We start from the raw sequence: 144,179 nt of genomic DNA, 5'->3' as shown, positions 1-144,179 counted from the left end.
GAGAGAGAGAGAGAGAGGGGGGGGGGGGGGGGGGGGGGAGGGGGGAGGTGTTATTATTTTAATGATATCACAACCTGCCACTGTTCTAGATAGACTATAATACAAATTAATAAGCCAGTTTGAAAGCAATTAACCTCTTTCCCACTGTCAGTGAAAGAGTTTGTCTTTCTGTTTCTTTCTTCAGTGAGTCATGTTCAACGTCACAGACATGAAGGAAGCTAAAGAGCTTTGTCCCTATTTGGTCTTGCCTGTGTTGCATTTTGCACGATAAGATGAAAAGAATCACTGTTACACATTGTTCCCAAAACGATAAGCACACAAACATTCATGGTTATTTAAGTGCCAACCCCCAATATTTCAACGCATCTCATAACATCAAAAAGTGCAGCAGCAGCATCGAGCAGCATCGGCAGCATAGACTGCCATAATAAAGAAAAGGCGTCCTTTTTCCATGACTGCCGATCAGAGCTGCTACTGAAGAGTCATTTGGCCCATTTGCATATTGAAACCATCAACATCTGCTGATATAATCCCAAATATTGTCAGACATCTCCACAACCATACATAGACGTTTAAAAACCTCTGCCAAGAGGTTTGGATGTCGTCTCTGTTTGTTTATTTGTTACGCAAAATCGACAGGACCACAAAAGTGGTTGTTTGGGTCAGGAAAGAACCGCATACATTTTGGTGCAGATCCAGATCAGGGGGAAGATCCTTGATTGTTCATTAACATCTGTAAAAAAAGCTTGATAGGGTATTTTTCAACATTTCTATGGATTTTTAAGATAATGTTCAGTGAATCTTGATGAAAACATTCAGACATAGTTGTGCGGTTGGAATCGACAATTCTTTGCAATTTTTTAACGTGAAGCTGAGGAAAATAATAATACGATCTTAGCTATAAGGAATGTTTCAATATAACCAAAGACTGTTGGGCTTAAGCAGAGGTATGCTCTTCTACTAATTCTACTTCTAACCGTGCTATTGTATTCTCTTTGATTAATGACACAGTCAATATTTGAGTAAATATTTGTCCCTAACAGTGCCTGGTGTAGCCTGCATTATCCAGACCTGCTCCCCCCAGCGTGTTTACCCACACACTAGAAAGAAAGAGCCGCCTCTGTTCCTTTAACCCATCATCTGGCTCGCACCTCTGTTTACTGAACTACATGTGTCCTCATTAAAACGTGAAGTGCAGCTGGCGAGTCAACACACAGGGGCTTGTTGTCCTGAACCCTGTGGTTAGTGGAGGAAAGTTCACCCCGTCAGAAAGTCCCTGGTTCAGTCAAGGACCGCTGATAGATAACCAGCAAGCAGTTTGATAGTGAAAAGCACATGAAGTACTTCATGTAGGAAGTTAAAGGTTCAGTGTGTAGAATGGATTGAAATCTGGTGGTGAAGTTGCTGCAGCTGGATACCCCTCACCTCAGCCTCCCCTTCCAGACATGAAAGAGAACCTGTGGCAGCCTTCAGTTGTCATAAAACCTCAAAAGGTTTAGTTTGTCCTGGTTGAGCTACTGTAAAAAACATGGCAGTATTTGAATATAATAAAGGGACCATTTAAGTGTAAAGAAAACAGCAATTTTCACATTTGAGATGAAACATACTGGTGAAAACATTACGAGGATTATTTTATATTAAATTTCTGCATCATACTAAATCGTACACACTAAACTGGGTAACTCTATCTTTATCTTTGCAGCACAGCCTGCGCAAAGTCAGATTGGTTGTTTTGTTGAAAACGAAAAGATCGTTTGATTCTACGAATGAAAGCAGAGGCATCGTCAAAAGGCCTCTGTCCGTCTGCTGTTACTATGCAGGATGTGTGCTCCACAGACAGGTGTGGCGAGGACAAGAGCAACAAAGACGGAGGAGAGAGAGAGCGAGAGAAGACAGGAAGACGGAATGTGTGACCTTCCGTAGAAGAACTACGGTTGGAAAGAGCAGCACAATCCTTTCAGGCTCTCTTTAGTCACAGAGGATTCTGGGAAGCATAACTGGTTGTAATTACATGTTATTTGATCTGGATGAGTGCACAGTGCCATGAGCAAGGGCATAGGGTGACGGGGGGGGGGGGGGGACTGGCACTGCTGTGTTTGCGCTTATGCAAATGTTAAAAAACACAAACAAATTCTGCAGCAAAATTCGGGCTGAAACCTGAATTTCCTCCAGGAGTAGTGAAAAGCTGCTGTTGAATCTATGTATGAATCAGTCAATTATGATTTAAGATATGATTGTATTTTCTATAAACGTCCTAAAAGATGAGTGTAGTGTCAGATATGCAGTACAAGTCCTCCTGAAACGTAGTGGAGTGAAAGTGCCATGCAGTACCTCAAGCCTGTGTGGAAATACAGCACTTGAGTAAATGCACTCTCCACCTCGGTTTGTGAGTGTACATTTCTGAGTGTAGGCGCAAGAGGAAGAAAAAGAACGGGAGAAGGACACACTGTGAATGTGTGTGAGCGCATGTTCACACATGAGTACGTGTGTTTGTGTGTGTCAACTGAATGTGTTAAGTATCGACCACATGGGACAAAGGCGTCTGGTGTTGCTTGGTGGCTGGACATGATGAACCTGGACAAAATGTCTATGTCCGTTGGTCAGAGTCACATCAGAGTCTCGGAGATCTGTCAACACGCTGAAGCCTTCTCTTTGCTTCTAAGTGATTTGATTAAAACGCTACAGCAGAAGAGCAAATGTTGACCTTTTATTGGGAACATTTGTTCTTTGCTTCCTGATGTATTTCTCTCTTTACTTTGAAAACTGGGTACTGTGTTGCAGTGCTGAAATCTTTAAAGTGCTACTTCAGGCCCTCAGAGTCCAACAGCAGGAATTTACAGCAGCCGCACCAGAGGAGATGCATTATAGAGATTCCAGTTTCCCCACTGATGATAGCCATAAATAACCAAAAGCTATAAGCCCTCTCTTAGAACGGATTACTGAACAGGACGACCAAACACAGGCCCGGCGGTCTACGGTCTCATGGAGCCCTACAACCAGACTTCTGTTTGAAGTGACGAATATTAATACTCATTTTTTGCTTCCTTAAAATGTTGTGGACTATAAACTGATATGATGCACAATCTGATTTTTGTTATCCTATTTATTGTTCTTTGATCTTTACAGCTACAGTGACCATTGTGTCCCATTGTATCCTCTGATGCTCATGTTCACCAAACAGTCATTTTGCTTGATTTGTCGTCGTGCATTGGGTTGTTTTATCACAATCTAGAAGAGATCAGCGATATAACAGTGACGTCAGCCTACAACAGTGATGAATATCTAAGAGATGAAACCCTTGTAGTTCAAGGGGATCATTGGTTACTGTCCATTTGAATTTCAATGATTACCCCGGACCCTGGGAAAGACAGCAACAAACGGATCAAGAGGAAGAGTGAATATTTGCGGTTGCGTAACGTTGGCCAAGGGCAACGTGACCCGGGGCCCACTGATCTTCACAAGATGTGCAACACGACTCAGACAGGGGGCAGAATACAGGGATGAGTCGAGGACAAATCACAGATACTTTAATGGAAAGTGAAGGACAGTGTTTTGTAATAGGGCATAAAATGTCAGGGCAGCCACAGAGTGAAACTCAAAACACATCCAGCATACATTTTTCGGTGAAAACTCCCTGCATGGGAATGGCAGCAATGCTTAAAAAAACGTAAGCGACAGAAAGTACCTGCTTTGGTATTCGGGCAATGCAGCTCAACTACTTGATTCTGTGTCCTGAGAATGAATGGCATGCTAATGGTCCATGAGTACCATGTGGTGTGAGCAGTGAGCATGATGTCATCTCTGCTCCTTTATATGCAACCATCCGCACTACTTGGACTATTTGAAATGACCTCAACAATCCATTACTTTGTGGACCTAATTCTCATCCATAATTTTGGTTTCGAACTAAACAGTTGTGGACAAAGTTCGACCAACTAAACCAGAAGAATTTGACAAGACCCACAGAGAGTTAAATGTTCCATTAACTCTGACTCTAACCTGTACGCACAAGATATAGTCTGATGCAGATTCTTGCTAAAAACAGAATGTGACAAATGGTGTTTGTCACAATGTTTTTAAGACAGACGTAGCCTCTGTGAGCAGATCTCACATTTCGTCAAATCGCTGCAGGATTCTCTGATAATCTCTTTACTTACTCATCTGTGGTATTTTATCTCTACCGTGAGTCATGCTTCACCTTCACGACCCCAACACTTCACCATTTCATTTTAATTTCTCTTCTAAGGATTTCTTATCACACCTTCAGTCTTCAATACCCCTCTCTGTGTTTTTCCTCTCCTACTCTACTGGCTTCCTCTTCCTCCTTCCCTTCCTGCTCCCTTCATCTCCTCTATTGCTCGCTCTCTCTGACTCCTGTTCACATTAGTATTCTGTTCAGTCCCAGTCTATCTAAGCAGGGAGTCTGTGGCTGTCTGCTCCTCTGGTTTGAAGCCACTGGAGAGAGGCACCCCAGCAGCACAGCAGAGTGCTTTATACATCAGTGCATAATTACTCAAACAGACGTACACACACACCCACACACACAGGCACAGAGTCTCTGCTAAATCTCTCTCCATCTCTGTATCTGCACCGTGCCCTCTGATATCCCACCCTCTCTTCCCCCTCTCCGGTGCAACGGTAAATACTGCAGCGGCACTGCGAGCCGAGCTGCTGCCCCTGAGTGCATTCGGCGCTGACAGATTTCATTAGAGCCGTAACACAGCCTGTCTCGGCGTCTGCCTCGATAAGTCCTTCAGGGTTACACAGACCTGAGACTAAACGGCACAACACGGCACAACAATGCATGGCATGACACAGCAAGAAACCAGAAAACACGTCAACATGGCAACATCTTCATGCTGAACATGTGCCATGCAAGTACTCCAGTATCCCGGAGGATTGAGATGCACTGTTTTCAATTGAAAAGCTGCTGTATCTTAGTAACCCAGATGGCATGTGCAAAGACATTCAAATATCCAGTGGAGCAGAATATGCTGATTTTCACTTCAGTGCCAACCAAAGCAAATCAGGATGCTCCAGCTCCTGCTTGGGACGCACGTAAACTTCACTGCTTCTGCAGGAGTCGGCCTCTTATGATTTTCACTCCCTTGTATTCATGACATTAACAGCCTCCAAGGATGGAGATCTGACCCTCAGGCCTGTTCCTTGAAGGGTATCAAAGCTTTGATGTTATCCCCGAGATCTGTCCTGACAGTGTGTGGACTTGCTCTACAAACATACATGGCACACTCACCACTTTGTTCAGGGTTCTTGTCGTCGAGTGAGGCACCGCTTTGCAATTGTTCAGACGACACATTTGTCACCACACAAACTGTGTGAACTCGGCCTGCTACGCAGCACTTTCGCCACAGTTGTCAAATGTAATTTGCCAGTCGCCTGCTGCTCAGAGATAGATTTTCAGTTGAGTCATTTTGATCGGTTGTAGTCCTGAAATTCAAGGAAATGAAAGAAGTAATTCTGAAAATTTTTTAACGTTAAAGTAGCAGCAGTTATGTTCTATGTTACCAATACAGTGAATTTGATGAACATTCCACTAGTTGTGGTTGGTCTGTTTTTTGTTTTATTTCAAATACACTGGATAACATTTAGTTGTACTTATGATTGAGTGTTTCGTGGCCAATTTCACTGGACTCAAATGAATGGAGAGTGGAGTTATGGTTTAAGGGTGGCCAATGATGGAGAATTATCATGGCCCAAGATGCAACATCCATAGTCTTCTAGTTGTGGCATGTAGTGTCTGTCTTCTGCAGAGCTTTTGGAGTGTGAAGTTTCTGTGCAGTGTGTCCATCACTTCCATGGACTGAACACTTCGGGGCGCAGGGACCAATTTTGGGTTTAACCTTCCACCTCTGGTCTACTTGTCCTTCCAGCTCCTTGTACACCTCGATTTTCTCCTTCTTAATGATGCTACTGTCGGCTGGGATTGCCACCACTGACATCCACTGCTCCTTGTCTGGTTCTGCCAGCCACAAGTTTTTAGATTAATGCACCTACTCAGCTAGGCCGATCGTTCACAGATGTTGTTAAGGTCATCAGAGGTCTCTTCTAATGGCAGGAGGGGGTATCGTCGAGCCTCCTCTAATGGGCTCAGTGGGGTATCTCCATGCTGCACTGATGTGTTCTCATTGTGTTGGAGACTCTCAATATTCAGCTTCAGCTCCGTATATAAGCTTCGTTCCATTCATCCAGTAGTGTGGTGTGAGTGATAGTCAGTTGCTCACCTGTAGTTACCCCATGTATGTAGGTGTATATATATTTGTATTATATTGATGAATAAAATCTTACTTTTTACACTTTACTGTGCCCCAGTGTGAGAAGTTGTTGGTGTGTGACCAACTCATGGTAGCTGCATGTCTGCACACACTGTGCACACAGCGAGCACGCCGGCCGCGCATGTCCCAAGCAAACAGGGTCACACAGTGTTTTTCTAACCTTTCTCATGTTGCTCAACCAATTATGGCAAAGAAAGTGTGTTTCTGCCAGTTGTTACTCAGAGATGTGTTTCTGTTCACTTCCTGCTGGGCTGTGGGTAATCCAACACCGGTGAGAATCCAAAACACATTTTGATTCAACAAACAATTTATGGATCATATCTTAACAAGAATATTAACAATTACTAATTATAACTTGACGATATCTTCGGCTTAAGTTTTAATTTGTTTAGTCTCTCTTTTATGCTTTCTGCTCGTGCAACGCTGTTATCAGACCAAACTCATCAATCATCTCTGACTCTTTGAACTTCCCTCTCTGCAGATGAATCAGGGATGAACTGGGTAAACTTTCTTGCTTATCTACTCAGAAGTGTTGCTGCTTTCCTGCACATATCTGTCATGATGTGTTTGCCTGTCGAGTGTTTCTGCGAGTGTATGTGCATGTTGTCCCTATCTCTTAACCTTTCTTTTAAAAACCTCCATCTGCTTATCTGCTAGAGAACAAAGACATCAAGCCACTTTCTCAGATAATGACTCTGTCACATTCTTACCTGCGTGAGAGTAATGGTGTTCTCAATAAGACATTCTAGCTGTGGTCCCGTGAGAGGGCAGGCAGTGACTGTGTAGGACGAATCATCCAGATTGTCCTCTGCATGAAAGCAACACTTTACATCACAAAATAAAAAGCGCATTTTACAGTTTGTGCTCTTGGTTACAGAAACACACATTTTACCTTTATACTAAAAGTTGGTGCAGCCTCACCTTAATTCTCATTTATCTGTCGGGCGTTAACAATTGAGGTGTTTTTGGTATGCCATTGAGCAACTGGTGACTGGTCTGAACAAGCTAAAAGCATTTAAGACAGTAAGGAGGATACAGGAAACACAATGCAATGCTTGTGTGGGAATGTAACTGCACTCTCATGCTTCACAAAGACGTCTGCAGCATATCTCGACATCTGCTTTCTGATTTAATTGTAATGCAACCAATTAATTAAATGGCTTTTAAATGGAGAGACGCCTGCAAGCTAGTTCCGGCAGCCAACTCGAGCTGGGCTGCTCCAATCATGTGACAGACATCATGTGACATACCTCACTCTCCACAACCATCTACCATCCACACCCACCTTATCAGGTGGTCTATTTAAGCGGAGAAAAATGTCCCATCATCTCCTTTGTTCGCACTGCTGCTGCAGTATTTCTACCAGTTGTGTAATCATATGGGGGAGTGATTAAGTTAGAGCTTAGACCTCAAACACTAAACCTGTTCTAATGCTGCAATAAATGTTTGAACGTGAGTTGTCTGACTGAACCTAAATAATTGCCTGCTGAGTTTGGAAATAATTATCTGTATATTGCATTTTTTTATTATTTCATATTTTCAGTTTGAACCTGCAGCATATTTAGACCTTGACTGTATAAAGTGGAGGTTGTCAGCAGGATAATAAACACAACTTCTGTGCTGCCTAACAATTAGTTGAGGAATGCATTTTTGATTTTACTGCAGGATATTCTCTTGTACTCGCAGGGCAATTCAGACGTGCCCAGACATTCCCTGTAGCTGCAGATTCAAAATGAAGACTCAGCAGTTAACCGAAACCTGCTACAACACAAGAACAAACACGAAGATTACATGTGTAACTGTTACATCTCAAACATCAGCGTTCCAACTCCTGATGTGTTGGAACAGCACTTACAGGAACAGACATTTCAACTTCTCACTTTTTTTTTGTGATACACAATTTAGCTTGATTGCGATCTGATTTTAACACCATTACATTTGACATATGTTTAGGTATAATTCATCTTTAACTCAACAGTCACTGAAGGCACTGTAAAGGGAGCCCAGTCAAAATAGAATGTGAATATTTGAAACACTGCAAGCTTTTGAAAGGTGATGGATGAATACAAAAATACCACACAAACACTTCTATAATATATAATACTATATTATATATTCTTGAGAGAGCCACATGTGCATTTCATTTATTGATGGCTATCAGGACGTGAAGAGGATTTCAACAAGTAAGATGAAAAGTTAGCCTGGATGCCAGACGAACTTAGCCCCGCCCACAACAATTTTGGTCGGGCAGTTCAGTCTGGATCCGCTCCATTGGGAAAAAATTATGCCCTGACCGGGCCAATCAGATTGTCAGGGCGGGCTTTATACGATGATTGACAGATGATCAACGGTAACGTAATCAACCACGTCATCAAAGTGCCGTTGGGTTGAATTCGTTTTCAACAAACATGCCTGCCGCTGGAGAGCTGAGATGTGTAGATGCTGCCATTGAGTCTGTTTCAGAAGACATCGACAGCGCATTCATTTTGAAAGAGGAACAGAGAACGTGGAGGTGACGCCAAAGCAACACACTAACCCTATCGCCCCAGCGCTTGGCTGTTCACAACGGACACTGAAGCGACGCTGAACCGCCGGGCAGCGCTAATAATATCACCCGTTGATCCAGTAGTTCGCTGCACGGCTTTGTGCCGGTCACACCGGCGGCTGAAGCACCAAGGCGGTGCAGCGCGTCAGGCTAATGAAAAGTGTTTCTTAACGACCAAATCTACCTTTATTTGATTTTGTGCATAAAATGTTCACGGTTTGCACTTGAGGTGAATTTCTGATTACGACTGTTTTCTTGTTTCCTGTCAGCTCTGAGACTGTCTGAGACACTCAATGCAATTTGTTCAAAGTAGCAAGGATAACAGCAGCAGTCAATGTTGACAGCTCTGTTTCATGTTGCATTGCCAAGAGATATGTTCTAAAACTGTAATGATGGTTTTGTACACAAAGTCAAACCCGTCCACACCAAAATAGTCTTTTAAAAAACAAACAGAATATCAACTGCACTTTGTTGTTATCCTTCTAGAAAGGCTCATGTGCACCTGTTGAGGAAAGCAGAGACAATGGGGCAAAAGAGTTCATCCATCAACTCCTCTGAGCCCTTCCCATCTCTCTTCCCCTGCTCTCTGCTTCCTGTTGTGCAGGAAGCGGAGCTAAATCTGCTCCACCCACTGGTCGCAGAGTAAACACTGCATGAAATGGTGACACGAGATAGAGAGCGGGGATGAGTGAGTGAATAATAAATAAACCAAGGCTCATGATAACCAAGGGGAGCTGAGTGAAGAAGTGAACTAAAGTCAAAAGCAAAAATGTAACACCGGTGGATCAAAGCTGACATTAACGTTACACAAAGTCTCTGCAGCTGCACAGTTCAATTGCGAGGGGCCTGCAATGGCTCATTACCACAGGAAGCAGTGTGACAGGAAAAGAACAATCCACCGGGTTAATTTGGGCTGCAGGAAGCCATGTGCTTAGACAGCCACAGTCTTTCCTGCTGGAAGGAAAGGTGTGATTGCTTACGCACTGATCTGCAGCTGCAGCCTCTTTATGCACCACCAACAGTCCTTTTACACCAATGTGTGGAAGTGGAGTAACAAACTTCAGACAGTATTTTATGTATCACTTGGTATAATGCATATGTTCATAAATGTGAGTATTATCTTAGTAAATATTGTTGTCGTATGAACACAACAAATGTTTCCAAGCTGAGCCCAAGTTAGAGCAGGGCTGAGATCAAGAGTATAGTTCAATGTATCCCCATCTTACATTGGTAGCATGTGGTTCCTGCTATTATGTCACTGATGCACTTGAAAAGCATATCACTGGAAGATACCAATTAAAACCAGTTTAAAGTGTATATCAAATTGCACAAACATACTGCCCAAAAGCTATGGCACCACTCTGATTTATGGTCTGTCCATTGCTTGTTCACTGGCAGATGCCACAAAATGGGATATTGATCGTGTTCCGCTGCACTCCAACAACGGGGTTTGATATAGGCCCGGCTTTCATGTGCAACAGCTGGCTGCAAGTAGTGATTCTTTTCCATTATAACCTAAGAGCAAAATCTATCCTTTTATATGATTTGGTGCTGGAGAAAAGTTGTATCAATAAATAAAACATAAAGTGGTATGCTCTTAAGTGACACATAACAATGGCACAACAAAACCTGGCAGAGGCATATGTCAGTTCCTGGCATGATGTCGACAGCTATACACAACTTTTTCACACCGCTTGAAATAAATTTTAGGACTATACTTGTTCTAGAAATACACACAAAAAGTGAAAAAATGTTTGTCACTATAGTAAACACAATGATAGACATTAGAATTCATCCCCACTGTCCCCACACTTGAGACTTGACTTTGAATTTGGCCTCCACAAATACTAAGAATTCTCAATCCACTTATGAATAAACAAGCATCTCTTCATGTTTATAAACTATCTAGCATGGTTGCAGTATAACAAAAAATTATACAGCAAAAAATTCTACGCAGCATAAAGGAACTAATAATTCATCTTCGGTCTGGCAGAGAAAAGAAACTGTCACGGTGCTAAAAATTGGAAGACCCATGTGACCCATCCAATCTGAAGCCACCCTGCAGTAGATCAACAAGACATCTATAGTCAAAGGTGGTATCTGACAAGAAATGGCATGTACAGAAATATGCTGATGCAATGGTACCAGAGAAACATGGCTTGCATGCTGCATTTCATTTGTTACTTGTACAGAGCAGCAGCCTCCCACAGTCACCAATAACACATGGCACAGAACCACTTGAACCAACAGTGGCAAACTGTTCAACAATTTTCAATTCGAGGGTCACTACCAGTGATTTTTTCGAAATGTACCTAGCTTTTCCTCTTTGTCTTGCTCCACCAGCTGGGTGTTCCATTTAGTTCAGTTTGGACATGGAAATCAGGACACAGGCACGGAGGCAATAAGCTGTAATAAGGCTAGTAAACGGTTCTATTACAGCTTGAGTTCAAGGTAATTAGAGCAGTGGCAGGCTAAGAGATGGGAGCGAGGAACAAGCATGTCTCACACACAAGCACAAAGGGGGCGCTTGGTCTTTGTAAAGCACCAAAAAAATTTATACTTTTTGTTATTGATTCTGCCAAAGAGATGTTTCCCCGTAATTACCACATGACTACCCAAAAGTTATTTGACCAAATAAAGAAGTTTGAATATGTTTATTCAGACTTTCCCCCCCTCCATACTCAAATGGTACTTTCTTCACGCGCTTGAGAAAGTGCCGCAGAAAATGTCCTTATCAGTTGACTGTTTATTCAGTCCCCACCCGATTCCTGTGCAGTCAAAATGATTCAGCATAAACATGAAAAACAGCCATTGTTGACGTTGTGAAGAAGAGTTGAACAGCGGTCCAACAGCTGAATAATGAGCTGTCACTTCTGCTGACGTCTTTCATAGCCTCGCACAGGCTGTTCGGAGCTGCACTTCTTCTGAACCTGTACTTCCCGTCCTCCCCTCTGATTCAAAAACTTCATTATGTAATGGGGCCCCACTTTAGAGGAAATTTAACACATGCAAGTGGCAGCTCTCTGGTCATTTGGCTATGCTATCAGCAGTGGGCATCTTAATCTGCCATCAATGAGATCGAGAGCAGTGTGGCGTTTCTTAGGAATCAGTAAACTATTAAAACCTCATCTCAGTAAATTCCCTTTCTGCAAATGTCACATAAAATCGATTTTGCATCCTGAACACTGAGGATTGTGGAAGCAGCTTGTTTCTTATCGCGTGCAGAAAGTTTGATGTCCATGCTATACACACACAAACACTTTGCAGTGTTTATAAAAGCAAGGCTTGCAATTTCCTCCATTGCTCTGACAGTTGATTGCTCACAGCCTGAAATCACAGTTGCTGCTGTGAGGCTCTTGCGTCAACTCGTCGTCACTCCGGTCCCCTGTCGAGTCTCAGCAAATCCCCATCCCCCGACCCAAACCCCATTCCTTTCATCTTCTAATTCCACCTGCAGTCTGACATTTTCTTCGCAGCTAAAACAACACTATAATGAACTTAGCCCCCCCCCCCCCTCCTGTTCTATTCTTCTCTCTTGCTGTGACTGTGACTGTGACTCAGAAGCTAATCAAAGAAAATCGTGGCCACCTTGCTCTGTCAATGAGCTGAAGTCATGTCTCAGGCATTCAGTGTGAATATGAAGCAGGTCATTCAAGTATTTCTTTCAAATGTTTCAGAGAGATGACATAACACAGTTTGCCAAATGTTGCAGTTGCTTCAAAAAGAGGACAGATGTAAATATTATAACCCCTACATTGTTATTGATTATTCACATCACCCTATTCTTCTTTTTGTTTTAAACTTAACATTTTTCCAATGTGAACGGTGTGGTTTATGTAAATAAAGAACATTTTCCTCTACACCACCAAACAGAAACACAAATCTCAAGGTAGAATGGAGCAGGGCATAAAATCACCGCAATACTTGCTTTGGATCAAAACTGAAATGTGTTTTAACTGAAGTTGTGAATGGATCCTACTTTTTGATTTAACATATTACATGTTTTTCTCGTTGCTTAACTATTTTTCTGATATCCTCTGGCACTATTTGAAGTCAACTATGGAACAAAATATATTTCATGTATGTTTCACAACACTTGGACTACAACAGAAGACCAAAATAAATCTAACAAAAAACTGCAGCTGCATCACTGGGGGTGAGCTTCCACGTGCTCTACGTGCTCCACGTGCTCTCTGAATATCACCATCCCCACTGTGAGTGAACCCAAGCAGACATATAATCGATCACACACACTCACAGTAAATGCACGCAGGATGTGAACTGTCCTTCTCACTGTCTTTCAGAGCAGCTTAAATGAAGCTGGTGTTGTTTTACATCTGGTGGACTCCAGCAACACAGTACAATACAGTTACTAAACGCAACTTGTTTCCTCTGTTTTACATAATCTGTGAGCAGTAAAAGCCATTCGTATTTTTTAAGACATCCGTCCCCCGAGGACCCGAGCAGAAAAATGTCCCTGGTCGAGCCTGTGACACAAACACTGATGCTGAAGTCAGTCTAGTCGCATAACGGCATCAAGCCAGTGCGTCAGAGGGGAGACTTTATGTATTTTGTGTGTCAAAGAGGGAGGAGAGAGAAACACATTAGAGACAAACCGTCATATGCCTACAATTACAAGTCTGACTTTTACTGCCCGTCTGAAAAATAAGAACAAGACATGTGTGCGACTGACTTGATGATCAAATGAGTGATGTCATTTTGTCTGCCCCCCTTGGAGCTCGCATACAAACATGTCACTTCATCTTGTGTGTGTCTTATGGCTGACAAGCAATGACATCATCTTCATGCAGGAGATGAGGAGGACGAGAGCGACTGGTCTTCCAGCTCTATCGTGCCATCAGACTTTTTGAGATAAGGGCCTGAGGGCTGACGCTTAAAAAAAAAAAAGCTTAAAAAGGCAGAGAATGATAAAAATACCTGACAGCATCTTTCAGGGAACTGAATGAGAATTTGCACCGTGACAGAGATAACATCCCTGAGAATCCTCATTATCCTCTATTCTGACAGACACGGAAATAAAACAATAATCACTTTGCTCATTCAGTTTTTGTATGGAGCTGATGCTAGGTGGTGACGTTTGGAAAGGTGCACATTTGTGTCTAGGTGCATATACATACATACATTTCTCTCGGTGTGTGTATGTTGTTTGCACGTTGAAACAAATGCATCAGCTGTAAGAGATCTTATCCCTCATGATTGCTGGTGCCTACTTCATGACTTCAGATACAAACACACACGCTGCACGTCCACATGGAATCTGGGTTTCATTAACTCCCTGTGGTTTTGGACATTGGACTCTCACATTAAGAAACACGGAGAACAATGAACAACAGCTTCTTCTGCTAAGAGACTCCAATGCAGATTTCAGATAAAAACCCTGTCATTGCCCAACGACATCAAGTATCTTCCTCATTCTTGATATGGGAGGTTCGCTTGTTGGACTGAGGCGTGTCCAGACTTGTTCTTACTGCAATTGTTGCTTCACGGTGATCTGGGTTGGATCCCACAAAACCACAGGCTGGTAATGGACACAAATTCCTTCTCCTGTTTACTACAGTTGCTCATTGGGATAATGGGTGGTCGAGCTCAGCATGTGCGTGTATAGTGAAGGAAGACAGAGAGGTGAGCTGTTGTTTCGAAACTGTCTCTCATCACGCCCAGTTCACCAGAAACTCCCACCCTCTGTCAGTACAGTCATTCCTGTGTGGATACACAATCATTATACTCAGCGGTTGATCTAGTATTCACACTCTATACTTAGGTAAAAGTAAAAGTACCACACTATAAATATACAGTACAATATAAACAGTCCTGCTCTTAACATATTTCTACGCACAGCTATATTTCAAGCTTAGTAGAGGTGCAGAAGTAATATCAATGGTACAATGCGAAATGGTCTGTATTTGTATAGCACTTTTATAGACTTAAGTCCAAAGCACTGTGCAGTGCAGTTTGTCGTTTTTTTAGCATTCACCAATTCCCAAACATTCATAGAGTGCATATATGTGCAGCATTTTGTCTGTAATACATCACCTGGCACAGCTGTCAGAGGCAAGTTGGGGTTGAGCATCGTATCAATAGCAAAATTAACTCAAGTAAATTATTACCATTGCACAGATATGCAGCATTTACTGTTGCTGGAGATAATTGTATATAATTCATGTTACTGTTGAGCTTAATCTACAATGATAGATTAAATTTGAAAAAAAAATAAAAAATTCGCTCAATTAATGCTTTATCCATCCATCCATCCATTCTCCCTCCCTCCTTCCCTCCCTCATTCCTTCCTTCCTTCCTTTCTTCCTTCCTTCCTTCCTTCCTTCCTTCCTTCCTTCCTTCCTTCCTTCCTTCCTTCCTTCCTACCACCCATACATCCATCCATTCATCCATTCATCCATTCATCCATTCATCCATTTATCCATTCATCCATTCATCCATTCATTCATTCATCCATTTATCCATCCATCCACTAATTCATCCATCAACTATACTGTTTATCCTCTAGGGGTCATTGGGAGGCTGGGGTTATACTTATATTATATACTATGGAGAGTATAAAGGTCTTCAGACATGTTGGTGGTGGCTGGAAGTATAAAAGAGCAGGAAATGTAAATATTCAAATCCAAACCCTGCAAGTTTGTTATTATTCTTCAAAACTCAAGAATCATTCTTGAGAATTAATTCTCACTCACATCTGTAGTCTGAGTCTTTTGTTCACATTGGCTGCAGACCAAAGCTTTTGGGGGAACTCCACTTTGACGAGGCTGTGGTTGTTATCCACTGAGCCACCATGACACTGTAAACATGTAGAAGGTGTTAGTCAGGCCTGGATGTGGGTCTGCAGGTGGGCTGTTAGCTGACACACGCACAGATGTACAGAAACACTTTTACGATCACAGGTCGTCATCACTTGACTTTGAACTGAAGGTGAGTAAAGCTGTTTTGTCTGTGTTGCTGCCCCGAGCCGGGGGGAGTCACACAGGTGAAAGCAGAAGAGCCTCACAGAGCGTGATGACACCTGCTCCTCAGCACCGAAACCAAACTCATCTGGAACAGCAGACAGTCAGTCCTTATATGGAGATAAACACAGACTGCAAAACCAAAACACAGGCTTCTGCTTCTCTTTTATTCCCCTTAAACATCTGCATACATATAAACTGTATTCAGGAAAGTTATTTTTACAGACTGTTCCAGAGACCAGGTTAAGAACTAAAGGGGAGAGAGCCTTGGCAGTGCCGGCCCTGAAGCTCTAAAACAACCTGCACATTAGTCCCTTCTTATAAAATGCTACTAGAAACTGTTTTCTGATTTAATCTTGAGTTGTTAATTTTAATTATTTTAATCAAAGTGCTTCTGATAGGAGAACCTCAAGACATCTTCTAGCAGAGAGACTTTCTTTGTTTTATCTGCCACTGTTTGTTATTTTCATCATCTGTCCATTTTATTGACTTGTTGTCTTGATTCTTATAAACTACTTTGTAACTCTGATTTGAAACTGTATATATAAATTTGTTATTGTTATTATTATTTTATTATAATTATTATTAGAAGTGTCTTTTATATGTATTGTATGTATCTGAGGGATCTCAGTCTTGTCTCGAGCTTGTATTAATTGTTTTCAGTATTGAGGTGACCTTCATTTAACATTTAAAGCATCTTTTTTTGGAAAAGGCTGATCTGTGGTTTTATATTGTTAATATATCTCATGACCAGTCCCTGAAGAGGTGAAATGTTCCAAATTAATACAAGAAAGAAGTAAAACATTATCTAAACAGCTTTAATGTCAAATGTCAGAGAGGAAAATCTTCATAATTTAGTGGGTTTTTTAAATGAATTGTATTGAACTAGTTACCAGGACTACAAAACAAAATTCCCCTTGGGATAATAAAGATGAGAAAATTTGATTTTTCTTCTATTCTCAAATTAATTATTGTGAGACCCCTTGAGGGTTCCACTGTTTTACACCGTGACATCAGACATGACATCAGCTGTATAACATCACCAATGCCACCTAATAAAATAAATGTATAAAATGTATGACATGATCAATGTTGTTTTATCTTCTTTTTGTTCATTTCAATTTAACAATGTGTAGCTTACCAGCCTGTCTCTTATTTCAAACCCTTGTAATATGACACTTATTAGGAGACCAGGCTTCTTCTGGAGATAGTTGTCCACATCCTCCTGCTCCTTTCAAACCTAAATACATTAAGCTTATTGTTTCCATCTCATACCCTGAGCCGAACAGAGAATATCCAGAAAGATGTGTTCCTGTCCACTTCCCTTGAGGGGAGAACAAACAGGGACAGAATCTTTTGACCTGTCAAACTGGTTAACAATCGGCTTGTTGCTCGCAGTGAAGGAGCAACAAGCCGATTGGCAGATGCAGAGCGGAGTGAACAGGCTGGGGTGGAACGTTTGACCATGTCCTTGATGTAGACTTGACCCGATCCGCAGCAAGTACTTATGTGATGAAAAGGATGAGGACAGCCAGTAACCAGTGAAGGGAGCGGAGGAGCGGAGTAGTGTGAGTCAATTTAGGAAGGTTAAAGACCAGTCGAGCTGCTGCATTCTGGATGAGCTGCAGAGGTCGGATGGCAGTAGCAGGTAGACCTGCCAGGAGAGAGTTACAATAGGCTAGGTGTGAGATGACCAGGGCCTGGACCAGAACCTGCACCCGCCTTCTGAGTGAGAAGGGGGCGTATTCTCCTGATGTTGTGCAGCATGAATCTACAGGAACTTGATTGTCACACCCAGGTTCATAGAAGTCGAGGTGGGAGTTAACACGGAGTTGTCAATGATAAGAGTCAGGTTGTGGGTGGGAGAGCCTTTCGCTGGAAAGAGAAGTAGTTCAGTCTTGTCAAGGTTCATTTTCAGGTGGTATGCAGACATCAACTGTTTGCTGTCATTCAGACAAGCAGAGATTCATGCTGCTACCTGTGTTTCAGATTGGGGATAAGAGAGGATTAGTTGGGTGTCATCAGCATAGCTTTGGTAGGAAAAGCCATGTGGGTGAATGACAGAGCCGAGGAATGACAGAGCTGAGGTATGTGCGGCCATTGAGGTAGGATGAGAGCAGGGAGACAACAGAGCCTGAGACACCCAGGTCCTGAAGGGAGGAGAGAAGGATCTGGTGGTTTTAACAGCTATTGTGTCACACTGGGCCGGTTGAAGGTTTAGTCCTAAATGCACGGACCGTGGAGGCTGTCATTGTTTGTCCCGCGTCATTTTCAATAATTTATTCATTAGTGCCCTCAACTAGGTTCAACTCATTTCTATTACTTTCTATAACTTATAACCTATAACTTAACTTTCTCATTTGTAAAGATTATTAATTATTGCATTGTCCTGCTAAAAATAATAAAATTTCACTCAAATAATGCTATTTGCAAGATTTGTCACTAAACACTGTGTAATGTATTTAATCATTTGGCTGCTTCTCAGGTCTCATATTTTTTGCTACTCTTAAAATGCTGAATTATTGTTGTTACGTGAGCTGCTATCAAAAAGTCAAAGAAAACTCTCCAGCAACATGTTTTTTTAAAGGTTTTATCTGGGTGGATACTTCCTGGAGGTATCAGGGGAAGAACAATAAAGACAGAGGGAGAGAGGGAGACAGGGAGAGAGAAGGAGAAAGTCAGAGAGCAAAAAACACTGTTTTGTAATATGCAAAAATACAAAGAGTTCATCCTAAAGAGGGAAATAATTCAAAACCCCAAACATTTCTAAAGCAGTAGAAATGCATTCAAAAAGGAGCAGTTATGAGCACAAAGTTGAAATATAACTTTACTATCCTCTCAAATCAGATTATAGACAAACATCACAGCTACAAACGAGGCTGTGAAGGATTTAAATGATGTACATCTGGTCGGAGGAATTTTACAGAAAGTGTACAGTGTGAGTGAAATTTTTATGAAAATGTTATATTATGAAATAATATGATGAAAACGTGTTTGGCGTGTGCACGCAAACCAGGATGACTAACAGGCAGCAGCCACATGAATTGCAGCTGGATGTTTACGTGCGGGCGAGGTTGAGAACACCAGTTGCCATAGAAACAGCAGTGTGTCTCCCACTCAGCTCAATGGCAGAGCAAGTGGAGACTGACGATCTATTATCAGGGATGATGCGTTGATTGGATCATTGATGGGCCTCGGAAACGCACCATTGACCGCGTTAACCTTATGCTCCCGTTGCCTCTCCGTCCTGTCATTTTACTTTTTTTTTTAACAGATGTGAGCAGCCAGGCGCTCAGAGTGCAAGAATATGTAAAAACTGGAGCTGCTGTCAGCATTAATTCTAAAAAACTTTTCTGAACTCAAAAGGAAGATCTTTTATGTCTGTGCCCTGAAAAGCTCTGAAGCGTTATCTGAATTTCAAGAGTCGGCCCTGCGTGGAGATTCATCTTCCTCTGGCCGACATCATAAAGCCAATCCACCTCCTCCTCCATGCAGCGCCACAGTCCATTCGTCCACCCCTGCATCTGTCCAGTGCGTGCCGGGAGAGCAGCAATTTGGATAACGTGGCATTTACCCGAGGAGGCCTTCCTAGCGTGGGCTCAGTGAAATGCCAAAGGTGCACAGGTCGTGTCATTGACCTTTTGGCTCGAATCTCAGAACAAACTTTATCACTGACTCAGTTTTGTCCAAACTTCTAGAACTCTACGATGGTGCAGATTAAATAAGTGAAGACACCAAATCCGACAACAGCAAAGGACAAGAGCATCTGCAGAGTATAATATTACACACACTAACTTTTTTGACGCAGCACAGTGTTACAGCGGCAATCACTCAAAGCAGGAAGCCCATTGGTTCAAATTCCATTTGGGATTGGGCTGGGATTGGGCTGGGATTTTCATTTGTCAGGTTTATGTGAAGGGTTCAGTTAATTGAAGACTTTAGATCGACTGTAGGTGTAAATGTGAGCGGGAATGGTAGTTTGTCTCTGGATGTTGGCTCTGAGTCGCTAATGATATGTCCAGGGTGTAACCCGCCTCTCTCTCAAGATTAGCTGGGATGGACTCCCGCCCTCGTCTCAACCCTCAAAAGTGGTAAACTACAGATAATGGAGGGATAGAACTCGTTTCATTAGCACGACGTGTTGGCAACTAACTGTGCACCACCGAATCAAAGCAGTAACACTGTATTTTGCATATCACAGCAATGAGTTTGGTATGAAAATTCATTGTTTATGTATTGTATGATCAGTACATTTGAACATATCCACTGGTGACTAGTTATTAAAACTCAAGCATGAACCCAGAAAGAAACATTAATTTCCTAACTTGCTGAACAACTCATCTCCAATAAAATCCAAAGGGAGATGTTCTGCGCATGTCTGTGTGTGTGTGTGTGTGTGTGTGTGTGTATGTGTGCGTGTTGCGTAGGATTTGCTTTGTCTTTCTGGCTGTGCTCTGAGTCACAGGATTGATATGCTGCTTTGAAGCCTCTGGAGTTTCCTCCCTCCATGAGGCAGAGCTGTATTTAAACACTTGCCACACTTCACAGATCCTTGCTAAACGCCTTTGCTTTCCACATGTAGTGACCCCCGACAACTGCTCAGCCTTAGCCGCCTCTGAACCACGGTGGGCGTAGTGGTGTCAAGAGGATCAAGCATTAACTTGCACAACAAGTTTACTTATTGTTTGATACAGTCAAAATGTATGACGTTCACTGCTCGGATGCTGAAGAAACATGTAGCACTGTATTATTGAGTAAAATCTCCTGAAGATATGTCTGTGGCATAGCTTTACAGCTTTAAGTGATGTAATAAAATGTGAGCTTAAGCATCAAACTCTCAGACTGGTTGAAAGCCTGCAGAGGGGAATTTCAGAATACAACACACCCTCTCGTTTGCTGGTATGGACGGAATGCTGCTTCCACTTTGTTGCAGCTACTTGTAAAGAGGAGCTAACACAGCAGTCATCCCCCAGCCCAGTTCACCTCATCTGAAGAACTGATCTGCTGTACTAACATGATGGTGATGAGGCGGATGCTGCACGACCTTTGAACAAGATTTATTTCCTACACAAACTCCAGTCGAAAAAAATGTAATTATAGATTTTATTAAATTTAAATTACCATCGGTGCCATATCGCTGGATTGCCTGAGAAAACTTTGTAAAAAAGGGCAAAGGTTTTTTTGTGGTAACCTTCATTCATCCCTCTTCCTCTCCGTTTCAGTTTTATCTTTGCTCTTTGTCTGAAGGCTGCCCACACACAGCCATGTGATGTCTTTATCAAAGGAGTCAGGAGGCCGTCACAGGCCCATTCCCAGGAAGTCACATTTTCTGACATCACGGAGGAGGAGGGTGGTGATGTCGGTGGAGCAGTCAGATAAAAGACGACGCACGGTCAGTTATTATGGAAACTGAAGCAAAAAAATAATGATTGCCCTGTGACGCTCATCCAACTTTTCCAACAATCCAACGACAACGTGACGCAGGCCGTCTGCAACGGTTCAGCTCAGTTCACTCCAACTGAGTTAATCTGACACATATGATTAAGGTCTGATTAAAGACAACCTACAAGGAATCACGTGTGAAGTACATGCATCCAAGAAAACACAGAGTCCAGACACAGGTATTGATTGGAGGTTTGTGCAGTGAGGATACTTAAAATTCTAGTCATTACAGCAATAATTTGCATTTAAGTTTTTATGTATTGGCTCGACCCTTAAAGAATAATCAGTAATGGATGGATGGATGATTAAGTGATAGGTAGATGGCTGGATGGATAGACTCACATCATTTCTGACATGGCAATAACCTTTAAAGGACATAAAACATGTTAAAATATACAAAAATACTGCATATAGATACAGTAAACAGAGGGAGATAGAGGATGTTGAACTGCTGAGAAGATGCACCAGTGTAATTGCAGTGATAAACTGCTAGAGACAGAATGAGCGTCAGATGTCGTGACACCGATATGCAACATGTAATTGAGCTGCCTGTGTGAAGGACGTTAGCCACCGACCTGCCGGCACACTTAGATCCACAAATACAAAAAAAAAGGCGACAATACCACAGGGGCCTAGTTTCAGCCAGGAGAGGATAAAAAAGACCTTTAGGGGAGCTGATTGTAGCAAATTACAGGATTCAGACAAGGGAGAACGAACGTCACAATACTGAGCGAGTAAGTGGCCACTGCATCTCACCGTGGTGACTCATTTGCAGTTTTATGTGTATTTAAACACTAGGAAGGAAACCAAGTCGTGCAGAGGCAAACACACACCTGCTTACAGACAGTCAAGAGAAACCTTTTTTTTTAGCAAGATGATTAATTCTGACTGCTTGAGAGATGTGCATTGCTCATCTCTCACATTACTGACACTGCAGAGAACAGCAGAAGCTACGCTCATCTCCGTCCTCAGTACATCTGTTCTCGTGCACACGGAGGAGGAGCGCTGACATTTGATAAGCTAAGGCCTCCTAACCCCCTTAGTGCATGTGTGTGTACGCATATCAAAGCACGTTTTTATGTTTCTAGCAGAATGTGCCGACTATCACTTTGACTCACTCTTCTGCCCGCAGAGAACTTCACGGCAAAACCCGAAGTGTAATGATCCACCGTGTCACACCAGCTTAGACTCACTCCACAGCTAAGCCGCCCTGCATGCACGACACTTTCCCCACTGTGGATGTGACAGTAGCAGAGCCACAGCTTTGTCTGGGCCATCCAGAAAACCAGACATGTCAGAAGCAGTTCTCTTCTTTCTGCATGACAGTGAAATTAAGAGGATGAAGTGACTTTGCACTCAAAGCGTTTTTTGAGTTTATGTTGACGTCACGCTCACGGACTTGAAGGAAGTTCGCATGAGGCCAATAAAGCCGATCTGCTGACTCACAGAAGGGATCCTTGATTTCCACAAATCATTACAGGAGCTGAATCTATGTTGGACGAGGAGATGCATTCACTCATTAAAAAACAAGTGGATATGACGCCGCTCACTCCTGCTCTGATACTAGAAACGTGCTAAAAAATGCTCTTGAAGGCCAGAGAACTTCACATCAACAACGGAACCTATTTCTGTCTCACTGAAGCATCCATTCCAGGGCCCATTACCGTCAAAGGCCCTGCACTCAGACCCGGAGGTGTCGTCATGAATAATTCCTGCTTCTTCCTCTCGTCGACTACTTCCTGTTCGGCTTCTGTCTGTGTGGGTATGTTTATGCATGAGCCATTCATTATTGAACTCACAGATATTCCGAGCGAAACATCTGAAAGGATGACTCAAACCTCTTTGTTCAGCTTCCATTATGACACAAGCTGGGAAGGTGAAGAGGTGCCGGACAGGACCGATTAAACGACCGAGTGGAGAGCAATGAAAAACAACACAAGTTGTAATTTTAGTAAGCGTGTCACGACATGAGTTCTCACTTTCTGCAAAGAGGAGCACGTGACGTCAGACGTCTCTATTCACAGCCCCGGCTCATTTCCGACTCGCACCAAATTGGGCAGTGGTTGCTAGTTTCCATGGTTACAGTCAGTAAATGTGAAAATATGTCCAAGAATGACTGTAGTCACTTTACCTCAAGAGCCCCTGACGCAATCAGGGACATATTGTGACTGAGTCGGTCTGTGTTTTCTTTCACCTGCATGTCACTGATTGGCTTTTTACTTCCATGTTTCCTAATCGCCCAAACTGACCCTTCTGTTGATAAGCTGTCCGTGTGTTAGGGGATGTGTGTGTTTGTGTGAGACAAGGTAGGTCAGACCCATTCCGCAGTCATCTTTGAAAATCTTGATTAATTCACTCTGGGTTTAAACCTCAGGAAAGTCTTTGAACCAGATTGTGTAAACACTCATCATGCACCCATCTTGATCTGTGCACATTTCCTGCTGCAAACAGAGTTAAGAGATAAAACGCTAGCTTTGATTCGGCCGAGTGCAGAGATACAAGGGTAATTAGGGTAAATTTGACATTTTGAACTGCACCGTATTGTGCAGGACATAAGCCGGGGAAGCTGCTTCACAAGGACACAGCTCGTTTTCTGTTTGTTTAAATGCACTAAGAAAACTAGGAGAGTGAGTTTTCCCTTCAAATTCAATCCACCAGCACCAGATCTAACGCACTCTTAAACATCATGAGACTTGTAAACCTGTCGGATTTCTTTCATTGAAGATCCATGAATTATTCCCTGGTAAACAATTGAAAATGTTGACCTTGAAACTGTAACACAATATACTCAGGAGTAGACTTTATTTTTTTAGAAAATGCTCTTTATTATTAAATAAATAAATACTGCACTTTTTAAAACACAATAATTTAGATTACATTTTCATCTCCCACTCTCTGCCTCCCAGCTCAATGTGCTGAGTCCGTCTGTCAGTAGGGAGAACAAATCACAGTTTTAAAAGTTATGTGATATTACACCCATCCCACTTGCACTCGCACACACATTCACACACAGATACACACACACACACACACACACACACACAAACACACACACACAGACAGTTGAACTCTGGGGCATCCACACACACACACATGTTCAAATGGTTTCTTTGCACTGCTGAATTGGCTGTGACATACACTGTACAACATTTAAGATAGACCACAGTCTTGCTCTGGTAACAGTCAGAGCATCAGTTTACTGAGATTTCCTCTAACAAACAGCCTCAACTATTCAATACACATGATGCTGGAGCCAGCCCAGCTTTTGTCTTTACTTCCCAAATATCCATCTTTCCCCCCCCCCACACACATCGGGGGTTCACACTCGTACCGACATCCTCGGCCTTTCCTCTCGTACAACAATTGACATACAAATCAGCCCTTTTCGATCCACAGACATTGTGCTACATTTCATTTCCTCAATCTCTTTCAGAATTGTCCGTGCTGTTTCTTCCACCTGCACCTCTGCTGAGTCACGTAGGTGCAGCGCTGCAGGAATGTAAATTAACTTTGCACATTTCCATCTTTGGTCCTCCGGTCTCAAACGAGATCCTCTCTGAATCATCCTTCCACTGCGGCAGCACTGGACTTGTTTCACACTGTCCAGGAACAGGTTGTCCCGGGTTTAGCTGCATCTCTGCAGGAGCATGTTGAGCGAGTACACCATGCGTTCGCGCAGGTCGGGGGGGCAGCCGGACGTGAGCAGGGAGCTGAGTTTGAAGGTTTTGGAGACGCGGTCCTCGTTGATGTACGTCAGCATGTACTCGTCTTTCTGGCAGCACAGGATGATCTTGGTGTGGTCGTGGTAAAAGTTGACCTTTGGAGAAAGAAAGTTACCTGTTAGATAATTGCAAGTTGCTCCTTACTATTTGTTTATCTGAACTCTGTGTAATGCAAAGCACCATAATGTCGTTCTTCTAAGCGTGCCCAGCAACCCCTATGTTTTTCCGTGGTGGTTTGTGTGTTTACCTGAAAAGTGCCGTCATTAAAAAGCATCATGAGGGCGCGGTCGGACTTGAGCCACTGCAGCAGGTAGAGTCTGGGCATGTGTGCGTCTGTCATGCTACCCAGGTCCCCGCCCTGAGAAAGCAAAGGAGCAACACATCAGAATTTAGACAGGCTGCGACATGAAAGATGCCACTTCTAATGCTTCAGGGGGTGGAGAGACCAAAGCAACACAACAGCAAGAGGGATGGATACATTACAGGAATGCAAAAAAGGAGCGGGGGAGCAGAGATATTTGCTTACATCCATGAGATTCTCCTCCATGTAGTGGGAGAAGTACTTGAGCACAGTGACTTGGCCGACAAAGTGTTCGGGAACCTCGCAGGTGGGGAAAACAGAGCACTGGCCCAACTCTGCATAGTAATGGATGGTCCTAAAAACATGGAGGGAAGGAGATAGGGTTATTAATCCGCTCGCATTACAAAAACAAAACATTCAATTTATTGATTTCAGTGACATGGCAACCGAAAATCTAACCAGACAAACTAATCTACTCAAATTAAAGTCGTTAATTCTTCACTTAAACCACTGACAGCTCCCTGAGAGAATTTGCACGCACTACAGCAAGCTTAAACAAGCCATCCCCATTATATGAGGTGACTAATTACTTTCAATGAGACGGCAGAGTGTTGTGAAAGCGCAGGGCAGTGCTTACTTTCTGTTAGGCAGGAGGCTCATGTGAGTGCCGTTGTTGAAGAGAACCCCGACGGTGTGGTCAGACAACTGGTAGCCGAAGCCGTACTTGTTGGAGTAGTCCACCCATTTAGTGACCCACTGGAGACTGCAGCTTGTTGAGCCCTGAGGAACGTTGTCTGCTGTGGGTGGGGGGGGCACAAAGAGGGAGAGGATTAGATGAAGCTGCAGGGACGATTTAAGAGAGGAATGAAAAACCTTATGTGCAACCTTGTTCACTTTGTTAAAGCACTCAAGTGCTGGAGTGTGCTCAAAATGTCCTCCCAGTTCACTGAAGTGTAACTACAAAGTGTGCTGAGGCTTTAAGCACCAGTAATTGGCTGGGAGGAAATGTGTATATATTTGATTTATATATATATATATATATATATGAATTCCAGATAAAGAGCTGTATCTCTGCAATGAAACGTGCAGTACAAGGGTCATGATCTTTCAAAGACTCCACTCACCTTTGGGCATATTCTCCAAACATCCCCTCAACACACTTGCGACCGTCTCAGCCACACATCCGGTTGTGTTGTCTTCAAGACCTGCAGGAACAACCACAGCCGGTCATTTAGTTTGGTGTCACATTGAGGCAGCACGAGGAATCACTTTGCACTCAAGTCATTACAAATCTTTATAATTCAGTCATTTGCATCTACGTTGGTGTTACATAAGTCACACCATGCTGGCATCGCTGTGTGTGTGCGTGGGTGGGTGTGTGTGTGTGTGACTTACATTCACTGCTGCTGCTGCAGCTTCCCAGACTCCCCCTGACGATCAGACGGATGGTATCTTGCGTCGCTGGGGACAGGCTCTCTGTTGCCAAGGCGACGGGGCTCTCTGCAGATGGCGGAAGTGGACTTCCATTCTGAGGTGAGAACCGGTGACGACAGAATTCAGAATCTGCGAGTTTGGAGCATTTCCTCCTGCTATGACTCAGCAGCTACCCACAGGTGTAAAGTGGTCGGCTTTGAGGATAAAAATAAGTGATTGCTATTTTTTCACATCATATCAGTGCAGCACTGGAGTGACTCATTCGATTGTGAATAGCTCCGTGTAATTGCTGTTTGAAAAAAGTAATCATCGCCTACACTCTTGTAAACATCTTGGCTGGAGTTGAATAAATTGTCTCTTACCTCGGAAATCTTTTTGCACTGTTGTTGGCTGATGACAGTTCTCTCCAAGTCGTGCTGCAGTTTGTAGATCTCCTCTTCCTCTTTGGTTAACTTGTCTATTAAAGAAAATAAACGCACATTAAAAATCTGAGCGTGGCCTTTTTCCACCAGCAGCCACATGAGATAACATGTGACAACGGGTTGACTAATAATTCTTGGTACTGAAAGTCAACAGTTGGTGGATCTGATACTCACTCAGAGTCTCGTAGTATTTGACCTTGTCTCTCTTCCCACCGAAGAGCGCAGCAGCAGCTTTCTTGAAGAAGCTCTTGGCTGGACTGGAGACGTGGAAATCTGGTGCCGAGTGGCAACAGCTCGCCGACAGACGCTCTGGACTGAAGCCCTGTGGGGAAGGGGAAAAGTGGGTCAGTGTGTGGCTGGTGGGAAGGGGGTCACTGCTCTACTCCCACATGGTGACATTTAGAGAAAGACTGAGGGTGAGTGGAACAGACAGAGAGAGAGAGATGAGTGTAGAGTCCAACCTGTGTGAAGAAGTCGTGCCTCAGAATGTGGTCCAGGTTGGGCCTGTCCTCTGGGATCTTGGCGAGCAGGCTGGCGATTAACTGTTTGGACTGTGGCGACAGGGACGAGGGCAGGGAGTACCTCGCGTCGCGGATGCACCTGTAGGTCTCCTTCAGGTTGGTGGTTTCAAACGGGGGTCGGCCCAACAACATGGTGTACCTGGAACAGGATGGAGGTCAAACGTGAGCCGGTTTCCATCATTAACCCAGAATAACAAGTTTGTTTGTGCTATTACACTGTTTTTATTTAAAAATTCATAATAACGACAAATAATATTTAATCTTTTCAAGTTCCCTAACGATGGATTGATCGTTATGGTACTCACATTACGCAGCCGAGGGCCCAGATGTCTGATTCACAGCCGTGGCCCTGCTTGTTGAGCACCTCAGGGGACAGGTAGTTGGGAGTCCCACAGATTGTCTTCCTCCGGTTTCCTGCCGGCTCCAACTTGGCAGCCAGACCAAAGTCCCCGACCTTCAGCTCCATCGACTCGCTGACAAAGAAGTTACCTGCAGGGGGAGAGGAAAGGTAGTGAGATGGTGAGCACCTGATATTCAACCCAGCATCAAAGAGGCCGTGTCCCCTTGATGAATTGATTTAAAAGACAAACTAGAGGACAAGGTAAAGGCTGGAATAAAACAATGATGTCCTCGCTGCAAAGGAGGCGTCTTTACACTAGGGAACAAAGTGTCTCAGCAGCAAAAAAAGGAAATTCTTACCAAGTTTCAGGTCTCTGTGCAGGATGTCTTGTTCGTGCAGATACCTCAGTCCAGAGACAATCTGCCGGAGATAGTAACGCACCTCTGGCTCAGTAAGCACCTTGCGAGCCTTGAGGATATGAGCTAACGACTGCAAAGACACAAAACATATAGGGAAGAGAATTATAAGAAATGCTTCCTACCGCATAAGAACTGTGATTTTTATTGTCACAAAACATATTTGCAGACAGATAAAATGCATTTTCAAATTAGAGGTATTGTATAGTGGGGGCAGACTCTGAATATGATATATGTGCTGCCTCGATGGTTTTGGGTGCAATGCAGGTGTGATCCACAGCATTAGTAAGGAGTTGTATAGACTTGCACTTACTTTTCTGCTGCAGTATTCCAACAGGATGTAGATGTTCTCCTTGTCCTCGAAATGATGATAGAAGTGCACTATGTGTTTGTGGTGCAGTACTCTGTGCAGCTCTATCTCTCTGTCAATCTGTCAGGGGGGAGAAAACAAAAAAGGTCAGAGACGGTAACTGGAAGTTTTTGTTTTGTTTTTAAACTTCCCCTGTGGAACCAGTGCGCACAGGCACCGGAGCTGCGCGCTTACCTTCTCCCGCTGGTGCGGTTTGGAGACACGCGAATGTGGGATGATTTTGGCTGCGTAAACTTTGCTGGTGGAGAGGTCTGTCATCTCGTAGCATTTTGCGAACCCTCCCTGGAGAAGAAAAAAAGAAAACACTGTTAACATACTTCGCCTTGCAGGTAAATCCCAATTTTCAAAAAAGTGTTTTAAAAAGACTAGAAGCTGGCGCTACCTTTCCCAAAACTTTCCCACGGCAGTAGCACTTCCCCGTGGCCGAGTCGGTGATGATCCTCGCCATCTCCGAGGGCGCACTGCGCTCATCCGTCCTCTTCCTGCGCGGCTCGCAGGACCTCTGCGTCGCCTCACACATGCTGCTGCTGTTCGTCTGTTGGGGCCCGATATTCCTCTGTACTTCCATGAGCTGGGCTTTGACTCGTCTCTCACTCTGAATGCAGAGTCTCCGTCTGGGAGGATTTATAGTCTGGCAATCCTCCCCACCCCCTGTCTGCCGCCCTCCCTCTGACGTCACGGTGTGAAACGAGAGCATGAGGTCTGCCTGATATCGATTATCCATCCTGGTGGGGATGATGATGACGTTGATGATGATTATGGCAGCAATATGAAATCAAAGAGGATAAAGCAACGTGTGTTTTCTTTCTCATCTATTGTAATTTATGATGATTATTGATGATTGCACCACTTGCTTTAACAACAAAAGCAGAATTGTTATATTTGCCAGTTTTATTCATACAGGAACCCAGTAAATTGAATTGAGCTTCTTAATTTGTGTTGCAGGATTGTATTAAAGGATGTGTTGATCTGGTGCATTTGCTCGATGGAATACCCACAATGCAGAGGATGCATGTTTTCCAAATTCTGCTCAGGTTCTTCTCATCCGGTGTCTGCGGACCAAGCTCAGTTTGGAGCACTAGCACCCTCAGGTGGAGCGTTTGGATATCAGACCTGTTGTGCCCTCGACATTATGTTCACCAAAAAAAAATAAACATTTGTATGGCACATAGGAGCCTGACTTGTGAGGCTGTGAGCAGTGGTTTGAGGAGAAAAGGTTGCAGAGATGTCAGTTTGCTAAGTCAGGCATGTGTAATAGAAGGATTTGTATCATCCTCCTGTTTACTGCAGGGGCCACAATGACACAGATTCAGTGGCACTTTGCTCCATCATGGCTGCACAATCCATGGAGATATCTTTATCAGTTTAACAATGGAACCAAACACTAATAACACCCTAATAAGCTAAATCAAACACAAGTTAATTGCGCAACACAGATCTTAAGGTAATTTCACAAAAATGTTCTAGTCTTTTTCCCTTTATTGCTTCACTACTTCCCTGTTAAATTGCACATCATTTGTTTTAATTGTTGGGCTTTTTTGTTTGTTTTTAATGTAATATTGGCTTTTTTTATTTTGCATTATCTACAACCACAGACTTTGTTGCTCTACACATGTACAACTGTGCCTTACGACTCCTCAAAGGACTCTCATAGTCGCCACTTGCCTCAAGCTGTTGACGGCTGATTGCACCAATGGTGTGGTGCGTTTACAAAAGGCCTATGTATGCTTGGTTGAGTTGAGCTACGTTGAGTAGCAGGTTGTCTCTCCACCACCAAGGAAAAAGGTGATTTAATGACTGTGGACGGGGTTTATCCTGTTCTTACAGGAATCAGCTTTAAGCTTTTTTTCTTTGTAATTTGGCAGTGCCATACCCTTTCCAAAGCAAAATCATTATCAAAAGCAAAATCAAGGCCGAATCTGATCTTGGCTCTGTAATAACTTTTAACTTGTATATATTATCATGTAAGGAAGAAGAACAGTTATTGAGGACAAAGTTAATAGATGGGCATAATGCATCTGCGTCATTTGCTACTAATATTTTCTGTGTTTATCACTTTTACACTGTTCAGGCTTCTATTCCTCAAGAAAGTAGAGAAAACCAGTTAACATTGTTGGGATTACTATACTTTAAGCGTGGCCTTTGAGCATTCAATACATTTGCTGATAAATGCTTCACTTCCTGTGTCCGTCAAGCAGCACCTGACCACGCCCACTAATCATGCATTAAACCAGGCCTTCAAGAGCAGACCACACGGTGAAACTTTTATGAAAATCGAATAAAATATGTTAAACTAGGCTTACTTCCTGTTGCCAAAAGGTGGCACTATCGTTCTCACTACACACAGACTAATAGATCTGTAAAAACATCACAGAGGGGTTCATCTGTGCCTAGATGATTATCGGGCTGGTTTGCATATTCTACGGAGTCACAGGATATGAGTCCCTATGGTCAGGGGAAGCAGATGACTCCAGTAACCTGCCTGTGAGGTGGTGGCCCCTAACACAAAAGCTGAGACCCACAGTATGATTTTAGAACAGCAATGCGCTGCAGTGGTTTTTATAATGCTGCCATGCATTCTAAATCCAAACCAACAAATCAAAAGAAAACTATTAAAAGAACAAACAACAGCTCTAAACTCAAAATCCTCCCTGTAGCAAGCCATCAAGAAGGCTTATCAGTGTTAATGTGGAAATTAATTTTGGTGGAAGACTTCTTATGCAGCCACCAGAAATATGGTGTACTACATTTTCTCTATAAGTGGCGAGGCTGAACAAACACTGTGGGATAAGTGCTGCAGAAATCCCTTCTTCTTCTTGTCTAATCAGAGTCCCTTTCATTCTTGTTATGTTCAGGCGACAGAAAAGAATCAATGCTGATCAGTGTGCGCAAACTACTTGAATCAGCAATTTTCCCAAAACTCACAGTGGTTTTCCTTTGAACATCACATTTTGTAATCTGGTAAAATGTGTCTGGAGGATGTGTTGCTTGTGAGACCCAGAGACTGTGACTAATCACACCGGTGTATCTGGTACGTTTCTCAGGTGTGAGCTCACTGTGTCCATGTCATAAGAAAAAGTTTCATCGAGACCGGAGCCGACAGACGATCGATGAGGCCAGTTGGGGAAAGGAAAACGACAAGCGATGACACGCCCGTCATCCGCAAGCTCTTTCAACAGCTTCTCCCGCAGATCCTATAATCGTTCTTGTATTTAAACCTCCAGCTTACCACTCCTGGAGCAAGGAAAGCTGTCACAAAGACAAATCAGTCTGTAAAAGAAGAGAGACAGAAACGTGGTGATGTAACAACTCACATCGATAAGAACAGCAGTACTTTCTGTAAGTGTCTCACCTTCCAGAAGTCTTTGTTAACAAAGGCTGCTCGGCCGGGGGGGCACTTCGGTCCAGCGGGCCTTGCTCCTGGCATACGCCACTAATGGAGTCTATCTCAAAGCCTGTGCAGTGGAAGCTGGCAGAAGAGGCTGCAAACACCTAGGAACTAAACAGCTTTGTGTAGCCTGAGATCAACAGCAAGCATTAAAAAAATCATATTAAAACTCCAGCATAATACAAATATTATCCAGGATCTGCAAAGCGACCCGTTCGTCCCTCAAGCAGCTTCATAATGTTCAGTGTCTGATCTTTGCTGGATGGCAAATAAGGGACCTGGAGCACAGTGCAAACACACAGTGAGCAGACACATCAGACAGGTGATGTGGTATTTTTATGATTACAAAACTTCTCTCTGGTAATCGGAGCTGGAACATGGCACAGTGTCTTATCTATCCCTCAATGATAGATGCCTCTATTAACCTCCACTAAAAAAGAGAATAACAGCCTGAAGATGTATTTTCGTGTGAAAACAACTAAGCTTCATATTAAGCATATTAAATGATCCATTCTCCTGAGTGCTGTGCCTGTAAACTCAGATCTGATCTCCCACTCTCTTTGTCTGAATGATAAATACAGCACTGTCTGGTGTATCTAAAGTAAACTGGGTATAATCTGTCATATTGTATACCTCCAGCTGTTTCCTATAATAAACATCAAATAAAAGAAAGACAAGGCATCATATAGTTTAAAGGAAACACAGGTCGGAGACATGTTATTCGTTAGTGCAGACAGTGCTGTCATCAACGTGGTTAGAAATACAGCAAATAAAAGATATTTATCCTCTAACACGACAGATACTGTGATCAAGAGAAAATCTGATTAAAAAAAATATATATATATATATTTTGTTTGAGTCAACCAATCAGAATTGAATTGGTGGTAGAATGGAGATTTAGCACTGTACAGAGCTAGCTAACAGGCTGTTGTTGTATAAGTTCTTGTACTGTGCAATGACAATGAAGTTGAATCTAATCTAATCTTATGTTGCCTTGCAGAAATAAAAAACCATATATATATATATATAAACATGTCCTTAATAAACTTGAAAAAATGTACTTACCTGCTCCGGGCAACAACTGAGAATGACGCCATAAACTATAAACGAACGACTGAGGTAAAAACAAATAGAAATTCAGTCTGACTATTTGGATAAATAATCTCACCAGTGCTGCCTGGTGGACAAACTGTGTAAATAAGACAGCTTTTCAAAATCAAACATAAAATTGGTCATTCTGTAGTTTCTGATTGCCCACTGAACATGTGATACTGATCAATATATCAGAGCATCCATTTTGTTGGTCGGCCCCCTAAAATGGTAACGCAGTGCATTAGATGAAGTGTTTTGGCCTGGATGCAAACCATCTACGAGTGAAGAATATATTTTGTTTTTAGGAAGAATAAAATATTGCAAAGTTGAAGTCTTCAAACCATCAAGTTCATTTTGACGTTAACTAAAAGGGAATATGTGGATACAAACTGAAACTTCAACTTCTTAAATGTGATAAACGAGTGAATCTCATTAGGAGCACATGTTGCATTTAAACAGGTTAAGATCGCTCAGGTTAAAACTAACACAGGTCACTTCAGCATCAGAAGGTCAGTGAGTGGAGTTACAAACCAACACTTACTTTATTTCTACCAATATAGCTTTTGTTAAATATTACTCCATATCACCAGAGCACAATTTTCAACAGCAGGGGGTGCTATAGATGATTTACTAATGGAGACTTCTAGAAAGTTGTGTTTGTTTACCACGTTTTTTGGTTTATGTAGAGACACGATGTGACACAGCAGCTCTGTCAACATGAAGCACAGGTCACGTTATTCCAAAGCAGAGTTGAGTCAGTCACCTTAAAAAGTGAATGAACAAAAACTTACTTAAACTTTCTGATGAGCAAGAAACACACACATATACAAATATCTTTCAGTGCATTTGTGAGGTAGAGACACAAAACCTCAGCTCTCAGCAGCACACACACACACACACACACACACACACACACACACACACACACACACACACACACACACACACACACACACACACACACACACACACACACACACACACACACACACACACACACACACACACACACACACACACACACACACACACACACACACACACACACACACACACACGTCAAAGGGCTGGTACCTTTATACACACGCCATATCAAATGTCTGCCAGAACCTTTACATCTACCTCACGATTATGTAACAGCCTCGATGTGATTGTGTCTGTGGACTGGTCTTTTAGTAGCAACGTTGCCTTCAGGGGCAAGATAGGAAATTGGAATTATATCGCGTAAAAAGGATCAAATGCTGATCCTCATTTCCTTATTGCTGTTTCCCCATTAAGGATGTTGGGGAAAATAAGGGTTGATGAGATTGCAGTTGCAAATATGTCTTTTTTTTCCCCTACTTCCTCATCCTGCTCCCATTCAAAGGCCCATAATAATAACAACAATACTAACAACAACAATGAATAAGAATAATAATTGGCACTCAGGCCTGTGTTTACTCAGCCGCCTGTGAAGCGGAGCTGACTGCAGCCTGCAGGGGGGGGGGGGGGGGGGGGGGGGGGGACGAGAGCAGGGCCGAGCGAGAATGACGCACAAGGAGAGGAGGCCAATATATCTGCTTCCTGAAAAGAAGAGAAACAAATTACAGTAGTTCATGCTGCCCAGCTGGGAGTTTGGTTCGTCTCTGGAGTGAATTACCAACACAAGCAGGGGCCCGTATTGCTGAGGATTAAATGGATTTGTATGGGAAGGTAAGATGCATGTTTGTACTAGAAGGCTAGAGATGTAGGACAAACAGAATGAAGAATCAGATGTGCACGGACATTAAAAGAGACTGTGCACAAGGATTTCTGCAAGAATATAAAAATAATTACAGCTGCGAACATCTGGGCTGCGCTGCATGCCGAGTAATGTAGTCGACTCTGCACTTCGACCATCGCCCTCCGCCTCTGCGGCGACTCCGAGCAAAAACTACAACCCCCATATCCCCCCCCCCCCCCTCCCTCATCCCCACCCCTATGATAACGTCAGAGACCCTCAACGTAACACACTTCGCTCGTGCTCGTCATCTCACGCGAGCCAGCCAGCACGCGTGCCAGATCCGAGGCGGAGGGGACAGCTCCCAGGTGCTGAAACCGGTGCGCGCTCTAAACAGAGACACGGAGGGGGGAACGTCAACTGCATTAGACATCCAGATAATCAAAAAGACCGTGTTCTGCAAACCCGAGACAGATACAGATCAGAGCCGAGGCCTTCAGATCAGGTTTGTCACCACACTGTCCTCAACGCGTTTCGGGTGTAGTTTAATGTGCAAGAATTTCCTCCAGATATATATAAAAAGAAAAAAAAGAACACTTGCTCAAATGTCCTCGTTTTATATTCTCCATGCATGCGGCTGCCTTTCTCCTCCATGTGCGGGTTTATATCAGATCGAACGGGTTTGATCGTGTTTTGTGTGGTGATGCCGGCAGTGCACTGATGTTTCGGCGGTGTCCTTGCAAACGATGCCTCAATGGTGATTTTTTTTTCTTCTTCCGGAAAGCCAGCGCAGGATGTGCAGGATGGATGTCCGGCATCTTTTTATAACCGCATAACCAGGCTACAGGGAGAGAGGGAGAGCTCGGCCGCACATGTTTGACATATAAGTGCAGTGGCTTTGTCAAAAAAATACAATCACCTTGGAGCTAAAGATGACTGTGCTCTTGTCATCCCGCCGATTATAGAGCACTCGTCCTCTTAGGGTCGTTGACTGCCGACAGCTTGCACGGAAATAATGCTCGGTGTGTGTGCATCGCTGGAGGTGAAAGATGCACTTATATTAGCATTTGTAGCCGTTTTAACGTAGATAAAGATTTCATGTTTGATAATAAGAAAAATGAATGGTGGAGTCTTTGGACTGTCAAATGAAAATAGCAATGTCCATAGAATTAACTGAACGGGAGAGAAGAGTGAATCTTGACGTGTTTTTCTCCAGTACAATACAGATCCACTTCTACTAGCACATGAAATACTAAATCTGACCTGTTTTTATGAGCTTTATGTTGCTCTTAAGGTAATTACGGTAATAATAGTAAATTCTGTTAATGAAACCCTAGTGGGGAAAAAATAACAGTATTAGAGAATACAAGCTCATCTATGGCAAAAAAATAAATACAACATAACCCTAACTTTAAAAGAAGAGTTGAGGTTGACATGTTTTTCTCCAGCACATAAAATACTAACCGACGTATTAATTGCAGTAATTTTCGTAAATGGAATCGTGAAAAAACGAGGACGTTGGAGAAAGCAAACTCAGCTTTTTTAAATCCCTGTAATCTTACACTCATCAATACCACAGCATGCTGTGCTGGTCATGCTGTGTTGCCTGACACAGCCTTCTGTCACCTCTGATCTGTGGCCCGTATATCAAGCTCTCACTGCTCTATACCTACAGCTCTTCCTCACCTTCACTTCCTGGCCTGTGTTCGTATAGACTAGAATGTTATCTTATTTAAGAACTGAAAAAATGAAAGTCTCACATTCAGGTTCGTGTTTTTTCTTTTGCGTAACAGTTTTGAAACTGTGACACTCTTGATGTATTCTTTTCAGCGTCTCTTGTTTTGTTGTTGCAGATGGCTGCCACTCAGGATGTGAAAGGGAAGGGGGAGGGAGGGGACCAAAACTTTGACTACATGTTCAAGCTGCTGATCATCGGCAACAGCAGCGTGGGCAAAACGTCTTTCCTCTTCCGCTACGCCGACGACGCCTTCACCTCAGCCTTCGTCAGCACGGTAGGCATCGACTTCAAGGTGAAGACCGTGTACAAGAACGACAAGAGGATCAAACTGCAGATCTGGGTAAGTGATATACACATCCAAGCATTGAGGATTTAGAAGCGAGTCACAAAATGTTTTGATCCCTGAACAAACAAGTAGAATACAGTATGAAAGATGAGTTAATTCAGATAATCATGTATTCCTTAGCCGGTCAACACCAGATAATAACTTACTCTCCTCCTATAAATCCATCTATTTAGGACGTTAAACTCAGATTAGCATATGACCGAATTAAGGTATTTTTATGGAAGAAAGAAAACACGTTTGTAGACAAAGCTGCAGCGTTACGTTTCCCTTTCACAGTTTCTTTGTCATTCCATTCATGCACAAATTTCCATCTAATCCATTTCAATCCTGGACAATTGCATGTTGAAACACAGTTCATGTCTGGGAGAAATCAGTTTTCTGTCGTCCTCCAAGGTCTCCTGGAGGACTTGCCATGCTCTATAAGGGGGAAGGGGCTCTTCAGAGTTGCCCTGCCCCCTTGTTACTCCTGTTCCTTTCATCCCTGGTGTTCCCGCAGAGAGACTCCTGTCCATAAAGGGCTGTCAATCTTTTACCCAGAGACCCACTTTCTCCTGACCTCTGCCCATGTCCTTCGATGTTGATCAATACAATTCAAGGACTGTGACAGGCTGCGACTTGATGGCGGTGTGCTCTGCTGTAGAAACAAGTCCTGCACACATGGGATCACCTATGGGTTAATTCAAAATGTAGTCAGTGGTTTGGCTCTTAGGTTGGAGCATGCTTGCTTGGTATGCTTGGACACACTTGCCCTAGCATCTGTTGTTGCAGAAAAGATGTGATGGATACTTATGTCCGGGAATCTTTAGAGTCAAACTTCTTTCAGTATATTAGCTGTGCAGGAATGGATAGAAACTAATAAGGGATGCTGATGTCATTAAAAGCAATCTTTAAAGATCATTTCACGAGAATTTGAATCTCAATTAGCAACTAAATTAAATTCAGTGATTTGTTCCTCAGTCTTTGAAAAGCATGTGGCACCTCAGCTTGCATGCCTAATTTATAGAAGAAAGCTCCAGGAAAGGCTCTATTGTGTTTTCGAGGTTTAACACTCAACGATGGAAGGACGGAGACAGATGGAAGTCTCAACATTACCGACAGGAGACTAGTAAGTGTTAGTTTGGCACGCGGTGGGGAGGAACAAAGAAGCAACACATTCCTGCCAACGTGTGGGAAAGTGAAGAACGTCTAAGGCTGTTTAATTAGGAGTTCATCTGAGCTGTTGAGGCAGATTGCCTCATAAGACATCTGAGATTCTGAGGAGGAGGATTTCTCTCGTTACTTCTCCTCGTCAGTCTCCACGGTAATACACCAAATGCCATTTCTACTTAGAAGCTTTTGCTCACTTGTCATTGTAGTTGTCTCTTGCCGCAATGGGCCATCCCCAGATATTTGGTTGTTTGCTAATCACACATAAAAAGATAAAGAAGAAGGGCCGGCAGGATTTGAAAACTGAGTTTGAGCAGTCAAATGACTGACTTATCGGGATAATGCGTTTCATCATTAGCAAAGACAAGCATATTAAGAGGTAAGAAAGGATTGGCCTTGCCTCTAGTTAATTTCGCCTGTCTTTTTTAATTGGGCTCAGGCAAAACTGGATCTACACTAAGTGGCCTTTTAAGGTGATGGCTGTTGGTTCATGTCAGTGTGGCCTTCGCACCATTTATCTCCTGAGAGATATAAGTGTCCTAATGCATCATAGACGTGTCCCTGTTGTCATATTAGGCCGTAGCAAGTGAGACACAGTGCAGCCAGCTCACTTTATTGAATGAAGAAGAGTTCTGTCAAGTGTCAGCCCTCACTCACTGCCGCTGCCCTCGAGATAGTCAGCTTCTTGCATCGATTTCTGCTCAGCTGCGGACTACAAGCGAAGCCTCAAGCAGCTCCAATTCTCGGGGCTCAGCAGATTGTTTTCTTTTCTGTCCCACTCTCTTTTTAATGGAGAACATGCAAAGACATTCACTAAAATAGCCTGGAAATGCAGAGGTCAGGGTCAAGCGCACAGCACAGGATCGATAAGCTACTAAAACCGCCAAGACTTAGAATTCAGACTTGAAGACAAGGCTCTGGAGCATAGCAGATTAGACTTGATATTCTTTCAGCTGTAGGATTGTGTAATATGGTAAAAAACTATATCTGAAGGTTACTTACCAGTTCCTTAGCTTCAGATGAAGCCGGAAATCTAACCCTAGCTAGTGAACCTCATTTGAAGAGGGTGCTTGTTTCCATTTGCACTGTGATAGAGGCCTGTAGCGGCCTATATAGACACACACACCATAATATTGTGTATCATATATTTTAGTCTGATAGTGAACTGACAACAGGTCAGAGCGAGCTGTGGTGTGTGTGTGTCTGTGTGTGTGTTTTGTGTCTGTGGAGGCTTGGCAGGCTATGAGCTCTGTGTGGAGTGAAGGTCAGAGCTGTCCTCTGGCTATAATGGGCACACTGTTGAAGCCATGTGCAGAATGACACAAAGCAGCAGAACCATTGCGGCAGATAACAATCCAGTGCTGCCTGTCGGGCTTGTGTTTAACAAGACTAAAGCAGGACTGTGAACAAAAAGCTTGGCCCAACATTAGAGCAGCATCCGTGGGCTAAATCCCTCTTGATCCATCGCTCAGCTGCATCTTTTGATTGTTTCTCTTAAACAAATGATTGAGCGGAGGCGGTGGAGCTGTAGTGATTATTAGAGCAGTGACTAATGAACTACCACAATTAAAACAAGTAATCTGGGTTTTGTAACTCCTCACACTATAGGACAACTGAACTGAGTCATATTTTATTTGTAGAAACCAAAAGGAAGTCACCAACCAGTTTCCAACCAGAATGTCGAAGTAGAGCTCATACCGTCACCAAGGCCGAACAGTCCACGTCAATTCAAGAGCCACAATATCACACTCAGATATCAGTCTATTAAATGAAGGTAATTTCTTTAATTAAGATACAAGAATGACAAATAAGGTAAAATATAAATGCAAAGCAAATGTGTTGCAGTGCTATGCTTAGAATAACATGATCAATCGGGAAGAATGTGACGTTTGTCTCAATTCTATCTTTAACCGACATAGATGATGCTGGAGTTTTTTAAAAGTGAATACGCACTAATGGGTTTTCATTTTTTCTAAATCCTTGAAAGTGGTTTTGAACTGGCAGAAGTGCAGGACTGTCCAGTCTATTCTGGGACCAGTTTGCTAAAAGCCTGGTCAAGCCAACAGCAGAAGTCACATGTGTGGGTAGAAAAAAACATCAAACAATCAAATCAAGCATTTTGTTATCAGCTAGATTATTGTGGTGTTTTCTGTCAGTGAACAGCGTGAGTCCTTCAATCATATCTGTCACTGCCAGCTGAGTTGTTGAGCCGATGGAATCAAATTGATCTTGAACTTACAATAAATCTGTTGATACCAAACATGTTACGCTAGCTCATATAGAAAGAGACTTGTAGTCGCTCTAAAGCTCCACACCTCAGTGCAAACTGTTTGCTTGCAGTAACGTTTCCACAAAACTTCATGAACTCACCTTGATTAACTTCCTCTGCAACAATGAGGCAGCAGCTGTCAAACTGTCAGGGGCTGTTTCTGAAACTGAGGAGCAGGTGTTTCATGATGTTGGGCTTTGCCAGGAAACAGAGATAAATAGACCATATTGAAACTGTTGGGAATGCTCACCTCTCCTTTGAGAGACACCTGTTAAAGCTGTTGTCTCTCTTTCCTTTCCCATTTGTTGCCCCACCTCCTGTGGTATCTCTATGTGCTTGGAGAAGACATGACAATGGCACAGGTGCTGCAGCCTCAGGCCCTGAGGCCTCACTCTGCCCATGAGCTGTGTTCAGCAGTGCTCAGGTGGACTAAACCATTGTCCATCTTTTGTAGGGGAGGTAAAAGGGAACACAGAGAGCTGCCATTTTGGAAAGGGTCGATTTCTCAACTGATTGACCCAGTTAGTTTTATTTCACAAGTGATAGTTATTTTCTTAGATATTAGAATACTTGCAAACAAAACAATCTTTTAATATTTTAATTTTTTAATTTTTAATTATTTATTCTGAAGGTCCAATTGAGATATCAAGGACAAATAGAAATAAAAACAAATAAAACATGAAAACAAACATATACAAAGCAAATAGACTCAGACAGAACATACACAGGGACTTACAGGAGTCAATTGTTGTAAAATTATTAAGAATACAAAGCAAATTTGAAAAGTGATGACATTGTTCTATAAAAACTGATATTAAAGATTTTAAAACATGCAAAAAGAAGGTAACAAGTCCCATTTAGCCCAGGTTTGTTAGGGGCCCTCCACCATTAGTTCCACCTTTCCTCCCACCATGATGCCCCCTGCAGACAAGTCTGGAGTTTACAAAGGCCTGAACCAAAGGGCACAGTGAAAACACAGTACGAACAGAATGCATGTCAGTGGGATTTATTATCATGTGTCTCATCATAAAATTGCACTAATACACAACAATAGAGGAAGGTTTATAGAAAACCTGCAGGTAGGAGATCAAACAAACTGATGCATTTTCTCCTCCACATTAAAACGCACTCGCTATAGAAGAGCTTCCTCTGTCTGTGCTGGGACCCATTAGCATTTCCATTGACATCTTGCAGCGCCGCAGTGGGCACTTGTTTCCAGGGTGATCTGCACGTGTTTGCAATGTACCACTCCTCCAGCGCTGTGTAATCACCCGCTTGTTTCGCCTTTCAGTGATTCGTTCAGCCTTATCATGAACAGGGAGCAGATTCCCAGTGTTTACACCATTGACTTCTATTTTTAGACCTTCTCCTATAAGGCGCACGTCATAAAAGCTACTGATCTCTGAATGCTGCAGCCCAGAGCCGAGTGGAGGAGAGAATCTATCACATCAGCCAAAACTGAACTGCTGGTTTTGGCACCTTATCAATGCGAAGCCAGAGAGGCAATTAGCATAATGATTATTTTCACATCACGAACACAGTAAATGAAGCCACGAGGAAATGAAGAAATCCAAAATCAACCCTTATTCATTTACCGTTAAAGTGCAGAGTTGTGTTGATGCTGCTCACCATGACAGTGCACATATCAGTCAGCTGGCTAACAGTAATGCTGTATCATGTTCTCTGTGTGTGCAGGACACAGCAGGCCAGGAGCGATACAGGACCATCACCACCGCCTACTACCGCGGGGCCATGGGCTTCATTCTCATGTACGACATCACCAATGAGGAGTCGTTCGGCTGCGTGCAGGACTGGTGAGTCATCTTGGTCTGTTTCTGACCGTTTTGCATGAAGGGTCCTGTTTGGGTTATCCTGTTATGAGCTCCAGATCCTGTCCAGAGAACTTCCTGCTTGTCTCCATTAGGCTTCAGTCATTTGATGTCCTGCCCACTTGATGTTAAACATTTGAAACAGCTTCCCGTCCCAATATCATCCCAACAGACACAGATTCTCTCTCTGTGTTCGAGTTTGTGACCAGGAACAGGTTTGCAGGAACTGTCGACATATACACAGGATATTTATAACCACCATAAGTGCAGAGATGTATAAACAAAAAATATGTGTCATTAGGAAATATGAAGACATGAAGTGCAAGTGCATAAACAATCTAAGGGGTAGGGGAATCCAGTGTCCAGGGGCAGAGTGTCTGGTAAGGGAGAGGGGTGAGGAGGGGGATGGAGAGGGAAGCAGGGTGAGTTGGCTGAGGTGAAGCAGGTATAAGCCGCTGATCCAGCGGCAAGAGGAGGAGAAGATGGAGTTGGTGAGGAGAAGGCAGGAATACAAAAATCACACCAAAATAAATTCTGAACAGGTCAGCCACAAGGTGAGAAGACGTTCTGGCAAGGAGGTGAAGATCAAGGCGTTATGTAGCAGGAGGCAGTGGCCTACTTAACCCATCACTTAAGTAAAAGTACAAATGAATTGTCAAAAGACATATCAATTAAAAGTAGTAACTTATCCACTGGAGTGAAGGTAAGCTCTAGCTTTGAAAAAAAAGGGTAGCTAAAAGTATTCAAAGTAAAAGTACCTGCCGAGTGCAACCTATTTCCTAGTGCACCTACTTCAGTAACTGTACCTGCTGTATGTTTTCTTGTAATCGCACAGACTCTATCACATTAAAAATCAATGCTGCAGATGATGCTACTGAAAACACATTGTTGTATTAATTAATGGCTGAGTCTGGACCGCCATCTCCGGTGTTGCTCAATGAGCTGCTGCAGGAGGCGGGGTCTAATGTTACCTGCCTGCTCTGATTGGCACAATGGATCGTTTCCCCTCGTTATTTATAACTTTTAAATATATGAAGTTAACCTGGAAAGTAAATGAAAAAAAATCTACTTACAAATACTTAAAACATGTACAGTAATGAATAAGTAAATGTACTTTGTGACATCCCACCAATGGTAAGAGGTGAGTAGTTTGGTTTCCAGTGATTGGTGGGAGGAGCAGGAAGTGATGGTGAAGCCCGGACAGCAGCTGAGACTGAGGAGAGTTCAAACAGAGCAGGGACAAGCAAAAACATGGCACGTACCAACCGAGCATCAGTGGACCAGAACAAAAAGCCACGTGTCATAATCCTAACAGTCTGTCTCCAATGTCCGTTTGACAGACTGGTTACGTAGTGTGTTTGTGTGTGAATCTTTTCCAGACGTGTGCGGGGGGGGGGGTCTAGGGGGAACTTGCAAAGGTCATAGCTGTGGTCCATTGAGTCACCCCAGCGTCTGTGAGCTGAACAGTGACCCCCAGCCCGAGTCCAACTGTTCAGTGAATTACGATGATGCAGTCATGTCTAAACATGGCACCATAGGTGGCGCCCAATCAGCTGCGAAAACCGGGTTCTGGGTTCGATTCCCCGCCGTGAGAAACTAGTACGCTCTCATCAGAACAAGCAGCTTTGTAGAAACAAAGTTCTGCCACAAAAGATCTTACTCCAGGACTCTGCATAGGACTTGTGGTGAAAATCTGCCATTTCCCATTTTATTTACACCCTGCCACCACCCTGCAGTAATCCCCCCCCCCCCCCCCCCCCCCGCCTGCTGCAGAAAGATTACCGAAGCACCGAATGAGAGGGGGAAAGATTTCTGAATCATCATCTGCAAACTTCAGGGAAATAATGCTATGACTATGACTCATCCAGGCTCAATGGAGGGAGTGGTATTTTTTCTCCACCTGCATGTCACTGAGTTTGCTTCCGATGGTCGGACAGTGGCAGAGGCGATTAAGGCCAGTGTCTGCTCAGCCTCCGTCACTTTGCTTAGCAGCATTTGACAGCTGCTGCAACAAGCCCCTGACACTGAGCCCACAAATAAAGCCCTGTATTCTGAAATAAGGAATGCAATGTTTAACTCAATGCCGGTACAGGGATCCTGCAAAAAAAGGTCTCTTGCAACGAAGCAGTGCAGTGGACCAGAGAGCAGACACAGTGAAGATCATTTGCACGATAGAGGACGAGCCACCTTTCGCACTGAAGACATTAAGGGTAAAAATAGCCATCAGTTAATATACATGAATTTTATTTTAGGGTCAGCTTAACATGAAACCGTGTTCCCATGTCTCAGTTTTGCATTTCGCTCATAATTAATCTTACCTAACACGTCTTCATGTGATGAAATCTTAATTATTTCATTAATCTAGTCTTTTGCCGTGAGACATTTTTTGCAGTTTTGAATCTTTAAACGGTGAATTTACTATCTGTTGTATTTTTCGGGGGGATGAATTGTGTGGAAATCCTTGACAGCCTTGTTTGTAATGAAATTAATTTATTAGTGAGAAAAACTTTGCTTTCTGGTGAAAAGAGGTCGCTGCCAGACACAGCTAGTATATACACTTTAATGGAATACTGCCGTCTGTGAGGGGGATGCTAATTAATGGAGCCAAGTGTGTCACTGGCGGCAACAATCCTGGAGAGTTACCTGGGAGCATTTCAACACACACTCATAAATCAGTGAGGAGCCTCGTCTTGTTACCCTTCATATAAACCTAAATCCTTCTTTTTGTGGGTTTCATTCGACACAGGCTTTAAATCCACTTTCTCTTTCTCCTGTTCCTTGTGACAAGGTTGGAGCAAAAAAAAAAAAAGGTTTCCATGGCAACGGCTCCTTCCTCGACTGTGGCTGGATGGAGCTCGAGACGAGTGTGACGCGCTCATTTCCTGTGACAGAGAAGAGACGGGGAAATATGATAACACTGGCATTTACAGGGGGGGGGGGGGGGGGATCGATCAAATCATTTGCAAAAATATTAATTCCGTTACGACAACAATGTCCAGGGATCTGCATCTTTTTAATTCACCATCTGTCAATTTCCCGCTGGCAGACACAGACACACTACAGCCTGCATGTGGAGCGTGTTGTGAGATGTGACACAAGAGGCTTTCTGTCAGTTTGTATCCACATCTGACCTGCTACAACAAGCCAGAACTGGACAGACTCTCTCTCTCTCTCTCTCTCTCTCTCTGAGACATTGTTTCTTCCCCTCTTTCTTTCCTCCCGTTTTCAGCCTGTAGTATGTTCACTGCCCTACTTTCAAACTGCAACACCACAGGAGGAAAATGTGTTCCTTAAATTCCTTCCCATATTGTGTGTGCAGACGGCAAAGTAAAGTGTGAAGTGTAAACCGCATGTGCGTGTTTATCTGGCAATAGATGAGTGCCAAATGATCTAATAGTTTAATCTGGAATGTAAAAATATAGCTTTCTGTTATCATTGTACCCATCTTGTTAGGAACCTACAACATATTTTTAATTATATATACGATAATGATAAAAGTAATACTTTACAGGAGGCTGCCCATTATCTGTTGCCTCTGCTAAGGAGGTTATGTTTTCATCCATGTCCACTTGTTTCCACCAAAGATAATGTAAAATGTACCGGATGGATCACCATGAAACATAGACGGATGTGGGATTGGTCAGAGAAGAACATGTTACAGAGTATTTAGTGCATCCATCCAGTAGCTTTTGTGTAAAGCTGCTGAATAACAGACATGTTGAGTTGCTTGATGTTAGTGCATCCTCTGTATCATCAGCTATTATCAGGATTATGTTGTCCATGTCTCACTAATGATGCCAATAAGCTGTGCAGCAACAATATCTAATAATATAAAGGCTAACAAGCTTTCGTCCCTTGTACGGTTTATAGAGGTCATAAAAACTAGTCTAGAAAATAGAGCCTTATAGTTCAAGGGCTCTGGAATATGTGTGATAAATATCAGAGTCACATAATAGAAGTACCAACCTACATCAGAGCAGCGAATTCATATTTTCAGTACACAGAGACAGCTGACCCACTTTCCCACCGCTGCCATCAGTGACTCAAATATTACACAATGATGAAATGACTCTGGTCCAAATGGCCGACAAACTTTACATCATGTCCTCCCATCTGCCATCTTCCATGTCTGTGTCCAAAGGCCCCCTGTCCAATTAGAGGTGGCAGGAAGTTTTGTGACACTTTCAATCAAACAGAGAAGCAGTGTTAATTTGACAGTGTGTGTTGGTGTGTGTGTGTTTCTGATTTCCTGCAGGTCGACGCAGATAAAAACCTACTCATGGGATAATGCACAGGTGGTGCTGGCTGGCAATAAGTGTGACATGGAGGAGGAGAGAGTGGTCTCGGTCGATAATGGCAGACTGCTGGCAGAACAGCTGGGTAAGAGCAACATCCCTGTGTGGCTTTCATATGGGACATTTTGGGGACCTAGGGCTTAAAGGGCCTTGGATCACTTGGTGACATTGTAACCTCGGTTCTCTGAGGGAAGAGACTATCTCTCATTCTTGTACATACAGAACATGTGAAGGAGTCTTGATATGATAGAGAACACACAAAACAACGAAAGGGAAATAAGAGTGTCCAGGTTTTCTTGCAGAATAAGGTGATGAACAAAAAACTGACAGTTCAACGATGCAGATGAGCAACAGGCAAAAAAAACAGGATGAAAGAAGTCCAAAGAAGGAAACAAAACTCACAAAGTGTCAAGACTGGCACGATAACTATGACAATATCTTGTCTGAATCATATCTATCTTGTTAGTATTAGTAGTCGTTTTTTGGCTGCTCCTGTCTCTCCATGTTCTCACGTCACCCGCTCTTCCTCCTCCCCAGGTTTCGAGTTCTTCGAGACGAGCGCCAAGGACAACGTCAACGTGAAGCAGACCTTCGAGCGTCTCGTCGACCTGATCTGCGACAAGATGTCCGAGAGCTTGGACACGGACCCGGCCAGCACCACGGGAGCGCCCACTGCCAAACTCACAGACACTGCTCCGCCCATGCAGCAGCCCGGATGCAACTGTTAGTAGCGTTCTCCGGACTGCCGCTCAAACCCAGTTTAGAAGTAGAATAACAAAACACTCGTATTATCTCTCAACTTTATCACCTTATATCAAGAGAAAAATAACCAGACAAACACACATGGATGTTACAAAACGTGACACACAACAGGATATCTAGAATATAGAGACACTATTGTCATTCTTTGGCTAGTTAGTACGATTATAAGCCAAGTATGTTTGATAAGGCTAGATATAGTTCATAGTCCGACTGTACAGTTAATCCAGAAAACCTTTACAAATCTTTAAGACTTAAAATAATTATAATATGAGGGATAACATCAATGAGTGCTTTAATAATGATTTCATTTTAATTTTTTGTACAGTATTTTCCTTTATCCTTTTTCTAGGTTAATTTTCTCCTAAAGCTGCCAAATCAGTGATTTAGTGCACGTCAGGACGTAGCGGATTCGTTGTGTGTAACGAGTGTGTGTTCTTGTGGGTGAGTGTGGGTTTGCATGAGTGTGTGTTATCTTGTCTGAGTCACAAACGAGTGGAACTTGGCCATCTTAAAAATCATCTACCTTGGAATTTAAAAAAGTGGCCTTTTAGCATCTCCAACACGGCCTCTGTAAGTCCCTCAGTTAGCCTCTTACTTTTCGGGAATTAGTCCGGTATGTGTAACGTTGATGTAAGTACTACTCCATGTTCTGCTGTCCGTAGATGTGTGATATCTCTGGTAAGTAAAGTGTGCTTAGCCTCCAAGACGACCCCTTTATAGTTTGATGCGATGAGCATGCCGCCAAAAAGTCACTCACACTGTCTGTGCTGTTTCCTCTGAAGATAAGCCTTACCCCGAATCTAACCATCCTCATCTCCACGTGATAGCGATGATCAAGCATTTAAATAAGAATAGATCTCACACTGCACAAGACAGTGCAGTGTTTGATACATAAATCAGCTCTGGCATGGAATAAACAGCCATATATTTAAAAAGCATTATTTCAGTGTTCCGTCCGCATGCTAAAGTTTCTTGTTTGTGCTGTTAAAGTCCCTCCTGAAAAAAAATCTCACTAAGCTTCTTAGAAACAATGATTCAGTATTAAGGCCAATTAAAGGGGAACAAATCTGACATTTTTATAAATTCATTTTTTGCCTCGTTGGATCGGGAATATGAGAAGATCCAAATGAGAAGGTGGAGCATCTTGTTAAGTTGTACTTTACATCTGTGGAATATTCAAAGAGTTTTTGTGTTTTCCCAAGAAACTATAAGACAAATCAACATTTAGGATCCAGAATGATCCAAAATCATTCTAGATCCAAAAGATATTTGATATTTATTTCTCTATTTTTGCTGTATTCTGAATTTTTTTCTCATAATATCACAACTTTATTCGCCTAATACTACAAATTAATTTTTTCAAAATCACAGTTTATTTCCCTATAATATGGCCTTAATACTCTGCTACAGAAAAATAGCTCTGAAATACAGTAGATTAAAATTGGAACTTCCAATGGAGAAGAAACTATTGAGATCTTAATAACTTTAGTCTGTATAGTAAAACTCTATAGTTCAATTTAAAATCCAGAATGTCTTTTTAGGTCTGCAATTGAAAAGACACTAGTGCCAAATCATTATAGTTCCTTTAGCATCATTGGTTGTTTGTTGCATAGTTGAATAAAAGCTAAAAAAAAGTGCATGAAGTCAGTCCTGACTTATCTATGTAGATTTATATAATAATAATAATAAAAATAATAATAATAAGATAGTGTATATACATCACTCTGTGTTACAGATTTAGGAGCATTGTCATAGCAAACGCTGTGAGATGCTATGGGCCAATAAGTGCAATATTTTATGAATTAAACCCCTGTAAATAGTCTCTCCCGTCCGAGAGTACGACTCTGTGTGCAGGATGTGAGTGAGTGGCTCTGAACCTGATATACAATCTCTCTAAGAATAAAGGACTGTGTGCTTCAGCCACTGAATGTGTGACTGTGTGTGTGTGTGTGTGTGCGCGCGTGTGTGTACCTGCCATATTGAAGAGACAAATTCCGTAATATATTGTATTGTTTTGTGTATACCTTTTGTACAAATGTATTCACGTACTAAATGCTGTTCCTGCTAACTGTTGGGTGTTGATTGAAGTTGTAGTATCATGTCAAAAAATGTAGTGTTGTTGTGAAAGATAACTTAGTCAGGAGGAAAAACTTAGTCCATGCCATATGCCATACTCATGTAATAATAATAAAGAAAACAAAAAAAACAAGGGGATGCACATTAACTAGTTCAGAGATCCTGCGCATATGTTTGTACACGTGCTCGGTACGTGTGCATCTGTGTACCTGTGTGTGTGTGTGTGTGATATTATCATTTTGTGAAAATAGCCATGAAATGAATTATCGTGAAGTCAAGATTCATGTCATAGAGGAAGAGTTCACGTAGCTGTGCAGATAAAGTCACAAATGTCATGTTAGAAAACTAAGACTTCACATGTATCTGAGTGTATTTGTTTCTTGGAGTGCAAGCAAAGTAAGAAGTATGTTTTTGAGATTGTAGGAAATAAATCAGATTCTATCAGCGGCTCCCTGTCTGATCTCTGTCACCCTCTGCTGGCTGGAAACAGAAAGGAGCGTCTCAGCGTCTCAATAGTCTTCGTTGTGTTTCTGCTGACGTAGCACAGGAGTCTTGTTCCACTTCTACAGGGATATTGCGCCACCTAGTGTGTCATCGATGTGCCTACGACAACGTGACGTGACGGCGACTGAAGAATGAACATTACAGTATTTTTACATAAATATAAGTGAGCCGTATCCAGCGGTGTAATGTAACTAAGTACTGTAGTGAAATTTGAAGATAATTTTCCCCTTTTTATACTAAAACACTAGTACAACTACTAGTAGTAAAATTTCTGAGAAAATATGATCCTTTCTATGCCACCACATTAATGTTACTTTGCATATGCAACTTTTAAATGTAAGACTTGATGCACTGTTTCAACACTAACATTTACTCAAGCACTGTATTCAAGTACTTTTAGGTATTTTGTGTTGATTTACACTTCTATCACATTTCAGAGGCAATATTTGTACGTTTTTGAGTTTTTATCTGAGCGATATTTTTTCATGGAAGATTTAGAATTGACCTATAACACACCGTAACAGGGGTTATGTAGTAAATGGTCATCGTCAACAGCTACAATTTGAAAATACTGCTTAAAAGCTCTTTTGATATCCAGTTCTAGCTGAGATCCACAGAATTACTGCTCATGTGACTCAGCTGTTGCGGTACATTGAAATTGATGCAGAAGTTCACAGTGTAGTTTTTCATGGATGTTAGAGTTATTTGCAAATGAAGTGTAAGAAATTAGGCATAACATACACATACAGAACATGAATATGGTTATGTCAAAGGAAAAACATTTCAAGCAGAAAAAGTACAAACCTCACATACTGGAATATTCTGTGTGGATAAATCAAATATAGAAACTACAATCAGGATTCCTGAAAGTCTCATTGTGGTGTCATCTCTTTAAGCAAGCTAGTCTCTGTATCAAAGACAACAAGAAACCACTGATTAGGCAGAATCAACCCATGCTTTTATTTAATCCATTGCATATAAAAAACTTTTTTTTTTTTCCTTTTTCATTTGTTTTTTACATAAAGTTGTATGATCTACAGTGCTATCCAATAGACTGCAATTAACAAGGAATCCGTTAAAATAATATTTTAATTGTCCTGTGAAACTTCCAGACAAGTTGGCATTCTAAAGACATACCCCAAAAAATAATTGTCCTGAAGACCTTTTTAAGTTACAGTTTGTGTTTTCCTTTCATACCATAAAAAAATAGAACACATAATGAGAAAAAAACCCACTGTTTCCATTGGTCCAGGGCTGTTTAGAATCTACAGTATGTGTGTCAAAATAAGAGTCCCTCTCTTGTGGGACAATGATGTCACTCAACCCCCCCGAATCCCCCCCCCCCCCCCCCCCGTCCCCTTCACTACACAAATATACTAAACCCTTCTCCTGTCCAGGCAGAAGGATGTCAGTGGTTTTGGATATTGCAAGTTATGCGAGTGGAAGTGTGGGCCGAGCATAGATAAGCAACACACCGTCAGTGTTTCAGCCATAATTAATGCAGCAGTGGCTGAACATGCAGATGCGTCTCAAAGCCTCGGTGCTTCACGGTCCAACTGCACACTCCCATAGCACCCCATTCAGTGTTTGTAGCTGTGACAACAACCGGGGCGGGTGTGGACAACCCTGCAGCAACTTCGCACACAATCGACGAAAGAGGCAAAGCTCCTCCCTGGTTGTCCACATCCAACCTGCTGAGTCAAGTCTTTGAGCGTATAGTGGCGGGGTGTAAAGGAGGCGTGAGTTGTTGCGACCAGGTCTACAGCAAACGGGACTCTTCCACATCCAGCTATCGGCCACACGTCACTCAAGTAGTAAATCTCTGACTTGCAGTTGACCTGGATCTCTGCACCAACAACGTATTCCCACCCAGTGCCACACCTTTTGATGCAAAATTGTGTTTGGCTGCAACAGTAAAAGGCAACTTTTTTTTTTTCCCCACACACACAACAGGAGATCAGGCCAACCCAGGCCAGGAGATTCACTAATGCAGCAAAAAGAGAGAACTAGAAAATAAAAAGAAATCTAAAGCTTAAGTAAATAACATGCGTTGAATTTAAGGCACAGCCCATGGGCCAAGGAACAGCTTCTTTTTAAAAAAAACAATTTGGCTTTCCCCCTCTCTTCACTGAGCTAGTTCTCAGATGAGCAACATGTCGATGGATCTTTTCTTTTTACACTGAAGCTCATGTGTAATAAACATTCTCTCAACAAGAGGTACGTAAATACAGCCACACCATCACCAAAAGGGATGATAAGAATCAACCATTTACAACAAACGGCATTATGATAGCAATAACATTAATAATTATATATTATATACAGCACAATAAATATATGTTTGTAAACAGCGATAAAACCAGAAATATTTTTTTTTTATTACAGGTAAGGGCATCGGGTGAGGATGAAAAAAAAAAGAGAGAGAAAAAAATCTTGGCACAAAATAAAAGTTTAAATAAAAAGTGTTGAAATGACACAAAAAAAAAGAAGCACTCATAATAAAAAAAAAGCAGTGTGCAGATTTTTTTAGTGTTTGTTTTTTTCTTTTAGTTTTTTATCCTTTTGTTGATTTTCTATATTTTATGTACAAGTGAGCAAAACAAACTATATTTGGGTATTGTAACTGGTAAGCCTGTACTGGTCTATGCTACAGTGAGATATTTACTGTACCAACTTTATATTGCAAAAAAACAAACAATTCGACAAATAGAAAAATATAGCAATAAATAATAGTAACTTGCAGACACTTGGCCGAGTTGTAAGACAGCATTGCTCAAGAATGCATGAGTGAGTGTTTGGCGTGTTTAAACATATAAAAAGAATGAAAGTGGTGATATATGAATATATCAGTGCATTAGAGTATCTACGTAGAGGAGAATCTCGTGTGACGACCACGCAATGAAGCTGATTGTCTTGTCGAAAACAAAGACAGCCATTGAGTTTAATGTTGTGATGGCAAAATGAAATGTAAAATGAAAATAAAAATTAGGGAGATTAAGGAAAAAAGCGAGGAGGCTGAAGACGGGCGGGTGTGAGGCTGTTGGTGACGCGCACGTCAAATAAAATGTGCGAGGAAAATTAACGAAAGGAGAATAAAAGGCTTTGATAGCATTGGTATAAAATCACCCAGTATTTTTTTTTTTCTATAATTATGTTACTATTTCTGTTTACTCGGAGCACTAATTAAGCGTCTAAAAAGAAGGTGCTTTTTGTATCGACTACAAAGCATTGCATTGTCTCAGAATGTGTTCAAAAAGAACTGCAGGCAACGATAAGGGAAATTTAAAGGCGTCATCCACATCATTAAAACAATTTCAATGAGAGCCAAGCACGGGACTTCGGGTCTCTGCTTCCTCACCAAAAGTAAAAGTTATCATGGAGAAAATCCAAATTTCCACTCACAGGACCAAACCAAATATGAGTACAGCGGTACAGGGAGAGTCTAGATGCTGTTGGAGCACCTCAGATCACTCCTAATGTAACCCGGCTGGAAAGACACCCCCCTCTAAAAAACATTGGATGTATGCGTCTCATTCTCCCCGGAAATAAAGTTCCCCGCTAACAAAAGAAAAACCAAGGACTTGCAAAAGTAAATTCTAGAAAATATCTGACTCTTACATACAGTACAATAAAAAAAGGAAAGAGGTCTAGGACAGCGTCGATGGCTGTTTAGATTTGAGCTTTGTGTCAGTCAGGATTTCAAGGAAGACAACCACATCAGAGATGTTTCTTGAAAAGCTCCCCCAGTGTGCTGCAGCTTTCGTCTCCGCGGCGCCTTTCAGCAGGAACGCCAGGAGTGCGCCTCCTATCTTGTAGCGGGGAGGAAATGACCTAATGGAGAGGGAGATGCTCCTTGAACACACCAGTAACGTCCGTGTGGATAAGGGGCACTTGATAAAAAACACTGCAAAACTTTCAGGCAAGGCGGAGACGAAGCGGAGGGAAGGAAGGTGTGATGTCATGTGTCTGAACTGTTCATCCGTGTGCTAAATGCAAAGATTGTAAAGGGGGGGGGGGGTGGGTAGAATTGAAATACAGACACACCTCTTCAGTACGAATGGGAATGGAAAGGTGTTTTCCTGAGTGCAAAAAAACTTGAAGAAGTACCGGTGGGCGTGTCCGAACAAAGCTGACGGAGGAGTGGCCAAGGTGGAGAGCAGCGAACGCTTTGGAACCATAAACATAGATGTATAAAAAACACAGACAGACTCCACACAACCCAAAAAATATTCTATAAATAATCATCTGTAATTACTAAGAAGAACAGTTAATCAGGTGCTGTCTATAAACTGCTATGTGTCGGGGGATTTCTCCTTGTCCTCCTCGTGCTCCTCCACCTCTGCTACCTTTTCCTCCGCCTTGCACGTTTGCGAGCAAGGTGTTTTCTCCCCTTCCGCCAACTCCTCCTCCTCCTCCTCCTCCTCCTCCCCCACCTGTTCGTCCAATGGAATCTCAGTGGATTCAGAGTCCTGCGTGCAGAGTGTTTTAGAGTCAGTACAGCTGTTGTCCTCCTCCTCCTCCTCATCCTCTTCTTCTTCCTCCTCCTCTTCCTCCTCGTCCTCCTCCTCCTCTGGCTGGCTGCCACTGTCTTTTTCAGTGTCCGACTCCCCGTCCTCCTCCAGTGTGAGCTCAAACTGGAACTTGTCCCCTCCTGGGGGTCGACTGCCGTCCTCAGGGTCGTCCAGCGCAGGAGACGGACTCTGGGGGATGGTGCTTTGGTACCACTCCCTGTTGTCTTCCAACGTGTCCAGGATGTCCTGGGCATCCGGGTGGACCAGGTCAGCCCACGTCTCCCACAAAGGGTGAACGATATAGTCTATGAAACCAACCTACAAGAAACAAAATAGATCATTCAGTCTGTGTGCAGATGGCATAAGCATGGACAGCAGATCTGTGTGTCCGTGTGCACTACCTGGCTCTTTTCTACTGAGGCGTTGTGTTTGTCACACATAGGGCTGATGTCCATGCCCCGCTCCCTCTCCCGGTCACCCTGACAGAAGAACTCCTCCATGATGCGGTCCGTCCACTGCCGGTACAGCTGCAGGGGCTTGGTGGGGTTGCTCAGGTCCGCACAGTGCACCATGTTCTGGAGAACCTGAGTAAGACAAGCAGCAAGGTGTCAAACACAGAACCAAGGGATGCCACTTGGTCCGTTATGTAAGGTACGCTGAAGCACAAGGGCTCGCTCGAAGCATAAATAACACGAGAGGGTGGCCCTGGACGCAATTATCTGCTCGAACCCGACTGAGAGCGAGAGAAAACTAACCAATGAGAACCCGACAGGTTTTCAGTTCTTACTGTCCAATCAAGAGACCATCTTTTTCAGTGATTACAGGATTTTGTGGTGTAAAAAATCAAATTGATAACCCGGCAGATGTGACCATTCCAAAATTGCAGTAATCGCTCAACGGGTCTCGACGGACTCGGGTTGGGTTTTCACACTCTAATTTCCAAGTGCAAAATATCAAGCTAAACTTCTGCAAGTAGTGAGTGTCACTAGATGCTTTCAGCACCATACGGATTTTGCTGTAAGTTTCTGCAGATTTCCAAGTGCAAACTTTTGTATACATGTATAAAACTTTTAAAAAACGATGCAGAAAAATGCTCAGAATCAAGAACAAAGTGATATGGAACTCGGTGCAGATTTATTCCAGCAGCTGTATTCTGACCTGTATCCTGTCAGAGTAGTTGTCCAGCAGCAAAACACCCGAGCTGGTCACCTTCTTAGTTTCCACCATCGTTTTCAGATCGGCCAGTAGATTCATGTGCTTCGACATGTCTGTTGCTAGAACCTTCGGACACCAAGAAATACCACATTAGCCTCACAAACACAAGATGTAAGACATATCGTATTTTAAAAAGCTTTAAATGTAGAAGAGTCTTTAAAGTTCCACTCTTCAGCATCACTAGTTCCCTTCCCTAGGAACCTCACAGAGGAGGCGTCAAATCGTTTTACTTACGATGTCAATGACCATCTTTCTCAGTGATTGTCTTTGTTTTTTGGTCAGGTTTTGGAAGATGTCACAGTTCTCATCTTGTAGGAGCTTGAAGCCAACTGCTAGGTGGTGGTTCTCCAACACGGACGAGTCGTTGTACATCAGCGCTAGTTCCGAATCTGCAGGGAAAAGATGAGAGGGGTCCTTTTAGTTAAAAGGATATTGACAGAATTTGTGTATTTTCTGCCCATATGCAAAAAGGGTTGACTCCTCAACAGAACCAGGAGCTAATTTTCTCTGCCAGTAGCCCTGTCCTCATTTTCAACACGTCGCATTCAGCTCTCACAGGAGAAAGCCCAAGCATGTTTTCCACAGAGAGGTTTCCCCAACACTGGGTCATTTGAAGGTCCTCTATTTAGATTTTACATTAAGATGCATTAGTCTTGGCCGCTGTGGAGCAGAAGCAGCAGAGAGGAGAAAGGTGATCCTGCTCTGTTGCTCTGTGGCTGTCTGAATATCTGTCTGGTGGCTCCTTCCTAACCAGGATGACTCACTCTGCCCCCACTTCAGGGATACCCCATTTGGGCTAATCGGAAGACGTACACCCACACACTCTGCAGTGTCGGTTTTCTGTTCTTACACTCTCTGGCTTGAGGACACTGTAGTTACTGAAACACCATTAACAAAGTTAAAGGCTAAGTTCACCCACTTCTACTGCTCGTCCTGTTGACGGTTTTGCTGGTGTTTTTCAAGGTTTTGAGAGATCTGTCTGTGAATTCTGCCTCCACTTAACAATGCAAAAATCATATCTTTCTATCTCAGCCTGCATGATTCTATGAAAAAAAATAAAGGTCTGTGGCTGATCCTGAGTAACAGGGACATTGATTCTGGAAAGAGATGTTGCTGCTGATTTTATTTAAAAGCGAGTTTAATGCAATCAATGATAAAAATTGGCATTTTATCACACCCTAGTTCTACACCTATGATTTTCATTTTGATAGCCAGAGTGAAGGACACACAGGAGATGAGAGGAGAGAGTAGGGGAATGATGGGCAGTTGCTGTTCCTGGAGTCAAACCAGAGACTAACCCTTCAGCCCCTGGGTCACCCACCCACTATCTGAATTTTTTAAGCAGTAAAATAGGTCTTGTCATGTCTTTCCCAGTTGGAAAAACAACTGAGCTTATCAGCAGGACTATATTAACATTTCTTCTTTCTGTGCCAAACTCAGACAAACTGACAAAAGGTCACGGATGAAACAAATATTGACCAACGTGGCGAACATTGTTAGCTGCTCTGGTCACTATCCACCGTGCCTGTGGCCCCATAGACAGCTCAATGCAGGGATCTTTATTCTGCCTTGTTGTTCTGTATCAAAGAGATGAAGACCGGAGGCTGGCATAATGAGGAGTCTTCTTAACTGCAATATAGTGAGATCTCTGTATAAACTGATGACTATAGGAAATGCTTAACAAGTTTGTCTGTGCACTGTGGTCCCCCGACATTTCGGCCTGAATGATGCTCTGTTACGAGGAAAGAGACCTATTAAGGGCACTATCGATCTCCCCTTTGAACTCCTCTGTCTTGAATTCACACGTCACAGCCATCATGCGTGACTAAAAGCACATACTGGTGAAGATGTGGCTTTGTGTATGAACATGATCTCTCTATATATATTTATGCGTGTAGAGTTTGTTCCAAACATGCACAAGAGCTGTTAGATACAAATTTAAATTGGCTGCAAAATACCACTGTGTGTGTGTGTGTGTGGGTGTGCGTGCATGTGTGCCAGTGAGGCAGAGGCTACAGTGTGCATGTTCCCACCTGCGTATCAGTCAGGGATCGTGTGTTCCTGTTTGTGAATATGCACTGATAGCACCGCTGAGCCACTGACGTAGCTGTCAACGCGGCACCGAATTTAGACTCACTGGTGTTGATGAGGAACTGGTTGGAGACTCCAGGATGGTCCACGTCGTGAATTGCACTGGCAAAGATGGCAGCTAAGATCTCGAGGTCTGTGAACACAGCCTGGAAGAAAGAAGGACCAAAGAAGCAGGCACAGAGAGGAGGGGAGGGGAGGGGAGGAAAGAAGGGCATTGAGGAGAGAATCAGATCGCTGGGTAAAAATATCCTTGCAAGTAAGAGCCATTGATTGGACTTGGAGCAAGAGTTTGATTGAAGCTGATTGTGGAGGTGTGTGTGTGAGGGGGGGGGGGTGTGGGTGTGTGGGTGTGTGTGTGTGTGTGTGGGTGTGTGTGTGTGTGCGGCCCTCACCTCAAGGGCAGGGGTGGATAGCAGCACATGAGTCGACTGGGTGACGTCAGCAGCATGGATGTTGTTATGGTAGGCCACATCGCCATGATAATGGTCTTCTAAGGTCATCAGGTAAGTTATAAAGGTGTCGAGTGGAATTTTAAAAGTTTTTAACATGTCCCTCTCCTAAAAAAAAAAAGAGGAAAATACGAGAGAGAATTTACAGTCAAAGCAGTTTCAGAATTCAATCAGAATTTATTAAGAGTGAAGTAACGATCGTTACCTGGAATATCGTGTACATCATGACTGTTAGCGGCCGATTCCCAGAGAACTCCGAGATTTTAAAAACATTAAGGCCCCATTTATTCACCTGCTCCAGCTCCTGGAAAGGGAATTGGAGACACAATTACAGACAACACATATACTTTTTCCCTTTTACTTCCATCTTTTCCTTCAACAGGGACACACAAACGCACCTTAGCGAGTTCATCCTCGGTCTCAGTCTTCACTCCAAAGCGAGCGATGTTGGAGTTTGTGAGGCTGGAGGAGTGTTGCAGCTTTTTCACCCCCGTGATTTGAGACATGGGCTTGGTTGCCTTCTCCTTCTCCTTGTCCTTCTGGGACTGAGGGGTTGGCATCTCCACTTCGTGTTGCTTGTCTGGAGAGAAGTAGAAAGACATTTTTTTTAAAGTCAATATGAGGACGTCTGTTTGCGGTGCACTTCATTTTGGGTTCATGTCGTAGTCGTCCAACCAGGAATACAAATATCTGGTTTTGTCACAGTGAACAGTGGCTGATGTGATTTCATCCTATGTCGTCACTCACCTAAGAAAGTGCTGGAGATGAACTCGGACACCTGGTTCCCAGAGCGGCTCATCTCTGACAGGTGAGTCAACTCCCTGTTCAACATCCTCTTGAACTGGAAAAGGGACAAACACACACAAGGATGATGGTTTAACACTTTGTAATACAGGGCAAGAGAAGAACATTGACTGAGTTTACGTGGACGGCAAGATTCCAACAATTATTCTGAATGAGAACAACAGTCTTTATCAGAGATGAGGTTTTCACCCCTGCCTTGTGTACTTGTTGTTTGTGTGTTTGTTAGACAGACTACACAAAAACAAGTGAACAGATTTACATGAAACCTGGTGAATGGATGTGGGATGGAACAGGGAAGAACTCATTAAATGATGGTGCAGCTTTTTATTTTCTTCTCTCTATAAAATTTTTCCAGGGAATAAATTGCGTATCTTCAAGGACAAAAATATATATATTTAGGAGACTGATTTCTATGAGTGTGGCCAATTTAGTTGCACTTGATTGAAATTGAGGGGACTGTTGGCGCTGGCGGAGGTATGTGCTCTGCTGACTTTGATTATTGCTTATTCTGAGCATGACCTCAATCGGGTTAAAGTAATACAAAAATGCTGTGTATTCAGACTATTATCTTAAATCAGGTTGATATCGCTGTCCATGTAAAAATAGTCAATTACTTGTTTTCACAGCTGGTTCTCAGAGACACCATGTATCTATACAACTCATTCAATAAATCATATTTAAATAAATCATTCATTTTACGGTTAATGATCTCTGAGGCAAAACAAGCAAAACATTGTGAAGCTCGGTAAAACAGTAGCATCGATTTGATGACAACATGATCGCCCTGCTAGATGAGGCCTGTCGAGTCACATCTCAGAAGCTGTACCCAGGAAAGTCACCATTTTTACACACACACACATAGACACACACACACACACACCAGTTCAGAGGGCTACTGCCAGAAATGTACCTAATCATAAACCCAGTGTCTTTGTTTTTTTTCCATTTCAGTTCTCCAATAACCCACCTTTTGCCCCCCCCCGTACCTAATTGGAGAGGCAGACCCAAATTTAGCTTTGGCTTTTGATTTGAAAACCCAAACTGATTGATGTGGAGGAGAACGCTTCAAATCAGGGATCAGTGGTTGCAAAACAACAAGTGTGGTAAAAGCATATTGTGAAACAAAAACCTCTTGAACAAACCCGCTGCATTGTCTGAATCCCTCCGCCTAGGGTCCAAATGCATAATGTACATCTATTGATTAATCATCCAGATCAATAGAGACCACTTGAAATAGACCATTACAACACTGCAGAGTGCTTACTGCGCTGTTGTGTATTGACATGCTATTGCATAACAGCCACAGGTATTCACTGCGAGGCTTTTTAAAATGGAGACACATTAGGCAAACAGCCATCTGTAGTGTGCTATTGTCAGGTAACAAGAGACAGAGACGTTGAAGAGTGACGCAAGTGCGGTACAGACATTATGAAAGATATTATTCTAAAACAAATAAGGGTTGTTTATATAAAAAAACCTCTAAAGAAATATTTTTATATATTTGTTTTTTTTATTTAGGAAATGGGATGCCGAAAAGAAAAAAAAAAACGAACTGAGTGACCCAATGACTCAGATGATTATTGATCAAACAAAGTATTCACAGAGTTCCAAGAAATTCCGTTTTATTTCATGTCAGAGATCCAGTGTGGAAAAACCTTAAAAACCAAATCACTCCAAAATACATAAAATATACTAACCTGCACAAGATTTTCTGTGCAGTCAAAGCACCCTGTCTACATTTAAATGTCAACGTAGGCACCATCACCTCTTCCCAACACAGTTTGATGATTAACGGATCCAGAAATGTCGCACCTACGATGAACTGCCCCATGGGCGGCATGTTGTCAATGCACACATCAGACACACACATCACACAGAGTTTTTCTTTCTATTTGTAATCATGAAATCCTGCATCCGCATCTGCGTCAACACTAGTGATACACCTGGGTTCCAAAAAAATCCCGTTTTTAAAATTCAAATTCAGTCCAAACAGTCCAAGTTAACAAGAAACACAAGAGAATACCTGAATAATGGATTATAAAACACAGATCTGATACCACATCTTACCTTTATATATCCCCAGGACACAGAGCGCAGATAATTAGCTTCAGGCATTTTGATAAATCAGCAAACGAAACCCCCAAAAAATACAGTTCAGGTGACAAAAGCCTTCGTCAGCTAGCGAAAACAAAAACAATCCGCAGCTCTGCTCGATAAAAAAACCCTCAACCAGAAGAGGATTCAGAGCTCAGGTCAGTGTAAACCAGCAGTAGCACAGTGTCGTCCACAAATGAAGCATTGTGTTCCTTTTCTGCAAATATCCACGGAAACGAGCCCATGTCCCAGGAAGCTGAGAGGAGTTGCCGGAATGAGACTCTCCAAAGATCCGACGAGAGCATATCGTGACCACACACACTGGGACGCACGGTGACATGTGCACGCGCTCACACACTCACACAGTCAGATACAGGGACACACTGCTGAGGTTGTGAATAATTGATGATGGAGCGGATGCTTGGTAGATGCCAAAGCACCAGGACAGCAAAACAAAATCTTTCCCCCCAATCAACAGCTCCCAAATAGGGCTGGCTGCCCGACTGCCTGCCTGCTTCTGTGGCTGTGACACAAGCTCCCATGTGAAGCGCACAGGCTGCTTCCATCGCCGTGTCACACAACAGCAGCAAATCAGGGCCAAGCAATGGAAGAAGTGTGAGCTCATCATAACCTCTGATTGGCTTGGATCGAAACAGACATGAAGTCGGCTGCTGCATGATTGGCTAGGCCTGAAGTCAGTTGAACCCCCCCCCCCCCCCCCTTCCTTCAATTCCTGCAGTGCAGCGGGATGTGACGTCATGTGTGTGCATGTGTATGTGCACACAGTACATGCATGTTTGTGTGTGTGCCAGACATTCATATAAGATGTGTGCGTGTATGTGCTTTTGTGTGGAGTGACCTAACCTTCTGTACAATACGGTTACCTCATCCAACATGACCCAATATTAAAAAGCTGAGGTCAGCTGTCTCACTATTCATGGGAGGGTTGAGTCACAGATGATGTTAATACATGAAAAGCCCAATCACCTTGTGAAAATAATGAGCGTCACAATCCCCCGATGGGGGCTGCGATGGAAAGAAAGCGTCCACACAGGCGTGTGTCACTGAGCTCCGGGGGTTGCTGCTTTAGTTGAAAACAAGGATCAATACCTCACTGAAGGAAGAATCTTAATATTCCCATCAGTAACGGGAGAGATGCTCCTATTGCAAACAATGGAAACAACCATTTCCACAGCTACTAATTCAACTATATTTAACCATATCCTGCTTTAATTGAATCTTAATTGACCATGTGACAAATTTTAAAGAATTAAGTTTGTCTTTAGTGATAAAGCCTAAACTGTGTGATCCACAGACTTTAACTGATTAATGATGAGGCAGCATGGAAAGACTATAGAATTACATGTACAGGTGGAAATGCGAATAATTTTAGGTTATCATTTGTGAGGGATTATTTTTTCTAAGCTTTCACTCAATAGAGAACACATACTTTCATAATGATAGATGACTCTTGTTGATCACAGGCAGCTACTGCACCAGAGGAGGTCTCTTCTCTCTCTCTCTCTCTCTCTCTCTCTCTCTCTCTGCATGTGAGGGAACATGTGCACGTCTGTGATGGTCCAGTGGATTCATGGATTGAAAAGGGACCAAATCTGTCTCTTCCTACTTTACAGCCCCCCCCCCCGCAGCCAGCCTGGCAATGGGTGTAATTTACAGCTACGCTGAAGCAGATGAGGCCACTGGCTCACTGAGATCCAGTGGCCAAGCAAGACAGCTCAGGCCCCCCCACACCCACACACACACACACACACACCCTTCCTATCAACACAATCTCCCTCTTACTGTCACACAAACACACACACATATTGATGGCTTAGCCAAGAGGTGTGAACAACAAACTCTTGGGTAAAAATTGGAAAGTGTCACACCAAGTATAGCTGTGACTTGTGTGTAATATGTTGTTCGGCAGAATGACCAAAAATATCCGCTCCCTGCTGTATATAGCCCACGACGCCTCCACATCTCTGCGGAAATTGTGTCTTTTCGCACTTTGCACGTTTATTCAGGCAGCAGACGCCCCCTCTCTGGAGAACACAGAGAGCTGATGGCCTCGACTGTTTTCAATGAATGTACAGCTGACTGTGAACAGTATGTAAGTCTGGTGTCCATTCAACAAAATGTGGAGAAGGAAATGCTAGAACACATGAAGAGTAATGGTAAAGGGTCAGACACACTGACCCACTGTATGAACTAATGATGAAGAACACTGGAGGGGCCTGTGAGCGTTATATAATCCAATGAGTCAATGCAAACTTTTTTTACATTGTATTAATACCATTTAATAATAACATTCATATCATATGATCCTGAAGGATTATTTATAACCTGTAGATTGTGTCTCTAAAGTAACAGGTTCCAAAAGTGAATGCATTATTACACTATATGACGTCATTCTATGACTTCATAGTGAAGTCATGATGATGCCACCATGATTCCTACCTTTTGTCCATTAATTACTTTCAATGAATATACGCGTTAGGTTTCTGTAGGATCAAGAGATTCCTGTTTGAATTAAAACAATATCCTGCTCCGGGCTATGCTGGCACACAGGGTAATCAAAAAAGACAGTGAGATATAAAGATAAAAAGACAAGCTACAACATACACAAAGAGCCATTGTCATTAGTGGGGGAAGTGAAAGCCTAATACTAGAATAAAAAAAGACAAACCTAGCAACTTGTTCAGTTACTAAACAAGGTCTTTGTCCTACATGTGTTAGAGTATCAACTGAAGTACCAAAGGACAGAAACAACCTCTAAGACCTGAAAACAACTAGAAAATGTCTTTCTTTTCCAACAGATTTCCAACACCTACTTCATTTTAGGAGCATTTGATCAGGATGAATAATAACTAAATAAAACGAATAACAATGTCCACTTTTATCAAGAGTGAAGAGATGGGTGGTGGATTGGATGCTGAGATTTAACCCACAATTCATCAGATGTAAATGAGATCAACACATATAGTTTTAGAAATACCTGTTAACCTATATCCCAGGAGATCCTTTAGCAAGAAAACAAATAATCTGCATTTTATAAATTAAAAGCAGCTGAAGTCCATCAGTCTTCTGTTAAAGCATCGTACCGGTGTGGCTGAAAAGTCAGTTCAGTATCTGTAATGATCATGAGCTGATCATATCTATTTTCAAACCAATTCCTGGATGGACTTCATGAGTGCAACAGTGTGCACAGCCAGGAAATCAATGTTCAAAGGCAGATGCACGGATGTCCTGGATGACTCACAAATGGAGACAACACGCATCCGACTGTGGACAACAATAAATATGATGTCATGATTACGCCATTAAGAACCCGCAAAATGAACCACAATGTCTTTATTTGATGTAAAACTTTCAGAAACAGTTGAGTAAAATTAAAAACGTACATCATGCAACGCAAACCATCCCGATTCTTTTTACCACATCATTCCTTGTGCAACATGTATCTGCTCAACAGGAAATGACAATACCAAGAGGACTGAGATCTATGACCTTCACCTGGTTCTTTGTGCTACCACAGCCAGATACACCTCAATCAGAAGCACTTTAACTAACTGGATCAGAAAGCAACTTAAATGTTGATTCTGGGAAATAAACCCTTCAATAAAAAACTAAATTCAAATCAATACAATTTATTACCAATGAAGAAACCAAGGTATCTCACATCCTTTGTCTCCCCAGCTGGAGCTGCTGTGTCCAGGAAAATCTATACCCACACAAAGATTTGCGGTGTAAACACATGTAGGTCCTAATCTAGAGCCATGAGCCACCAGTGCAATAATCAGCTCAAGAGAGTGGTCTCCATCTCAAAGCCACTGTTAGAATGAACTTTTACTGGCACCATGTTCAGAGGTGACATGCATGACCTACACAATGCGACTGCTAAGGGACACTACAGGAGCACCAGTACAGGTGCTGACTGTCACCTGACATCACACACTGGCTGCAAATGACTGCATTTGTATTAATTTAACTTCAAGAGAATTCCATGTTATAGTTTTTTCCCTTGATTGATAAATGAATGCAGCTTAAGGAAAGGCTGTAGGACACCAAGTAGTGGCTGTGTGGCAGATGTAGTGACTGTGTTACCTATGATGTATGCGTGTGTGTGCGATGTAGCGGGGCTGGTAGGGCCCGTGGCTGTTGCCATGACAACCAGAGATAGCTGTCCTGGTGAGCGATGGTGAGACGGAGCACGGTACAGGTCCTTTTTGCCTTTTTTAAATGAGGTGGATGTTCCGGTCATGCATGTGACTGTGGTAGCTGTGAGTGTGTGTGATTCCTTTGTCTGTCTGTCCTCCCTGCTGCTCCTCTTGGTCCATCCCCCCTCTTGTGACATCACAGTGTGTGACATCACCAGAGACCAGAGCTGATCAGCATTCAGAGCAGCACAGCAGCTTCCCTCACACACCATAGGTAAAATATATATATATGAAATGTATATATATATACACCCATATATATATATATATATATATACACTCACACATATATATACACACACACAAAAGCATGCACACACACACACACTGGAGGTGACTGAGCGTGCTCACGGCACATCTCTTTCCCTGCATGACGATGTTATCGCTAAATTAAATCCAGAGTGTGATTTAATGGCTGAGGGCTGAACAGGTGTCACTGCAAATTGTGTAAATATATATACTCATAAGCTCTTCAGGCTCAAATAAAGATGAATAAGGAGCAAGACTTGTTGGTAAAGGTGCAGGTCACAAACCCAGGAATTTTGGGGGGATAATATATAATATTGTACTACACACATTAAATCACTCAAATCATAAATGTTATCTATGTGCGACTGGTGATTTTTACAAGGTTAAGCTGCACATCAGCTTGATAATATACTCAAGCTGAATTGAAATACTCCCAGAACATCACATTCCCTTATTGAAGATTAATGCAGACATGGATTGATTTAAAAAGGCTGTTAAAATGAACTTATAAAAAAATGACCTTTCTTTGTAAAGTTAACCTGTGAATGTAAAACTGTTTGCAGCTAATTCCTGTGTCAGATGTTGAAACAATCTCAGATACTTCCTGTATCTGTAACAGACAGTGTATGATGTATTTAATAGTGTAAACTTTAGAAAAGTTCAGTAGATATATTGCATCTACTATTGAATTAAGGTTCAATCGCAAACCCCGATGACACAAGCCACAAAAAAAACCACCACAGTGAACCCTGGGTAACAGCTTCAGTATGTTTCAATATAGAACACAGACAACGCAGTTGTCTACTAACTCCACAGTAAAACTTCTATTGGATGAAAGCTTTGTCTCAACAAGTTGGTGTGAACTGTGCAGCTCTTCTTACCTTGTTGGAGGCCATCTCGCTGACTGAGTGTCTTGTCTGCAGCGTCTCCAGCTGATCCAGGCACCAGTCCAGCTCCTCCAGGGTCTCAGTGGCCAGTTTCTGGTAGGCCTCCTCTGCAGGGGCAAGACAGGAGGGCAAGGGGTCAGTAAGGGCCCGCTTCAGAGGGCTAGTGGACGGTCCAGGCCCGGGGTCTCCCACCCCACAAACTGCTAAACTGGGATACCCCGAGTAGACACATGGGTGACTCTTCATACTGGACAGCTGGGCCAGCTGTGCGGGCCTGGGAGTCGGGCCTCGTTGTCCTGTATCCTAACCCACAGATGATCAGCTGTCGCAAAACTCCCTTGGTGAAAAGACGCCTCCTGTGCAGCGCTAAAGTTCAATCCTGGTAAGAATAAACCAGATATAATCCCAGGGAGTACAGTTGCAGGTGGCGGATGGCAAACGGCCACCTGGAGTCAGCTCTGGGCGTCCAGATGAGTGTTAACAGTGAGGAGACCACAGCACAAAATACAGAGGGGAAACCACATAGTGAAAAAAGCAGAAAATCTCACACAGACAAACTCGTGCAGACAGATTCCCTCTCTGTCCCTCCTGCACAGAACACGCACAACATTCAGTGATCTCGGTGTATGATCTTTACTCTGTCATTCATAAGAGACGTGTAATTCCAGTCATGTAGTAGGATGAACAACAGTCTGCTTAGCAGGCCCATGTCTGCCATAGGAGGGATGCAGGGAATAGAGGGTCGGAGGAAAAGAGGATCCAGTGAGAGGCTCAGAACCGGTGAAGATCCATGTCAGTGGTGCCGGGCACGGAGCAAACATGAGACTGCCCACAGACGCAAACATACACACACACACAGAGTCAAAATGCTAACCATAACACATCATGGTTTTGTCTCCACAGCCTCTCTGCCAATAAAAACATCCATGGTATCCGGGAGGCAAAAGTATAATCCCGTGCTGACCAGTGTTTCCTATAGATGCTGTGTGTGTGTATAGGGGGTGGGCTGCTGTTGCTTTGGCGTCCCTGGTAGCCAAACGTGCTGCTCTCCCCAAGCTGTACCTAAAGCCTGAGAGGACTGCACTATGGATGGGGAAGAGGGAGTGACAAGACGTGGACTGGAGTGATGGAGGAGGAGGAAGGGGAGCCAGGGCAGAGCGCTCCCCTATACTGTGTGCATGCATGCATATATGTGTTCAGCATACAAATACACCCAGGTAAACAAAACAGATGGCTGCAGATAGGGTCAAGATAGCAGAGCTGTAAGCCCCTCACTTTCTTTAAATCTAAAATTGAAAGAACATGCCTCTCTCGGGCCGGTTCCCTGTACGTCAACAGAAAATGTCACCTTGTCAGAAGCCGATTAATATTGATGCCCTGACTAATTTGGGAAAGCACAGGGCTCTTAATGCTATGTGATCTGTGTGGCTGGAGGGAGGGGCTGGGCTGGGTAGAGGGGACACTTTAGGTGTAATTCAATTACACAGAAACAGTGGCTGATTCAAATACAGGAGGAGCTAATTTAATCACATGACACCCCCAAAACAAGAAGTTAGTATTTAGATGTGTCCTAAAACTGCTGCAACACATTCCCCATTTAGGTCCAAATGCAGCTTGGCCACTTTAAGTAAATGGGATGTAATAATTTGAAAGTAAAGGATGCAAAGTGTAGGTTGCATGAGCTCCTGCATCTTTCAAAGGTCTTTCACAGTTTATAGTGATGGATTATTATATTTGAATTGTGTAGTAGGTTTGGGAAACATGCAGGTGCCTTCTGTTACCATGCAGGTCGTCCTACATTACGAGCCCAGCCTCTTACATCTCTTAACTTCTTTTGTCACCTCATTTTCTCAACAGTATCCCCTCCTTTCTCTTTCTCTCTTGCCTCATTGTCTTTGACAAATCTCTCCCTCCCTCCTTCCATTAGTCCCCCTCCACTCCCACACGTCTCCTTCGCTGATCTCAGAACATCCTTCCTCCTCCTCCTCCTGCCTCTTTTGTCTCCTTTCCGTCTCTAGCCTCTTTTCTTTCTCCGTCTCCCTTTCTCTCTCAGTCTCTCTCCCTGGTGTGGTGTCAGTGGCTGGGGTGCTACTCTTTCTGACAGCAACTGCACTGACGTCAATGACATTCTTCTCATGCTTAGTGCGACATCAGACACCGGCGCTCGGAGAGGCCACTCTGCTGCACAGACGCACGGCTGCAGCCAAACTACGTTCCGGAGCAGCTCGGCACTGAAGTCGGACTCTGAGCGGGAGACGAAGAGAGCAGGAAGAGGAGGAGGAGGAGGAAGGAGGGAGGGTAGAAAGGCAGAGAGCTGCAGAAAGGAGAAGAAAGGAGAGCTTGCACTTCTAGAAAAACCATAACACTAATGTGATTCCATTACTTATAATTCTTCTGCTATTTCTTAATGCCCTAATGTTAAAGTAGCTTGAATTTGATCACAGTTTAAGATTTAATTACCTTGCAAATATTTATAGTTGACTAAAGTAAAAGGTGTATAATATTACTCATGCATTGTGAGTATTATTATTTTGATTGTCATTAATCTAAATGTGATTTAATGACATATACAATCTTGTGTTAAAGGTACAATATGTAACCTTGGCCGCTCAGGAGGCCCTCAATCAAACAATATCAAAATAACTTGTTTGATGATGCAAACGTGACTCAGGCACTAGTCACGTCCATGGACGATGTAACATGTGTTAAGGGTTAATCACGTTTCTCAGCAAACGGCAATGAATAACTCTGATCCATTACGAGTGATTGATACAAACAATCGAAGGAAAAACCTGACTGGCTCATTTGCTAACTGGCTAGCAGCGAGTTTTCCTTCCTCATACATTGTTGATCCAAGAAACTATAACAGAGCCAAGCAAAGCCACTGCCAAAGCTGAAATGACACAACTAAAAGGCAACACAAATGTAATGTCCCATTAACTTGATTAAAGGTTAAGTAGGTTTAAGATTATTTCAACGACTTGTTACATATTAGGTCTTTAATTTATACTTTATAAATAAGTTAGGTTGCTCGAAAAATATATAATAAGAAATATTGGCAAATATTCTTCTTTAGCATGTTCAGTCTGCTCCATATGGAGAGATATTATTGTTCAGTAACAAGTGGCCTCATAGTTAAAATGTGTATCCAGATTACAAAAGTATGAAAAACAGATGGATTGAGTGTACAGGCTGTTAGATGTTGAAAAGAAGAGTATTGAGTTACTATTGTTTAAACTTCCTTCATTGTCTTTCTCTGCATGGCTTTGCCTCAGTAAGTCCTAGCAGTACCAACGGTCAATATTCTCAAACAATCCAATAACCCCCAGCTGTCACCTATTTGTGACATGACCCGTTATGGCTGTGCAACCAGTATGATTATGTTCTAAATTTAGCACAATTTCCACACTTCCACATCAAATACAGTATCAGCAGGTTGTGTATCAGGAATGGGATTCTGTGGAGGAATATCTTGGAAGATCTACCTCAAATGGAGAAGAAGCGCAAATGTTTCTACTTATTGTCTGTATGCGTGTTGTAATTCACCTATACAAAACAAGGCTGAAATAATGTATGAATGGTGAAGGTCATATAGTGTCACCTGGAAACATCAGCAAGGTTACAGTCATTCATACCGTTAAAAAGCAAAGTAACTGTCAAGGATAATTCTTTTCAATCAATTGAAGACTGCCTGTGCCACTTCCTACTCAGAACAACTTCAGCTAGACTGTGCAGTCCTCACATATTGTCTGGTGATTTACAGCACATCAGACTCAACGTCACGTATGACTACATATATATAGTAGGTCAAGTAAGGAACTACTGAGGCAAAGCAATGTAGAGAGACAATAAAGTAAGTTTAAATAATATATATATAGGGCTTGATAACTTAACTAAAGTATTGATAAATCTATGGTAATGACTAAAGTGCTCAAACATGGCATCATGAAAGATGACTTGTCTCCCTCACAAAGACAATATTGGTTCATGGAACTCAAAACTTTGTAGAAAACAGTAAAACAAGGGCTACTGCTAAGTATTCAGGCAACTGAACCAATGTTCTGTAAGATATGTTCAAAACCATGTTTGTATTCTGACCATGTTGTAAATTATGTTAATCTTTTGGGCTTTGGCTGCACAGTATGTAACACATCAATATGAAAACATGATGATATTTAGTTTTAACAACAAAAAACAATAATAAACTGCTAATATCTTCCTACAGCTGCATTACACTGTGAACCATCAATTCAACGTTTATTGGGAGATTTCAAGTGCAGTGTGACCTCTAATGCAAAAATACTAATAATGTTAACATCAGCTTTGAGAAAAGTGATCGTTTTCCCCAATCACATCTCTAACACACACGCAAGTAAGCATGTGTGGATGCAATAACCATAACCCATGTTTGCTTTGGTCATTGTAGGGGACATTTCCCCTCCTGTCATTCATGTCCTGAAGACTCACCCTACCACCTATAACTCTAACCACTATTTCCCTACAGCTAACGTAACCTTAACCCCTATACCAAGCATCAACTCTTTCTGAATTGGGGACGCAGCAAATTCGGTAAAACCACCTGGAGCAGTAACCCCCACTTAACAAGTCTTTATTCTGAGATATGTCTTAAAATGTGGACATAGACCCACACACACAAACACACACATTGAGGACGCACGTCATTGTTCCACTCTGGCTGTTCACATACCTGTGAAGGTGGTCTTGGTGATGGGGGGTTGGTTACACATGGGTGATCTCCTGAGATGATTGAAACAAAAGCACACAGTGAGACATTTTCTTTAAGTAAAACAAAACAATCAATACTTTACCCTCAAATATTTGGTTTTAAACTCAAGCAGTGAGGAGGCACCATAAGGAGCCCCAGGCCTCTACATAACTACTGTTGTTGTAGTACTCAATATGAACAGCAGGGGGCGAGCATAGCCAAACTCTGAGTATTATGTGAATGACCTGAACTCCCTGGCTCTCATTCAGGAGAACACCTCAGGCATGAAGGGGAAAACTTACTTGTTGGATGCTCTGTCTATTTGTAGATTTGTTAGTGCACCAAAGTTGTTCCGTACGGTTCTTAAACTGGCAAGGACCTGCAGGGATCACAATGAGGACAGAATCACAAAGAGTCCAGTCATCGATGACAATATAAAACACGGAAGACAGAACTGGGGCAAGAGCTCACCTGTGCAAATGGTGTTACAATCATATCGTCACCATGACTGAAAGATAAGAAAGAGAGCGGCTTTAATATAAGTTGCAGGTTAATGTGATGCTGACATTCAACAACATAGGAGTTTGCTCATCTTCTTCAAAGGTGAAAGAGGGAGAGGGGGGGGGGGGGAGACGGGCAGTGACTTGTTTACTCAAAACATCCGGTAATAGCCGAAGCCAAACGTCACGAGGTGGAATAGTTTCACGCCCTCTCCAAAATTAATGTTGGATATGTTTATGTGCAAGTAACATAGTTGTGTTGAGGCTTCAGGGGTTTTAAGAGTGAGCTTTGAGTCAGTTTCCTGCCGAGATGTTATGACTGCAAACACTGTGGACATTAACTCAGGTGACAGGAGTGTGTGAGTGTCACCCAGTCTCCGGTTACGTTGTACAAGACCACAGCCACGTAATGCACACACCCCCTGACATGTGGCACGACAGGCTTGGCGTGTGTCCTGTCACAAGACAAACAGAGCATGTTCAGAGTAAAGTCTATACTGTATAATTGAGAGGGACCACAAGACAGATCAGACCGCGTGTTCAGTAATGGCTGCTCATATTTTATCTAAATCCAACTTTTTGGGGCACACACATGTACATTCTTGTTTTCCTCTTTTTTTTAAATGCATTCATGTAATATCAATGTTGATTTTGAAGGTGTATACTAATTCCAGATCACTGGCCGTCTGTCTGTGGAACACATATCTCAAGAACCATTGATCTTATGGGCTTCATATGTGTTTTGTTAAAGGCCCATGGATGTGCAGCAATGAATTTGATGCGATTTGGATACGTAGGGGCGGCGGTGGCAGGGACTGATCTTCACTAATCAATTAACACTTTTACATTTTCAGAAAGAAAGCTGCTACAAGGGTCACTGCAGGTCAAGCACACAGCCCATTCCTAACAGGCTGGATTAGAACAAGCCCTGAATTAGTTATCAAGAACGTCATAAAGAGAGCTGTTACGACATATCTCAGGTTTACTTTGTATAAAATTGAGCTGGAACAAAAAGATGAAAACTTGCAGTAATGGTTTCTAACACGGTAACTGGATCGTGAGTCTAGGTCAATAAAGGGTCACTGGTTTATTACTACAGGGCAAAAAGCAGGAGCAGTGAGCAGGAAGTCTAAGGTTACTGCAGGACGTTATTTTTCAGCCTTTTGTCTATTTGTCTTGTCTTCCTGCAGCACGCTGGATCGAAATGCCAGGATTTCAGTCAATATTTTATTTCCTGTAGCACTCAGGATACAGTGGAGGTAACTGGAGAGCCTACACTGGATGGGCAACCATCCTATACACTGACCCAGAAGATGCCTGCTATGTTCACATTTGAAATCTGAATTTACACAAATTAAAGGCAGCGCAGAAATACTTAATTTCCCTGATGAGTGATACTGACGTAAGCAGCAAATTGGAAAAATATCACAGACACATGACCTATGCTAGTTCATACTTTGTCACTGACCCTCCTCATTTGTGATCCTGGATGTGGCTAAGAATAGCTCTGACACTACACAATCAGCTGTTGGTCATGCACACTTCCCACCAGGGCCAAGGCAATCAGCGTAGCAGCTTCAAGAGCGGGTGTGATAAACATCCAGCTATGACACAGGGCCCCAGAGAGGCAGAAAAACAGCAGAGTCCACATTCGGCGCCACAGGGATGTGTCTGTGTGCATTCTATGAACATTCAGGTGGAAGCAACAAATGTGGTGCACTCACATGTCACTGGCAATGGAGGAGTTTCGGGACATAGACTTCGGCGAGAGGTCATAGTCACTGTCGGAGCGGTAGAGGAATGACTCTCTCCGTTGGCTGTGGACAAAGTTGGCCTGCAGGATGAGGCCAGAGCCCGGGCTGGCCATCGGGTCCAGGGGGCTGCGACCTGATGACGTGCCATTGTCCACATCGAAGCTGCACATGCGGAGAAAGAGAAAGAGAGAGGTTCGCAGTTGAAAATAGAATTAAAACATTAGTAACATTTGTGATCATGATGATTTGAACAACCTGATGCTAAAAGGGTCGGAAAATATGATAAAGCATGTCTGCTTTTTTTTTAACAATAAAAATAAAACGGGAAGGATACAGCTGCCATGTTTACTGAGCCTTGATTTCAAGTGACAAGTTTCCCCAGGGTACTTTAAAGATGCAACCTCTCCAGATTCACTTTTAACATGTCTCAGTGCACCCCATGCATGAATTAATGCTTCAACATCTTTAACTTGGTGAGGTCTGCAATAGATCGCACTGTGATGTGGTGTAACTCAATCGTTCATGCCAAAGTGAATCACAGGTTGTATGCAAACATTAATCACATATCAAAGGTCTTGATGCTGCCGCAGCACAGGCTTCATCTTATATTGCTATATGTTGCTGTGATTTTGCTCCATGCTCACGAGCAGTGAAATTCACAGCACGGCTATGTTGTGAATGACGTACACAGCTTGTGAGCCCAATACTTGGCTCCAGGCACTGCTCAGCTGACGTAAACCTGCTCATAAGCTCGATGCATTCAGATTATAAATCAGCCACTCGCTCATTATCTGGCTGATTATTGGAGGATTATGAGTGGCGGTGTATTACTTGGCACAACATTAGCAATCAGAGCGAATGCAGGAATATTTCAAATTTATTGATGTAGACGTTGGGCTGTACGTTGATGTCAAAGCGGCGCACAGGATCCACAGGGAATACCTCTGCTGGGTCAACGCCCCTGAGTCACGGCTGAAACTTGTCCCTACACCACTGACACCATTTCCCACTGGGATGTCAGGGTGAGCTACTTAGTCTCCTAGGTGATGGTTCACTCAGGTGATGACTAATGCCCGTCTCCAGGGATATCTGCCTCATTGCTAGAGCTCTAGAGCAATCCTGTAATCCCGTCTGGTGGAGGATGCTAAGGTCAGGGGTATTCCCTTCAGCGTGACACGTACTACTCACGGGGATGACGTCCCCTTTGCCGTCATCATCCGGACTATAGCCACACATTTAATAGTGTTATCTATGACACCCTGCTCAGTGTCTGTATGTTAATGAGAATGAAAAAGGAGAGGCAGCCGGACAGCGTAGGTGAACATGTGAAGAAGACACTGCCAAACTAAAAAATCCAATTAAACACAGTCATTACACAATAAGAAATGACTCAAATTGCTTTCTGTTCCTATGCTTTGCTCCATCTTGAGTTTGTATGTTTTTCTTCACGGTATTTCACATTCTCAGACACAGACAGGTGCAAGTTATTTCAATTTAAAATGTGTTTTACAAGTTGAAATTTGTGTGAAAATACGAGATTGTTTTTGAACATGAATGTTATGTGAGAGGAGAAGAAGTCAGAGTCAGAGTTTTCCGTCCCCATGGCCATATCGCTGACACAGTCCTCGGTTCAGCTTTACACACCCCGAGCTACGAGCATGTATTATGGATGGGATCTGTCATTACTACACTCATCATCCCATCCATCTGTGTGAGTCAGTGTATCAATGATGTCCATTCAACGCAGTCTAGTTTCGATCTAGTTTCGGTTTTGGTTTCGACCAAGTTTTGGGATCTAAGGTCTAAGGTCTTCCATCCTGTATCCATCCTGCTAGTCTGATACACCCCTTCACAAAGCAAAGTAGAGTGAAGCTGGAAGCTCTTGACCAATCACAACAGAGAGGCCAATTAAAGCAGACTGGGCTTTATAGGGAGGGGGTCCTTAAAGGGACAGGCGATAACCAAGGGTTTCAGACAGAGGCTGAAAAGAGGGCCTGCAGCAATGGATGGTCTGACAAAAGTTATGTTTTTTTTCTCAAGATAAGAGCATTCAAAGCAAATTAAGATTATGAACCTGAATATTTGCATAGTATGTTTCTATAAAAATACTAAAACTGTTAACCCCGAGTTAACTACAGCATAAACATTCCAGTAAAGAAAAACAACTTCTTACTCCTAACTCTACTCTATAGTGCGGTTTCTTCTCCTCACATCACAAACAAAAGGTTTGCCCTGAGCTTCTCACACAGCTACAATGATAAACACAGGACATGCCAGACATATTTTCCAAATAATTGTTCTATCTCTCTCTGTGATCTCGGAGTAGCAGGACCCAAGTGAGGCAGTGTGAGCTTCAGTTGTGGAACGGGATAGTTTGGCCGTCTGCCTGATGACTGAGGAAAGGGCAATCGTATTGTCTTCATCCTTCTCTCTGACTAGCTCTTACAAACACACACAGAAAGAGATCAGAGGCGACTTTACTCCATCTATAACCTCTAACCGACTTCATCTTGCTCCTGTCAATTCATTCGGATAATACTTTCCCCATCATTCGGTCATTAGGACTCATACAGTACTGAAGTATACTTTGTGATCGTTTGGTTTGCTCGAGAGTTCATGAGGTATTTAAACAATTTGAAAAAAAGTCCAACATTTTGTGCGCAAGCAGTTAACACGCAACACAAGACAAAACGTGGCGCGATGGAAACGATCCGACCTCATTGAATAATAAGTAAAGAAATTAGAGCGACAGAGACAACCACACACACACACACACACACACACACACAGGCACGCTTAAACTTCATTGTATCACAAGAAGCGAAGTCCTGTTTATCCATGAACATCATTTTTTATTCAGCAGGTTTTTATAAAGATCAATTCTACATGTGAGCGATTAGAAAAGAGCAGAGGAGCAGAATCCCTTGTTGACCAACGTTGAGTTAAAATAATCCTTTCATTATTCGCAATCGAGGTATTGCTCTGACGTCATATCACCCAGCTCTCTCTGACACACATCACGACAATCTCTGTCCCCCCGAGTCCTCTCTATATTTAGCACAAGATCAAAAACATGTCACTCTAAACCAGTTTCACCGTCACACACATGGACACACACTCATTAACAACCACCAATCCATACCCATCTCTTATAGTGACTGCAGGTGTGAAAGACGGAAATAACACAAATCCTGTATAAGTTGACGTTCCAGGCGTAGGTTAATCGGTTCTACTTCAGTAACGTGGGATGAGTGTGTTTTTCTGGACGTGTGCATCGTGTTAGCGAACAGACAGATATGGAGAGAGAAAGTGAAAGTTCAGAATAATTAAACCGAGCATATGTGTAACAAGTGATCCACGACTGACACTGAATCTCTGAAGAACCTCGGACACATAAATCCCCTCACAGTGTCTGTGCATTTGCGACACACCCTTTTTGGGAAAGACACAAACAATCGTTGCCACTAGCATATTGCACCAGCGATGACATCACAGCGGGAGGACAAAAAGGGGGGAAATCTCTACACCCCGATGGCTGTGTGTGGTGAGAGTCAACAAAAACAACGAGTATAACTCACAAGAGGATTTATGGTTGGGAATGGGAGGTACACCCCATGATCACATGAAGGGATGGTTCACCCAGAAATACAAATTCACTCATTATTTATTCACTCCTATGCCATTGGAGGGGTAGGCTAAGTGCACAAGCAGTGTGGAGGGCTGTAATGTTTTTTCTTTTGTTTTATTGCGTCTCGAGATAGGTCAATAATGTCTTCCAATGTATTGGATTCAGCTGCTACACTGTTTACCCCTGAATCTCAAAAAGTGTTTTGTGGACTCAAACACTTCACCCAACCCTCCATCATAGTGGTGAGTAGATCGTGAGTGAACTTTCATTTCTGGGTGAACTATCCCTTTAAAGGCCGAGATAATGAGGAACAGTTTACCCAATACACAGTTTACCCAAAAAGGGAATGATCCTGAACCGAGATATAACGATGGCAAAGGAAGGAAATATTTGATGTGCAAACACTGGGCAGATGACAGAGAGCTCTGCCAGGTGGCTCCAGATATCCCATCTGCTGACAGTTGGGACACTTGTCCTCTATATGTCTTCTTCGTCATCAGAATGATTCACACCAACTATCGCTAGTTTCACAACCCTGTCTCCATATTTTTTCATACTAGAGCAACAAAGTGGAGTTTACACTTGGACATAATATCTATAAATATGGTCAAATGAATCTGGAGTACCAAATATAATGGAATTGAAATACAAATTTAAAATTTTCAAGTTTTTAAACCAACTCCAGCTGCCAAATTACTTTTTTCAGATTATTTTCTGCATCAATTTTGACGTAATTCTTGAAAAAACTAGAAACAAATAGCATTTTACTTCACTTACATCCATAAACTGCAATTATTACCTCAGCCAAGTAGTATGTTTGTCTGTCAGACTCAGCGGATTTACGCAATAACTATTCCAATGATTCCCGTGAAATTAGGTGGAAGGATGGAACATGACTCATGTACATTTTGGAGCAGATCCAGAATCCCCAAAATATTCCCAGATTCCTCAAAGATGGCAAGATAGAGCATGAGCCTCAACGGAGGTATACAATCTATTTATGTTTATAACATTAAATACTTCAGGGGGTAATCATAACCATGTTTAATTCAGTTGAACTAATGAGAATAGATCCTGCTATGTTTGTAAGTTTGGTCATGATCCAAATAAATTTCGATTTATAAACTTCTGTACTTGTAAGTTTGGCCTGTAAGCTTCCTGCTTTTAGTGTTAAACCAATATATTCAACTTGAATATTCTATGCAGTGAGTGTATTACCGCTGTACACTTTGCAGACCATTATGCTAGAGGACTTGAAGAGCTGATAAATAACTTTGCTGTAATCAAAGCTGGCTCTGTGGGAAATGAACACTAGACAGGTTAACTGAAAATAAGCCGACAGAGTCACGTTTTTTTTAACTACAATAGAATGCGTGAACAGAGAGGATGACCTACACGGACAGAGTTTCCCACAAGAGTAGGGTTTCATCTTGGAGTTTGAGCAGCTGGAAAATAAAGGGGATGGTTCGTTGGCAGAAACCCTTTCAGATCCAGTGTAACACAGCAGTGTTGTGTTATTCAAAACTGATGAGAAGTGACTTTAAACTGTAGGATCTTCAGGGTCACATACAGTATGTGCCTATGGAAATTGCACAACTCGAACTCGCTCTCTCTTTCTCTCTCTCTCTCTTTCTCTCTCTCTCTTTCCCCCCCATCACATCTTTCTCCATCTACTCACTTCTTCTCCATCTGTCTGGCTCACGCACAGTCGCACAAACAGGCGAATATATCCGCTCACACAACCTAGATGACATAGATCAATGACTCATTCATTTGCATCCCTGGGTCACTCGAGCAGTAATACCCACTGGAGGAGTTGACGTGACAGAGATGTTAGGAGACGTTCTGGAGAAGGAGGTCACGGCACAAGCGTCTTTGATAAATAATCAGCTGAGGGACGAATAGTGAGTCTCCGTTTTCCAGCGCTCATTCAGAGCTGCTGTGCCAGAAAATGTCCATCAGTGCCACCACAGTACGTCATGTTTGAGTCTGTTTCCGAGGAGGTGCAGAGTGTCGCTAAACATTTCTTCTTCACCTTGAAGTAAAACTGGGATCAACCTGAGGAAAGATTTGGAAAAAGCTACGAGGAGCACTTTGTCCAAACAGAAGTGTGGATCGTATCAGAGCTGTGAGCTGGAGCAGACAGAGGGAAGACGACACTAGATTTATTTTGGAAGGCTGCTAGGACACAGAGGGGAACAGTTAGAGGAAGGACAAGAAGAGGCATGTCTGAGCAGTTTGTGTGTGTGTGTACGTGTGTGTGCGTGTGTGCAGGCACGTCGGTACGTGATCCTGAACATATATGTAGTAACCTTGACCACGTTCCAAATGCAACCCAGCAACTCGTGATTTAAGAAAAGAAAGAGACCAAAGGTGACGCATGTACACACACACACACACACACACACACACACACACACACGCACACACACACACGTCGGAGCAGATGACACATTCAAAGCATAGCAACTAGGTCGATTTAGTGAAGTTAATAGAATAAATATTTCTGCTTTAAACACTTATATGTCTCGAGGTTTATGTAAAACGTAGATGAAAAGTTGGTCTCTCATGATTGATTATTTACTCCTTCATGCTTACATTCCTTGAACTGATGGACTAAAAATAATTTGTTTTGGTTACAACACTGGAACTATGATACCATATTAGCAGAGGTTTTAATAAATTAAAATCTCTGCATCATATTAGTGTATTACAGACTTCAAATTAAATGAAAGGGCTACAAATGTCAAGCCTTGATGCCTTGATACACTGTTGTGTAGCTTAGTTAAAGGGGTAAAGAAATATTTCACAAATAAGGAACTGTAATGTATGTAAAGAAGCAATTCCATGGTCTAAAACTCTCTTTAATAATCACATAAATAAATCCTTCAGGTTCATGAACTTCAAATTATCACCACTGCCCTGAGCATATGACAAGTCAGCAGGGCAAAATAATGTCCAAATGTCCGTCAAAACGAGAAACAAACACCAGCAGAGGCCAGCAGCCACAGGACAGTTATGGCCGAGCAGATAAGTGACTGACCACTCGCTGATAACTGAAGCACTCCCTCTAACTGGCTCGTATACTCACATACACCCCTTCACAGTCACATGTTCACACATGAGCAGAAGCAACCAAACACACACAAGTGAAAACTGACCCCCACCAGGCAGCCAATGGCAAGAGAATCGATCCATGGCAGAATAATCGAAAAAGGGATCTAATTCCACACGGGACAGACAATTTTTAAGATGTAACTGTTTCAGAGTGCAGCTAATAATTAACATACAGGACGTAAAAGAGAGGAAAGTACACATATTCCTCCCTCTTAACAAATGATTCCCTCTTTTGCTAGCTTTTTCTCTCCTTCTGGTTTTTCTTGCCCTGCGAGGTATGAGCAAAGTGGATCTGTGTAAAGGCTCACTTCAGCCTTTACACAGCTCTTTGTCCGTGTTGTCACTGGACCATTCAGAAAACTCAGTCAGTCGTGAGACAAGTCGAAAACGAGGTCACCATGGCGATGCGGCGTCACCTCTCGGATCCCGTGGTTCCAAAGCAAAGCAAAGTGACCCTGCTCTGTTCCCACATATCCATACAGGTCCACTTAACCATGAGGCTATATTTAGTCTTATTCATCTTCTTAGGTCTGCATTACTTAAAAGGTCTCATCTGGTAAAAATGTTGGATAACTGCGCTGGAGCCCTATGAGAGGCCAGATTAAAGTGTAACCTTCAAGATTTAGTGCCTGTCTCACAGAGCCAGCTGAGGAGCGACAAAGGCCAGATGCATCCACTCGAGTTCAAAGTCACACATTCCTCACTTCTCCACGCTTTATCCCAGCGCACGTTCACGTCACTCGGGTTTGAAGTGAGGACGAGTTCTCCCACGCGGACACAGTGCTTGCTGTGGAGATACGTCCTCGAGTGCAACCTCAATAGGTGTGGAGGAAACAGGATTTCGCTAAACATTCCGATTCCCCATCTTCTCTAAAGTCGAGCCATATTTACGTAGCGAACATTCTGATGGACGCTTTACAGTCTCCGTTTCGCAGACACTACATTTACACAATCGGGTGGAGAGGGGTCTGTTTGAGTTTGAACGGCCTCGGGAACACGTCACACACCCGCCCACCACGTCCCCGCCTTATAGACAAACTCCGGGGCCAGCCGTGCACTCTAATATGCATTAGCACACAAACAACGCAAAAACTAATACACACGTGCGCGCACACACAGAGATTAACTTGTGTGTTTAGTGTACTTATTTGGATGAGAATTAGCTCATCAAGGGAGGGAGATAACACTCCTGCATTACATATGCACACACTGCACAAACACACCCACCCCAACACAAACAGCTGCGTCAACAGGCCCTTTTAAAGGACATCAACTGTCACACATTTTTACGTAAAACTCTCGACAATCATGAAAGACAAAGCGGTGATGAGAAGTAGTGAGAGAACCCTCGATAAAACAGTAAATACCAACAGAGAGGAGGGCAGGACAGATGGAGGAGGCGGTTTGCTTTGTCCAGCTGAGCGCTGGCTTTTGGGAGCCATTCAAAAAAGATGCCTCACACAAACCTAATGCTGTGCGATTCTCAGCTCTTTAACACAAAGGGAAGAAAGCCACATTCTGCAGTCGATGGTTTACGGATTTTCACACCATCAAACCACACCACGAATTGTCTGTCGTCAGAGAAACCAGGACCCTCGGAGACCTAATTAATACGTCTTCATTTCGCACCAGCGTCACTTCCTGCTGGGGACGTCGCAGAGCAGATTAACACACTGACAACATGAGAACAGGGCCGGCCCTACAGGGAGGTCTGGTAGGGTTCAAGCACACGCTGCCCGTCTGTCTCCCCACCACCACCTCACGGACACCGTGTTTCTGTCCAGGGTTGTTCCGAGCCATTTGCAGCTCACGAAAGAGAGAGGGCCACGAAAGAAGACGTGTGAATATTAGCTTTGAATGTTGAAGCTACAAGGAAGTTTTATGAGTGATGACAGGCGAGGGCAAGCTGAGACACGAGGGGAGGCCAGGGCGAGCTGTGCCCCTGGCAGTGCACCCTGGTTTCCTGCACCGATCTGGAGCTTCCATGTGCAGATACGAGAACGTGCGGAGCAACAAACTAAACATTCCCCAAGAGATGTTTGACAACCTTGTGTTTCAAACTATTTGACTACCTGAAAAGACCAAGAGTTATCACGAAAGCACAACTAGGGTTCAAACATGTCATGTCGTTACAGAAGTGAAGGACGGTGTTAATCTATTCTCCTGACCTCAGAACATGCTTTGCACAGAAATACTGACTCAGAAAACACAAACTAAACATATCTACAGGCGGCACAATGTTTGTTAAGCACCAAATAAAGGAAGAGGTTTTGATTGGAGAAGAAGAGGGACAACAGGAAGATGCACAGGCGAAGAGGGACAGAATTGAAAAGGGCTTGGGCTGAAGTTGGGATGAAGCTGGTGAGTATGAGGAGAAGAAAGCAACAAGCAGGCAGATGGAGAACAATAGAACAACACACACACAGACACACGCATGCAAACACAACAGGATTTACATGCACATGTTGCCAACAGGGCAGAGTTTCCCCGTCTATTTACCATATTCCCTCCGTGTTCTTCAATGAGCTGGTGGAGCGCGACCGTGGCTTTAGAATGATACTCATGGTCTGGCTTGTCTGTCCTCATCCACACACACTGCATGTGCAGACTGCAGGCATGCACTCGCACACATAAAGTCCCCGCACACACCCTCTACGCCACCTGGAGCCCTCTCTGCTGTGGTGATCCAGTGGCAGCTTCCTCCCCTCAGCCCGGTGGAGCTGCTCCAGAGCAAACCTGAGTTTAGTCAGATCAAACTGTGCGTCTGACAGTTCTCCTCACTGCTGCTCCCCCCCCTCGCTTGACAGTAGGAGGTTCTTAACCTCTCTCTCTCTCTCTCTCTCTCTCTCTCTCTCTCTCTCTCTCTCTCTCTCTCTCTCTCTCTGTATGTGTTATCTTCCTCTTTCCTCATACAGCCCTGCACTCACTCTGTTACTCCTTCTCACCTCTATATTTCTTCCTGACTGCCGGAAATAGGATCTCGTCTTTCTTCTGCATACCTTCCCCTCCCTCCCTCCCTCCCTCCCTCTCTCTCTTTTTGCTCCCTTTCTTCTTCTTTTTTTTACAACTGCGTCCCTCTCTCTCTGTGCTACACGACTCTCGTATCCTCTCTGTGTCTCGTTGTTTCCCCAGGCTGCAGCTTAGATAAGTCTGGAGTGGGAGGGTTTGTTTTGGTTGTAGTAAAGACTTGAAAAGGGTGGGACTTGTATCACCAAGCGATCCTAACAAAAGTTGATGGTGTCAATTACTCGGCTGCCACAGTAACCCAAGCACAACAGCTAAAGCAAGCAGCTGATCTGGAGAGTGTGCAAAGACAGTGATGGATGAGGTTCAGCAGCAATAAACTGAGAAAACAGTTTACTGAAAAGCTTTTGTGCCGATTTCTTTCAAGAGTTAGAACTACAGTAAATAAGCGGTAAGAATGTAGAGATGGAAGTGGTATTGTTAAAAGTGAGTAAGTGAATCAGGTTTCTGAAGTGTGAAGCAACAAGGGTTTATTTTTGATTGCATTCAAAAAGGTTGTGGTTTAACACAACAACTAGATTACCACAAAACTTAGTGGAAGGACGTGTCAAATTTTGGTGTGGATTCAATTCAGGGAAACATTTTTATCAATTTACCAAAAATCCGGCATATTTATGGAAATGATTTCTATGAGTGTGTACATTTTGGTGCGGCTTGATTGAATTTAAGGAGGATGTTAAACCTTATTGATCTGTACCTCAGATCTATTAGCTTGATCCCCTGTTGTAGCTTCAAGAAGAAATAAACTTCCAACAGCGACAAACAGAAACAGCATCAGCATCCACATTACTGCAGCCTTTTCACCTTGAAAGCAGTGACATCAATAATTCAACTGGCTGTAGATGAAAATTACAAAAAGCTATTTAGTTCAGCAAAGGTGAAAGAAACAGAAAGCAGCAGCAGAGAAGACGCATCCGTCTCGAGTTCTCACAAGGAGGATAAATTGCTCGTTGGACCTTTAGACTGATATTACGTTTATCATGCATGGGACACCTGTGGCCACTAGGAGGCCCCATGAGGGACTGAAATGTCCCAGAAGAAAAGTTTTCATATTATGTCATCATAATCGCACAAGAAAGCAAGTCAAGTTAAAGCACTCTATAGCTTTTTCTACTGGTTTGATGAAGTCCTGCTGCGTCCGTCAGAACAATCCAGGCCCGGGCCCAGAAACAGCTAGAAAACACGTCTGTGTGTCAGGTGATCAATGTGAGTTAGGCTAAGGTAAGTAGACACATCTACTTCTCTGAGGGTAACACCTCGGTCAAAGTGGTGAAACTAATCCTATTACCAGTCTGCACATTCCACAGGGTCCAGGAAAGAAAAACCCAAGAAGACAGATGAAGAACAACTGAGGGAAGTGTTTCCTCTACTCGAAACCACATCCCGTCACATATGAAAACACAACAGACAACATTACGCCAAGAATTAACAATCTAAACCCTATGTCCCTGTGTTAAGTTTGGTATTTAAGGAACTGAACACATTCTGGTTGAAGTGTTAACATAGAAGCAATCAGCAGTGATTTCTGTAATAAACAAAGCTCAAAGCTTACAACTAACTGAGGCTGCAGTGAGGCAGCCACAGTACTGGTTCATGTTTACATCTATTCACATAAAAAGGTATATCCGCATTCAGTTACACTATACTGACGTTTTCAGGACACAGAGGTATAAGACACAGAAAATAGACAACCTGATTGGTTCAGGGATTCAATTTGCAGGAAATAAATGTATGAAACATTATGTAAAAAACTGTAGAAAGCCCCAGTAATATTCAGCATACAATTCACTATATGTATCCGATAAAAAAATAATCTGTAAGAAGTGATATAATATATCTTATAAAAAAATTAGCAGCCTAATGCCAAATTTGCAATTTTGATTGTAGCTTACTGACTATTATATGGTACAAATGAGTGTGTCTTATTAATATCAAATATTATATTTATAATACAAATGTTCAGCATTTAGATTTGGCATACATTTGCACAAAGGGAAGATATAATACAAAGATCAGCTGCAAGTCCATGGACATTCAAATATCTTGTAACCCCTAACCCTAACTCATTTCAAATATATCTATATCAACCTTTTCAGTAAGTATAATAAACACCCAACACACAACTGAATGAATTTAATAATGACTTGAATGGGTGAATGTATATTTTGTCTGCATTTATTAACAGGTAAATTCATTACGTTTACAGTATATGTCATAAATACACGTTTAAAACACACTGGACAACAATTCAATGCGATTCTGCACAACACAGAGGCAACACTCCCATCTAGCGGTTGAAACAAGTACTGCGTTGGTCATAAAAAAAAGCTGCATGTAGAGAGTCAGTGACCAAAGTCATTGACAAAAGTATTGATTTTGTTTTTAAAAAATAAATAAAAAAGAGCTCTTCCATGAAGCAGGTTGAGTATACGGTGCAGATAGACCTACTTAGTGAATGTTGATATGAACAGCACTTAACTGAGGAGCAGGTAGAGAGGACAGATGGTTGGACCGCAGTATTGACAAGGCTCTGTGTATATCTATATGTCTACAGCCATTACCTTTGCTCATATTCAAACAGGCATACACAACTGAACTTCATTCCCCACACACACATCAAGCCAACAAGTGGGCAGAGAAGCACATCAGATGATAGCACATCTTGGTTTTGACTGAGGTCGCAGCGGATACAAATTAATTAGAGAGACGTCGTATCAAAATGGGTCCAACAAGGTTTTTACATTTTTCTGTGTGAGCTTTAATGGACGGAGAGTGCAGTGATGATTAGTTTGCACTCTGCTCTGGTTAGTGAGCGGACCTGTCCTCCTGTATACCCTGATGTTTGAGATGATGACTGCACGAAACCTGATTATTAATAATTTACCTTGCTCTTAACCATGTTTTGTAAAAAGCATAATATCTGCTGCCTGTGGAACACACACACACACACACACACACACAGAGACACTTCTGGCAGAGTAAACAGCAGAACTACAGCTTCGACAAAGCTCAGCCAACACAACCGGCCACCAAGCAACGGCCCTTGACACAGACCCAGTTCAGTGTTGTCCAGACAAAGCTATTCATCGGCTAATGCTCTGATAAGAGAGAACACAAGTCCTACAGGCAGGTCAATCCAAACACATGCACAGGTGACACACAAGGAGTCAGGTCAGAGACGACTTTTAACCCCAACTGATGTGAAATTTCCACAAATCTTCCCCCTGCGATGTCTTACTACGTCTAAATTCACGCCATCTCAACTTTCCACAAGAAAGCAAGGGTTGGAAGTTGAACAAAGCGCAATAAAAGCAGAAGCTCATTTTTTTATTTTAAGTAAAGAAAAAAAAAGAAAACTAGTAGTATACATCCTTAGACAGAAAAAGTAGGTCCCTTCCCTGACGAGCCCTCCCACAAACAGTTCCGGTCATACCCTCTCCTGCCGCGAGGTTTGATGTCAATGGGCTTGTTGGTGGCGTACGGCGAGCCATTGGAGCAGGCGTGGCGGTAGCGGGGTATCCTCTCCAGAGACAGAAAATCTGAGTTCACCGGCAAACTCATATTGGCGAGAGGCTCTTCAGCGGCACCACTCATTCACTTGTGTCAGGACAGATACAGAAAGAGAAAAGGAGAGGATGGAGAGAGAGACAAGCCTGATAAAGCTATGTCTTGGTGGGAGGGAGGTGTGTGAGAGGGTGTGCATGGATGTGATTTGAATGTGGGAAAATGATGGAGAGAGAGAGAGAGAGAGAGAGAGAGAGAGAGAGAGAGAGAGAGAGAGAGAGAGAGAGTATTAAAGAGAAATGCATGAGAGGGAGGAGCAGACCGCAGAGGTGGAGCATTCTAATTTACCTTTTCCCTCAGATTACAAGAGTCAGTGTTGACGGCAACAGGAGCAGACTCACTGAAGACTTACTACAAAGTTACATAATCATAAAACACTACTTCACTTAATTTATGAGGTGTAAAGTAAAGATGACAACTGGCGATTGGTGCAGAATTCATCTTGTGGAGACGTCACAATCCCCTGGATTCACCGCATGTTCAAATTCCTTTGGCAGTCTTTGGTGAGGTGTGTGTACATGGAATTTATTCTCTTGTTAAAAAAGTGGAAAGAACACATTATAAAATAATCTTAAATATAAGTTTTAATCTTTGTTCTCTATCCTTTTGAGAATTATCTTTCTATTTAAATCTACTGAGCTGTATTAAAAAGTAGAGCGGTCATTTCCCAGTCTGATCGAACATGAGTGTAAAACACACCAACAAGTACATTCTCCAAGTATTCAACAGGTATTAAGTTAATTACAATCACACTATTTGACTAAGCTCAATAGTCAATATGCACAAATTGCACGAGCTAAGAGATATTGGTCCCCTAAAAAGATATCCACAGGAACAACCCCCTAATCCAGAACTCGTAAAATGTTATATCTCATGTTTATTCTACAACAAAAGCCCCTAAAGCATATCTAGAATCTCAAATACACGGCTGATACATGTATTTAGACCAAGTTTGCAAAATGGAGAGAGAAGGGTATCATTTATTGAGGACGTGTTTATATTAATGACCACATTTCCTCTTTCCGATCCCATCTTCCCATTTCTCAGTGACTACATAACCTACACATTGGACCATCAACTTAACCTTAGAAATAATTCATGAAATATAAAAATTTACACAAGAACATAAAGAAAACGTCCTCTCATTTCAGGGCATTATTTTGGACCAAAGTTTTGTGATTCAAACTTGTAATTGCTACTTTCCACCATCGGGGGGAAGCAGAGTACCACACTACAACCAGCAGCGTAATGTCTAATAAGATAAATAATGAATATGATAAATGTACATCCAACTGCAGTAAATGCAATTTGACCCGTCACATTTCCAGGAGTTATTAGAGAAGATATGTGTGACAGCACCGAGAGCTATGAGTGGAGCAGGATCGACTACAGATCTGTGGGCTTTAAACTGGCCATTACTGTCGTTTTTTGTCATGTTGCATCATTTTCAGACACTTCACCATCATCAAGATAAATTCAAAATCATCCCAGCTGATAATTCCCCCCCCCCATTTCCGTACCACCAGCAGGGGGCAGTCTCCTCTACAGGGAAACTGCAGGCACCTGAGCAGGACAATCACACAGACCCATGAATCCCTGCTGAGCGACGCCTTCTGCTCGGCTCCGACAGAGGCAGCCAGCATGTGACAACAGCTCCTGGGTGGACGGGGAGGCTGTCAGAGTTGCACAGACGCAAACCATAGACACACACTGAGCCTCTGAGCATCACCACAAGTGCACACCCACACATACACAGACGCACACATTAGATCTGGTTCCAGGCCCAAACATTACAGCGTGCACAGGTAAGATGAGATGCACTCAGATCAACAGGGCATCAGAGACCTTCACTTCATCTGCTCCCTCTCAGAAACCACACAAAGCGAGTGTTTGCCTAGCTGCAGAGTCGGACACACGCCGTCAGAGGCAGCGACGAGCTGTGACAGAGCGCCAGGTGACGATGGGACTGTCGTCACTCACTGTCCCTGAGGCACAAAGCCATAACAGCAGAACCACTGTATTTGAATCCTGAAACGTGCACAAACAAGCTGCCTCCTCTCTTCAATTGCAGGGTGTGGGTTACACACTTCACGTATGTTCTTTGTCCTCACATGTTGCAAATTTTCTATTTCAAAGGGAGGGGATATAATGATTCAACCGTGGAATGAAATTGCAAATTAGACTCATAAACAATAAAATAATCCTTTTGTTGCATAGGCATGAGAAATGTCTTTCACACGCTGTAAATGTCTTTCACCTGCAGAACAAGACTGACACAAGTAATCAGTGATAGAAACGAGCAGACAGGGAAGCGCAGGACTCCACAGGTTAAGTGCAACAGTGCATAAACCGATAACTGATTGGCTGTGAGCCAGAGAGACGGAGATAGCTTCATGAAGCAGTGCTCTCCTCCCGTGACCGGCAGGGTCAGCGGGCTGGTTAGGGACCAGGCAGCCTGACGGACAGACACAGGGAGGATGGAAACAGGGATGATGGGTAATTTACAGGGGAGATGGGAGAAGTTGAATGGTGAGTTAAGTCAGTAGAAGATTTCTCGTGAAAGACAAATGAAAGTAATTTGATGGAGAGGCAAAGGTGTCATACGGCATGAGGAACGATGAAGCAGGGCCAGGTGAGAACACGGTGAGAGATCTGGAGCGATATATCCGATAGTCGATCATATCAGCCAATATGAGCCTTCCAGAGACAAACTGGTGTCACCATTTATGTTTGCTGATATACACAAATATGAAATATTAATGTTTAATTACTTAAATCAAGTTATTTGGTTGTAGAGGGCTATATTTTCCTCTACAACCTAAAATAAACAATAATGTGACAATCATGACGATACTGATATGAACTTTTGTTGTTTTGATTTCGTATGTGGTCATATACCACGGCCCTAATGTTGTTTTTCTGTTTTCTTCTATAATATAGTTATTTATCATAACATGTATGGCTAAAGTGTAAAACACCAAGCATCAGTTACATTTCTTTGTCGTAAGGTTTTGACAATGACATCATGAGAAAGATGGCAATTTGTTTTTAATATACAAAAATAAATTCAATAGCCACTAAATCTCCACTCATTATATTGATGTAATTTTCCTCAATAGTAATAGATTAAAAGATAAATAATGTTAAGGCATCAAGCAAAGTGAGAAACACAAAAGAGACACAAAATAAAGTATTGCTTCATATAGACTTTAAAACCATAATTAACTGTCTCTGTTCTTGTAACAGTCATTCACATTTAAAGTGTGATACGATTTAAGCCATATCGTCATATTACAATGAAGTACAACCCGGGGTTTGAAGCAGCTGTTGCAGTTTAGTGTCATGAAAGCTGCCCCTCCGCTGCTGTCACAAATAAAACCACATGATTTCAATGATTGGATATCTGTTTTCAAGTATGTAAACCAGCACAGGTAATGTAATTGAGCGACAACGATAGCATGGTGATTAAGATTCATGTGGTTGGGGAAATGGAATGGCTCTCAGCCAGTCGTGCCGCTTGAAAACAGCTGTTGTGATGTGTGTCAAGGACCGACTCCCATGCCTCATTTTCTGCCTTCCTTTATAGTCCCCCCCCCAACACACACACTACATTCATGTTTATAATGGGGTTGCCATGGTGACCCGGCAGAATCCGACAAGGACAGGTAGGTCCTGACAGCCAATCAGCCTTCAGTTGCTGAGGACACGGCGGCAGATTGCTTAAGGAGAAAATGAAAATGACAGCGCTGCCTTGTCAGGGGGTCGAGGCTGGAAGTGAAGACTCATTTTGAAGGGTGCTCGACACAAATCCTCAGAATGATCAGCCCAAACACTCCAGAGAGGGAAGTGACTGTGGCTCAGGCGAAGAAATTAGCCATTCACAGCAGCCACTTAATATTTCACGGCAGCCACGCATGAGTTACCTGTGCTCTATTTATATCCTCAGGTGACTCACCAACCGGAGAGGGGATTTGTGCCTGTCTGGACTATTGTTTGTCTCTGAGACTCACCAGAGCACAAAGGAGAATAGAAAACACAAAATTAAAGACAAGGACACAGGGATGTGTGACTATTTGAGATACGACCAACAACTGTCCTATTTGTGCTCCTCATTTATGCACTGTGTGTGTGTGTGTGTGTGTGTGTGCGTGCGTGTGTATGTCTGTCTTGCTGCTGAAAAAACAAGTGTACCTCCCCCCCACACACACACACACTATATAGTAGCTGTAATTGTGAAAATGTTTATGTATATTAGGTGGATGACATGTCTCCACTTCTTCCCACTATCTTCAAATAAGGCCAACATATCGTGAACACGAACGCCACCAACCAACAAATGAGCACATTTGGAGCCAAAAAAGGTAAAAAACTTGACACTTCTGTTTTCCCCATGTCCCAACCATTAACATGGAGTAGGCAGGGTTCATGACAAATACTACAGCCAGCCACCAGTTGGTAAATAAGATACTATGGCACACACAAACTCACACATATGCACAAACAAACACCAAACCACTGAAAATCCAATGCAAAAATAAATTCTTGATTATATTTGCTGGATTTATAATAATACAGTTATTCAGTAGCCTGTGTGAGTGTCCGAGCCAAATGTGTTAACAGTGTTGATCTCGGAAATGATTGATTAAATTAAATTTGTTTTCCCAGGTTAGGCACAAGAACAACCTCACATCAAAGGTTTGAACTTCGTCCTGGTGACCAACCACAATTGTTTTATTCTAATTTCTCCAAATCTAGTTTGACTAACCTCCTAAATAATAGGAAAGAAACTTCTCAAAAGTAAAAGGCTCCAAAAATGGGACCCTAGAATTGAGTATCCCTTTCATGATACTGTGAGAGTGTGTGTGTGTGTGTGTGTGTGTGTGTGTGTGTGTGTGTGTGTGTGTGTGTCTTTTGGCAATATGCAAGTGTGTACTGATGAGTAATAATATCATGATTTGGTTCTTTGGCAGTTTCTCATTATCAAGGATGCCGTCCAGCACCACACAGAGCACCATCAGAGGAGGACATCAGACATCGCCTTGGCCGGCAAACTGAAACCGTTTTCTGATGGACACATTCATTGAGAAATTAAAGGACGGATGGTAGGTGGATACAGACCCCCATTGACTGCACTGCTTTCTCAAATGTGCTCAGCCTATTACACAACACACATGGACGCACACACACGTCAAGATGTAGTGCACCGCAAGCACATGGGGAAACTAATGGGTTTAACTTGGCAGCAGCCCAGTGATGTCAGAGTAATCCCTCATTAAAACTCTGGTGACATCACCACACACTGGTGAGACTGTGTGAGAGCTGAGGCCTTATGGAGAAGTGTGTGTGTGTGTGTTTGAGGGATACCCTTCCAGTAGGTGCCAAGGGTGACATCGCCACAGGCCAGATAATCCAGGTTAAGCTGTTCCTCCAAACACACAAAGGTGACATCGGCATCCCAGTCACACAAACTTGAAGAAAAACATTGGCTGTGCATATGCTGCATATAAACCAATGAGACAATTATAAATTGTTTATATCGTAATAATCATAACCATAATATTATTAATGAGGCAACATGATTGGTTAATCAAAAAAAGATGGGAATTGTATCTCTATTATGTTATTGGTTGCAAAAGTCAACAAATGATTATGCTATGTGATGTTTTTTGACTTAGGAAGCATGAATCTATCCTGTCAGGTGTCAAAATTACAGATTGGTTGTGGTGTTGATGGGAATACATAGTGCCTTTTCCTATTTACATTATTGAGATTAATTATTGAGTGAAGGAAACTCCAGCGTCCGGAAGAACAATCCACCAAGTCCCCCAGTCTCTAATAAAAGGCATTTGGGAGGACAGAACACAGACAGAAAAGCAGTTGAGTGCTCAACAAAAGGGGACAAATATTGATAACATGTACCAAATAAACAGGATATTAAATGTACTTAATCTGTGTTGTCACAAGTGCATCGTCACTGTCTCCCGGTCCGGCTGAGACCGTGTTATTCTACACCCTGCAATGCGAGAGTCCATCTTACCGGATGGATGAGTAGTGTAATATTTGGGGTTGTGCAAGTAGGAGCGTGTTTCCTGTAAGGAAGCGCTGTACAATTGCATTTACAATATGCCAGCGCATGCACAAAATACAGAGGAAGGTGAAATATGTACAGACTAAACACTGGTCATGAAAGGAGCGTGGAGTCGAATTGTTTGGAGAGGAAGTCTGACGAGGCACCAGTGCAGTGACAAACAGTTTATCAGGGAAGATTTGAAATTATGCCTGAGTTGTACGAACAGGAGTTTGTCTGAACTTGAACTCGACAAACTCAAGTCGATAATGCAGCGTTGTCTCTACCAAAATAAAAGTCTAATCATGAACACAAGCTCACAAGTCATTCAGCGTCTACTACCAACACAGGTTTCAAAGCAGCATGCATTACCTGGAAGTATAACAGCCGACTGTAGAAGTTAGAGATGTTTCTAAATCCAGCCAGGTATGTGAGCCTGCATGCATGTGTGCGCGTGTGAGTGTGCGTGTGTCTGTGGGGACTCCCTCTCCCTGCTCTAAGCCTTCCTAATCTGTTTGGATCCCTCCTCGTAAACGCTGTCGTCATCACGGAAATCCTAATCACCATCACCGTCACCAGCAATTCCCTCCTGAGTCCAACATCGTCATCGTTATGCTTTTCCTGCTAATGAGAGATAATTCCCATAACACGTAGATGATGATGTCCCGAGTCTGCAGCACAAGGGAGACCCGCTTGACCTAAAAACAGCTGACTTTTATTTATAATGGGAGGCCAGTTTTCTTGGAGATGTCAACATGCATTTGGAAATCAAATTCTAAAAAAAAGGGATAATCCATTAGGTTTTGCTTTCTCACAATATCTGGAGCCAAGAAAATCACAGCCAGAGGACCCCCCACATCTAAACGCACACGCACTAACACACACACACACACACACACACAGACAGAACAGTGACACATAAACCCCTCAGTCTTAAGAGTATCTTCAGGAAAACCGCTACGCTAGGCTTCTGCACTGTTTTCCTTGAAACGCCATTCTCCACATCTTTGTGTTTCATTGCAACTGTTTGTTTTTTAGCTGTGGTGGGAGAATATAACAAGCTGCTTACAGAGCAGCGCTTTGTTCCTGCAGGAAAGGGCCAGGGCATGATAACATCTGCTGGCTCACCGCAGGTTTTGTTTGGGTCAAGCGGTGACGTACGTGGCTTCAGAGCGGCACTGTGTCTCACCAAAGAACGAGTAATTATACTTCCTGATTTCTTTGTATTTTTGCCACCGAATCAGCTGTGACATTTGAATGTCAGGAAAATTAAGAAGCAAAATGTGATCCCACGTCTCAAACTAGAGTTGTACAAACTTCAAGGTTCAAAAGGACCAGGACAGAGTTCTGCGGTGGACTTTTGGGATGCAACTAACATCTTTTTCAATGATGAGTCCATTGTATTGGTGCAATATTTTATAACACAGTTAAAAAATAGCCATCACAGTTTCCATGAGCCCGAAGGGATATTTTCAGGTAACATTTATTCCAGACAAACGTCGAAACCAAAAGAAGATATTTGTTTTACAACAACATAGTAAACTAGAATGTCACTCAGCAGAGTGCATGCGACCACAAAGGCCCACCAGTCCCCTTATGAAACTACTCAAATATCAGTCTGCTAATCATGCCTGATTTTTTTCATCAAGATCCATGAATAATTCCCTGAGAAATCAAGAAAAAATGTCACAAAACACCCTTTCTTGCAATATCAAAGAAACTGGGTAAAGAAATCCTACATCCATGACAGAATCTGCAACTAGATTGAATCCGTTCTTCAGTGACACAAACCACATCCTTCTACTAGTTTCGTGGTAATCTGTCAAGAAGCTTTTCCATAATCCTGCAAACTAACACAATAGCTCTGGTGAAATCATAACCTCCTTGTCAGAGCTTATTAAGCAAATCGTAACATTTAAGAGGTCGGAACCATAGTAGTTCCATAAATCACATAGGTGCTTCAGCGTTAATGTGTGTGTTAATTTCATGACACACACACACACATTCACTTCCTAATACAGTCATGAAAACAGCCAGATACCTGACCACATTAACACAAGCAAAAATGTAATTATGATTTACCTACTTTATCATTCTAAATTGAACTAACACAAACATCTGCGTACTGTCTGTCACTGCAGAGGCCGTCCCGGACCCAGTAGCCTCATCTTGTAACATTTATATTTTTGATTTATGCTGAGCCCACAAAAGCACCTGCAGCTACCCCCCTCCCCCTGTCTTCAATATGTCTGGATGCCACGCTGTATTCTTATTGATCTGTCCATCTTCCAGCCTCTGTCCTGGAGATGAATGCAGGATTGAATACCCTATTTAGCAGCTGCTGTGTGGACACTGGTGAGAGACAGCGCAGGGAACTGAACTGAATTAGATTGAAAAATGAAATGGATATTCAAAACGAATGTGATGTCAACGTAGCCTTGGGGCCTTTGTGAGGAGCTGTGGCCTGTATGTGCATTTCCTATGTATTCCAGTGAGCCGATTATGTAACTATGGTGTCACATAGCTGCATCTGTTTGAGCCAGTGCCATTGCTGTAAAAGTGCATTGTCTCGCTCCGTAGCAATGCTCTGTATTTATGAGTCATCACAGATTACTAAAGACTAAAGGGAAAAACAGTCAATACATCAAGTCATGAGCAAAGTACCACTGAATACAGACCAGTCAGTGATTTATACTTCCAAATTACTCCTTGTCATTAGTAGGTCCACCTCTAACAGTTCTATGAATTACTGTCGCTTTTTTACTGTCTGCCTGCTGGACGTTGTGAGCAGAGCTTTTTATAAACAGTCTATGATCCAGGGTGGAGTTAGAAAACCTTGTGTTCATCCAACCTGGTTTATTTGCGATGTCAATGCTTTTCATAAAATTGAATTTACTGTTCGTGTCCGTCTGTTTTTTTTAATATAAATTTTAATATTCACTTTCTATTTCATACATTGCATGTCACTAGTTCAGTGTTCTGTTAAGCACAATCGTCACACTTTTCAAATTAAAAGCTCTGTACTTTCTTTTCCATTGTAGTGAAAAAAAAAGGAGAAAGAATGTCACAGAGGAAGTGATTCTGTGAAAGTTGTTGCAATGACGTAGATCAGCACCCGTCACACACGTGAATGTCTGTGTCAATCTTATGAAATAAAAAGAATAATAATATTATTGCCAGTATCTGATCGCTGCTGCAGTTTACCCGAGGACACAGAAGAAGACATGTTTAACTAGGCCTGCAGACAGGATAGTTAATGCAAGCGGCCCAGCCCACACTGACTAAAGGTTGGGCTGTTTATTTAAATTGTATTAAGATTTAATGTATCTCGTGTCCAAATCTCATCAAACTACTTCCTTGTGCCATAGATTTTGCCAATAGGTATGGACTGTTTTGTTCAGTTGAGAAGAAGTTGTTTAGCGTCTGTATTGAGTAACGACAACACTGATTCTAGATATTTCCACATCTGCACTGCATCTCATCTTACCTGTGTATGTTTGGTGATCTCTGTGTGTGTGTGTGTGTGTGTGTGTCTTTAAAATCACATGAGGTGCTCCTGTTTAACACATTGGAGAAAGAAAGAGGGAAAAAAGTATCAGCTGTGAATAATAGTTTTCCAGAAGTCTGTCAGCTGGATGGCCGGACATTAAAACGTTTTCCATCCTACTTATTCTTAATGTTTCAAGTCACGTCACTGTCACTTTTTTATAATGTTATAACTGTAACCTACAACCAGATGAAGGATTTTAGTCCTCACACATCTGGATTATAAGTTATCCAGACGCCCTGTGACCGCCCGAGAGCGATGGGGAAACACAGACTTTTAATGTAAAACTGCTTTAGTCTGTGGTTTTAATTATCGTGTCTGTTTGTTTTGCAGAGGTGGAGACCTCTGCGGAATTAATCTGTCTCCCGGCAAAAAGCCCCTGAACAATGAACACTAACCTAGATACAAACACACACATAGAGACAGACTCACACACAGACATAGACACACAAGCACACGGCTGGCTACTATTTCCTACCAGCTGGACCTCGCATGCACTTGTGGAAAACCCTGATATAAGTGGCAGAATAACACAATAAGAAATCCAAGAGCAGAAATGTGTGAAGGAGAAATCGGATGATGCAGCAAGTGGAGGGCTGGGAAAAGGACAGAACAGCCCAACCCAAGACTGCCTGTCATGACTGACTCAGTGTGTGTGTGTGTGTGTTTGTGTGTGAGCAAAGACAAACGCACACAAATGACAAAGAGCTCCACGAAATAGGTGTGAAAATAATTAACTGAGCATTGAGCAATTCAAGAGAGCGGCTGATTGAAATTCCTCCATCACAGAGTGAAGGCGACACAGTGGAGTCTTGCACACAACAGCGATGCGGGCTGCCCCTGTATGGAGATTACAACCGAGGCGCTCCGGCGTAACAGAAAGAACACGTCTCTCTTGCTTCAACTCACATCAAAATCAATTTAACAGTGTGGTGGGAGCGCTAAAGAGATTCCACTTCATTCCCACTATCACTGCAGGACCCATAATCTGCAGACCAGACTTAAGTGATAGCTGAACCTGCAACTAGTGAAGAAACAAGTGAATAATGCACCAAGACGTCCCTTTCTGAGAGGGCGTGTGTCACAGGATCAGCTTCTCTATTGCACAAGATTCCTTCATTATTCATGCGTCTTGTGGTCGGACTGGGCTGTCACAGCAGACACAGCTGTTTGAGTGATTGTACAACTGAAAGCGGCGCAGGCAAGTCAGAGCAGAGTTTTCTATGGTTACAACAAACAAACATGGCAGGTTTAATTATTCAGAAAGTTGATTATTATGTTTGGTTTCCCTTTAAAGCTGTCAAGGGAGAGTTTCATGTTAACGAGGGGTTGGAATACGTAGCCTGTGTGTCACGTCCTCGTAATGGCATGACTCCACTCGTCCTCTCAGTGCCACAGAAAGAACGGTTTCGGTTTTACAGCCATGGGTTGGGCTGTTTTACTCTCGTGGATCTCTTCAAGAGGCAGCTAGTTTCAGTGCTGATAAACTCACTCCACACTATCAACAACACCTATACATTTTCCGTCCACTCATCCACAGTTGAGTCGTGGGAGCACCAGGCTAAGTGGCATGTTCCAGATATCGCTCTCCCCCCAGCTTTCCAGCTCCTCGTGGATGAGATACGTCTTCCCTCCGGTGAGTCCGGGGTCTACCCCCCCTGCTCGAAAAACTTCTAATGGAAGGCGCCAAGGAGACATCCTGATAAGATGCCCGAGACAGCTTATATGGCCCCATTAGATATCAGGGACTGCATTGACAATTTAGTGGAGCTGCTCAAAAGCAAGCAATTCTAATGAGGAGCTGGTTGAGACCAACACAAATACAAAAAGATTGAACACTTTCTCTACACTTTTCTCTACAATTCTGCAACTAATATTACCAGAAGGCAAAGTAAGATCCCTAAGCAGCATAGCTATTTTTTCCCACTCACGTTTAATGATCAACTTGAACTAAAAACAATAAAAATGGATTATGTCCTTGCAGAGAAATACAACACAAACTTCAGGAGGACCCTCTCCAACACAGTCACAACTCATCGGATTTCAGTCAGGGATCTTAGACCTGAGAGCTGCTATATTACAGCTTTTATCTAAATATAATTTTCTTTTTAGGAGGTTGGGGTTTGCACTGTGCCTTTTGAAAAGCATAAAATATCCTGTACACGAATGGTTATCGAGCGGCTTTCGATCGGTCGTAAAATGACTCTCATATTGAATGAGGTGATGCTGTCTCTGGAGGAAGTGGAACAGGTCACACTGTGATCTCTTTGTGCCTCTGTCTCCTTTCATGCACTGCACACACTCGCAAGCAGCCAGGTTTCTGAGCAAGAATGTAGAGGAAGAAAAAAGGTGTAGGTGAAGAAGAGGAGGAAGAAGAAGAAGAAGAAGAGGAAGAAGAAGGGAACATTAAGCTGTGCGGCTCTTTCAGGGGAAGTGAATGGAGAGGGCTCTTAATAAAGGCTAGAGCATCCGCATCACCCTGCACAGGATACAAAGGGAAGGCTGACGCTGTGGGGGCGCAACACATTACACAAACACACACATGCAGGGTTTGGTGGTCTTCAGGGACAAGAATGAGTGATGACTTGGTCTCCTCCGAACTGACAGCAGGTCTCTGCTGCCTCCAAAAAGCCCCTTTTAAAAGCCTCGGCCTCAGTCCCAGAGAAGTGACTTGGGGGTGATAGAAAGTAATCTCAGGTTTGGCTGAGACTGACCCAGCGCTGCTAGATTCAATGACAATGTGCATCGGGAGAGGAAGCCTAAAAAAGACACAAGATAACGGTGCCTTGTGTCTTGTTATCTAACTGAGAAAAAATGTGGCACGTCTCAGGAAGCCAACCTTGGGCCCAGGGAGAGAGAGCGGAAGAGAAGGAAAGGGGAGGGGGCCGAAAGAATGACACTTGATGTCCTTTACCACACAAAAGAGAAACACACACAAATAATGCAGTCAGACCATTTATTACCCACCGACGATAAACGCCCAAGGCTAAGGAGAGAGAGGGAAGTGATGCATTTTCAGTGTTTTCTAAAAATAGCCCAGTTTATTCTCCCCCTCCCCCCCGAACAGTCTCTGAGATGCAGGATTCACTTTTCGTTCACTTTTCACTGCGCTACACACACGCACTTTTCATTTCCTCTCCGGTTCGCGTTTAATGAAGTTCACAGAATCGTCCATCTCGGTGTTTCATCGCGGCGCTGAAGGCAACATGCTGCTGCACGATGAAAAGCAAACTGCAGGACGGAGCAGCGCGCCAGTTATTACATTGCCGTGCATTAGCGGTTGTGTGTATGCAGACTGGATCGATATGAATGCTGACCCAGCAATAACGCAGCGCTGCCCGCTGACAGATGAGAGCTTTCATCAATAATGTTCTTCCATGGCCTCGATGCACTCTGGAGCGGGGGGGGGGGCACATGGAATGTAGCAGCTTGAAGGTCCAACAAATACATTTGCGAGTTATTGTCTGAGTGAAAATGTGAATATTCCCAGACATACATTTCTGTGACTCACATTCATATCTCTGCCTAAGCATCATTAAGCCCTATCCTCTCGGTGCTACCCCGCTTGTACGCCACAGGTCTGACACAGAAAGGACGCTGGTCCATTGTCAAGGTTCAATGAATAATACAGATGCTCCAGAAAGCTTATGAGGACGTGCACACGCTCACATACACTCAGGTCGTGCATAGCTTCACCGTGTAGAGAGATGAGGAAAAGAAAGAAATCCCTGCCTGAGGTTTAAATTGACTCTAACAGGCTTGTCTCTCATTTCCAGACACTAATGCTCAACTCTGACAGCCATGACAGCCCCGAATTGTTGTTCCAGCAATCTCAGTAGATTTGCTATACCCAACCAATTCAGCGACACCATACACTCCAGCAGACTGTGAATTACAATTCTCTCAAATGAATAAAGGAATTGCGGCAACGAGGCATCGATTTTTCTTTCTCTTCATTGTCCTTACAACAATAATGATAAATATTATCAACCTTTTATTATCTAATTAAAAGCCTGTCCGTCTTCCAACTTTCTAAACAGCCATTAATCCCATGAACTTCAAACGCAGGTTGATGGGACGTTTTTAGGATGAGGCTATCCAGGAACAACAAAATGAAGCAAGCTGCAGCAAGTTTAGCTCTTCAGTACAAAATATTGAACCTTCTGTTCAGGGGGAGGGTTGCTATAGGTTCACACAGTGATTAAATGAATATACACTCACTTATCAATGTATTAGGTACAGCTAACAAATCCTCCTTCTAGCTTGTGGTTCAGTATTTAATCTGGTATTTGAAAAATTTGAAAACAGTAAAAACTCTGAAATGGTTTTCTGTCAGATTGAACGGATTGAATCAATGGCTGCTATCGATGAGTACAATTTGTGCCACATACTGTAGAGCAGTGTTATCAGGATCACACTGAAAACATCTGCAGGCTTTTTCAGACATAAAATTAAGTTGGTTCATCTTCACGTATCTGTGGTAAATTTCACGTCACATCCAAGTAAAACACAACTTCTCTCTACCTAGTTAGACACTACACCTGAAAACTGAAACTGTCTGCTCGGAGTTGAACCACAGAGTTGCATCACTGTCTGATTCTGTGGCGAGAGGAGAGATGACTGACGAGGTGGTTTGGTGTCAAAGTGAAATGCTAAAGCTCCTAATTGGGAACAATTTAGATCTAAACTGAAAGCCAAAAGGAAACCTAATAGCGTTAATGAGGCCATGAAGTAACACACACACACAAACAAACAAACATACCTTCCACTTCACCACAACAGTCGGGCAGCCCGCAGTGAAATCTTATCATAAACATCACAGTGAGCGCGCCACAAATATTGAGCTGACGCATATTTTCTTGTGAAAAAGTCTGGTATAATCGATTATAGATAAAGCGACAAAATATTACCATGTGGGAAAAGTTCCACACTGTGGCATCCTTACTGCAGTATATCCGACCTGGAGCTCATCTCCCTGCACCCCGCTGCCTTTACATGCACCATGCACCGGTGTTAGCGGTGAGGACCCAAAACAACAGAAAAGGGTGAGATGCATGCCTGTGCTTAGTTTTAAACAGAATCAAAACAAGAAAAAAAGCACAGAATACCCAGAGGGTTTACCAGGGATGTTTGTGACTCAAAAACGAGAGAAAAGGACTGTGGAGGAGCGAAGCATGTGTGTGCATGTGTGCCATCCCACCACGGAGAAGAGCAGTCCTGACGGGAAACAGTTGACAGAACAATGGTTCAGATAAATAGCAACAGAATCCCTTTGTTTGAGGCTGGGACTTGTTGAACGGGGTTAGAATCTTGTGCCTGATTAGTATGAACAAGTCAAGCCACTGGAAAAACTTTGCTGGAAATATGAGCATTGTTCATATCCCAGCAGCCCACACTGATGACATCACTGACTCCTCCATGTCCCTCCCTTTTTATAACATAGCTGGGAGACAACTATTCCCTGAAGATACCCGGCCCTAAGTACAGCACCACTAATCAAAACAAGACGGAAAAGCCCAACCACACCACGTATTTTATCAAGGTATTTTCTTTTCTAGCTAGTTTTGCTCCTGGAAAGCAGATCCAGCGGTAGAATACCTCTGCGAGCTGGCCCTCCTCTTTATGGATCAACCGGACCAGTTAGTGTGGGAGAAAATGACAGGAAACGTCTGGCCCATTTAACAATAAATTTCCCTGAATACATCTGAGCTGAGCACGGAAAAAAAAAAAAATAGAAAAACGACACTGGGTTTGGCTAGGTTTGCCTCAAGGGAGCTCCAACCACACCACAAAAACAACACACATACACACACCCACAAATGAATCTGCATGCTTATTCACAGTTTATGTATTTGAAATTAACTCATGCGTATGCTCCTTTAAGTACGCTGTAAATCCACGGCAGTAAAGCCAGACAAACACATCAATATTGACCAATTTCAGAGGTGTCTTTAATCCATCACCACGACCAGTACTCACCATATCCAGGAGTGTCTTCTCAAGGGGAAATGGCTGAGGTGCATCATGGACCTGTCACTGGGAACACCTGGACACTGTCCAGGCTTCATACTGATGCCCCTACCTATTAACCTTTCACCCCCCACTGCTATCTACCTGGTTATCTATCTACAGGCAGTGATCCACAGCAACCACAGGCCCCAGTACAATGTGTAGTGACCCATAGTATAGTCCACTGCTGTGATGCACCCATTCAGATAAAGTTCCACCCTTCTGAACTTCAACCTCACTGGTTTAGTCCTGGAGCATCACTTCAAACAATCCGGCCCATGTCCTACATATATATAGCACCGTAAAATCCATTGAGTTCCAGAAGAGAAATAAAAAAAGTATCCCAACACATGTGACAGTAAAAGTAACGTGAATTGGATGCAGACAACAGCCCAGTGGGAACTCTTGTCTTGTCAGTGAGAATCTCAGCAGCGCAGGCACACAGGCGGCCACCCAGCAGCACCAGCTACACTCTCCGCCCGCTGCTCTTTTTTCCGTGGGATTCTTCCGGCAAAGGTTTGGAGATTACTGTCCCACATCCACATGGTGAGCCGGTTCAGGGACTCATTACCCCGGAAAATATTCCTTTTCCTGACAAGGCAACGACGCCGGCTTGAGAGGCAGCGGTAGTCACGGCAGCATGACAGAGCATGTTACACACAGAGCCGCTCTCTCACACAAAAACACACACACATACACACTTTGTCTCTCTTTCTTTTTCTCCCACTCTGCTCGGCCCTTTTAGCACCTCCTAGGAAGGGGAGTGAGGATATGGAGAGAGAGAGAGAGAGAGAGAGAGAGAGAGAGAGAGAGAGAGAGAGAGAGAGAGAGAGAGAAAAGAAAACCAGCCCAGCAGTCTCTTCAGTATCTTCCCTCTGTCTCGCTCGTCTCTCTCCCTCCTCCCTCTCTCCCTCCTCCCTCCCTCCCTCGCTCCAGTCAGTGGGATGTCCTGACCCTGTGCAAGAGGTCCGCCTGCTCCCTCCCGTAGCCTGTCAGCTAAACCTATTGATCCTCTTACCACATGCTGTTCGGCTTCATTCAGAGAGGTACAGGCCTGCACATGTACAATTAGCATACACACAGGACTGCAAGGTAATATGGGCATGAAGTGTTGACAGAAGTAGTTTCTCCCTCATTTCCTCCCCTTACATCCCACAGCCCTCGTCCATCATAACAACGCAGGGCTGCCGTTGCCCCATCAGGTTGTGTTTGTTATTGCTACTTTGAGCACACCCTCTGTCTGTCACTGTGTGCATGTCAGCGAGCCAAGAGACTTCTAACCGCACAGCAAACTCGTATTTTATCCCTGTAAGTGTGTGTGTGTGTGTGTGTGTGTGTGCATAAGCGACATGCAGTTTGTGCGTGTGACTGTGTCCGCATGCAGGGGGCCTCTCAAGGCATGTTTGTTACAAGAAACGTGTTATACAGGATGTCATTGCCCTTACAGCAGTATAATGCATTCCACTGTTCTTACACCGGCGGCTTCGGGCTAAACATGGAGGCCTGAGAGCCAAACAGCAATCAAAAGGAGTAGATGTCAACGTGTCTTTGATATCGAACCAATAATGAAGATAAAGAGAAAAATAACAGTTAAACTACAATATATCAAATGCACATGTTTCATCAGAGCACATTCAACGGTCTGTCCTGCAATGTGTGCAGGGCAATTTGTGCGCTTGTACGCCAGTGGTGTTGGTTAGGAAGTTATGAGTGGAGGTTGAGGTTAGCAGTAAGTGTGTGTGTGTGTGTGTGTGTGTGTGTGTGTGTGTGTGTGTGTGTGTGTGTGTGTGTGTGTTTTGCATTAACAGCCATAGCTGTGGCCAAGCTCCAGTTGCTGTGGCCTGAAAAACAGGATCCAGTGCTGCTTCTTACACACATCCTGCCTGACACACACGTCAGCAGCCTCTCAACCCCTGCCAAGAGTCAAACCACCTCACAGCCACTGCACGCCTGCACCTTCAGCCACAGCAGCCACTCACGGATCGGGCGGAGGAGCGCTGAACGTGGAGGAATCTGCTCTGCGTGGGGAACTGAAGACAGAAATGCAGTTCTCTCAGGGGGTGGGGACGTGTGGGGCAGGGTTGACAGTTTAGGCAGCTTCAAGGAGAAACATTTCATTTGTGAGCTTTCAGAGGGCACTGCAGCACCTGTTATTCATAAAAGAGAACTTCAACTCTCCATCTGTCTCTCAGATTTATTCTGAAAAACTATCGTGCAGCTACAGACATCTTGCGTACAATTGAAAATTGGAGACAGTGCTCTAATATATGTACTGTATGTCCCTGTGCGAATGTTCGTGCATGTGTGTGGTGCTGTTGCATAATCTCTGTCCCTGCTTTGGGGGCTGTTGGCCCCTGCTCTACTCAACACTGGTGAGCTGTCACGACTCATCCTGCAACCTGAAAGAGAGAGACTGGAGGAGAGAGGGAAAATAAATAGAGTTCAAAGGCAGAGGCAAACAGATATAGAAAGCAAGAGAAGGATTTACAGTTGAAAGAGAGAAACACAGATGGAGAGAGAGGGGGGATGAGGTAGAGGGCGGGAGAAAAGAGAGAGGATGATGAAGATGAAACCAAAGATGAAAATGTGGCAGAGCTGCAGCGACACAGAAAACCTTGAAACAAGGAAATGCGACATGCAGGAAGTTGATAACACATCGCAGCCCTGGCACGCTATTAACCCATCAATCATCATCCGTGATATATTTCCCATCTACAAAATATCTCATCATCTGGAATCATGATTGTATGTAACCGAGCGTCAGAGAGGCATAAGGGCCGGGTAACACAGCGGAACAAGTCTGTATTGATTTCATGTGTACTGACATTTAGCGAGGTACTTTTCTTCATTTGTCTGCAGATGGATTGTCCGGAGAACTCAGTCTGAACAACCTCTCAGGTCATAGAGCAGGTCCAGCACGGCCTGCCAGGAGCTGCTTTAGCCTACTGTAATTGATTCTGGCCGTGCAGAGGTCAATCCCATTTACATTCAAATAGGGAGGCAAATCTCTGCGGGGATCGAATAAAAAAAAAAAGGGGCTCTTGTGCATGTTTTGTTCCTTTGAGGTGGGCCAGCTGTCCATCACTCTGTGTGGCGCTGTGGAAATGCCTTGGGTCTGATCGTCCTCCTTGCTATTCACAGATGGTTATGCAGTGGCATTTCGGCAAAGGTTAACTCATTCCCCCTTCAAATCAGATGTTTGTAATTAGATTCCCAGGTTTAATGGGGACACAGCGGCTTTGAGGGCCATTGGCAAAATTTGAAGAATGTTTAAGTGGCCAAGAAATTGCTCGCTTGTGGAGTGGAGAGGTTTTCATACCACTCTTTGATTGTAACCGAGGCAAAAGACAGAAGGAAGGGACGTAATTCATTATAAATAAAAAAAAGGGATCCCAACAATGGAGCCGCTGCAGCCAGTGGTGACATATACTGTACAGAACGGATACAGTGTACTGCGATTAACACACCTCACTAGTACTACTACACCTCATTTGTTTCAATGTTAGGCTTTTCAGTGTAGAAGTAGAATTAGTCAGAGAAGATGCATTTCACAGGACACCACTCAATTTAATAAAATAAAGAGAAAAAGACATTGGAGTATGATTAATGGCCCCAACCTGTCATCACAGTGAAGACTATCCTGGAAAGTGTTTAAGCTTCTTTTAAATAAAGCTCAAATAGGTAGATTCACTCCCTGTACCTCACAGTTAACTATCAAGGCTTAAGTATTATGGATGATAATTGCCAACTACAGATGCAAATTAAATCTTTCCAAGTATATAAAACACTATGGATTAAGCTAGATTTTCTCATTGAGTAAATATTGTACTTGATGCAGAAATACTGCCAATTATTTATGTTTGCCCTGATTACTTCCCTCTATAAAATGTGTATTCCTTCGGCACAACTCATAGCCAATAACGTACGAATAGAAACACACAGAAACAGAAAGCGAGCGAGACAGCCGCAGCGTTCAGAAGCAAATCTATGTCAGAATCTGCAGCGTTTCACTTCCAGCGATTGAGACGGAAAACAAGACTTAATTCGCCCTCATTTACAAATCATCTCAACGAGATGGCGAACCGGGCTAAATGGTTCCAAGTGTTGTATATTCAGCCACTAAACGACACAAGCTCAATGATTATCCAGTTAAAGCCCATCACCGTGAAACACTGATACCTATTTTGACTACCTAATGAGGCTGTTTTTTTTTCCTGAGACCAGGTGCAGATGGGAAGTATCAGTGGTCCATAACCCGAGGCAATCCCAATCACAGCACCATCTGTTGAGGACGGGTCTTGTAATCGACCTGCTCGTCCCTCCGATACATTCATTATCACACTGACAAAGAAACACAACTTTAAAGTGCCAGCAGAGAAATAAAGAGTAACGTGATGGAAATGGCACATTGTGTTAAGTGTTGTAAACCCACCAATATAAGAAACCTAATGAGGTGGCGTATGTACACATATTAAGATATTGCTCAGCTGCAGTACTACAAAACCCATATTCTAGTGGGATTCATAGTTTGCTCCAGAATAAACACAAGAATATAACATTTGACCCAGAGTTTCTTTAATACTTTTTTAATTAATTGTCCCTTTTCCATCCATTCATAATCTATCAGCTTGTCTTTTTAAAGTGCTGTAGGGGGAGCTGGAGGTGGGGTGAACCCAGGACAGGTTCCAAGGTAGCTGGAGAAGAACCCACATGTTCATGGGAAGAACCACTGCACCAGTGTGCTGCCATTGTCCACACGTCATAATTCAAAGGTTCAGTGTCTATGATCTGCCAAAACGTAAGAATCCTTTATATCTGGATCAGGTCCTCTCCCATAGAGTCCACAATGCTGCACCGCCCTATTTCTACAGTAGCCCAGAACAGACAAACTAAACACTCAAAGGAGTATGTTAAAGAGGACCTTTTAACATAACTGAAGGCCAAATGAGGCAAAGGGGTTTTCACTTGGTTATAAAATGCAACTTCAATTCTGCAACTCAACCCTCAACTTTAAAACCCAGCATAAATTCTGTGTAAAAGTTGTACTGCCGACCTGGAAAAAAACACCAAGGTGTAAACGTGAGAAGGATATGCAGGAATTTTTTACTAGCTCTGGTATTTCCCGCCCCTTGACGTCATTTCTGAGGTGCGCCTACACCAGTGATAAACAGACACTGGCAGCCAACAGGGAAAAAGAAAGCATAATCGTTTCTAATTCAAAACATTTATCTCCACGACTCAGTCTGATGAGGTACCTGTAGCAAACGACAAACTGTGAATGTGTTGAGCAAACAATGCCACTTTGCCATGAGTTTCTTTTATGTGTGTGGCTGCGTTCCAATGCACCTGCTAACAATGGAGCACTTATTCCGTGCTGCAGAGCTGCAGGATTTATTGCGGCCTTTGGTATTTCCCACTTGACGTAACAGATTGCATAGGTGTGACTGCAAAAGCAATAAAAAGATGTGGAAGCTGCATATTACAGGGTTTTGTTTTGGACTGTGAATGGCAACACTCTCGTGAACTCACTCATATAAGAGATTTACAACTGTGGCGATGAAGAAGATTTTTTTTTTTCGTCTTTCTTTTTTGTTTTTCTCTCTCACTCAACTGACAGCTGAAACAGTGTCATTGACTACGAAGTGAGATGCTATACACTAAAAGCCAGGATGGGGTGATATTCCATTTTTTGTACTGATACTGAAACTTTCCTGTGGTGTATGTATCCCCAGCTGGGGCGGCAATGTACTGCTATACCGTTTACTGCCACAAGGTGTCTCCAGTGCGCTTCAACTTCAACCGCTACAACAAATTTTACACTCTTTGTTGTTAAAAGATTTTGATTTAAACCCTGATATACAAATAAAGTTCCAACACTTTTATGCTCGTCGTCTGTTTCTCATATTTCTCCATTTTGTCTCACAGTTATGATCGCTTCTATTTCTTCACCTTTATTGACATTGTTTACAAAAAGTCCAGCTGTCACTACCATCACATTTTCAGCCACATGTCTATTAAATGTATAAATGGCCAGATTGTGCAGCAGAATTATTTCATAGTGGCAAGAAAATAGACCCCATTGCATTTTTGTTTTAAACCTTGCGATACAGAATTACCTTTCTGCTGCCCAACCCTACTAGATGCTGTGTGATTGCTGAGTCACAGCTATCTGAACAATAACTGTATTGTAATGGTCCAGTACTGTTTTTGAAATACATGTAGTATTTTTACAATAATGGATACAAAGAATACACTTTTTGGTTAACGTTAATTATTCCAATTCCCCTTTTGTGAATAGTTGTAGTGAAAACATGAAGGCAGTTGAAATATTGTTTTGTATCCAACGGCTTGATGGAAACAATCTGCTAGAGACCAAAAACCTCCTGATTGGGGTCAGACATACAGCGTCTGAACTGACCTGCATCCTCGTCATCTGACTGTCTTGGATAAACGAACGCACATGTGCAGGCGAAAGTTCACGATGCTTCCCATGTGTTCTGTCAATTGGCAGCATTGTGCTCTTGATCTGCTAAAGCTAGAGCGTAATTTGGACCAGTTGGACGCTGCGCTGCACATTTCAGTGAAAGCTCTGTAACCAGGACATTAAAATAAGCTCACCCGCTCACACAGCGGGGACGAGTATGTTTTGACTGTGACTCGCGGAACATGAGAGTTCGAATGTTGTTAAATTGCAGCTCTCACCAGTCATTGTGCTCTATAGTGGCCACTTGTAATTGAGGGGCTCATTAATGTTTCCACCAAAACCCATTCTGCACTGTTGCTATAGTGCTGTAGTCAACATCCTGTGAGGAGCAAGGCCAATAAAAAAAATGTCCAAAAATACAGGATTTGGGTTTTTGTTGAATTTGCAATAGTCTCCTGCTGGTACCTCTTAAATAGATCTCAGAGCACAGATACCTAAATCATAATGAAGAAACACAAACTGGGGAACCATAATTAAAACTTGACTGGTTGTCAAAGTGAATAACAGCTTCCCAAGAGCCCAAAATGCCCTTCTAATTTGAAGCATTATCCGGGCTATTAATTGCCCTGGCTCATACCAGGCCATTGCTTGTTTCTTCAGGAGGACACCAGTGTAATTAGTTTAACGTGATAAATTGTTTGGCTCTAATTTGCCCGTTGTGGTTTTCACTTGTGAGCTGTGAGGACATCTCTCGGAGCTGAGGTCGTTAAAGATGTGGAAAAGTGACAGGATATTAAGATATTGTTCACAGATGAGTTGAGGGAGATCCGTGCCCTCCATCAGTGTCGTTCCGCTGTCATAATGAATCTCAGCAGCCCGTGTCACAGTCTCTTTGCAGATCTACTGTTTGCACCCACCTCTTCTCCCTAAATATCTGGATCCATCCCACCCAGTCGTCTCCGTACCTCCATCCCCAGCCATGGTGTCAGCCCTTTTGCTCAACCCCTCCAAAAATAGACTTCTCCTGCATTGCACCAACGTTGTGTCACTGTTGCAGCTCCACTGGCTCCCCCCTGCACTGGCCGACTCGTCTGAGCCTTAATCACTGCGCTGAATGGGCTGAGTGTCTATCTGGGTGTTATTAGTAATTCCTCCGAGGGATGATATGACCCGCTGATGACCTCCGGTGATACGCTAATTACCTTCGGCTCAGGGGACTAAGCATTTCTGCTGTTTTCTGCTGAATTTCACTGAGTCCCTGTTCACTGTAGTTTGTTTTAAGGCAAAGTATCTAATTGAGAGCAGTGGAGAAAAATCTGCAACTGGATCTTGTCATTGAAAATCTAATTTCTGTTTCAGATTTTGATTTTCATTGTAGGTTTTAGAAATTAATGTGAAACTGAAGTTAACTGGAGATTTTATGTCTAATATACAATATCTACCACATAAACAAATGTTATATCCAATAAGTGAAAGCACTTTCAAAGTATTTTTAAACCGTTTTTAAACCCAAGATAAATGTGGACAGACGTTGGATAGATTTGATCAGATGTCTTACATTTGATTTCACTTGACATCAACATGTCTGTCACAAGATGGGAATTCACAGTTTAATAATTCAAAAAGAACATGTTGTCACTGCATATGCAGATATGTTGGTGCAGATGAATTCCTCTAATGCTCTTGGAAGAAAGAGACAATGTAGTAAACAGCCCACAGAAAGAGCAGACATCTGTATATCCGATATCTGTGACTTCTGCACGAGGCTCCGCACTTGTGATCACTTTGGTAATTCTATAAGTTTATTGGGTATGTATACAGAGCAGATGCAGACTGTACTTTGTTATATATGATTAAGGATAACTTAACAAGATTAGGAGTCTTGAGTCACATGCACAGTTCCACCAGGTTTTGCTTTGAAGGGAAAACTTTAGCACGCTAGCAGGCTCAATGGTTAGTTTAGCATGTTCACATTCTAAAGTCGGAAAATTAGCGCAAAAGATTTTTACAGACGAATGTCTGTAAAAATGTAATTCATCAAGTAGTTATTGAGGTATGTCTATGTGGATCAGGAGGTGGACCAATCAGACAACGAGCTCAAGACCTGAGACGTTTCAGCTAATAGAATTCAGAGAGAAGAACGACGAGACCAAGGAACAGGGAGATTTACCTGAAAACACACCGGCTGAACAAGGCTGGGAAAGACTTAGAGATCTGAGCAATACAACTGAAGGATATTTTGTAATAGAAATTCATTGGTTGTCGTCTTTCTCTTCATCTAACTGCCTTAAATCCCATTATAGGGCCATGAATTATGAAGAAGCAGCAGCATGCAGGAGGAAGCGTTGTGGGGGACTTGTGTGACATTAAACTGTTAAGGTAATTACACGTTAGCAGGAGGTTTGCGTGCTGTAAAATTATCTTCGTCTGAAAACAGCTCGGTCTGTGAACTTGGGACAGAAAAACCACCAAACTCTTTCCAACAGAACAGAAAACGCCCTTTCGCTGTCGTCATGGGTTCATGTTTACATGAGCAGCAATAAACGTAAGTGAAGTGAATACAAACACTTTACCAGCAGGAGACATAGAAATAGAGTCACGCTTATTAAGTCTGCTGTGTTACAGGGAAACCGAGCAAAGAGCTGCTCTTGGTCTGGATGAGGGCTGAAATCGATTTCTGTACATTTCTGACTTCTAGTTAAAGTCTGTTATACAATTTAAAGTGTCATTGACTCAAAATATGAATTAATGCACAACTGATTACTGACGTGTTCTGATAAAAACTGAGGTTCAGTGCCACAATTTGGAGCTTGGAGCGTTAAGTCTACAGTAACTCTATATATATATGTATATATATGCATCTGTGTGTTTAAATATATAAAATAAATATTTTAAGATTAACTAAAAAATATACAATAAATCTATTTTGGTAAGATTTCCTTTTCAAACCCATAGGACAGAGAAATGTAATTGAGGCTGGATATTTTAGAGTTTAACCACAAACTATATCAACTGTAAATACAAATAACCAAATATATGTTAATTAAATCAAGGAAATAAATACTTTGCTTTATAACACAAATGCAAAGATATTTATATTGATTATTCTGTACAATAAAAATGTATGCCGATACCGTGGAGCAGCCGATATCAGCCTGGCTATATTCAAAAGTTGATCACATTTATTTTGTTGTTTGGTGACCATGCTACTGTAACCTGTGGTACCAGTAATGTGTTGGTATTTCACCAGTAATATGTCACCGCCCGACTGTCACCGCAATGAAAGCACTGCGTGTTCTTCTTCTTGACCAGATGTGACAGAGCAGACAGAGATCGCCCTGACACCCTTGTTTTCTGTCATGGCTCCCATGACATTTAAAAGTCAAACGTTCACCCCCTTTTCATCCACACCTTACCAGCACCAAATGAAACCTGATGGCCCACTCGGGACCCCAGGGAGGAGGGTAGTGGCTCCAAGATGGAGACGACAGAGGAGACGGGGTTAGGGACGAGGAGAGGAACGAAGAGGAGACACCGCCGATACATCTTCTATAAGATGGTGGAGGTGGAGTTTTAAGACGAATAAAAGATTTGGTGTCAGTGGGGGGGGTTGACGTGAGAAGGGATCTGTGTAAAGCTCGTTCCATTGGTGAGAAATCTGCATGAGGCTGGTGCAGGTTAGGGTCTGCAGGATGAACAATAACCAGATCCTCCGCTGAACTGAAAACACTCTGCTCTGGGCCTGAGAAGCAAAGACAGTCGCCTTTCACTTTTGCACATGTACACTAGTGGTTGGATACATGCAAATGTGAATAGAATGGGGCAGTGAAATTTGGCACCAATCACGCACCGTTTCCTACAACACAGAGACTTCGGTACCTGCACTGTAATAGTTCAAATTGAATGGCCTGGCGTCGCACGGATACGTTTACATTGTGTTTTGACGGATTGCGAGACACCATGGTGCCGAGCATGTGAGCCGACAGTGTGGGTGTCCCTGGCCCCGAAGGTGGTGAGACAATTAATGATGCATTTGGAGCAGGAGGATTTTACTGTATTAACCACTGAAACTGTTATTTAGTGTTAAATCCTTGGAGATGGGTTCATTTATCGTGTGATTTTCATGTCAATTGATCCACTTCTTTATGTCTGTAATGAAGTTAGACAGATGTATTCAATTTGAGCATCAAATCTTAAAAGGCTGTTGTTATCGTCGATAATATCATAAAAATCGGTTATGACAGTGTTTTCACATTTTGCACCGTTATCATAAAAACACTTAACAATACCCAAACCTTAAATATGAACTTCTCTCAGTGCGCTGTATTCTTGTATGTCTGCACAAGTATATGGAAGGAAACATCAACCACAACTCTAAATTTATATTATGTGTGATTCGAAGGAAGTGCGTACTGCTTTACTGGAAACTATAAATCACACAGAGAAAATCTGACGTCAAACATTTTCTTGTTCATCTGAAGGATCCTCCATAGCGACAGGTATTTAACCCTCTGGAGAGACTATTGGAGAAAAAATTCCACCCCATGTCTATGTTACATAAAGTCCCTGATGTTTAGCGCATACTGGTGAATATTTTGTGTCGTAGAACCGGTTTTCCTGTATGTCAAGGACAAACTCCAGGGAATATGTCTGAACTCTCTGAGTTTCAGTCGTGTTGTATGTGTGACTGGAGGAAGCAACATGACTGTGACGGTGTTGAGTCTTTACAGTCAATTAAAGTGTGACGTCTGCGTTGTCAGAAATGCATTTTAACGAATGACTACAGTGGTAAGTGTTGAGTGCTGAGAAAAGTTTTAGTTTTTATAATCTGGAAAACTTAAAAAAATTTCTTATACAATTAAAACTTAAGTAGCCCAATATATGACCTCAATGCTGAATTAAAATTTCAGAAATAAAATAATAATACAAGTGCAGGAGGAATGGAGAAAGAATGTTACAAAATAAAAAAATGTAAATGTTAAAAGTTTGCGTCTTTGCTTTTAGTGAAGTATGAAGGTGGGAAAACAGCGGGTGGGCATGCGGTCACTAATGACCTTCCTTTTCTTTTGTCTTTTATGAGCTCTTCTTTTTACAATGGTTTGAATAAAGATGGGGTTCAGTGGGAAAATGGGGATATAAAGTATTTCCATGCACCAGTTAGCAGTTATCAATTCAATGGAGTTTTCCTGCCACGTTCTCATTCAGTGTTTCTCAACAAAACCCTGATTGAATTGATTATATTGCATATTAACTAACCCGCAGTCCTTTAACTTGTTCCCTGTTGGTGCATTAATACATGTCTGGCCACATCACAGTTACATTTTGATGAGTGTGACAGTGTGAAACTACTGGCAGGACTAAGTAAGCTACTGTTGCCAGGCCACTGCCAATCAAGTCTCCTCAAATCACAAACCTCATTGTGTCCTGATGGAGCAGGTGGAGCGTTTGTGAATGTTAATCTCATGACTAACAGGAATGAAGGATGTTTTCTTCCTCAAGTCATACTTTTTGATTGAGCATAAAACACACAGTTGCTAGCTGGGTGTCTCACTGTCTACGGTGTTTACAAGTAAACAAGATTATCATTAGCAATCCAGTGTGGAAAACATATGATATAGAAAACATGCTGGTGATAGTTTGTCTGCGTCTAACGTCCTTGATTATAGGCCTGAATGAAATGTGCCTATTGTCACTTTGCGTGTTCTCTGCACACACGCTGTCCTGTCAAAGATATTTAAGAGAGAGAAGAGCCGCCACTCACTAACATAACTGTACAACCACGTGTGAACTGAGCGTTTCCCAAAAAAATCCTACAGAGTGAGACCTCTTACGTCACATCACTGTCTTGGATGGCATTCCCCTGAGAACTTTCATTCTTCAATTCATAGTCACTCACATCTTTCAGTGATGACTTTCAGTAATTTGGAAACAAAACAATCATAAAATACATGATGTGTGGGATCAGCTCATCCACAACTGCTTTTTTATTATTATGTGTCGGATACAAAGGTTATTTAATTCATTATTAATCAAATTTGGTATTGACAGAAACTCAATATTAAAATACTGGGTTTATGTGTTTATGTGTGTCCTTTGGCCGAACCCTTGTTACCACTCATTAAACTTGTCCGCAAATGTAATGAGTATATCATGTTAACAGACACATGCTTCCACTAACTATAAAACAGCTGCTGCTCAGTGTGTGCAGAGGGCAATCTATTGTCCGAGCCTGGCCTGCAGCAAATGATCCACTCGTGTAGAAAGGAAATAATTGATCAGTGAGTTAATCTGACCCAAATGATGTAAAAGTAGATTTCTAGCAGATTCAATTCCACTCCTTCCCTCGTACCTACTTTCCTCGTTCTCCACTTTCTCTTTAATTATCAGAGATGTAATAACTCCCGGGCGTGAGACTCTGTTCTCTTGCAAGTGACTGGGTATAAAGACAATACTTGTAAAAAAGAATCTTGTTGTTTCCAACCGGGGCTCCAGCTGTATCACAGGAAGATATGCTGCAGAGAGTGGGTGGGGATGAATGCATGGGTACACAGATGGAGAGAGTATGGCTAAACTACAAGGGAAGGCACTGACAGAAAGAGATGGAGGGAGCAAAGCACAGAGCCAAATGAGAAAATGAGAGAACAAACGAGAATACTGATTGGAGTTTGGCTTTCTGCTTTAAAAAACTTTCAAACCACACATCAGCACAAAAGATCCCCTAAATCCCACGCATGCACAACTCCACAGATCCGAAAAAGCGCTACACTCTGCACATACATACACAAAACAAGAACAACAAGGAGGAGGGGAGGGATGAGGAGAGGAAGGGAGGCTGCGAGAGAAAGAGGGATGTGTGAGAACAGCACAGTTACATAATGGATAGAAGCAGCATGGGAGCTACCAGAGGGGAGCTCCTGGGCTTCTGCAAGTCGCAGGATGACGCATTGCCCTCTCACACACACACACACACACGCACACGCAGACACACAATGCAGCAAATGGCACACACACAGATGTGTCCATGCATTCATCATAATGTATCGCAGGGCAGGAGCAGTGACTGTGTATTTTTTACAGCTTGGCCTGGCAGCAGAAGAAGAACAGAGATGCAACATGCACAAACAATTCAATCCATAAACTGAGGAGAGGCCTCAGGAGAAGAGAGCCGCTGTCATGAGTTAAAACAACATGCAAGAGTTTGTGTAAAATGATGAGCTTATATGCTTTGATCCAGTTTTAATTTGACGTGTAGCCCTGAAGTCATATTGTGGCTTTTTCTGAGTGAAGCTGGGATTAGACCAGTTTATTTGGAGGGCTGGATGCCTCGTGTTGGACTGTGTATCTCTGCAATCCACCTGACCAACAGCTATTTTTAAGAACATTTTTATGGTTTCACAATTAACACAAGACCATTATCAAATTTAGTTACATGGCCATGACAATGCTGGACGCACAGGTTAACTCCAAACACTGATGCTTATTTGAGGAATTTGTGTGTCAAGTGCTTCCTTGCTAAAATGTATTAAAAGGCAATTGTAATGGAAAACAGGATTTCAGAGCTTCAGCATTGGAAGGTTCATTCATTCATATAGAGCTCCACTGATGTTGTGTTTTTGTAGCCCATTTAGACGAAGACAGCTCAAACAATGCTATTAGTCAAATGGCATCCCGATGGATGGTGTTAGCTCCATCTTCCTCTCGAGCTGCCTCGAAACATAAAACATGCCTCTCTAACAATCAATCTGCTTCGGTCGCTATTTTTACACTAAGGTATGCCTGCAGGCTCACAAACTCTCTCTCTCTCTCTCTCTCTCACACACACACACACACACACACACACACTAAACACAGTGGCGGCAGCAGCAGCAGCACAACAACCCTGAGCAGAGGCGGGATCGATTGATGAGCTACGAGGAGAGCAACCCGCATTCCATCTGGGAATGTAAAAACGGGCTGATGCTCAGCGCTCTGCTCTAAACACAGGAAATCAATATCCTGCAAGTTAATGAGATAGACCCCCTAACCTCAGCATCTGATTAGATAAACAGATTAGTGGCAAAACACAACACCACCATTAGGTGAAAGCAGTGCACACACACATCAGGTCCGGGCCGTTCCAGCCACACAGCGGCAACCTCACGGCTGGTGATAATAAACTGAGATCTTATTATGTGGACGAGGCAACTTTCTGAAACATAATGCGCTACGTCTTTTATTATTTTTAGAATCATTTCTACAGGATCCCACAGTTATGATGCGCGTACTTGAAGAAACTGTTACATAATGCTGAAGATGGTTTAATGCTTAAACAGAAAACCAACATTACATTACCTTTGGAGGAATCTCATGCTCAGATTAAATGTCTGCTGTGTTGGTACTTACCTAGAAAGAGAAAAGAGAGGGAGAGAGGGAGATGGGTGAGGGAGAGAAGGGGGAGATAAAGAAGTTATCAGGACAATCTATTGACTGCAGTGAGATGTAATTTGTGCTTAAACAAGCATCGGGGCACGTTGTGTATGACTCCCGAAACCGGCTCTTCCCCTGCTGGTCTGTGGACACACACACACACACACACACACAGGCACACAAACACAGACGCACTGGAATAATGAGAGAGGCTGGGAGTGTATATCAATATACTGCAGTGGTGCGAAAGCTGCTCTCTTTTTCTCTCTCTCTCTCTCTCTCTCCATCCCAATGTGAGCCTATTGATTAGAGTTGAGCCTCGTATATTTCACTTCTCTCTCTCTCTCTCTCTCTCTCTCTTTCTCTCCACCCTCCATCCTTTGTTTATCCATGTTCAAATCTCTCAGTCCTCAAAAGCTGTGCGAAGTTATAATGATGTCACAGAGGATGTCAAAATATGCCAATAAATGTAGCACGTCAAAAGAGAAGACGGCGACAAAATGACCACAGTGACACAGCGAAAAGCAAGTACTGTGTCACTGGTGACCTGAAAGGGCTCGGGCCCAGAACACCACCCTTGCAAATTGTATTAACATGCTATACATTAATATAATTGGAAGTCCATACTGGATTTTGAAAAACTGCAGATAAAACGAATGCCGCAAACCAGACCACTCATGTTAATTCACTCTCCCACATGTCTGGCCTTCCTCCTGTTTAAACTGATTTCCATCTGTCCTGAGGCCAATCACAATCCTTCATCTAAAATGGGGGTGGGTACAATGACTGACAGGGGAGTGATTTAGGAGCATTTGCATTCACATCAAACATGGCCACCACAGAGAAGCCAGAGACCATCTACTGAATCCACTAGCATGACAATATTAAATGAACTTAATGGAAGATCAAACGGCTGCCCTTTGTTCCACTCCTCTGTCAAACCACAGAGAGGACTGGTAAACACTGGCCCCGCGTGTCAAGTCCCGTGTCCCATTGCTCTGATCGGCTGCAGGTCTAGATCAGCGCTGACAAGAAAAACACCCCAAAATACGTCTATAAAAACATCTTCACTCAAGTTGTTTTGCACCGGCCATGCATCGACTCCTGTGTGCACAGATGTGTCCCACACATGTGTCTGAGGATTCCTCAAGGTAATGCAGCTGCCTTGTACTAATCGAAGTATAATGAAATAACCGTTTCGGAGTCCGGATACAAACAAGGTCACCTGTCCAGATGCTTCTATAATGGGAAATGGGAAATAATGTTTTTTTTTAAAGTTGTGTCATACAGTGCGTGTTCACTTAGCGATTACTTTTTTGTTTTCTATTGTAACATACAGTATAGCTTATTATATAAAGTTGATTTTGCGATAGTGTATTCATTATTTCAGTTTCTGTGGACGCAGTGAGCTGACAAACACAGACATTCCTCTCTGATTATTTCATCCATTAATAACTTCTCAATCCAGTTTCCAGGAAATGTATCATTATACTAACAATATACTGTATATTGATTAGTATTCTTGCTTTTATTGGCAACCCGTCCAATTCAATACAGAGGTCAATATTGATATTTAACTCTACATTCATCACCTCCCTGCTCATCCCCATCCGTCTGTATTCACTGTTTTATTTCCCTCCTGTTTCTCTCTGTTGGTCAGACAAGTTGACAACAGGTTCAGACTCAAATGTCAAGCAGGCGCACCGGCCCAGGTAAATAAATGGAGTAAGCGATCAAAATGGCAGAAAATGCAGCTGAAATGTATTGTGCCCGGTTACGTTTGTGAACCTAAACAGTGAGACTGAGGCAGTGAGAGGGAAAACCAGGCGCATAGAGACGAGCAGCGGTGTAATAAAAGGGTCTGATACACAGGTCGACCAGCAGATGGTAAATGACTCGCGTATTTAATTGGCTTACAGGCACAACATGCGCAGTAGACCGTTAACTTTATATTGATAACTACTCTTACAAACCCGCTGTGACACTGAGGCTCATCTGAACACGCAAAGAAGAACATTATAATATGCACAGTACATCCTAATACACTGAATATTTAAAGCTTTGTTGACTCCGCCAAGGAATTATGTTTCCGTCTGCGTTGGTTTGTTAGCCACAAAAACAACAGAACTGATTTCAATTACATTATCTTGAGGGGTGGGGCGTGACCTGAGGAAGTATACATTAATTTGTGGTGCTGGTGCGGATCAGGGACCAGATAGAGGATATACTTTCAAATTTTCTAACTTTGTGAGATGACTTTGTTGATTTCTCAGAGAATAATTCATGAAAAATCTGGAAATTTGAGGGGGCTGATACCCAAGTGTGTTATTTGGTGCAGATTTGAATATGTTTCTTGAGGAGCCTTTTGGGCCTTGGCGGAGGTATGAGACAGCGACTGTCATTCTAGATACAATATAATATTTAGTTATTAGTTATTGAATCTAAATTATGAATTTCAGTGACAAATGTATATATATACAAGATATACATGTAACTGTAACATTTGTCTGTCGTTTTTCAGGAATTCCTTTGAGTTGTCTGAGTAGCTATCCTACGTTTATGGGGTGTAGCTGGCGGAGATGTCACATCATCCATCTGCAAATTGTCAGAAATGACATTTAGAGAGGGCTTGTAGGTTCATGAGCTGCACAGTCACCAGCTTCAGGGAGACACAGACCCATCTCTGACAGGCCTGGATATTACTTAAATCGCAAAACACAGTCACAGATATCACCTACATAGAAGCATTGCAAAAGGTTTTATTGCAAACTTAGCTGTGTGTGTTTGTTATGAATTTATGGAGAATGTTATGTGCTCTGCATGTCAGCCTTGGTTAGGCCCATATGTGCCCTCTCTGAAAGCTCCATGACTCATGAAGCTGGACATCACAGCACACACCGAGACACACACGCACACGCACGATGAGCTCATGCTATACTTCCCCTCCATGCATTCTGTGCCACGGGCTAAGCTCAGAGCTACAGTGACTAAATCCCATTCTGCGCATGGATGAGTGCAGGGGTAAAGCGACGCCTCTCTCTCCGGTGAGCCAATACCATCAAGGCCTGTTTCTGTGGTGACTGGATTCTCAGCTGGTGATTTACGGCATCACATATTCATCACCTCCTAAGCTTCTGGTCCTACAGTGAAGGACGATGAGCTTGTGATGGAGAGCAGCTGTAGGAAACAGGTGTGTGCTTCTCATTATGGCCTTGGCAAGATAATGACAGCTTTTAATCACAAGCCCTTGATATGTTAGTGTGAGGATTTTCGTGTGGGTTTTTCTTGTAGTACACTCGATGGATCTGTGTGCAGGAGATTTGCATGTTGATGTGCCTTGGTGGGTGTTTTTCTGCATGTGTTTATGTGTGTTAGTGAATGCGTAATGGGAGAGAGAAATCAACGAGCAAATAGGGGGGGGATATGCACAAGCACCTTCTCCCCCAGTAAACTCACTTGGGTTTTTATGGGCATTCAACATTGAATGCACCAAACATTAAAAGCAGTGACGCAAACAGATCTCATGCCACATCCTACTTCACCACAAACTAAAAACCTCTTAGTATCCTGCAATAGATCTCATCTGTCCACTTTGCTTTCTATGAGACATCAGAGAAATGGGAGAATGGATTGAAGACGGCCTCACCAATGCAGGACTAGCTTAAGAAGATAAGCTCGACAATAGACAAAGATACCGGACCGGAGCTCTTCCTAATCGCAGCAGCGTATCGCACCGTACTGTCTACAATTTGGATCGCACCAATATCTGATTTCCAACTGTTGCCCTCCTCCAACGTCCTGCAGGCTTTTACACATGCAAAGCAAATGCAAACATACAGACAAACGCAGCAGGCTTAAAGGCAGATGCTGTTACTGACAGCCACCCATGTGAACTCACGCATACATGGGTGATTTACATATATACTTATTTTGTTATGTTTCCTTGAGTTTCTGCTCCATGTTGTCATGATTGAATCATTTCTGCAGCTTTTGTCAGCCACGCGTTCTACCACATCCCAAATATGTTCCGCAATCACATCAGGGAACTGGTGAGGCCACTGGAGTTCACTGAACTCATTGTCATGTTCGTGAAACCAGTTTGAGATGATTTTTGCCTTCTGACACGGTGCTCTATCATGTAGGAGGAATCAATTAGAAGATGTCACGTAGTGGTCATGAAGCGATAAAACATGGTCAGCAACAACACTCAGTAGGGTTGGGAACCGAACTCTGATTTTTATCGGTATCGACCATATTACGTTGTCACGACCGGGCACCGATTCACGTTTAATCCATCGTGCCTAATTTCAGAGCCGAACGCATCTGGGTGAGAGAATATGTGATTGTGAGTGAGAGTGAAAGAGAGAATATAGGTTAGATAAAGAGAGAGTGAGAGAGCAAGACCAGGGTGAGTCAGAAAAAGTTGAACCTGTGATTGATGAAGAAACATTAAGTGGCATCGACAACTTCATCAACACCAACCCTAATACTCAAACAAGCCGTTGTGATTAAACCATTAATGATCGGTGTTAAAAGGCCTATACTGTGCCTAACACACATTCTCCACCACAAGGAAGGCTGGGGCCATGGATCCATGCCGTTGACGTCAAACACTGACTCTACCATCTGAATCATCAGACCGGGCTACGTTTTCCAAGTCTTCAGCTGTTCAGTGTTGGTGAGCTGTTCCCACTGCGGCCTCAGATTTGTGTTCTTGGCTGACAGGAGCGGAACCAGACGCAGCCTGTCCTCCTCAAAGTTCAACATTTGGCTCATCCTGAGAAGCTTCTCCGCTCAGTGGATCTGAGTTAGCAAAGCCTTTGAGTCGAACCAGTCTGGCCTCTCTCTTCAAACCTCTCTCATCATCGGGGCATTGTGTTGACAGGACTGTCTCTCTCTGAATGTTTTTGTTTTCTGCACCATTCTGAGTGAAAACAAACTTTCAGCGGTTTCTGAAATACTAAAACCAACATGACACCGACAATCATGTCACCGTCAAGGTCACTGACAACACATGACCATGCCGATATGAACCTTTCATTGATAAACTAGTTTGTGTTTGCCAATACAAAAGCTAATTTCACCTAACCGTGTATAAAGGATGTGCATTTATGTTTACATTTTCCTTATTTTTTTATTCAAGCTTCAGTGTGTTTTCTTGTCATGTATAATTAACATTTATAGTAATAAACCTTCAATAAATGGGTTCCTTCAAATACAATTCTTTATTATAGGGGTTCGATAATGACATCTCAGGAACCATTCCCTATCTTTTTAAAAAAAAAAATATATATATACATATATATATATATACACACACATTGACATATAGTGGGTATTGGGAATTTTTCGGTATCAACGCCCAAGAATCCAATTCAGTCAGGCCGTCGTCGAGAGGGATTAACCGAAGCTCTTTAGTTGTTTTATTGCTCAATTGTTAATCTCAGACTTGTTTATTTAGTGAGCGATTCATTCTTTTGAATGGCCGAGCACATTCTTTAAACCAGAAATTGCTGCAGGCTGTACAAGGTCCCTCAACCTCATGGAAATCAATCTGGAGGTATTCTGTCATTCAGAATACAGTGGCATTCAGTTTTCTCACCAAATGCATATGAATTACTTGTAAGGTTTGTAATTTGTCTTCTGATAACCTGTCACACGCAGTTAATTTCTCCCAGAGGACAATTAAAGTATCATCATCATCAGATTCCTCTCACAGCTTGTTACAGCGTTTTCCAGCTCAATGAATAATGTAAAACTCCTCTCCTCATGTGGCATCAGTCAACAGTCAGTGTCAAGATTGGAAATTAGTTTCATAAATAAAATTGACATAGAAAATGCAGATAAATAGATAAAGTTTAACCAAGCTCTGTATCACTTTTCATTGACAACATGTTTGATTCATACAGCTCAATAAATGGGATTGTTTGTAAGAACAAGTTCCCTAATTAGAAAGTGTGGGACAAAGTTTCTGCACCTGTTGTATCACATTACATGGCTCAAGGTATAACAGGTTTTGCTGCATCACACCATAACACACTGGTCAGCAACTTAAGAAAGTGGTCAGTGCAGTGCAACTCGCTGACGCTCGCTAAAATCAACTGATTAATGGCGAATCTTCCATCGCTTGCGGCCTCAGCCCTTTAAAAAGATAAATGGACATGCTTATCTTGTTTGTGTCTTTGCTTACAGTGAGGGAATGGAACTTAACGTAATATCAGGATTTCTGAAGTGATTTCTCCGGAGAGGCTGGATTATTGCTCCATTCTGCTCTAACAGATCTCAAATCACCAGTTGCATGATACAGCAGCAGATCGAGAGAGACTTCAAAGACAGAACAAATATCCTGTCCATAAACTGCCCGGCCTATTCACCACAGAGATGTGAGGGAAACTGAGATGTGAGGGAAAATGAAATGCCGCTGTAAGAAAAAGCAGAAACAGACAGACGTTTTAGACAGCTTAGAAATAAGTCAGCAATTGTTTAAAAAGGATGATTTGATCAATATCTGCAATAAGCAAGAGAAAGTGGAGTGTTTTGCTCAGGGCATCAGGCCAAGGCTAAGAAAAGGAGCCCTGCCATATTTTTCCCTATAGCCACATGCATCAGGTTCCCAGGGCAAACAGGAAATGTAATCTCTCTCCCCCCCACCCCCTTGAGTCTGTCTCAGGGTCTCCCCATAGTTGAACGTGCCCAATAACCTGAAGAACAGCAACCAAGAGCCATGCACAAGATGCCTGAAGCAACCTTTATGAATCCAGAGGTGCAGTAGAGCTGAGGCTTGACTCCGACCATGATGCCAGGGAAACTCGTTTCAGCCATTTGTATTTTGAGATCCTTCATTTTGGTCCGTCAACCAAATAAGTTGGGAAGGTTGGAGCATAGATTTACTGGTAAATTGAGAGCTTTGGCTTCAGGCTCCACCATATCAACCCCGTAAGGCCTCTGTTGCAGCTGATACCACGAAAACCCATCTTGTGCTGCGTCTTACTGCCAGATGTGAAGGACTCAAGATGCCTGATGTCTTGGAGCAGCTAATGATTCTCAAGCCAAAATTAGCAATCCACTACTTCCTGGACAAACCACAGACTTGTGTTCTACATTGTAACTCATAGCCATGATAGAATGATATATTATTACTGCTCAGTGTGCGAAGATGTTTCTGCAGCTTGGGAGTTTGTGGTCAAGTAAAAACTTAGATATGTTGAATGCTCAACAGCAGAAATATATCACTTTCTATGAACAGGAGAGAATCTATGTCTGCTTCTTGGGTAGCTGTGTTCTCTCTCTGCAGATATTTCTATTTAAAAGATCTTGCTCCACTTTGTACCTCCCTGTGCAGTGGAAGGATACGTTCATCAGCTGTCTTACAGTGAGCAATGTGTGGAGAATTCGGGTTGGCTCTTCTGCACAAATTACAGACTGTCATTCCCTGGATGCAAGTCCCATGCTTCTTCATGCAGCAAAAAACAAGTTAAATCCACACAAAGAAGTCAATACATAACCCGGCCGCTGACGCACAAGACACCAATCCCACTTTCATTTCTTTCCACCTCTCCTTCACTTTTTTGTGCCTCCTCCACCTCCCCCTCTCTGGCTTTTGAGGTAAGCTTTCTGTCGAATACCAATTTTAAAAGAAGATTAAGCAGTTCTGGCTCTCAAATCAATTTTGACCCCCACTGCAACATGAATCAAGTGTGTACTCATACACACCGACACTCAAGTGCCTGCGAGCACCACAGTGAAGGCAGTGGCTTAATCAAACACACACCACAAGCAATTATCAGACGCAGTGGCATGATCGCCATTAATTCCTCAGTCAAATATCTAGAAACATTAAATTCTAAAATTAACTTCTTGTTTCCAGCTAATCATAAATATTACAACACAGCCTGAAGTGTAGCACTGTGGCTTTCTCCACGTTTAGTGTTTTACCAATTAAAGTTATTATTTTATAATATTGCATCAATTGTTATAAATATTGTTTTTCTATTCAAAATAAAAAAAAAATACCTTCAATGTAATTTGCATTTGTTGTTTGGTAAAACTTTACTTTTATGTTCACCGAAGCAAAAGATGAGTTAACGTTTAAAAATATTTTATATAATATTAACTTTTGATATATCTTATGTAATATTTTAAAATTAATTCCTCTGTTTGCAGAATATTCTATTCCAATATGGAAAGGCTTAATTGATGTCTATACAGAGAGACATGCAGAGAGCAACAAGGTTTTAACCAACATAAAAAGCAATACTTCCAATGGCCAAGTTTATAAATTGAAAAGACAAAGAGAGTCTGAATGAAATTGAGGCGCAAGCCCTTTGAATTAGATACTGTTGACAAGACCCGTAATCAAAGCCCTTGGTAAAAAGAGTGAGGGCGCACTGTGAAGCCGAAAGGTCATCTCTCCACAAGTGATAAGAAAGCAGAGCGGGTTTGAACAAAAGCCTTCCAACATGCCTGGAGACACAGCGACCCCCCTTAAAGCTGTCGGCACCAAGAGTTCATATCCAGGTTAGCTGCCCGTTGTCACGGAAACCAATGAGAATGGTGGATGGAAGCACCATTTCTTGGAAATCAATGAGCGATCCAGATGTGACGAGGTGCTCTGGCAACGTTTTAACATTAGCACCTCTTCCTATTGAGACTCATGCTGCATCGAGAGGTACGCTTGTGCTGGAGGTCTCTGTAGTGTCTTCAACCCCTATAGAGAGAGCCCAATCAGAACCATGCAATCTACCTGCAGGCACTTTTCACAGCAGGTCTTTCACTCCTCATAGCAGGAGGGGCCCGGGTCTTACTGACAACATGTATGGCTCTATTCAGTACAGGTGTCAGAAGAAGACGTCACTATATAGAAATATAGTGCTGGAGGTTTTCTGACATACCGGTTCTCAGAGTTCATGAGTTCTCAACCTGTGGAAATGTTAACCCAGTGGACTGTCTACGTTCAGAGTTGAGTATTATTACAATGTCACTGTCCAGATCATAAGAACATTATCCTTCTGATATGTTTTAAGTGTTGATGACAATGATGATGGGAAAGACAGCTGTAGCAGTCACGTGGATAATCTTATGAGGAACAAATTCTGAAGTGTATCTCAATCTCAAATAGAGACTATAGTTGAAACTCCTGAATCTCCAGCAGCTGCAGGATTTTGTTGAAAAGCTTCATTTCGTGGGAATGGCAAGCAACACGCCTTAAACATCCTACAAGTTGAGAAGAACAGGCTCCGTCTGATGACCACACCTTAACCTTTTGTTTACACACCGTCATGCACAGCAGCTACATCTCAATGTACAGCGACTTTGATTTTACACAGACCTGAATGGCATCAACTCATTGCACTGGTCATTGTAATAGCAGAGGTCGGCTGAATAACTTCAATCAATCATTTTCTTTCTCTTTTTCTATCAAAAGTGGTTGTTGCTGCTTCCCACAAACACTGAATTAATGGATCCCCCTTAAATAATTATCTTATTAGTGAGAGACAATTTTCATGTACTGTCTCAAAAAGAGCCTGTAAACACGTTTCCAGAGGATGAGACTATAGTCAGTATAGAATATGGAAGTAAAAAGTGCATTTGGTGTCATGTATCCAAATGTTTGGAGTGTGTGCATGTATGAGTGTGCTTGTGTGTTTGTGTGTGTGTGTGTGTGTGTGTGTGTGTGTGTGTGTGTCTGTTTGTGTTATGGGGGAAACTGATGATGAAACTGTTTTCCCGTGTGTTTCCTGTTTGCCTGTTTACACTATGTTCAGGCTCCACTGCAGTGCACGTTGCCAAGCTACTGAGCCTTTGGGATTTAAGAGCAGACACTGTTCAGTTCCAAGAGCTCCAAAAAGCCCACTGGGTAATAAGAGAAGTCAAAAGGCAACAATTCCAGCCAAGTTTATAAAGCAATGATGGATGACACCATGTGAACCACCTGCTCATGGTGAAGGCAAAGCAAGCTGCCAGCTGAGATGATTATGTATTGTGTGTGTGAACTTGACCGAAAAAACAAAAGGGATAACAAATAGCATCTCGTATGAAAAGAGTAGGTCTGACAGATATGATCAATATAATTGGAAAATAGGGAGGACACATGTATATTTGTTGAGGGAATCATGGTTTAAACATAGTTCTGGTATCTGGTACAAAAAATTTATTTCAGAGCTGTGCACAGTTTGTTGGTTCACTCAGTCCCTCGGTCTCTCTCTCTCTCTGTCGCACACAAGCATGTTGACATCGGACACATTAGTAAACTCAGACAGGCTAAAACAACATAATTTGGTCTCTGCAAACAGAAAAACAGAAATGTTGCTGGTGATTATTTGCGTATGAAGCAGGGAAGTGAGATCCGATCACAAGTGGTCACAGGAGACACATTCAAGAGGCGTTTTAATACCAGGTCTGAACGGGGCCATATTCATCTCCGGATCGCGAACCCTATCTTTTCTCTCTCCTGTGGTTTGACTGTTGCTCTGACCAGGGGCATCCATTTAAAGCCACGAGAGCTGATCTGAGGAACTGATCTGTTCTAAGTACCTGCACTAATCCTTCCACTCCAGGCCAATATCCAGACACTCACCAAAAGATAGCATAGCAAAAAGAGCAGCCAGGCACAAAACACAGAGCTCATACTGCAACACAACACGTTTATTAGTACTCTCCAAAGGTGCTGAGAGACATCGAAAACAAGTTACAGCATGAAATACACAAAACCATGCATCATGTAGAGCATCTCAGATTGTAAAGACAAATGCTAAAGACAAAAAGACAAATGCTTCTCAATTTAGGATTTTACAAACATCCTTAGTCCGCAAGATACAATGGAATCAATGTTATCATTTGAATTGTGTGTTTTTATTGCATGTGAGAATGAAAACATCATCCTCTCCTCTGGGGCCTGATGTGAACAGAATCACTCTCTTTCAGCGAGACCAAGGAGAGATGCTGTTGACGGCACACAGTAAAAAATGGGACAGGCTTCAATTGATAGCAGCATGCACGATGTACTGATAACTCCTTCTCTAGATCCAGGCTGCTGGAGCGTTTCTCTGTTTAATATCATTGTAAATGGTTTGAGTCCAATATCATGTAGAAATTGAGTTTTGTTTTAGAGAAAAAAAAAAGATGCACATATTCCAAAGGCTCTCTGTTGTAGATTTAATGTAAAAGATTAAATGTATTAATTATTAAAGTACATATAATTTAGAATTCCTGCAGTTACCCCCTCTTGAGATTTTCACAAACTTGTCCTCTGTGAATTTCTATCAAATAGCCCTGAACTAAATTATAAATCAGCTGATTAAAAAAATAATTGAATAATCCTTAGTTGCAGCCCTAATCCCAACATGTGTGGACTATGTATGTAGAGTGGTAGAACTGGGGTGTGATTAATTACAACAGTGTTCCTTATAGCCAGTTTAGCGCAGCTGTTGATGCAGTCTGACACACCTAATTCCCCTGGTGTTGAGCAGCCTGACAGAAAATTACACCGTCTACCCCGGCTCTCATTATCGACTCAACTTTACCCCCTGTAGAAAACCTATAGACTTTATATCTGTTCCTGCCTGTCACTGATAAACCTGCCTCCCAAACATCTGGTCTAAACAGGAAAGCAGCTCTGCACAGCTGAATGTCTTTATATAGAATGTGGTGACAACTGCACTGGAAAAAAAATGTATATATATAGCTGATTATACAATACTTATAATGGTACAGGGGAGTTTTTTGTTATTTAGTTTGTCAGTATTAATATCAGTGAAATAAAAGCCTCTGTGTTACTTTTCAACATAATCACAATCCACAGCCTCTAGAATTATTCTCAACTATAAAACAGTTTTCCTTATTGGGCTTAACTGTTTTAGTTTGAGTGGATCCAACTAAATAACTGCAGATGGGAACTCAGTTGGAACGTTGTATGAGCAACATTATGAGACAGAGAGAGAGCTGGAGCGATCAGAGCAGATTTCTATAGGTTCAATTGACTGAGAAGAATAACGTCACACTAACAGTTTGAATCCTGAGAAGCCGATCATCCCCCCCCAAAAAAACGCTCCCACATGCATACACACAGCGGTGAGTCTCAGCCTCCCTCCTCCCTCCGGCTGCCTCCTGAGGACCACGGGAGACAAGGTGCAGACCAATTACCTCATGCTCGGAGCGCGCTGTTCATTTTTCGTCTTTCATTACTGCATGCAGCGGCACCGAATCAATGCATCAAAGGAGACAGCCCCAGTGGTCAGACAAGTTGGTGATCAGGATATGTACAGACACAATCAACAGCACACACACACTTGTAGTGGAGCACACCTGCAGGCATGCACACACACATAATGTATATCATGAATATTTTATAAGTGAGTCGGTGTGTGGTTGTGTGTAGGTGGGTTTGTGAGACACACGCACACAAAAGGCACCGACCAATTGGGCAGATGTGTTTGCACAGCGTATGTTTGCAAACATGTACGCAGACGAATCGGAGAACACAAAAGATGACAACACGCTCATAAAGAGCAGGATATTGGAGGCAGCTGTGAAAAATGATCAAGGGATGACATCAATAACAGGACGGCTCTCACTACACAGGATGCAGCTGCATCTTAATTGAACACGCAGCTCATTAGACCTGCTGGAGGTGGACACGGCCTCTCTGCACACGGGCACTACTCAGACAGACAACACAGGGTGGGGGTGAAGGAGCTGGGCTGATCACTGCAGCAGCTGAGATCTCGCTGGCAAACACATTTTAAATGAAGGCGGGGACGCACATTGCTTTTGCACGTCACTCACTAGTTGACTGTGGCAGGCGATCGGTGCCGCACCAACTGCTAAATTTGAAAAATGTCTTGTATGTCAGCCCTGCAATAGCTAGAGAACGGTCCAGGATGACTCTCTCACCAAAAGTCAGCTTGGGATTGGCTCCAGCCCCACCACGACCCTCAAAAGAAGCAGTGTGGATGATGGATGGCCGGAAGGCTATCAACCCCATCTGACTGCTACGGGTCTACAGTTCTAGCAGTGTCCCCCCCCCCCTGTCCAACATCATCTTTGCAAGTGCTGCACAGAAGACAAGATGCAGCTTGTCACGTCATTACTTATCCAGCTTGAGGCGGCCATCAAAACCTGCAGAGAGGTGAAGCAGGGGCTGGGGATGTTGTTAGATAATGGAAGATGACCTGACCGCGGGGGAACCATACTCTGAGAGATGCTCCCCCATGCCGCTGCTATTAAATACCAGACTGAGCCAGGAAATGTGCAGACTGAAAAGCTTTTGTGCGAGAAGTATAGTCAGAGGAAAACAAAGGGTGAGAGAGTGAGGTAGAGAAGATGTAGAGAAGAGGTCAAAGAATCTCTCGACTTACTGAGCAAGAAGAGACTTCAAGTTTTCCGCGTTTATGACTTCTCGAGATTTAGAGATGGGACTTCTTATATTCATATTACAGTGATATTTGACTCGAAATGTTGCATGGATTTGACTTAAAAAAATTCCTGACATTTAAGCTAGCCCTTGCTATTGTCAGATGCCGGCATTTTCAGCAGTATCGAAGGCTTTTCCGATGCTGGTATCAGCACAAGTTTGTCAAACTACCTGATGGAAATCATTTTCGGATATAGCACAACCTAATACAAAGCTAATAATAAACCATGCATGCCTTGTTTTTAAATCATTTCTGCAGCAGTTTTTACATCTCTTTATAGATGGGAAGTCTTCCATCTGTCTGCTTTACATATACTCTATTTCTATAATACATTGTAATACACACACAGTTTTACTGCTTCCCAAATCTAAGAAGCCAATAATAAAGCAGTAAGGCAGGTTTAGTGGGTTCTTTGTATGTGTCAATCGATGTCAACCTAAAATGAGCGGAGTCTAAGCACAGTAGGAAAAAGGCAAATAGGCATCATGACTTGAGAGGACTGTTCTTTCAATAACACTTTAATGAGATGAGACAGCCAACTGAAATCAGACATGGATTTGTCACAGCCATGCATCATTAATGGCTCTCACCTTAGGCTAATAGTGCCCTCTCAGAGAAGACGATAATGACAGCTCTCAGCCACATCAAACCATCATTTTGAGCAGGGATTTGTTTCTCTTTTTTCGTTGTCTTTCTTCTCATTGGGGACAATCTTGCTTTGAAAAGACGGAAAATGAAGCCGCTCCCTCTTGACCTCCACAGTGGCCACATCATACATGCACAAAAGAGTACATCTGCAGTCCATTATAAACCTACCATCCGCCATTAAAACTTGTCCTTAGAAAGGGACACCAGCATCTCAACTCTCTCCATCCTCAGGCTACATTCTGCTGAGGCTCGGGTGCAGGTGCATTCAACAGAAGTTAGCGCTCTACTCTGTACCTACTTCCTCCCTTAGCAAAAAACTGCTGAAGTTAATGAAGGCATGTGCAAGAGAATGAAATAAAAGTGGGTGAAGGTGGAAAAAGAGGTGCAGAAGGAGGGAGACAGAGTGTGAACCAACAGCCCATTAGACTGCAGTGAAACCTTGTACTTAGTGCAGTGAAACGTCTCCTGATGAGATCACACTTTTCCTCGCCAAATGAATTAAACGATGGTAAACAACTGAAATTAGCAGGAAAATTATCTTATATTTCCTTCTGTCATGTCTTTGCTATATTGTAGATATTTGATCCGGTTAGTTTTGGTTGCAACCCTGACTTCAGTTTGATCCAGACCGAGACCATCTCTTTTGGTGGAACTATATGTTTCTCTGTTGGTTCCGCACCGTGGTCAGAGGAAACTTCATATTTATTTTGATTCAGACTCAAACTGAAAATTCCAAATGTCCGGGCCAAACAAGTTAGGTGTAAAAGCACCCTTAATGGCATAGGGGTTATATGAAGTTAGTAGTATTTGTTCTGTTCTGCAGCACTTATAGATGGGAAATAAACTAACTAAACAAAAACAGAGGTAGAGGAACGGCTGACACGTCGAAGCGGAATCTTTCAATCATTTTCGTTCAATCAAAAAGAATCAGCATATCAAAAGGCTTTTGATGAGGCCCTGCAGCTGCTGCCTCTTCAACTCAGATTCATTCTGTTCATCCGTTAATTAAATCTGCTGCTGCAGTAACTGCTGCTAACACACCTTCATGTGTCTGGACCGGTTAGATGCAAATGATTATCAATGTACAACAAACACTTTGTTGAAGCTCACTTTTGCGAAAAAACCTGCTGAGCTGAGCTGTCACACACAGCAATGTGCTTAGTAGTATCACAGCTTTTACTAGTGTGGGTACAAGAAAAGAATACCTGCCAGCCGAACTGGAGGCAGTGTTCGTGTCCCCACCGGTTTTCAAAAGGGTTATCAAATTTGACAAGAAATGGAAGTGAGCCTGAGTGGTTCTGGCACCGCACCCGCTTTGATGATCACGGTGTGAAAAAACTGGAGAGTTAGAGGAAGGAGACTGAGCAGAGAGGCCACAGAGATTCACAGGAGCATGCTCAGACTCACATGCACACATGCATTTTTGGAAACGTCCACTTCCTAAGTGGTTCCAAGTGGTGGGTTTGTGTTTGTGACCATCTGACAGCACATTAAGTATTCTGTATTCAAATAGTGTGAAATTCAAATCAGTTTTCAATAATAATCCTCTCAGTTAAACACATATAAAGCTATAAATGTGGAGCCAGATCATAAGACATTATACCCTCGATATTTACCAAAATTAACATTTCGTCTTCATCTGAGGAAGCCCAACCTGTTTGACCCCCAATAGGATTAGTTGAGTGAATGGAATGATGTTTGAGTAGTGATATTGTGCAAAGTCAGTTTGAAAGGTCCCAAGACTTCAGACCCTTGATAAAATGTACGCACCATAAGGCTTTAAGACCGGGGTCTAAATGTATCCAAACACATTATTTAAAAGTGGCACAGAAGAACCTGTGATACTTTAGACTGAATGTGAGTTGATGCAGCATCAAATTAAAGTTTTACAGACAATCACACAAATGTTTTTATATGGACACCATTTGTGTTTTTATAGCTATAAAATGTATGCTTTTATTTTTGTATGATTTTCTTTTAGCCCCAGTAAAACAGATTTTGATATAACCGAGTTTTGAAGAGTATCTGCTAAAGCTCTTTGGCTGTAAAATGTTTTCTTTGAGGTGTGATCTTCTATGTGGAGCATCAGTCTCTGTGCAGAGGCCCTTGTCAGACAACATTTGGCTAATCTGTCATTCGAGGTCAGTAGTTGCCCACTAACTCAAATACACTGTACATCTCAGTGTAGAGCATCAGGAGTTTTTGTAAAACCATGCGGCACTGATGTATTTATAATTTCCAAATGAATCCAGTTTTGTTCTATACCAGCACATTAAATGTGATGATTGGATTAAAGCTGTAATCCTCTGGAGTGCATCCCAGTGAAATGTTATAGTCTGTTGGATGTGGAATCTAAAAACTTATCAAAAAAGCTCCCTTAATCCCCCTCTACCTCACTCATTATCCTCTCTTTCAAAGTCTCTCTCAGTCACACTGTTATATAATCTTAGATTTCTTATTCCTCTCAGCCAACATTGACTCGTCGTTACCTCAGAATACAAAGTCAAAACTGAGTCATATAACCAGTGTCCTGTCTAATCTCTAATAGTGAGGGAACCATGCGGAATGAGTGTGTGTGAGTGTGAGTGCACATAATGTGTGTGTGAATGCAAAATCATGTAGATTTGACTGATTATTCTAAAGCGTTTTTTTCAAATGAAAATGTCTGTGCTGTGCTGATGTGTCTGTAGCCTGCACAGTTAGCACGGTGGCGGCGCTGCTCGAACGCTCTTATGTATTCAAATCACAGGCCCTCTATTCTCCTGGGTGGAGAGCCGTGTCTGGGCTGATAAAACCTGGAGAATCCTCAGTGCTGCACAGCGGGATGACAGCCGCAGACCAAGGCCACCTCAAACGGATCAAAAGGTAATTATTCAAAGAAAGCTATGCTCTGTACACAAAAGAAATATTTGGATATGGACCGTGGCCTGGGACGCTGGGAATACAAAAATAACACTGAAGGCAAAATGGCAGTTAATATAAATGTTGTGTAAAGACACAGCGAGAGGTAGTTACAGCATATTTCCCCTGGAATACGTACTTAGCAGTGGCTGAAAACTCTGTGGACTCCACCACTCACTTGTTAACACATTGGTGGACATATCACCTCATAATTAATTTGTATCAACAGAAACATTAACAGGAAAAGCACCTTGTATTTGAGCCACCGGGGCAGTTGGGATTTCAGGGCTTTGCTGAAGGGCATTTTGTTAAAAGACGTGCCTTGGAACCTTGGAAGAAGTCCAGCAGCTGCTTTAAATAAATAAAGGGCACAGAGAGAGGAAGCAGGGGAGACGTACAGTAAGAAATGATAAAAACAAGTGGGAAGAAGAGGGAGTCTGGCTCGGCCTAGATAAGCACCACTGTGTTTGGCTTAAGGTCCTCTACTCCCACTCTCCCGCTCTCTTCCGCCCTGTCTCCCTAACTCCAATGCACCCTTCCTTCCTTCATCCATCCGTCCATCAATCATCAATCACTCATCCTGCTCTACGTCAGTCCATCACTCAATGGTCCACAGCCCTGCAGCCGTCCCCACCAAAAGTTCCCCAGTTGGTTCACTCAGCCAGAGGAGAAGCATCAGCACCAGCAGTCGCAGCCACCTGTTCTCCCCCTGCTGAAATCTCCCTCTCCTGTTACATAAAGAGACACTTGCACTGTTGCAATGCAGCATCAGATGCTGTTGTGCAACAGCATTAAAAATACCTCAGGGTCAGTGTGGAGGAAATTTGAAAACAGGATATCAACAGAGTTATTCTGGTGGAGAGAATAACCAAAAAAATAAAAACTCATTTCGAGTGACACTCTGTCTGTCACTTGAAGGTAAGAGTCTGCCATTAAGTCCTAGCTTTATATCTGGTGTGTCTTTGTGGAGCAGAGAGCAAATACTTTTCCATGTGCGACATGGCCGCCCCAATGAAGCTGAGAAGACTCGTGACATAAACTTAACTCCTGCTGGTCTCTATCACAAGACTGATTCACAATTAGGGCAGTAGAGGGGGAAGAATTGAGCCATTTCACCACGCCCCTGTGTGAGACACGTAGAAAACACAATATAAACGTTTCTCCAGACCACACATATGGGCAAAGTTGTGTGGGTTCTTGAGTATGATTTCTGTGGTCCAGCCCTGAATATGTAAGCATGTTAGGATAATGGAATATTGAAAATATAAGAGCTGGGATTGCTAAAACCTATAAAGGGAAAGTATATATAACTATAAATAAAGAGACACATACATCTTAGCTGCTATCAGACACGCACTTCCTGCTAGTCCCCTGGTAAATGTCAAGAAAATGTGTTTACGTATTTTGTTCTAAAATGTTACAGACTCAAAAACATCAAACAGGAATACAAATATCTCAGGATGACATTAAAAGACACCATACCCGTAGAAGAAGCTGAAGAAGAGACTTTCCGGACATGGTCCTGCTGTTGTGAACACATCTGACAAAAACAATCTGCAACAGTTTGTTCCTCATATATGAAAGATATTTCAGAAAAGAACCCAATATGAATACATTATTACTAACTCCTCTGAAACCAAAACTTTAAATATCAAATACCATCAAATCTGCATGTTTCCTAATCTGCCTGTGCTAATGGGCTGTATTTGTGGTTCAAACCACCTCAAACCCTCATTCTATCCCTTCATATTGCATGAGGCACAATCTTTTACTGAGTTTTAAATCTGTTGTCAACACACCCAGTTCTGCAGGCAGCCCCTTTAATTCCCGTACAGAAAGCCACACTAATGCTTCTGCTGCTGTTGGAGTGTTGGTAGTGCTGCAGCTTAGGTTGGACTAATCCTGGCAACAACTGAGTAAGAACCGCCACACGCTACTTACAAACCCCTCCGCCAAATGAAGCCCCGCTCAAATGTTGATGGCTTCTAAAATTCGATTAATCCAGATTTCCATTTTGTGAACAATGGGGACTATATGGAGGTAAATCGTTTTCCGTATGAGCAGAAGCGCTGAACTAAGAAAATCATTCCATTCTATTAAATCCCCCCCAACAACTAATTACCTTCTTAATGTTTTTGCAAACAAACCCTGCCAATCAAATTCATTCAGAGCCCCAAAAAAAGCCAATCGGCAATTGGGATGCATTCTCCAAAGTGTCCTCAAAGTGATTGTAAAATAATTTGTGTACGATTTTCACGCCATTGCTCCCGTAAGAGCGGCGAGGCAGTACAGCAGGCCAGTCGGTCCACAGAGAAGGATTGTCTTGTTAATGAAGTGTGGAGTGGAGCCACTGAGGGCTGTGTATGTCACCGGATTTACAGCGCGGCGGCCCTGTGATTCCCTGCAGCTGTAAAACAATGAGGAGGTGATTGGAGTAAATTACACTGCAGTTGTCAAGCTACCGACTGCTTACGGGCATTTGATGGTCTCTCTCTCACCCTCTCGCTCTCCCTTTCTCTCAGCTACAAACAAATTGTCTCCCACTTTCACACACGTGCACGTGAACACAAACATTTTTCTCCGAACCGTCCACTCGCCCTGTATCTCTGTCTGGGATTCTGTCTGCCACTTGTTGTCTTTTTTTTTTCCTCCAAATGTCAAGACACAACACTGGTACATGACCAACGGGTCAGACAGTGATTAAGTGGTCATTGTTCTTTCTTATTGCTGCCTTTCTCTGGCCTTTCTCTCCTGCAGTGTCTAAGAGAGAATACAGATCTTACATCCAGATTCACACAGAAACATGGAGGCAAAGATATTTCTTCTTTATCTATGTTTTGGTCGGCATTCGCATGTGAAGGCCAAACAGCATCGAACATTGACAGGGAGGAATGTGTGAGCGGAAACAGAAAAGTGTTGCACTGAAATTTTGTAGCCAAGCACCAGAAAGAGTGAGAGTGTTGGGAATGAGATTCGATGACTTAACACTGACATTTTGAATGGACATTTAAAGTCTGACGCTGGCTTGGAAGCCAAATATAGCGGCTACATACGCAGGTTTTTTAAATGTGGGTAAAAGATTGACTCCTCTCCCATTGCCGGTGGAAGAGTTTGCGTTTCTGTTTTCTTTCCTGTGGCCAGTCTTGTTTGAAGTCACTGACAAGCTTCCAAAGTGGCAGATTGTTACTAAGATGTAAAAAAGAAGTACACAAACGTTTGTAGCTGTGCACGGGCCAATGGCCAGAAGTTCAATCGGCGTCATTACATCGCGCAGCACAAAGTCCAATGTCAGCCTTGAGAATGACAAAATAAAGAACGAAGAAGAAATGAGCGCGTTCACCCAGGTGTCATGTTTTCATCACTGCCAATCGAATTTGTAAACCGAAAGCGTGTGCAGTCATTGACCCGGGAGTGAAAAACCAATTGCATGCTTTCCCATTTGCAGGCAAACACCAGATGTTAGTGTGGGTTTTGACAGGTGGAGCAGAGGCTGAAGAGGTTTTGTTTGTGGAGCCGCAACCTCTGCAACACAAACACCACCATTGCCCAAACTAATAAAAATAGTATTTTTACAAAGCCAAAACAGCTGGTGCGGATTATTCAGAAAAACACTGCGACTGCGTTTTCATCTCTGCAGCGTAGCTTTGTGTCAGAATGTCAATTAATAAGCTTCGGGATGCAATTTCAATCGGGCTATTTAATGTGTCTTTTAATATCTGTTGGATGAAAGCTGCGTTCTAGGGCCCGGGGACATAATCTCTATCAGGATTTGGCAGCACAGACAATATTTGCTAGCAGAATTAATTAATTGTCGGTTTTTGGGCCATTCTTGGGATTTTTCTTTTTTAAATAACAATAAATAGAATGAATGTTCTCCACAAAGAGTATTAGGGAAACTATATAAAGCAAGGGTGTGCACGAATATATTTGAGAATAGGAAAGAAGTTCTGACATACTAGGAAGAAATTCTCGAGACAACCTGATATTACATCATGCTGAAAATCACATTAACAGTAGATCCCCACGAGAGAGCATGTGTGGCCTAATTAAATGATGATACAAATCAGTGGTTGAAGACTCTAGTCTTAATTTACTCCCAACCATAGAAAGAATGGCCAGATATTCCAATTTATACCTACAAAGACATGATACCACATCAAGGCTTTTTTTCTCATCTGCAGTTTATATAATGAATGTGTTGTCATGTCATCCTTACTACTTGCTCTTTTCAACCCTGCTGCTTTCACATATTCAACAAATGTGGCTTACTCGAAAACCAGGCTCACTTGTCCTACTGTCTCTCTGATGGCAAGGCTGAGCGTCACAGCATACGAGGGAGAATCCATCCTCAGAATGCAAGTGTTCTGCTTCTTAATATAGAACCGTGAGAAATAGCTTTCTGCTAACAGCAGCACGAGAGGGAATGACGGTGGTGGAGGTGTGTAAAATGATATAATCTGAATTAACAACCATGCAAAAAACGCCACTTTTGCACACACACACACACACACACAGGCACCCTCTAATTTTGCACACAGATAATTAATTCATACAATTTGAATAAAACATGTACACAGAAGGCAATGTGCCTTTAAAATTGCAGAAAGCTATAGTTGCCATGAGACCCTGTACATCCCCCTGCACCATTAGTTCAATCATTCATAAAAGGCAAAGGGACAGGAGCTGAGGCAATGAATGCAAGACAGTGGAGAAAGAAACAAAAAAATGAAAATGGGGCATTCAATTTGAGAAATAATGAGAGAACAGCAAAAGTGAGTGTGTGTGTGTGTGTGTGTGTGTGTGTGTGTGTGTGTGTGTGTGTGTGTCTGTGTGTGTGTGTGTGTGTGTGTGCGTTAGAGCATGTGAATTTTTGAATTGTATCATGAAAAAATTATCCAGATGCCAGGAGGAAGGTGTATAATGAAAGAGAGGAGCTGTATAGGAGACAAAAAGAGAAAGAGGGGCAGGGGGGGGAAATGGAGAGGGACTAGAAAAGGAGATGAGTTATAAAAAAAAATGGAGGAGATGAAAATGCTGGGAGCTGGGGGGGGGGGGATATGGTTAAAGGGGAGGAGAAATGAGAGAGGGGAGGAGGGTGAGAGAACAGGGAATGGATATGAGACGGAGGCAGGGCGTGAGGCGTGGGAGAGCGCAGCGGAATATAAGACTAATTAATAGTCAGAAACTGCAGGCAGGCAGGTGTGGAGAGAAAACCACAGCCAACAGGGAGGACTACAGTGATGGCTGGATTCTACTCCATCTACCTAACAAGACAGGCAGCTACTGCACTATTGAATATCGCACAGAGGTAAAAGCAGAGGCAGAACGAAAGGGGGGATGGCAGAGGAACACAGGGGAAGGAGAGGAGTAAGAATGGGAAAAACAGAGGGGAGAGACATTAACAGAGATTAAGCTGGACAGGGAGGAAGAGCGAGCGAGAAACTCATTATCCAAGGTGAGATGAGGGTTTCCTAGGAGATGTGACATGCATAACCTACGAGGGAGATTTGCTCACGCACTCTCCTGCCACCGAGCGAAGAGAGCGTTCAAGATAAACGGCAAACAAAGTTTAATTACGCGAATGGCTTATCGCGCCGCCACCTCCCTTGCACACAGCGTTCAGCAAACACAGTGCTGACCTTCAAAGTTTGCCACGGGTGTGGTTTAAACCACATGTTGTCTGACACAAGACAAACACATGTGCGCTTGTCTATTCAGCTCCCCCTATTCAGCAGCAATCAATCTTCAAGTACCGTCGCTATCTCACGCATCTGATCTCACCATGTGTGTGCGACAGTGAAGCGCCTCTGTTTGTGGATGTTGTTGTTGAGCAGCATGCGGCGAAGCAGACGTGGAGAGTTGCGTGGAGAAAGGCGGGGGGAGATGGAGGAGGGCGACCGCCGCTGTCCCCGTTGTCTCTCCGGCTGCAGCAGGTTCTCCCGCAGGATCTTCACCAGGTCTTCGTTCAGGCCGGAGTGTTTGGGCATGGGGGGCACTGCCAGGGTGTCCTGGTGGGTCACCCCCATGCCTGCCTGCTGGGCCATGCCTGCCCCGGCTTCACCACCACCACCACCACCACCACCAGCTGAATGAGGGAGCGGTGAAGGCAGCCAAGTAATATCAGAAATGAAGCAATACGCACACTACAAGTCTGCTTCCTTTCTGTGATAGTCCCAGGATTTCATCAAGATTTTGTAATTTGAAAAAAAATGAAAAATGTAAAAAATCCTCGGGGTGATAAACTAAAAAAATAAATCCTCACACCAGCAGCTCCTTCTATGCAAAAGCAGGGGATGTACAAAGAGAAAAAAAATCCTTGGTCTCTTTCTCCGTCAGCGTCTTTTAAGGAGGCAGCAGATGAACAGAAGCACTGAGAGCTGCTGCCTTTGTCTGCTCTGCAACACTGGATGTCTGCTGTGAAACTGCATGAGAGAAGATAAGGGGAGGATGGAAGAAGGAAGGAGGGAGGGCGTAATGCAACAAAAAAAAAAGGGAATTCCTTCTATTCCAGCCCTTTCTCCCCGGGGCCTGGAGGCAAACTTAAACACAGAGCCAGGGAGATCAAGCCATACATGAGTTTAGCTCAACTAATTCAGTCCATTGGAGCCCAGTCCGGTGAAAAAAACAAAAAAGGAACGAGAGGTGGTTCTCCTGTAAAAAAAGCCCCAGCCCAGTATGGTTCAGTCCAGATAGGCTTGGTGGAGCTCTGTTCCATCCAGGCGAAGCAATTTATCCTGCCTCCCTCTGCAGAGAGACTGACTGCTGACTGCAGCCAGTTTATAAGCTACTGATCCTTTGGAGCTGAGCGGAGCGTGAGCGAGTGTTTGAGGAGTGTGTGCGTGTGTGTATGCGTGCGTGTGTGTGTGCGTGCGTGCGTTTGTGTGTGTGTGTGTGTTTGCTTGTGTATACAATAGAGAGGAGAAAAACAAGGGGGTACGAGGAGAGATATGGTAAGCTCGAGTAACACTGTGACAAATGTTGTATGCATGCATGCGCCTGAAAGTTGAGGCACATGCGGCTGTGAGGGAGCCTTTCTAAATGCAGCAGACCGCACTAAAAGCCCCCATTAGTTATTGAGTGACCATGAATCCAGACTCAGCCTGAGAAGACGTCCCTAGAAACGTCAAATGATGTCACGTGTCCACCGATGAGTGTTCAAATGCACACATTTACATCTGCTTTTTACCAGCATCCCAGCATATGATTAAAAACTAGGAGCCTCGCTGTTGCTTCCAGTGTCGGCCACTCCCTCTGTATTAGCTTTTCAAATGAGGGCGGGCACGTTGGCTGCTGAATCTTATATGCTAACCCTCTAGCCTTTTTCCCTCTTCAGCATAGCAACCAGCAGCTTATTTTGAATGCAGAACATAACAAGCTTTTAGTCGTTCTTATATCACCCACTTACCTTTAGATGTCAGTTTACTGCATAAATATATACACAGCTGCTAAACGTGCCCTGCAAAACAATCACACCAATCCTTAAGCAATTGACCTAGCAGCCACCTACAGCAACACAGGTGTCATGTTAGCATGTCACCTTATGACATACTAACATGCTTATGGCTGAATCATCCACTGGAAAACGCAAACACGAATACAAATATTAATGGTTGGTTAGTTTGGTTTCTCAATCATTGCCGACGCAAGCTAGTATGTGGTAATTAAGGTTTTAGCTAACAGCTAAATATATTTTAATATTTGTACCATTAGCTGATCTATTAAGTACTTATATTTAAAAAAATATGCTCGGGGTGGAGGGACACATTTGGAAGAGCCTACGAATTGGAAAAGTCTTGTCACGCTGCTGTGAAGCTATCGGTCTAAGTAAACAACCAACTAAGGAAGCTGTCCCCATGTTGAGACACAGCTATTCTGTGAAAAGTTAAGGTTGAAATGCACATTTAACTTGATGTGCACTTACAGCCCCATTCAGTACAACGGTGGCACAGCGGTGATGTGACCTAATGTTCGTATTGAAGCTGGTGTTGATTTGTTGGTATAAAACTGGTCGCTCTTTTAGTTTAGCATGTTAGCATGCTAAAATGTCTTAACAAAGACTCTGGTGGAAATGTCATCAGTTTTGTAGAAATTTCCCTCATGAACAGAAAACATCAAATTGGAGGGTGACACTGAATGAAAAGTCAGCGGATCTCTTAAATGATCAGGCTACATTGTTAAGGAACCATGAATCTGAGTTTCAAATATCATGTCTCCTTATCTCATGTTGTGGAATTGCGTTGTTTTCTTATATTGTTCGATATTGTTGTTAATTTGTTGTTTGTAAAGTGCACCAACCACACCAAGGCAATTTCCTGTATGTGCAAATATACATGGCAATAAAAAAAATTCTGATTCTGATTCTGAGATGAAAGAACAGAGGCAATCTGCAAAATCATTAGGGATTTATTCATCTGGGGAACACAATCCATCCAATGTGTGTTGGGACTTTGCAGTCTGATTGGTGGAAATTATGGCAAAATAAAAATCTCTAAACCTTTGATGTCTATTTGCCACAATAGACATCAAACTTGACACAAATTTTACAATGTTCAGGAAAGCCGGTAAGATTTTTCGCATTCAAGCAGCCACACAGTAACAACCTGCCTGTCACTCACCAATAGAAACCACTTTTGGTATTTCAGCACAATCACACAGCAACTAGCTCTGGACCTCACCAGTCACCTAGTAACCTTCCTAGCAACTACTTAGAATGTCCTGAAAACCATATAAGTCACACACCAGCGAGCAGCAGCGACCTGTAAAGGCTCCTCGCACAACTGTCTCCTGGAAATTACATTTTGACTCATTTGAAACCGCAAATTCAGCCTGAAGGGAGCATGATGGCAACTGGATTATCGACATACTGAGGATTTATTATTTAGAGGAATGCCACAAAATGGAAACTTTCCAATTTTCTTAAGTTACAGATTAGACCAGAGACGACAAGAGACGATGAGGTTTAATGACCCTTGTAAACATTATGATTACCTATTCCAATTAGGCAATTTGTCACAATAAATCCTGGGATAGTTTTGCCAGAGAAGGATCTACCCAGTGCATCCTTTATTGCTTGGGAATTGAAGGATTGATTTCTCGGCCACATTAAAAGGAGCCTTCAAAGCTGGACAGTCGAGCCACAATCGTTCTTCAAATGCAGCCTCTGAAGAAAACACTGCTACAGACTTTACTTGGACAGAACATCCAGTTAGTTTAATGGCTGCCAAAGTAAATTTGAGAAAACGCCATCTGCAATTAAAACTAATGGGCTAGTAATCCCGTTCAGGAGGAGGCTGCTGCCTCTGTTTGTTTTGGGGGGGAAAAAAACGATTATACACACATTATAACTTCAAACATCTTGTATGAACATGGAGTTTTGCATCATTTTGCAAAGCTCATTCACTCAGCCACTCCTTGTCAACCCCCCCTCCAGCTACTGCCACAATTCCAATCCAATCTGAAATAAACACTTCCTCCTGTCAAACCTATTTGGCAACATTGTTGGCCTTATGGAAAATGAAGTTTAGGATGAGCCAGACATATGAATCCGAGAAAAAGAAATGAAGGTGAAGTGAGGATGAGGTTTCCATTGATTGGGGGTGTTGAACCTTGCTGAATGAATAGGAGTTGCTGAAGATGTGGCTGTTTGTTTCATTTGCCTTGTCATCTTCACAATCAGTCAGTCAGACACTTTCAGCCATGATAGCAATGGAGGGTGGCTGGCCTTCATTTGACAGCTTGCAATTCATCACCACCTTACAATAGACGGAGGAGAATAACGCCGCCCTTTCCTAAAAGGTTTGACATATAAACACACATACATACTATGTGTCCTCTCATACACTTCCATCTTTGCCTTCCTGTCTCCTGCTACCTGTGTTTCTCTGCATCTCTTCATGTTCTTTTCTTTGTAAAACAATTTTTCTCGAGCCCTCGCTGTTGCTGCTCATGACGTCTACGTCTCATTCCCCTTGGTAACCAGGGGCAACATGGAGGGAGAGGGAC

At 42.8% G+C, this 144,179-nt stretch overlaps 4 protein-coding genes and 1 long non-coding RNA gene across 9 annotated transcripts; 1 reads left to right on the top strand and 4 right to left on the bottom strand.

Annotated features, from left to right (window-relative positions):
* Positions 1-24,060: 24,060 nt before the first annotated feature.
* On the bottom strand, positions 24,061-29,394 carry plk2b (polo-like kinase 2b (Drosophila)). Of its 2 annotated transcripts, none has more exons than XM_062381786.1 (14): positions 29,169-29,394; positions 28,961-29,068; positions 28,730-28,846; positions 28,360-28,489; positions 27,966-28,149; positions 27,601-27,799; positions 27,314-27,461; positions 27,080-27,174; positions 26,679-26,811; positions 26,408-26,488; positions 25,921-26,080; positions 25,509-25,638; positions 25,230-25,340; positions 24,061-25,077 (listed from the first exon to the last, which is right to left on the bottom strand). In XM_062381786.1, the coding sequence occupies exons 1-14, from the start codon at positions 29,352-29,354 to the stop codon at positions 24,886-24,888; spliced, it is 1,974 nt and encodes a 657-aa protein (XP_062237770.1). In that variant the 5' UTR covers positions 29,355-29,394; the 3' UTR covers positions 24,061-24,885. The 2 variants fall into 2 exon arrangements, with proteins under 2 accessions (XP_062237770.1, XP_062237771.1); XM_062381787.1 differs by having other exon boundaries at positions 25,921-26,077.
* A 282-nt stretch (positions 29,395-29,676) lies between these two features.
* si:dkey-190g11.3 (uncharacterized protein LOC567059 homolog) lies at positions 29,677-32,470 on the bottom strand (the record flags this gene model as incomplete). The annotated part of the gene is given in 6 exon segments (XM_062380888.1): positions 29,677-31,980; positions 32,016-32,044; positions 32,047-32,056; positions 32,139-32,171; positions 32,173-32,224; positions 32,226-32,470. Coding segments are annotated over 6 exon segments (549 nt in total), but the record flags the coding sequence as incomplete, so codon positions are not given.
* A 2,418-nt stretch (positions 32,471-34,888) lies between these two features.
* rab3c (RAB3C, member RAS oncogene family) lies at positions 34,889-49,775 on the top strand. 2 transcript variants are annotated; one of them, XM_062384916.1, is made up of 5 exons: positions 34,889-34,958; positions 36,819-37,043; positions 42,160-42,278; positions 46,549-46,673; positions 47,126-49,775. In XM_062384916.1, the coding sequence occupies exons 1-5, from the start codon at positions 34,941-34,943 to the stop codon at positions 47,314-47,316; spliced, it is 678 nt and encodes a 225-aa protein (XP_062240900.1). In that variant the 5' UTR covers positions 34,889-34,940; the 3' UTR covers positions 47,317-49,775. The 2 variants fall into 2 exon arrangements, with proteins under 2 accessions (XP_062240900.1, XP_062240901.1); XM_062384917.1 differs by lacking the exon at positions 34,889-34,958 and adding an exon at positions 35,287-35,470.
* On the bottom strand, positions 40,095-40,847 carry LOC133950789 (uncharacterized). Its single transcript, XR_009920416.1, has 3 exons — positions 40,715-40,847; positions 40,566-40,630; positions 40,095-40,245 (listed from the first exon to the last, which is right to left on the bottom strand). It is a non-coding gene; the product is annotated as an uncharacterized LOC133950789 (long non-coding RNA).
* Positions 49,776-51,285: 1,510 nt separating the features above from the next.
* Positions 51,286-140,381, bottom strand: pde4d (phosphodiesterase 4D, cAMP-specific). Of its 3 annotated transcripts, none has more exons than XM_062381781.1 (15): positions 139,959-140,381; positions 73,401-73,592; positions 71,648-71,684; positions 71,479-71,555; positions 71,159-71,208; positions 66,445-66,557; positions 58,944-59,037; positions 58,595-58,776; positions 58,402-58,500; positions 58,140-58,304; positions 57,794-57,893; positions 55,891-56,045; positions 55,600-55,722; positions 54,843-55,025; positions 51,286-54,759 (listed from the first exon to the last, which is right to left on the bottom strand). In XM_062381781.1, exons 1-15 carry the CDS (start codon positions 140,219-140,221, stop codon positions 54,223-54,225), a joined length of 2,370 nt encoding a protein of 789 aa, XP_062237765.1. In that variant the 5' UTR covers positions 140,222-140,381; the 3' UTR covers positions 51,286-54,222. The 3 variants fall into 3 exon arrangements, with proteins under 3 accessions (XP_062237765.1, XP_062237766.1, XP_062237767.1); XM_062381782.1 differs by lacking the exon at positions 139,959-140,381 and adding an exon at positions 102,357-103,098; XM_062381783.1 differs by lacking the exon at positions 139,959-140,381 and adding an exon at positions 82,675-82,989.
* Positions 140,382-144,179: the final 3,798 nt, after the last annotated feature.

Source organism: Platichthys flesus, chromosome 3 (assembly GCF_949316205.1).
Source record: "Platichthys flesus chromosome 3, fPlaFle2.1, whole genome shotgun sequence".
NCBI lineage: Eukaryota > Metazoa > Chordata > Actinopteri > Pleuronectiformes > Pleuronectidae > Platichthys > Platichthys flesus.
Note: the sequence above shows the minus strand (reverse complement) of the source record. Positions and strands in the feature narration are given on the sequence as shown.

Coding starts and splice junctions, on each gene's coding strand:
- plk2b (XM_062381786.1), bottom strand. CDS start 29,354: ATGGAAGTACAGAGGAATATCGGGCCCCAACAGACGAACAGCAGCAGC. Junction 27,800..27,965: donor TGGGCCCTCGGCTGCGTAAT/GTGAGTACCATA, acceptor ATCCTGTTCCAG/GTACACCATGTTGTTGGGCC. Junction 26,812..27,079: donor AGTGCAAAAAGATTTCCGAG/GTAAGAGACAAT, acceptor TTCTCACCTCAG/AATGGAAGTCCACTTCCGCC.
- rab3c (XM_062384916.1), top strand. Junction 37,044..42,159: donor GGATCAAACTGCAGATCTGG/GTAAGTGATATA, acceptor CTGTGTGTGCAG/GACACAGCAGGCCAGGAGCG. Junction 42,279..46,548: donor TTCGGCTGCGTGCAGGACTG/GTGAGTCATCTT, acceptor GATTTCCTGCAG/GTCGACGCAGATAAAAACCT.
- pde4d (XM_062381781.1), bottom strand. CDS start 140,221: ATGGCCCAGCAGGCAGGCATGGGGGTGACCCACCAGGACACCCTGGCA. Junction 58,777..58,943: donor CATCTCCAGCACTTTCTTAG/GTGAGTGACGAC, acceptor ACTTCTCTCCAG/ACAAGCAACACGAAGTGGAG. Junction 58,305..58,401: donor TGATGTACACGATATTCCAG/GTAACGATCGTT, acceptor TTTTTTTTTTAG/GAGAGGGACATGTTAAAAAC.